Source organism: Acanthaster planci, linkage group LG16 (genome assembly GCF_054643075.1).
Source record: "Acanthaster planci isolate LZ-2023a linkage group LG16, COTS_SCS, whole genome shotgun sequence".
NCBI classification, from domain to species: domain Eukaryota; kingdom Metazoa; phylum Echinodermata; class Asteroidea; order Valvatida; family Acanthasteridae; genus Acanthaster; species Acanthaster planci.
In genome coordinates this window covers 3,249,134-3,382,134 of record NC_141792.1, presented here as the reverse complement: position 1 = coordinate 3,382,134, position 133,001 = coordinate 3,249,134, and the positions used below count along the sequence as shown (strand labels likewise).

The window sequence follows — 133,001 nt, the reverse complement described above, 5'->3', positions numbered from 1 at the left end:
CTCCAAAACATCGTAAATGCCAAAGTTTCTTCAAATCAGGTGTCTGTGTATTTTAGTCAAGATTTAACCTTGGGTTTCAAAAAATTTCATTTTGACCTCGCACGTCTCAGAGTTGGTTAAATTACTTCTTTTATTTGCGTAGAGTACGCATGAAGAGTTGTTTTTGTTTTATATCATTTTGTTTTAGCTCTGCAGTAAGAATATGTGAATAAATAAAATAAAAAAGGTCCATGCAAAAATAAAGAACAAGTAAGACTGAATTTGCAATAGGTGATAGTGAAAATAGAGCCAGATACCAAAGCCAAGAATAAACCAGTTGTTTTCAGTTTTTTTAGGTGGTGTATTCTGTAATTTAATAAAGCATAAGGATCCCAAGCCACCAAAACCTGCTTTAAAGGCGCTTTTATGTAGGTTTAAATTAAGCCATCCATCAATTATAGTGTAGTTCAAGTGGAAAACCTGTTTTTTTGCCAAGTCCTACGACGTGGTAAACTACGTTATCTTGTCCTTGATTGACAACCAGAGCTCACTGGCGTCTTGCTGTGTCCTCACACGGGGTTAGTGCGTACCAGTGTATCAAAAACTAAACCACGTGTGACTAGCTAGAGCATGCATGCTTCTAAACAGACTGTTTCTCTAAACAACTCCAAACCTAGGTGTTCCGCTTTTCATCTGTCACAACTGTGTTTATATTTTCAATATTGGTGAAGGGAAATAAAAACTCAGCATTGGTGTTGCATTTTTCGTGTTTGTTCATTGTTGTTGCGTGAAAATATAGGGACCTCCATGAGCCAACACAAAGGTGTTAAGTGGAAAAATACTTGTAGTCCTACTCCCTTCTCACATTTGGGGAGAAGAATAAACTGACAGTATCGACCGTAGCTAACTAATTAAAACGAATTTAATGGTCTTGAATCGAGGATTCCTATTATTACCACTAAAAATAATACTGACCGGGAACAGCCAATAAGATGACGATCACCAATGCTGTCTCTTGACCATTTACCACCAAGAACATGTATTTCGTTTAAAGAATCAAAGGCTGCTGTGCCGCTTGGAAAGTCACGCTCTTTAATTTTGGCATCATAAAATGGGACTGCCGAATAATCCTTGAATATCCTGGAAGACAGTGAATGCCAGCCTCGATCAATGCCCGAAAGCGTGTCTCCGCTGTGATGAGAGAGCGTACATCAGCGCCCTCTCCTGATTCAGTCTCAATTGCCCAGAAATTCTTTCTTAATGACTCCTTATCGCCCTGTACCTTAATTATCAGATAACCAGGTTAATTACAAATACCCCCTGTGCGTGGATGATGGTTGGCTGGATGGTTGCGATGGTTGATCTTAATAATATTTTAGGGATATCTGAATATTGTAATCGTTAGATTTGGGCTGTAATGCACATCTTCATTATGGATATGATTACCCCTGCGACGCGTTCTCAAGGTCAAATCTACACCGTGGTGGGGACGGCCTCTTCCATTGAGTCCATTGCATTTTTCCGGTTTGCAGAGCCCCGAGTCCGCCCTGAAGGTTTATTAATGCTTTAGAGGTTGTCCCATAGCCCCTACAATTCTTACAAACCACCAAAACCCACCAAACGTACATCACAGTACCGCGGAGGCCGTTTTCCCAAGCTAACCGGATTTGAAGTGGGGGGCCCTCTCACCACGCGCCAGCCAAGCCGAACCACCACACACACCCCCCCCAACAAAAATAACACTTCAGAGATAGCCGACAGAGGCCTCTGACAAGTTCCAGACAGCTGTCACTGATAAAGAACATTCCACTGCCTGCCCCAGGCACCATTTTGTAAACAGCCCATTAGGTTGTGCACAAGGGACCAATTTGTACACAGTCCCAAGGGAATTGCCTGGAGGCTGGCTCAAGGCCGTGTGGGTTTTTTGCATTTATTCTCGCTAGGGGAGGCCCTGGCTGTAAAATGACTGAACCAGGCTTTTCAGCATGTTCAGGGGTAGGATATGATAAGTAGTCGTGGAATTTGGACTTAACAAAAAATAATAATATGTTCATTAGCTCCAATCGACTCGCCAGCCGAGGCCACCCTCTCTACCCAGAGGTACACATAATTTATGTCAATGTTTGTAACATATCAAGGTTTGTGCATATATTTATATGTTCTGTCAGAGTTAACTCTTTTTATTGACCACAGTGTAGACCATAGAGTAGGGGTCATGACCAGATAAACATATTATTCCAACCCATCATCCGTTTGGCCTCCAACACACACACCGTTGAAAAGCAATTGATGCCCATACTTGTATCCGTACGAATTGCCTCCTAAATCACAACCAAATCGCCGAATTATTATATTTTTCTCTAGACTACATCTTCAAAGAATGTTCTTTTCTTTTCCTCCTTTTCGGGGGGAAGAGTTCCAAGGTTGACCTTCTCTGTGATTAGACATGCCACGCTTATGTGATTAGACATGCCACGCTTTCAATCAACTCAGTACCTGCTCACGTTGTTTTACACAAACATTTCAACACCATTATTCGTTGCAATTCACTGAAACCCTTTCTGCAGAGACTGATATACATTTCATCTTAAAAGTCCAGTTAAACCCATTCTATTACATTTCCTTTGGGGGAATGGCCTAAACTCGTGAATTTAGCCTTACTTAAATAGTTGTGTTTGCGAACACGCTTGTATGCATTTTTTGAGCATATTGTAAAAATCAAAGTGACACAAATAAGAGGTCGGGCGGTGGCTCAATCTGTCCCCATGGCAACAAGAAATTAGATTCGGAGAATAATTTCTGTTTTATTATTAATCGTTTTGTTCCTTTCCCTTTCAGAAATACATCAAAATATCCAATAACTTAAACTGATATCGGGCCCATATTTCTATTTCATTTGAAGAATTGTTGAACTGGTGACTCTGGAAGGTTTAGCACAACAATGTCCAAAATCAAGTTCTCCCAACTATTTGAAATTGTTCAGCGAATTTTCATCCTAACAGTGACAGACGTTTTGGTTTATTAAACTTCATTTTCTATTCTATAAAGAACGACTTGGGAATTCTTCTTAAAGCGCACCGTAAAGCATTTTTAAAATTTCTTTTCATTTTTCCTTTTCTCAATTCTAATCGTTCATGACAATTAAAATACACACAATATCGTACCAACATGCAGTCAACATTTATATTTAACAATGAAACTATTACCCAGATATCAACAAAACATAGCTATCACGGTAAGGCCAGATTTATTTTACTTTTTAATTTTTTTGTGTAGTCTGGCACAAGAAAATGGGTTACATTTTTCAGTTTCCTTTGAGGAATAACTACAACTAAACAATCCCTGACACCAGAGGGAGTCAATAAGTTTCTTCATTCAAATCTTCAGAGATGGAGGTTTCAACTCGTTTCAGATCTTCATTGCTATCTGGCTCTAATAAGCAGCTTTCAACTGAAATTCTTTATACAGGTAATATTTAAAGCACACGTGAATGAATATGGGCGATTCACAATAGCCCGCCACCGAGATTTTGCAACACATTGACCAATCATAACGCGCGTAATTTGTTGACCATTTCCAAACGCGCATTGGGTCGACAAAATTCGCGCACTGTGATTGGCCAACGCGTGCTATTGGCTGACTATTTTGAAACGGTCGTTTTGGACTTAGAGCCTCACACACTTGACCCCAGTGCTGACAAAAAATTTCAGTATGCGAAGCCAATCACGTGAGGTATCCATTCCCCTAAGTAGACCAAGTTGGTACTCACTCGTTAAATAGTTCCATAACATGCCGAAGGAACTATTGAAAGACGTGAAATGGAATCCGCTAAGCATCATCATGCATAACCTGTGGAGGTTTCAAGCAGACTTGCGAACTGCAATTACTCTGGAAACTCCAGGCTTTGTTCCTCCGATGCAAGGTCTGTGATATGGAAAGCGGGAATGGGTGGTGCTGACACAATGTGCTGACGAAAAGTGGTCACGGTCGAGCCCACTACCGATTTGTGGTGAGCAGAAACGGAGGTGCACTAGAGCTGTTGGAATGCAGTACTCTCTGATCAAGTTTTAAAGATGTGAAATCACCGTGAGGGATCGCTTGTCAAATCTCTGGGGAGGATAGGGATACTGTCCCTTGGTGTTGATTCGTGGAGTCAGAGAGTCACATCACATCGTTTATGTCCCATGAGCGAACTGGCTTTGTGTGAGTATTGTGATACCATTCTGGAGCTGCATACTCCGCTGAAGGGAAAGATACGGTTGGTGGGCAAAAGCAGATGGACTAACTCCCTAACCTGTGTCAGCCATCTTATAAAGAAGATTAACACGAGGCTGCATCTATACATAGTTGCAACTCGCTTTATTTGATGAGTGAAAGCGCGACTGTTATCAAGTCATGGACTGCAGTCAAAAGTGAAATTTGGGATGATGTTGATTCCCTTTTAGCGCATGCGGAGCACAGTAATGTTTTTTTTTTCAAGTTTCAAATGTCATCTGCTGAAGTAGCCGCAGCTAAGACAGTGGAGATCTTCTAAAAAGTTCTTTCAGTGAACTCCAGGGACAGAGCCGTCTTGGAAACTTTTCTTTAGCCTGCACTTTTTTCTACCGTAACGACATTTGTTTTAAAGGTAAAAGTGCAATCTTGCCAGAGGAATTTCGACATATGCTTCACATCTGAAGCGATTTTTTCAGGAGTTTGACACTTCGATGCCAGACCGTTTCATCAGCACGAGTGAGGTCGGTGGAGCTACTCCACCTTTGAGTTATTCTTGAAAGAGAATTCATACAACCCCATGCGCAAGGCAAGTGATTTGGGTACTTGCGTATGAGGCAACGTTCATCAGCAACGTATTCCAGAAGGGCCTAGCCAATTAGGGCTTCGAGTTTAACTTGTTTTGTTTTGATTTAGCGTTTGAAGAGCAATCAAACAGATGAATAACCACCACCACATACTACAACAACTTCAAATAATGGAGATCAGATCACGTCCGATCACATCTTATTCAGATTTTAAGGCCACGTGTGCATTTGAATATTTCTACAGATCGATTTCGTAGCAGTTTTTAATTTTCTTAACATATCCCACGGATGCCTCTTGCTGCGTGGCGTTATTCAGCTGGCACAACGCCTTCCCTCGCCCTTGGTCTAGCAGATTGATGGAGCGACATTGCGGCTCTGCTTGGCATGCCTTGCTGCATCTCATGATGCCTTTAGCCGGCAGCTCCTTCATGACATGACCAACAAGACACGGGGCGATAATATGGCCTTCGCCGCTTATCTGAAGGCAGCGTTTCGGGTTGCTGTTGACGACAGGCAGCTCGCACATCGCGTATCTGGGATTGGTACAGCGCTGATTTCCCCACTCGCCATTTTCAAGCATCAAGCCACAATCGGACCCTATGTGGTTGCTAGGTCGCCCTCCTACCCAGTTCTGGTAGGTGTCGGTCTCATCATCCCTCAGCGGGCAGTTCTGCCACTGGCCATCGTGGTCAAGATCATGGCAATCGATCCAGATGCCCTCGTGTCCAGGAGGAAACACTAGCTGAGATAACTTCAACACAAATGCTTGCTCCCTGAGGGAGTTTGGCACTGCAAGATCTGCTTGAGATGCCGTGCAGATGCTGGATGCTTTGTGCCAGTCCATTAGCTTGGCCACTGCCCGGTAGCAGGACTCTCCATATCGCTGCCAGCCAAGAGGGCAAATAGCAGCCATGGTAATACAGATGACAACTACAAACCCTAGAACACAAAACGTTTTCATCTTTTGTTGGCTACCTTATCAAGCAGCCGTCACTGTAAGGTGTATTTAATCGATGACGGCAAAGGTTTAAGTCTAGGATTACTAATTATGCGTTGAATCCTACTGCAAATCAGTGAAAGGAAGGGTTCAAGGCTTGAGTGGCATACTCATCACGAAGCTAACTTATAGGCGACTCTTTGTTGTCAAATTGTCTACGTCATATACGTGCTAAACGAAGAGCGCGAATAATTGGAGTAACCTTGTACACGCCACCTTTGCACGGTAAGCTATTGCAATGCTGGCTGCTCAGTCTTGTCATAATTAATCGTTTGCATCTGCATCTGATCGTTAACACTATGTACTAGGACATGTCTGCATATATCCTCCAATCAATTTCCGTTTCTAAAACTTTTAAAGAAAATAAAAAACCGAAACCATTAATATACAGTTCATGAATCTGTAAAGCAAAATTAAATAGGGTAGTCAAGCTCTTGGTTAATTAGCAGGCCTACTCTAGGATGTGGGAAAAAGTAATTCTTTACCGATTACACTTTTTTTCAATCTGTATGGAAACAATAAATTTTAACACCTCATGATCAAATTTATAAGCAGCAAAATTGGCAGTAGATTGTGCCCTGTGTTCATTTTAGGTGCTTAGCAGGAGGGATAGCGTTGGTTTGGATAGCAGCTTCCTGTTACATGTATGTGTATACAGGTACATATATTTTGATCGGGAGGCAGTTTATACTCAGAAACCCATCGAAAATTTTGTGACAAAATTGGGACCCTCTCACCCAGGAGCCGCAAAATGTTGACCAATAGCGAGGACGATTTGGAGGGGCAACTATTCAATTCTGATTCATTAATGTCGATTTCGCATACCCGCTGCAAAGTTAAGATGACATTGTATTTTGGTCCGATTTTCCGATTTTTACCCGCGGTGCAAAATGAAATGCATCCCCAATTTCTTTTTACAATTTTTAGTTAGATGATTTTAATGATTTACTACAACTTATCACTTTTTTAAACGTCTGAATGTGTGGGATTTTCTGAGAATTTATAAATAATAATGTTCACATCATTCGCTCGTCACCCAGCGCCCGATTCAAGGTGCTGTGTGAAGAGCAAATTCATATAACGTACCATGCCAATTTACGATAAGCTGTGAACTTAAAAACTGAAGTAGGGGGCCTATACAATTCTTACATGAATCCTTCGGTTCGCGACAAACATGGAACTTGTTTATGTTGCGTTTCAAAGCACATGAAGATTGGCCTTTGTAAAAAAATATGTGTTCACACTGCCGAAAGTTCCACTTTTGATGACCCCCCCCAGTCTCTGGTCACGCATTAACTTTTCGGGTTCAAATGTCCAGGTTTGATTACAATTAAATGATTCAAATCCTTCATTTCTTTATTTTCCATACATGTAATTCCATATTCACCGAATTCCAGGCCGGTGTGCGGCTCTGGACTTGGCCATCCAATTATGAAGTGTTTGGAGTAAAAATCAAAACCCCTCTGTAAAGCATACAAGTCGGCACACAAACAGCTGAAATACATGTGCAGCGTACAACATCACACGTACGCTTCACGGGAAACTTTCAGGTAGGGTGGTTAAACCACTCTTGTGACGTCACCCTATTCAGTAAAGTGTCAACAATTCTTACGAATGTACAGTTCTTAAAAAAATGTACAGTTTTTATGAATGTAGAGTGTGGACACTCTTCACAAGCACAAAGAAAAAGCACTTGTGACTTTAAATTACAACGTCAAACACCGTCAAAAATGCAATATAGCAGATTGTTTTTGACGTTCAATACGTTTAAAACTCAATTTTTTAGATTTGACGCGGTCACGTTTTCTGTTGAGATTAGCGACTTTCAACTAAAACGAACCGCTCCTTGCGTTGCACTACATGATGTTTTTAATGCGTCTCCTTCATTTTTACATACCTTTTGAATTTTAGTTTTATTTTTACACATCCCTTCCATTTTAGTTTTATTTCATTTTATTTAGATATTCATTCTAATGGTAACGTATGTTTTTTATTATTCTATCCTTTTTCTTTGTTTATTTATTTAAAAGTTCACATGTAGCAACTTTACTCCCAGTTGAACCTCAGTTTTACCTCTTTCTCTGTTATTAAACAACTTTTAAAAACAACTTCAACAATCAGTCCAATTCATGTACAATTTAGCCAAATAGATTAATCGTTTAGAAACTTACGTATGATACTTCCAAGGTGAATGAGATGATATTCCAAATGCATGTATTTTCCAACCGGAAGAATTTCCTTTGGTGACTGAGGGAGGGACTTCAAATAGTCAGCATGTACTTCTATGTTGCAAACGTAGTCTTCATCTGAAGAGATGGCAAAATGTAGTTTTCAAATCAGTCACTCGGGAAACTTACTTGGTGGTGGTGTAAAAGGTCCCCAGCTCCGTACAGTCATATCGATAGCTTTTGCTAACTTAAATTTAGCGTATTTCTGCAACTAAGGTATAAATCCATATGGACCGTGCCATACACTGATGGTGTCGACTGCATTTCTGTAACTTCGTGTAAAGCATGTATGTGCCTGTGAATAAGAAATAGTAGTGCACCCAGCCGAGGAGTTACTCAATGGCTTAATTGGGACAGGAATGAAGCTTTTGTGTACACGCAACATACAAAGCCAGAAAACGCTTTGTATTGGTCATTGTTTGATCGGAATCTCAGGAATTCTTCACAGACTTCTACGGGGGATGTGTTAGGTAACAATGGTCTACAATGTGTAGAGTGATTGGACAGGTAACGGAGGGGGGGGGGTACCCCTCCGTCCCACATCTTGCCTGGTATATCGTTTCTCCTTAACTTAATAAAAACTTCAACGTAACTCATTCTGCGATTTGCTATGACCCCAATATTCATCAATTCGGGTCAGACTCTATGAAATCCTAGATTTAAAAGGTGCAGAGACTACAAATCAGCTATTGCAAAGTCAAAAGTCAGTTTTTGTAGCGACGTTTTGATTACAAGACGCTTATTAGATGGTGCCCGCACTGGAAAGAAAGCGTACACTCGCCCACCGCACTATCTTTGCGGGTATTTGTTATACATTTCTAAGGGCTGGGCGGAGTTGCCAAATAAACTACGGTGACCCCTAAAAACTTTTCCCTACAAAAATAATAATGCAAACAATTGAACTTCATGACATGTACAACAATGGTACAACATATCCCCAGAACTCTGGACACACATGTGCAGAGACTCATTGCAAGTACATGAACCTGTATGTTATTTCATGTAGTGCGCTGGACCGGGAGTTTTAATACTGGATGACAAAAATCACTTTTTTGTTAATCAAAAATGGGAGTGTCTGGACGGGTCAAAAGAAAATGGGGAAAAAATCAAAACTTTAAATCATTTAAAATGTTGAATGGCCCCTCAAAGAGAAATCATGGCAGCATTGAACATACTTGGTAATAATTAATGAAATAATTTGTATATTCATTTGTCAAGCAGGTTTGTATGCCACATCGGCGATTACGTTACTTCATGTCTGGCAACGATACAGCGAGTCCTGTTACCAGAAGCGTTTAGGATTTCCGGGCTTGAGTTTAAAAAAAAACTTTTTTTTTATTCTAGTTCTCAGATTTCAAAAATCAAATTCGTTTAAGATGCAACTCACGTGACACCACAGGAGCCGATTTCGGTTCAAACTTTATTTTAAGTCCAGTCACTCCATTTACACACCGTGTTCATATTGTCATAATAGATCGAATGATTTTGTCAAAGCTGTTGGCTTGGTTTCAAGACCCATCACTGTTGTTTTTAGCCGAAACTGTGATCATTACAGATTTCACATGGCTCTTTATTTTCTTGGGTTAGTCTTGACTGTGATGGTGGTTCGTCTGGAGAAGGCGCCCTGCAGCAATGATTCGTGGTCGCGGAATAATCTACAGGAAAGTCTTAAAAGCGAGGCTAAAGCCGTTACCAAAGAAAAAGAACTTAAAAACCATTTCGATTGTTTTGTCTTAGAATTTCCGCACGTTCTCAAGGATAATTTGGCACAGTCACGAGCATAATGTAAACGTTGACAATACCAAAGCAAACTTTTCAGAGTGAAACAATGCAGAGAAATGTTTGAAAGAAATTTTGATGACCTTTAGTTTCTCTGGTTAATTGTTGTGTACATCTTGAATAAGTCTAGCACACTTATTCAAAAGAAAGACACAAGACATTTCTGGATTACAGGGAAAGAAAAGAGATAAAGTGCAAAGTTATCTGTGACTTTCATACTTTCCTCTCCTGGTCACAATGAATTTGGACGAAATTCATTTTACGGCCTTTTATGGCCTTTTTGAGGGTTGAGACTAGGCTGGAATCAATTATACCAATTATATTGTATGTGTCTCAAACAACTGTGTGTCGTCTGTAAACATTGTGTTGAGGGTAAGGATTTACCTGTATGAAATCACATGACAAGTGAGAAAGTTACATCAGACAGATTTTTCTTTTCAGCTCTAGAGTGTCAAAGAAATATATTTGTATCTTTGTGTCCCAATTGACCTTACCTCCATTATTTGTTTTGCGTTTTATGGTGGAAATATTAACTCCCAATTTTCATGGGGAAAACTGTGATGTCATTTCAAGGAAGGAAACCTAAATGCTGCATTGATTTGTGCACCAAAAACTGCTAGAATTTTCCATATTTGCAAAGCTGTCCTAAATATCGTTTTGTAAATGACGACAGGCCAGCAAGCAACACTTTCTCAAATCTGTTTCAATAAACTAAATTTGGTGTCACTTAAAAACCTGCAACCTATAAACTGGACATGTCTTTTGTTTGTTGTTTGTCAAGCAGTCTTGTCAATGATGTTGTTCAACTGATTAATGGTCCGAGGTACATGTGTGTAGAAAGGGGATAGGTGGTGCCGATGCGGTGTGCTTCTGACGGAAAGTGGTTAAGGTCGAGCCTACTGCCGATTTCTGGCAAGCAAAGTAAAATCAAGTAAAATCACTGTGAAGGATTGGTGGAACAATGCCAGGGTGGGTTGGGATGTTGTCTGTCGCTAGGGTGTTGTGGAGCAGGATATTACGCATGGTATGGTTTTAGGTCGGATGAGTAATGACTTTGTGTGAGTGCTGTAACTCCATTCTAGAAGTCATTACTCTGATAATGAGAAAGCTGGACTGACTCCCCAGCCTGTGCCAGCAAGCTTGTGAAGGAGGTTAACAGTAACTTGCTTTATGAAATGACTGAGGGGAAGACAGCGATCAATAAAGTGGGCGTGTGGAATGGAGTCGAAAGTGAGTTCTGGGATATTAATGATGAGTTTCCTTCTGGCAAACTGGTTACTAGACGAAATACAAAGCACACTGTCTTTGATTTCCTAAGCTGTAGATGTCATCAACTGAATTAGCCGCAGCCATCCTTCTATAGGAGATCTGCTCGAAGGATTCCCCAACGGACCTGAGGGATGTACATACCGGTAACCAATGGCATTGTCCCACAGGTTTAAGCACTTATAAAGTGTGTTGAAGACGGTTAAATATCAGACGTGTAGGTGTTACAAAATTAATGATTGGTGCAAACACAGAGTCTTGATTGAAACTGTTTTAGCATGCGCTTTTTACAGCTGTCATTTAAAAAGAATCACAAAGGTAAAAGTGCATTAGTAATCGGAAATTCTTTCGGAGTGGTTTTCAGGAGCTTGAAATAAACACCACGAGGCCATGCCCTATCAAAGCAAAGACGAGGTCGGTGCATACTGCTGCAATTTGTATTTATTCCAGAAAGAACATTTATAACAATGTCATTGCGAGTGATTTGGTGAGGTACTCACGTGTTAGTCAACTGTTGGCAACGCTTTCCATAAGGTAAATTTCAATTATCAAGACTTCGAATTCGACCCTTTTTGTACTAGCTCTTTCAGACGCAATCAAGCAGATGCATGTCTACCATTTATGGCACTAAACAGATTCACGCAAGGAGAAAGCATCACGTCTGATTACATCAAATTCAGAATATAAGACTATAAGTACATGTAAATGTTTTACAAATCTATTCCATAGCAGTTCTCCATTTTCCTTGCAGTTTCGCTGGCTACCGGTACCTCTTGCTTCGTGGCGTTGTTGAGCTGGCACACCACCTTCCCTCGCCTTTGCTCCAGGAGATTGAAGGAGCGGCATCGCGGCTCTGCTAGACACGCTTTGCTGCATCTCACCATGCCTTTAGCCGGCAGCTCCTTCATGACATGACCAAAGAGGCACGGGGCGATAATACGGCCGTTGCCGCTTATCTGAAGGCAGCGTGTCGGGTTGCAGTTGACGACAGGGAGCTCGCACATCGCGTATCTGGAATTGGTACAGCGCTGATTTCCCCACTCGCCATTTTCAAGCATCAAGCCACAATCGGACCCTTTGTGGTTGCTGGGTCGCCCTCCTACCCAGTTCTGGTAGGTGCCGGTCTCATCATCCCTCAGCGGGCAGTTCTGCCACTGGCCATCGTGGTCAAGATCATGGCAATCGATCCAGATGCCTTCGTGTCCAGGAGGAAACACTAGTTGAGATAACTTCAACACAAATGCTTGCTCCCTGCGGGAGTTTGGCACTGCAAGATCTGCTTGAGATGCCGCGCAGATGCTGGATGCTTTGTGCCAGTCCATCAGCTTAGCCACTGCCCGGTAGCAGGACTCTCCATATCGCTGCCAGCCAAGAGGGCAAATAGCAGCCATGGTAGTACAGATGACAACTACGAACGCATAGATAGCAGCTTGAAACACGAGAAAACAAACCAGTTTCATGATTTGTTTTCGAGTAGCTTTACGGTTGCCGCAATTTTTTTCTGATTTAACGAGTAGTGGTGTGTGAATGGTATTCGCTCCCTCGCGGTAAAACGCTATTTCGACCATTAATTCTGCGTTGACGAGCACCAAGGACTGGTGCGGAGAATCATTCGCTTGACTGCAACAGAGAAGATTCGTTTGATTGCAACTAGGAAGAAGCTAACGGAGAGATTCTTTGTTGTTTGGTTACCGGTGTTGTCGTCCAGGAAACGAGACAAAACTGGCATATTAAAATACCTCGCAAAAACTTTGAGGTGCGTCAGATGCATCTGCGTACTAGTTCTCATCATTACGACTACTGCGTGTGGCAAGGTCTCATAGGCCTACCATTGAGAATAATAAATGCAGTTGTGACGTTGTATTTGGTCTCTCATAGTAACGTTACACTGCGCTGCAGAATCATGCATAAATAAACTACAAAGATTTCAAATGTCAAATTCACACACCTCAGTTTTTCCCCACATCTTGTGTTATTTTTTCCACGCTTCGGCAGAACATCAAATACTAACACTTTCGAACGAATTCATCCTTAATGAGGCTGTGCTTTACCCAAATAACGTACATAACGTACATAATACTTGATGTAGCTCCTCACAGGAGCTGTGGAAACACAGCTAATTTGATAATATAATAAAATATTTTCTTAATTGTGATGCCAAATAAAATTCATTAAAAATTTCATTACCAAGTTTAACTCAGTTTCCTTTAGAAAGTCTTCTTTTAGACAGTCCGCATGACCGCCTCCCCAAAATGAAAAACAGTACAGGCATGTATACGCTTTGGCATACACTCCCCTCGTGAGGGAACGCTATCGCTTAAAATAATTAGCATAAAATGATACCAAAGGGAAGGCACCAGAGGCTTAAAAAAGGAACCAAATGTGTACTGTACATCTGTTGACACGATGTTATCATGAGCGTAGAAATGTATCCTGCATAATTATACGAAGTCTGCGACATCGCATGTGGTTCTTTATATGGCCCGGAGCTCAACTACCATCGTCGATACCAATACGTATGGCTCGATGGCAGCACATATTAGGCGTACATTCAAGATATTGAACTAAAAGGGCCAACACAGGGTCAAAGGCAAAATCATGGGCCATCCATTCGACCAACATAGCCAAAGCTAAAAACTTACGAAGTGCGTACAGCGTTGCATAGCAACACCAATATTCACATGCAAGCTGATAATCTGATCACAGATTACTTTCATTGGGAATAGGCGGATTTACAAAATATTCATTTTCTTTTATGTATGCTGTATGTATGACTTCAGAGTTTGTCTTTTCGAAAATGTATGCATGGGCTACGTGTATGGCTCTCGTGTCTTTATCGGTGTTATCAAATACAGAGTTGTTTCAAACTTCCTGGCTGGTAAAATCTCATACGCCTGATTAGTTGCAGTCTTTCAGCTGGGGTGGAGCTTCCAAAGACACCCGCTGAAGTCATTTCATTGAGATTTGAGTCGATGAAGAGATGAGGAATTCTTTTTAGGTTCCGTCGACTGCCTTAAAGCAAGTTGTAGGCCACAGTGTATTTGTACCAGTGTGTGCCGGAACTGAAACTCAAACAGGCATTCTATGATAAGGCCCACAAAGCACACAGACAGCGCGAAGTATTGTTTCATAGCAGGGCCAGACAGTAGGCCTACGTGATATTGAAAACAAATGACGCAGACCATGTAATATAACCTCATGGCTGAGGAGGAATCGCTGATGTGTGATCTAGCGTGCTAAAAAGAAGTTGATTAGGCCCTACACAAAGGTGGAGTTGGATAATCTCTAGTAAGTAGGGACACTGGCTGAGGGTGAAACCGGAGTCCTGACCTACCACCCCATCAAACATCGACAAGGAACACGATTATCTAATGATGGATACCACGATCAACCAGATCAAGTGGCACAAGTAGAGCACGAGATAATTAAACCAACTTCGTCATCGTCTACGCTGCTACGCTCATATTTTGATCATTTTCTCTGCTAATCGTATCTCAAGCCAGAAAGGGACATATCACTCATCGAAGCATTGATCGACATTTATCTGAACGTAGAATACCAGGGAGCTTCTACAGGGTACATCTGAAATAATCACCAATGGACCTAAGGGAAGAATGCAGACTGTCAGCTTGAGCAATTGAGTCGGTCAAGTTCTTCGCTAACCGGCTCGCCGTGGCCGGGGACGTGCGCAGCAACAAAGCCGTTCTCATATGCATATACCCGCAGACGATCGAGAAAAGGACAAAATGACCAAAAATTTCATTCATAACTGCTTGCCCAACATTAAGATGTCGCCGGTGCGACAGATGTTGATTCCCCTGAGCACCAAGCTATTTTCGAGGTTTAAACAGTTGCATCGGCCTGGGGAGGCGCGAGGTCCAAAAGTGCCAGCTGTGCGGACTGCTATTGGAGCCTTTTGTAGCACGTACACTGGGTGATTGTTAGGGATGGAATCTAGGAGCAGAACTGTTAGCTCGTATTCAGTCTGAAAGTATCGGGCCAAACGGGTCCTTCCAATCGCTCTGTTTTGCAATGGGGTGTAGGATGATCAATTTTCCAAATGGAGATGGGCCTCATAACTCTTTTGAGGGGTGATTTTCTCTGGAGAGAAATATTTTCAAAAGTCCTTTGGCATGTACGGTACTTGCCTATAGCTATTTGCTAATGAAGCAACCTGCGGCCATTTTCGTGGCGGCAAAATATTGCAGTGCGGGATGGAAATGCATTACACACACGTTGTAGCTTACTGTGATTACACCGAAAAAGTGCCAAAAGTGCTGTAAAAAAGAATTTTATTATTTTTGAATGGGAATGGATAATTTAAAAAAAATAAAATGTCTATAACAACCAACGAAATTGATATTAGTGTACTTTTTTAGTGCTCGGTGCCGATTCTTTGCCAACGAAATAGGAATGTATGAAATTTAAGTGGACTATTAGATTGCCAGTGGTCTTATATGTTGATTTTGACATTAATCTTTTAATATCCTTAAGTTTAAGAAACTGTCCTTAGTTTAAAATTGACTTATTCAGCTTTCCTCTCCAAGTTTTGCTCGATTAAATGAAAAGAAACTATGTCTGATATGGGTTAAAAATCTGCCTGCCCAGAATACATCTTTCTTATGTTTTTATTGCTTTTATTACTAATTGATTTCTTTTATACCATGAACCTTTATTAATTTTAACCATTCGTTCTTATTGCAGTCAGACTTTCTATTTTTGATTTATTTGTCAATAATTGTTTATACAAGTAAACGATTGAATTTTACCTTTATTCATGTTTTCATCGGGCATGTTTATTTTTCATAATTTTTTACTTTTTTCAATAATTTAGTTATTTTTTCAGTAATTTTTGTTTTATTATATTTTGGCATGCTGTTTTTGATAGATTTAAATGTGAATTATCACTCCTTGTGCCAGACCTGTTTGACTACCATTTTTTCCATATTCATTGAAATTTCCTCTAATAATATTTCTTACATGAATATAATATAGAACTTTAATGAACATATGTAATTTAAATGTCGTAAATTTTCATGATATTTTTAGCATACGTTGAAAGTCCAGCTATAGTACTCCCCATACGGGAATGGTACACCACGTACGGCCTTTTGCCACACGCAGTCGGCGGGCGGGTTCCTAATTCACTTTCGCAACCGCTGCCTGCCATCCAGATTTGTAGGTCATTGGTTAAGCCCCTGAAAATTGAAAGGAAAATGAAAGATGATTTTTCCTGATTGTTTAATTAAGTTTGTATTTTTATCCCTTTTTTCTATAGCAGCTTACTTACTCTTCAGGTCTGCAACCTTTAAAAAAAAAACTTGCACTATGCAGCGCCCTCAAGAGTTGAGATCTTCATCAGCGTCAATAATACCTGTAATATTTTGCGAGGGGTACGGCGTAGGCATCGCCTTCATCGGAAAATGCAAGTGGGTAAACCTCTTAAAATCAGGGGAGTTTCGGATGCAACAAAGATTGGAATTGTTGCTGACACTTTGGAAAAGGCGTTGAAGAAAGGATGTGAAAAATTAAAGGTGAGATAGTGAAATAATTTGGGATATTCGAGACTCAAGAAACTTAGCCCCGCTAGTGTGGCCCATGGCACGGACTCTCACTCCCGCTCCATCCGTAGCCACAGTACACATCCGTATACGCAATTTCGTGTCGGCGTTCTGAAAATTTTCAGCGCACCCACCTATCATCGTGGGTGCAATTTCTTTTGCACACACAGATGATTTTACTCATGTTGTTCTGGTATTTTCCAGTCTTTTTGCCTTCACCCATTCAATCTCATGGGCTCACTTTCACAGTCGCCATCTTTAAAAAAAAGTTGTAGAACATAAGGGTCCAGTCCACTAATTCAAGCCCCATTGAAAACAGTGCAAAATCAGCACCGTTCAGGGCCCAATAGCATGCACGCCAACATCCCTGAGATTTCTGAAACACAAATGAAATTCTTGTCTGGTCACTTATCTTTCAATTTCTTTTCAATTTTTTGTGGGTTAACCAATTACATGTACATTTTTAATTATTCCCACAAAACAAAATCACCCCCCAAAAAGTGATTTTTCCGAAGTCTGATTGCAGCCATTTTTCAAGTGGCAACCCTCAACTTTCTCGGGCACTTAGGACCATTTTTCAACCGTAGTTTTCAGCCCTTCTGCCCTCATATGAAAGCTCAAAGACCCAGGGAGTTGATCCTGGCAACGATTTACACAATCTCACCATTTTGGGGGCCAAACAATCTCCTTTTTCAAAAGATACTGTGGGGGCACTTTTAATGCTAATGAGCTGGTCAGAAATTCTCACTTAAATGAGTGGTCTGCACCCATAATGTCACTTGACCCCTCATTGTCTCGACGGCTGTTCCATGTCAAGACATATCTAATACACGGACTGAGCGATAAGATACATGTACCAATCATTGCCAATGGGCTCTTCCAAAACTTTGGCAGCAGTTTACATGTAAATGTCATGACATGGAACAGCCACCGAGACGATGAGGGGTCAAGTGACTTAATGTTCAACAACAACAATTGCGCCCACGATGATAAGTGGGTGCGCTGAAAATTTTCAGTACGCCGACACGAAATTGCCTCTATGGATGTGTACTGTGGCTAAGGATGGAGTGGGAGTGAGAGTCCGTGCCACACTTGTGGGGCTACAAGAAACTGTACATACATGTACGTAGGCCCTAGCCATGTAAGCCCGACTAGTGCGGCACGGACCATCGCTACCACTCCATCCTTGCCTTGGCCACACATCGGTATAGCCTAAGCAATTTTAGTGTCAGCGTAGTGAAATTTTCGGCGCACCCTCTTATAATCGTACGCACAATTTTTTTTTTTCACACACAAATGATCCTTGGTCTCTCCGCTTTCTAATGACCATTTATTGAATGATTTCCCTGACGTTGTTCTGGAATTTTCCAGTCTTTTTGCCTTTAGGCCTACCCATTCAATCTCACTGTCGCACTCTCACACGCAATCTTTAAATTAAAATGAGTCTGTTGAACTTTATAAGTCACTTGGCCCCGGCTGGCAGACGGTTGTTCCATGTCAAAACATATCTTATATACAACTGAAGTTTCACGGACAGAGCGATTGTGCAGGTAAGTTTATTTGGTAGAGTTCTTGACATGGAACAGCCGTCTGCGAGGGTCCGTGCCACAATAGTGGGGCTTACATGTAGGCCTACAGTGATGTACCCCGGGCCCCAAACGGTTACCCCCAGAACTGTGGGGGTCGACATGGTCCGATGTTTGCCATGCTCCCAGCTCCATGAGTGTGGCGGGCATCAAACAGCCGTGGTAGGCCTAGGCTACATGGATAGGGCCCATAGCCTGAGGCCCACCGTCCTGCTTAGTATGAGCACTGTGATAGACTAAGGCCGTGTCCGAAACGGGCTTCCAGAGCTACGGCTAGGTCTATTGTCTATGCGTCTCCACGCATTTCCAATTGAGCGAAGACCTAGACCTAGCTCTAGACGAGAGATGCAGATGCAGCCTAACATGTAGACATGTCATACTTAAGGAAGAAATCGCATCAACCATCATGTATTGTGTAGGCCTAGGCCTTTTTCCCCCTTGGAAACAGAGCAATTCAAGCCACGTGTAAATAAACCAATTTCCCGTTCCGTCGCCATAGCGCCCCAGCACGATGAAGTGAATAAAGCTGGAGGGGAACAAATTGTCTACAGCAATAACAATCGCGAGCAGCAATTTGCAACGTTCTTGTCATGAATTAGTTCCCTACTATTACATGTAAATCTTTTGAGCATGCACGTACATGAAATGTAAAAATGGCTTATAATCTAGGCCCTGTGATCACATGGTGATGGAGAAATCCTAAGCCAGTTCACATGGCTGAGCTCGAGCGTAAGAAGTCTGACAAACGTAGACCCTACAAATGCCTTTTGAAACATTTGGACGATACCAATCGCCTTTTTTTTTAACATTTGAACAATTATCCAAAATGGTGAATCATAGGGTCCAATTGGACTGAGCATTAGCTACAATGTACAGGAGGCCCATTGTACACTGTTACTGGTACATGACTAATTTTTTTCATGTAATATTTTTTCTTTCACGTTTTTCTGCTCTCAGGTCTCAGTCCACATGGTCCAATCACATACACATACATGTACATACATGTACATGTATCCCCATCCAGGTCTTGCATCAAGTCCGAGGGACATTGGGGGACAGATTGTATTGGTTTCTGAAAATAATTGTCCAGGTGTGAAAGAATCATAGACAGTTCCCTCTTCTGCAATTTATATACCGGTATCCCCATTGTGAAGATTGTTGTAGTATCAAAGCAGAGGCGAAAGAAGACACTAAACCTAGTCATGCTATATCCTTCCATGATCTCTAAAATGCTGGCGCTTTCAATATCTGTGAAAAGAGTAACGAAGCAAGAAAAAGTCAGAGTAAATAAGAGCATGCACCGACATGTTCGTATTTTCCATTGTTCTATTGATTCAGGTTCATGTACATGTAGGAAGCTTCAGTCTGCAGAAAAAAGCTTGTTACATGTCTACATATACATGTACATGTTTAGGCATTTTTCCCCAACAAGGCTTCCAGACATACATGCACCTTTGTACTTACCATACAAACCAGATATTTAGATTGGAAACTCAGTCTACGTTTGTGTTGGCTTTGTGTTTTACATGTAGTTACCACAGAAGGGTGCAAAGATTTGCCTCGAAGCGGATGGAACGCTTGTAATGGATGAGGATTACTTCCAAACTTTAGCCAGCAACACATGTCTGGTGATTGTGGGGAGCGGTCAGTCCTGGGCGGGAGGTAAAAATATCAATAAAGCCAAGAGTTAAAAAAGTCTGCTCCATCTACGTACATATGTAAATGTAAATTTAGGTTTTATTTGATGAAGGAGATAGCCTTTTACCAAGTTGGCAGAAAGAGTTCCAGGACTCTTTGTTGAAGTAGAATCAGTTGGGGCACAAGTTACTTTTTTGGCCTCATCATAAGGCCTTTCAATCAAGATTCTTGAGAATGCACTTTTTATTTCCTAGCCCCCTCCCCCCAAAATGATTTTTTTCCAATTTGTTTCAGTTATTCTTCCATTCCGAATATTCCAAAAAGTTTGCAGCAGTTTTTGTATTGTTCTGTTTTTGTAATTCTTTTCAAAAGTGACAATGTGTCATTGTATAATGGCTTAGCCATATTGTTATTCATCACTTATACACAAAATGTTTTCAAAACATGAAACCAACAACAATTCATACGTGTACTTGTACTTAAGTAGCATCTTTTATTTCCACTGTCTTTTTTTTGAATAACAGTTTTTTAGTTACATCTGATGAAAATCAGGGTTTTTTTTTATGAAATGACACATCTCCTTCTTGGAATGGGCCACATCTGAATTTAACAGTATTTCCTTTTCATTTCCCAAGGCCTTGATGCAGTCAAGCGTAATATCCAGGCAGTGCTTGACACGCTGGCTCAGAGCAATAGTGTAAGGAATGAAGTCACTGACCTCCTCCAGGGGGAGCCGTCAGATATTCATCAGCTGCTAGTGACGTTTGTCAGTATGCTGCAGGGAAACATCGAGGCCGAGAGACGAGACGAGGATCCTGAATGGTTCGATGGTAGGCTTGTAGATAAGAGCCGAAATGTTTGTGCTTTGAAAAAACATTGGATAAAAAAAGGGATTTAATTTTGATTCAGTTAATTTAACTCAACAGTGCTGTTATGAAATCTGTTGGATTCACTCAAGTGTGGAGAACAATTAAAGATATCCTGTACATGTACTGTGCATGTGGTTTATGGCTGGTACAAAGATGTATATGTGTGTGTGGCTTTGCACGGTAGCCATCTTGAAGAGTCATTGTTTTGTTCAACAAGGAAACTTCCTTTGTACATACCCGTGGAACAAAAGTTCAGGCCTACAAGATGGCAGCCATGTAAACCCTCTATTAAGTTATTTTAGACTCACACATGAACATTTATATATCCTTGGTAGGTTTGGAGGAGCGTTTCAAAACGAAGTCAGATGTGATGTTCGTCAAGGCACAGGAGAGAGTCCGAGGCTATTTTTCAAAGGTGCAGTATGCTTATCTCTCTGTTATCGTTACATGTACATGTAATCAATGATTACATTGGCAGCCTCTTGTAATAAATTGTTTCAAATTTGAAATGGACACATGCATTTACCGTATACAGCATGGCGCGATTGAAACTTAACCTTGGAATGTGAAATTCTTTTCACATTTTTTGTCCTTCTGAGGAATTTATTTTCATTTCACAAAATGTAAAAACACAGTGGGGAAATATTTTCATGCTTACATTTGTACATGTGCAATGCGAATGTGGATGTGAAGGCCATTTTCTTTATTTTGCAAAATGTCCCGTAATTTCCTACTCCATTTCCCTCTGTTAACTTTCGTTTGCAATGTATTGTGCATTTAAGACCCCATTCGATTTCACTGTTTTTACAGACAAAAGAAATGTTAACAAAAAAAGGGAAAACGTACTCCATGGCAGCGAAAAAACAACGAGACAAGGTTATCCAAGACTTGAAGGGCGACCTTAAAAACAACGAATTCCACGGGGTGTACTTCAAGAGGAATTCGTACCACAGGGACCGTCTGTGTAATCGCATGGGGTGGTTCCAGTGTGAGGGGCGATATGACGAGACGTCAGGCTGTTACCGTCATAGGATCAACCCATACAGGAACAAGGAAAGCATGGTTCTCTTCAGCACCTGGAACTTGGATCATGTGTAAGTCGGTGACACGGTCGATGCTGTGTCTGCTGACATTTTGCATCCTAAACCAATCATGAATGCATCCATCCACATCTTATGTAGCATGGAACAGCGCTACGATTTGTGAAAAACCCCTTGAGATTGGACCCTGCTTTATTGTTGATCACAGTTTGCCTGAAAATTTATGGACAAAGAAAAGTCAGCTGTTTGAATAAGCAATCCTACAGTCTGAAAGAAAATATATGAAACAGTGATGCAGTCATTGAAACGTGTGAGCCTAGCTCGTACTTTGTCTTAGAAACTCAGCTTTAAGGTGCATTTTATGTTGTAAAAGTAGAACTTGTGCCTACATGTATATCTGTTAGTGTTATACTGCTTTCGCAAAATCTCATGAAATGGAATGGACCACAAATCTCTTTGGTTACCAGGTAGCAAACTTGTTTCTTTTTGGCAACTTTGATTTACGGCATTCTCTTGGCACTCCCGTCCCTCAGAATTGAGAAGAGCCGGTCAGTGATACCAGGGCTGGAGGAAGCCATCCGCAATTGCCCTCAAAACAAGAAGGTCAACGTCCAGTACTTCTACGATCTGCTCTTCACCAGAAAGAACCTGAAACTGGTGGACATCCGCTGCCACAAGAAGGGTGTCCACACAGGCAAGGTACAGAAGAGACGCTTCTACCTGAATTGAATGGGCCCAGTGAGATGACTCTAGAAATTCAAGGACTGTGGAGGTATTTGACTTGCACACTAACCGTAGAGGGCGCTCTCTCCCGGATACCACGGTTTGAGAGTGCACTAAGCTTTGATGGGTCTGTTGAAATTCCCCATTGCTTTGATGAGGTTTGCAAAACTTCATAATGATTCCTTTTCACAGCGATGCCAGTGGGTTCTCAGTCCGGGACCAGAACATTCTCAGTGGTAAAAAAATACAGTAAACTCTGACTAAGTCAGCATCTCGCGACCCATCACTTCGTCCAAGTCGGCCGCTTGACAGAAGTCCCTATCGTCTGTAATGCATTTCCATTGAAAATTTCATTTCTAATTCGACATTTATAGGTCGTCATTTCGTTTAAGTCAGCATGTTTTTCTTGGTCCCTTTCCCCCAAACCACAAAAATTCCTTTTTGTGAGTCGGCATTAAGAAAATTGTGCTTCGGTATCAGTTTCCTTTGCTGCGGTTGCCAAGAAGTGTGCACGCGCGGCCAGCATGAGTACATCAATACCAGTAACCCCGTTAGTGCTACACGCATGCGTTCTGTCCATTTTGGGGGTCGCCTTATTGAACATAGTCTGGTTCCCTGCCCAAAGATTCCTTGGTAATGATTCGTCAGGTAGTCAGAATCATCAGGTCTGGTATCCAGACTGTATTGAACAAATTTAACCAATGCGCGTGCGTGGATGAGTGTACGTTTTCTGTACCGTAACTATATCATGCACATGTATGTACTGCACTGTTGAGTCCTGATGCGACATGCAAGTGGCGTGCCATCCTTGTGCCATCCATCCTCAAGGGCAATTATCGAATTTGCAGCCTGTGAGGAAAATAATCAAAAACGAATTTGCGGGGATCAACCATGGAGGTAGAAATAAACCAGGGCAAATCAGAGCCACTGAATTAGTGCAAGGAATCATAATGTACATAGACAATACATGTGTACATGCAAGACGGCAAAATGACGACTTACGGCGCAAGTCAGCATTTGTGTATTAAAGCCGACATAATTTTTTGAGTACCGAGAGTGTAGACTTAGTGGGAGTTTACTGTAGGTTTAAAATACAGGTAAAATGCGCACGCTCGCAAACTCCGGCGAGAACGTGAATTTGCATTATGTATATACATGTACTGGAGTCATTCTTGAGATGATTGCTTAGACCCTTTAATTCTTCAGGCTAGTTTTGGAAGGGTGAACAACAAATGCTTTTGGAGGTGATAGGGTTAAAGAAATCTTTCCCTAGATTTGTGTGAAATTTTACATTTTATATGAGAGCGACAAGTCTGGCTCTGCATTTGAAGGTAAATCATGGCATTGTAATCAGTGGCTTTACATGAATTTTTGTAGGATTTATAATCTTTTAATAGAAATCAGTGTGAAAAATTTTCTTAACCTAGGACCAAGTCTCATGAATTATATGAGTATCTGTACACAGTCTTTGCAAAAATGAGATATTTTACTGGTTTTGAACTAATAATTTGATGAATTTCAAAGTCTATCGTGGTTTTTATCAGGTAACATTGTAAATAATATCAGATTTTTATCAGGTAACTTTGTAGACAATATCTAAAGATATTTGGTCGTATTTTTATAGTATTTTTGATAAAAGCATCATCTTGATGCCTGTACTGGTGCAGGTAAAAATTCAACCAGATGGGATTAGGCCCCCCCAAAGTCTCTGCTTCCCTGTCATTATGCACGTCACCATAGACCTGCGCATCGGCAAAATAGTTTTTTAAATTTTTTTATTTGGTATAAAACAATGTCCAGAAGCTGCCAAACGTGGTTGATTGACTGGAATCCTGCTACTGCGTAAATTTGACCTGTTTTAGATGGGGTAGTTTTAGATAGGGTATGGTTGAGTATATGTGAAGGAGTCCCTATAGGCATCATTACATTTAGTCGGGCACTCTTTTTCAGATGAAATTTATGTATTATACACAAAATTTACGTCTTGGAACCAGACAAACGAGGTGGTCTGACGTCCTGTGCACATCTACAAGCTGAAATAGCTTTTAAACAGCAGTGAGGGGGCCAGTGCTTTTCAGCGTTGGTAGCGGTGGCGTATGCAGCAAGGTATGAGACAGAGAGAACCCCCCCCTGCTTTGTGTTGGTCATTGTCTCGCAGGAATCTGGGGAATTCCTTTCAGACATCTTGGGGGGATGTGTTAAGTAACAATAGTCTGGAATGTGTGTAGGGATCGGACATGTTGGGGGGTACCCCTCAGTCTCATTTCTTGCTGGGTATAAGCGGTGGTATGTACATGTACACATGGTACAGGCACATATGCGTACACATTTCTATGGGGAAAAAAGCTGGAGCCAGCCCTTGGTCAGAAAGAGGAGACTTTTTGGGGGGAACCTTACAACACATGTAGGGCGAGACACCAGCAAAATTGGTACATGTATATACATGTAGATGCACTGTAATCTTTTTTTGAGCTAAGGTCTTTTTGAAAGGCCTGATGATTACCCCAGTGATAACTGTTTCTTAATAATGAGCTTACCCAAGCGTTATTAAATTGAAAATGGCAATAGCTTTTTACAGGAGTTTTATCTGTGAATGTACGTGGAAAATAAAGCAAGTTGAACAGATTTGTTTCGTATTGAAAAAGCACTAATTTGAATTCTGCATTTCCCATAAATCAAGGAATGATTTTTTTTTTTGTAACAGTGCCAGATATTGTTTTGTCATTTTGCCTAAGGGCAGTGATACTGTTGGGATTCATAAGAGTGAGTGAGATTTTTTCTGACATTGAAGATCCTAGTATTATGTAAACTACTTTTAATTTTACACATGTAACTTTCCCATTTGAAGTTTTTCAGTGGAAAAACGTATAAAATGTCTTACATCATGGTGTTCTTTCTCGGGTCATCAAGCCAAAAATATATTTTAAAATACATGAATAGGTACCTGTATGTCTTAAAAGGATGGACCAAAATGATTGATACAAGAGTCAGGCAAATTCAGTCTTTCAATGTTTACAGCCAAAGGTTGTTCTAAAATGGCAAAATGTAAACCTTGTAGTATAGTAAAGTCAGATAAGGTTATGTTCCTTTGTCTTCTTTCCAGATTGCATGAAAAGGAACATTTTTGATTTCACTGTTCTCAAACATTCAGTTGAATGAAACTCTGTTTTCTTTTGATTTCAAACAAAATATTGCTGCAATGTATCACTTTCATCTTTCATTTTACTGTAAAGTTGTAAATGGTCTGCTTGGAGTTAAACATCACATGTATTTTCAAGTTGAGTACTAAGAGGATTTTGTTTTAAATGTTACCTGTGGATATCTACATAATAGAGACCTATGTGCAGTGTACATGTATATTACACAGTATAGAACTGTTGATAGACAGTGTCACATTTGAATAAGGATTTAGCAATGCAATTAGACCTCTGTTGTAATGACACCACACTTTGTTTACCTGTGGACTTTCCTATGGAGTTAAAGGAACTGTGGGCCCTAACTGGCCGCATAAAGTGCATGTGTATGAACGTATGTAAGTTCCTTTTTTGGCTAGTCTGATTCAAGGTGGCATTGGTCCATGCACAATACTAGGTATTTCCACGTACAAGGCTGCAATGTTTACGGAATATACATGTAGTATGTTTATTATACAAACATGTATGGAGACTGGTGATTAAGGACTGGATTATCTGCAAAATGTAAACTGTAATTTGAAAGCTGTTCTGGCTGCGGTTAACTACTGGCCAACTTTGGTGTATCAGTTCTGTTAAACATGTTTAATGATGAATTATATACATGTTGTACGTGTTTTGTGAAGGCTTTAGCCAACCATACACAGAACACTGAAATAAATCAAAGCGGAAAGCTGCAGTTCATGTACACATGTAAGCTCATGCTTTTTATTGAGTTTGTGTTCATGTACATGGCCCCATAGCATTTTATTTTTGGCATAAAATTCTACTTATTCTTAGAGCACACATAACATAGACTTTATACATGTAAGTGATTAGTACTCAGGAAGGTGGGCCTGATGTCTTTCTCTGCGAAATTTGTCGGGGGCTCTACGTTTCAACATGTTGTGGTCAGATCTGGAGATTGGGTAAAAGAATCAACTGGCTGCGGCTAGGACTAATACATGTGTGTGTCTATGGAAAGCTTGTGGCTTTCATAGATGGAGCAGGTGTTTCTAGCCATAGTCATTACATTTTGAAATAGCCTAAAAAGACATGTACCTACATTATACATGTACATGGTCAGAAGAGTCCTACGCCAACTTGAGTGTGGATTTTGTGGCAACCTTATACGTACCTAGGTATGCATCTGTGAACAAATGAAGTCCACGCAAGGCAGGTCGTGAGGACCTTGCCCAGGACCTGGCTTACGGACCTTTTGTGGACTGAGCCAGGTCCACACAGGGTCACCCCCTTGCTGGAAAATAGGTTTGCAACGTATTTTCGGGGTTAGGATTTTACCTAGAGGAGGGGGTGTCAATGAAACCATCAAATAAAAGCCAGCTTCAAAGAGTGTTCACAGTGCCAGAAAACTAAGAATTTTCACCGAGTGTATTTTTAAAATCAAAGAAAGTCCACACTAGGAAGGTAACATCAGCGTTTTGGACGTTTGTGCATGTGTGCATTTTCACAACTGTGTATAGAAACTGTATGCAATCGAGGTAGGGAACCAGGCTCTCAGCGTCTTTGTTGTGTACAAATGCATGTGCCTCGATCAGGTTTTGCCTTTGGTCGCTGACAGACTGGTACACGTTGCAAATCATACTTCAACAGACTGTGAAACCTTTTGCCCTGCCGTGCACTGACCATAACAGTTTGTATTTGCTTGTGCCAAGAAATTACCATAAATGAAATACACGTACAGTTAACCTCAGGAAGTTTGGAATTTGATTTGGCAGATTTTTTTGGGGGGGGGGCTCAAAATGTCCCCCATCATGGTTGGGAGCTACACAGAATCTTGACGTTTTGTACTTGGATATGAGTATTCATTAGTCAAGTGTGGAGAAAAATCAATTCAAAATAATTAACTTTATGTTACAATTTTGCAAATAATGCTTCTACCGTATTTGCACCCTAATTTCAATTGTAAATAAACAAAATAATTGATTCACCAATATCAATACTTCCAACACCCAGAAGTGGCAGTGAACAACAAAATAATACACCTTACTTTGGTTTTTGCTTAATTGAAATACAAAATGGTAAATAATACCTCAAGCTGTAACTTAAACAAGGTTTTAATTCAAGAATATCAAAGACTGTCCAGACCAAGGCTGTCAGAGATAAGGAACATCACCTCGCTGAGGAGAAACAAGTCCTTTTTTTAAAGCAAAAACGTTAACAAGAAACAAAAACCCTACTTGGTCTTGCAGCTGGAAATGTTCCGAAACCCTGTTTGTGAAATCAAGAACTCTGAAGAAAAACTGAAGAGCTTGTTTTCCCCGTCACTTGAAGTGTTACCTTTAATAATCAACACCCTAAGAACACCCTTGTTTGTGTGGGGTACATGTACATGTAGTACACCCTTTAAGTGAGCATTTTTAATACATTTTGGAGGATAGAGGGGGAAAAAAGCATTATCAATCCACAGATCTTTTTGCTTTTGTACAATTGCTTCAACAATCTCTTCAATACCTTAAAAAATATAATTCGTTGTTTGTAGGTCAAAAGTTATTTATTTTTAAAAGTTTACTTGGGTTCCATGACTGATTCCTCAAGTTATTCAGACCTATAGTTAACTCTTACTACATTTTCAAATTCCTCTGGACTACACTGTGATTATTATCAAAAGCTGGCTACATTGCGACATTTGTCACCAAGAAGTTTAATAATGCACACATGATCTATTCATCAACCACAAAACCGTGTTCTCTAAATGCAGTGATTCCATTTCCAACTCTAAAGTACAATCAATTCGTGTTGGTTATCTAATGTGATCCTGGGGATATGTTTATCGTTATGCTAGAGACGACACAGAAATCTACATCTACTAGAAATGTTAGTGTTTTTGATATTGCAGGGTTTCCTATCCATTATACCTGCATTCGTTTCCAAAACCAATGAATTAAAAAACAAGGTTTCTCAGCTTTCGTATTTGCACCAAACATGGCAAGACATTTTGTTTCACCAAACAACTAATTGTGGCCACAAACGATCACATGAGCCCCAAACACATCTACATTTCAATCCACTATATAGTTATAATACTGTAATTTATTTCGTTGATCGTCACATTTCTCCTCTCTATGTAGCCCCAAATTAAAACATCACCATTTAGAATCTACTTCTATCCTCGACAGCCATTAATTTTTTTTTTCTAGGAAACCTTGCCTGTGAAACCTTTCTTATGCTTCGGGTAAAATCAGGATTAGTCAACACTTTGCAACATTGTACTCTTTGGACAGAAGTTACCTTTAAAATCCTTTGTCCGTGTCCGTAGAAGTAGCATATTTCATTACAGCCTGAAATTCTGACTATCTTCTAAGCAGCACATAAATACAAACATGTACAGGTTGACATACATTGGCCTATACATTCGCTAATGCTACAGTAAGAAAATAAAATTTGGACTTGTTAAAACTCGGGACACACTATCGTTACATTCCAATAAGTAACAAGTAATCCTTACTGCATGCCCAAGAATTGAGTTTTACATGTACTTTAAAGACATGAACATTGCACCTATGCATATTTGCCACTTTCATTGCTTTTGCGTACGAATTGCAATGGCACACAACAATAATCATTACCGATGTTGCTATTTCAAAATTAAAAATCAAGTCAACGTCAGCAGCGGTAATTAAATGAGGCAACAGTACCTGCAATAACTTATTTCAAATAACTACTTTGTGCCGTGATATTATACAGCTCTTAAAATTAAATGTGGAGGCTTCCATAAAACAAGATCGGTGTGCGATAAAAAATCATTAACAAATTCTTTGTACAATTTTGTCTTCTCTTGGTCATTAAATAAAAAGAAGTATTAATGCAAAACATTCACAGAACTAAAAAATCAGTGAATTGTGCAGAAAGACCAGCGTCGTCATTACAGTGGTTAAATACACCCACAGTTCTAAGTAATACATGCTAAACTAATAGAAAAATTGTAGAGGCATCACAGGAACCGGGGCATTGTAATAGGAAAAATCATGGAAATGTACGCTGAAGGAACGTTTTGTGCCATGTTTTCTCCAGAAATAATACAGACTTGAGCTCTTGGCTGCCAAATCCTCTTGTAAAACAACTGTTCCCCTCCTAAAATCTGCCAACCATTGTTTGCACCTTGTCACCCCTAGGTCAAGTTGAAGGCGTGTAAAGGTGTCTCAGGCAGCCATCAACGGACCCATAGTTACACGAGGAACAAAACCAGAAGATTGCAAGAGTTGATCTGTGTGGGAGGGAAGAAACTGGAAACCTGGGGAAAACCCCTCACGGCAAAGGAAAGATTCAGCAAACACCTACATATACTGGTAACTTGGGCCGGGAATAAAACCAGAGCTACACATGAATATGCTGACCCCTTCAGAAATCGTTAGGTTACCATGAACCATTTTCAAGGTAATTTCAGCACATGGAGAAAGATTAGTTAGCCAGCAAAATTACCCTTAGAAACATCCTTTGTGTGGTTATCAATGAAAATCTGATTACCTCACCAACTGTTGGCAGCAGGTGCTGTTAGATGTTGATCGACACCCACAAAGAGGCCTGTGACCAATACTCCCCTAGTGCTGGTGGTGTACATTTACATGAAGCTTTTAATAAAAATCTCTGACAAATCCCTTCCAGAGTAAGTTCAACAAGCCCTGGGTAAACATCCTTGGAGCATCCTCCAGGGATCGGTATCACCACAATAATGGCCTGACTTTGATCGGAATTAAAGGGATCAGATGTTCATAGTGGTGAGAGGCGAGCGCTTTTCAGACAAACCACCTGTGCGCTGGCTATCATCCAATTAAGTAGTAATGTAGGTGGTTGCAATTAATCATCCAAGGTCATGATGCTTGAACACTTTCTGTGACCTTCCTCCCCGTGTTTGCTTCTTTCAATTTTAACATTTTGGTAAAAGACTGCTCACAGCACAGGCTATTGCTTAACCTGATTTCCCCCCCCCCCAGATCCACAGAATAATTCAGTGCTGTCTAGATCTACGATATGCTAGCATCAGAGAATCCGCGGAAACAAGTGCTCAGTTAAACTTGTACATGGCAAGCCAATTTGCATAAAAATACTCATATATATATAGATCACAACAGAAACCGCCATTTTGTATTCTCCTTAGTATTTTCACATTTCCTAGTTTATATGTACACGTACGACTAAATGCCCCCGCAATGAAATTTCACTGATTGTACAACAACACACATTATTTACACTGCATTTCTGTGATCGTCAACTGTGTGCATATTCAGGTACACGATCGTCCATGAGTAAATTTTGACGATACCAGAACAGTAACCACAACATCCAATACACAAACATTCACGACATTTAACAGGTCAAATTATTCTGGCTTTCTTCTTTTCCTTTCTTTTTACAATTGCCGAAATCTGTGTGATGGAGGGAAGATTCCTCTGCACAACTCTGCAGAAGGCGCAAAGCCGAGGCTTATTGAAAACGCTAGAACTGGAGCCGACCAACCACAGATGAGAAGCACTGGCAACAAACAAGACAACCCTTACTCTGAGACAATGGAGGTGACTCTACTAGTTTGAAATGGAATGGATGGGTATTTCATAATGGAAATCATTTTGTACCACCACGTCATGGACTCCATCTTTGCCTCCAAACGTTCTGATCTCATACTGACTTTGACCAGTGCTGTCCTTCTCAATCAATGCTACAATCATGACAATAAAGAAAACAATAAACAATAAACAAACAAATGAAAAATGAAAAGACTGATGAGAGCTCTGACAGGTGGCCAACTCTCAGTCGATAGGACAGGACCACATCCGACACAATCTCCCTCCATCCGCACAGAATTTCATCAGTGAAAGACTTGATTTTTTCCCCCTTCCATAACTGTACATTCATAATTACCAACAGGCCTAAGTCTACAGTTAACAATCAAGGTACGGTACATGTGCACGCGTATACACTCACAGGGCAAGCTACAACTTTGTGCAAAGGATTCATCCCTTGCCAAATAAGTCTACGGTGAAAGTACTACTCTTGTGTGGAGCTAAGACAGAACTAAAACTAATTACAGAAACCTCTCTGGATTTACACGTATTCATCATTGGTGTGCTAAACTGCATGTAACCTAAACCCACACAGCTCCTATTGATGCACTCTGATTTATCCTAGAACATGTAGAAAAACCCAACTGCAGTCATGTGCAAAGCTTGCTGAATGCAACCGAATTTGATGACATGTGATGCTTACCGAATCCAAGAGAATCTTACAATGGTAATATGTACGGCCTGTTACCGGGGGAACATGTAAATCCAGCAGAATCTGAGTAACAGCGAAAGCCTGCTGAACCCAACACCCAAGCCTGCTGAATCTGTCACACTCACTGGATCAAACAAAATCCAAGCAGAACAAAATGTGCTGAATCCAACAGAATCTAATGGAATTCTCAGCTTGTTGACACTGTAAGAATCCAACATGTGAAGCCTAACAAGTTAGACTGAATCTTAAAAAGTATAGACTGCTGAATCCAACAAAATCCTACAAAATTTAGCCAGCTGAATCTTGAAGAATAAGACAAGTGACACCTGCTGAAAAACTGAATCCACAACTTCCAAAGAGTAGGAATCAAATGAAATCCCTTAACGGAATCTCACAACAGTGTACAACTTGCTTAATCCAACGAATCCCACAACAGAGTGCAGCTTGCGGAATCCAGCAGACTCCCACAATAGTGTATAGCTTGCTGATTCCAACAGAATCCCAGAAATATGCAGCTTGCTGAATACAACAGAATCCTGCAAATATGCACTACATGCTGACCCCAAGAAATCCTATAACACCATGCAGCTTGCTGAAACCAAGTTTCTCACAATAGTGTACAGCTGGCTTCATCCGATAGTATCCCTAAAAATTGTGATCTTGCTGAATCCAGAAAAACCCAGCAACACAAAGAAGTGTGAAGCCCACTAAATGAAGGCAATCCCATAAAAGTGAACTTTGACCCAAACCAAATCCAACAGATTCCACCCAGTTCACATGCAACAAATGTTGACCCACCAGGATCGGTAAACTTTGTTGTCAATCCAATCCAAGCAATCCATGTGATTAACTCGCCGTTTTGCTGATCAGTTTCATTTGTGAGGCTTAGGCATAGTTCTCTCTTTTCGAGGTCCATGTACTGTACCACACTTTGAGCATGTTCAGCATGTTTGACGACCGACTACAGGAAAAAACGTACCAGTTATCACCTGTGCAGTTGAAAGATGGCCTTTCTGGTGCAAAAGATTGATTTATTAAGTAGTCGAATTCTGTTATATCAACAACAGGTACGAGTGATACTGTTTGACATCCCGGAAAACAAACACAAAAACCAGTCAATACCCTGCATGATACCCCCTTACACTGACCCTGCAAACATTTCTCAAAATGTCTCCTCCATTGAAACATGCCTTCAGAAATCAGTTTCTCAACAGGACATACAGGTATGTACATGTATTAGTGGTGAACCCAGTCATTCAAAGCACTTGTTCTCAGACTACTGACCAAGAGAGAGACTGAGAGAAAACTATCGTACCCACACCCTTATAAATTTCTTTTTTTTAACGTCAGATATTGAGCCCTTGAGAAGTTCAAGACCGATGTTAAGAACACGTGAATAAATCTTTATGTGAATGAATCTTTACGTGAATGAATCTTTATGAGATGTTGAGACACAATGTAAAGAATTTCTGGAACAGAGATATTTTTATGACCAATGGCTGGCTCACGGTATGGCCTTACTTGCACATCGTCCTAGGTTACCAGAACCCCTAACATGACTAAATTCTGGTTGATTTACACTAGAAAACTAGGTCACCACATAGAGAATATTTTGGTCAACGTTTTCTTTTTCACAGAATGACTCAGTTTTCACTGGTTACCTAAACTGACATCAAATTATTATATACAATTCACTGGACTCTTATTTTTACATAGAGACAAGTTGCAGGTTATCAATGTACAGCACTTTTACTTGTGTTTAAAGGAAATTGTTGTAGGGGTTATGGTACCTCTATGCTCTACGGGTTAAACTACGATTCTGAATTTGGCAACATTTTCAGTTGGGCAGACTTTGGACAAGGCTGCCAGTTGATAACAGACCTTTTGATTGGATTGGACAAGCCGGAAGTAGACCAAGTGCAAACATCCAATCAACTGCATCCTCACACTTTGAGCTGGGTGGCCAAGCGGCGAGAGAGCTTGGATCTGATTGAGCCGGCCAGGAGTGGGTTGAAGGCATACAGCCAATCGAAGACGTCCTTGTCGCCGATGGTTTGCAAGAGGAAGCCACGATACTTTGTGATGACTGAGAACGTGTTTGGAGTCTGCGTACAAGTGAAAACAAAACGCGGCCTTGAATATTTACACATTGGAAAAACTCACATGAAAAGCTGGAAAATGTTCCAACACAAACAAATGAAACTTATAAATTTTTCACACCTTGCCAAAGCAGAATGAACCCAGTTCAGCATTTGAAAACAGAGATTTGGTCTAAATATTGGATTTTTGCCCTTCCCGGCGTGTATTTTTAACACTGTATACTCAGTGTATGCCCCCGAAGGCTTATGAAAATAACCACAAGCATACTTGGGTGGGACTCAAACCCACGACCTCCTAGTTACTAGTGCAGATGTCTTAACCACTCGACCACCGAACTTGCCGGTGTCGGCTGGCTGGTTCGAATCAGATGTAGCAGAGGGTACCGCTCTCTTTGAAATAGAAATTAGGTCATTCAAAAACAAAGTACCCGTGTGAATTGGGACCTCGTACCGGTAAGTGAATGCCGCTGCTCCTGAATGACCTTGTATGCCCTTCATTTTGGGCATGCGCTGTTGGAACATCAAACTGGCTCTTTTTGCATGGTTCAACGCAACCCTTCCCCCTTGGGATTTTGGGTTTATTTCCTCCGACCTACCCTCAGCATAGCCTGCTGGTCTTCGCTGTACTCTATCTGTGCCGTGGCAAGGTTGATCAAGCTTCTCTCAATGGGGTCTTTGTCGCTGTCGTAGATGAAGACGTACGGGCGGCGGACGACCACGTAGCGCATCACCCAGCCTGCTGTCTTCTCCTCGAGGAAGTTCAGGTAGCCTCTCCTTGACACAACAGGACTGAAAATAAAGCACAGCAAATATGCATTGTCAAGACATCCTTCAGTGTGAAAACCCTCTCCAAGCAACAACTTACACACGCACAGGGGACATTTGTTTTCCAACTCTGAAACCTTCCAATCTCCCTGAACACAAGAGAATGGCAGGACTTTCTGAAACTTGGCAAGTAACCAGAGCGTAATGCATGTATGTGCATGTACTCACGGAAAACGGGAACCTGGAATTTATTTATTCAGTAAAGAACATAACTACAAACTTTCAAAGACTGTTCAATCAATGAGTACCTTGTTACCTTTTTTCAGTTTTATCCTGCAACACAGTATTTTTTAAAAGGAGTAATAACATACATTTCCAACTAATCAGTTGCAAATAAAACGTAACTTGTTTTGCAACCAGATAACTGGGTAACTGGCTATTCAGTCAGTGGGGCTGACCTTAATAAAGAAGATTTTCGCTTTCAAAAAAGCAAGCTCCAGTGGCAAAGTCTGACAAGCAACTTTATGGGTCCTAACATGAGGTTGGGGCACAGTTTGTAACGTTGTCAATTGTTACATAAGTTCTGTAAAAATGAACAGTTATTTCCCTGCCTGTGGATTCCAAATTAACATTGTTATACATCTTGCAAGGCTGAATGCAGAGGTGTGTGTTATTTTTACAGAGTACAGTAAATGACCTACTCTACAGGTCATGACAGGTGGTAAAAGTTACCCATGTAACAAGGACACCTTCAGTAACTGTGCCCCAACCTCATGGAATGACTCACATACCACATACACTGACTCATCATTTGAACAGTGTTTTTATAACAAACTTCTCAACAACCATGTAGTTTATATTTATTTATCTATATTTTGATGTACAGCACCTGGGAGCAGCTTGATGGATAGGGCACTTTATAAATGTCAATTATTCTTATCAAAACGTCACATTTTACAACACTCAAGGGTGTGCCCATGAAGAACATTTGCTGAACACAGAGACAAGGTTCAAGTACAACACACGATTCACTCACAAAAACCTGTTGGATTTTGTGCGTACCAGAAAAATGGAGGATTGATGTCAGCCGAAGGTGATTAAGTACTCCAGTGCAAACTGGTGAACTGAGAAATACATTTGGACTAACAAGTATTTTCCTTGATCCAACCACTCAACCTTATTTTGAAACAAAAATCGAAATTTTAAAGCAAAGTTGATAATTCCTAACTGCCCTTAAACAAACAGTGTTGTTATTGTTTGTTGACAATACCTGACACGGATTTCTTCCACCTCTGGCACAAACATCCCCTTGCTTCCTTTCTTCAACTTGCCGGCATCTCCCGCGGTGGCCGCCGCCGCCTCCTGTCCCTGTATCCCCGGCAGATCGGTGGGCACCTGTAGCTTGCGGGTCCCGGGGCCCAGTAGTTGCAGGTCCTGCATGGAGCTGGAGGAGGGCATGGGCTCGTCCGGGGTTGTAACCTCTTGACCCTGGCTGCTGGTCACCCCAGCAGTGCCGGTGGCGGCTGCAGTGGATGCGTTGGCCTCGTTGCGGTCATCGGGTGTCTGCAAGGTGACAGTGGGTGGCTCAGAAGTCTGGATTTGGGGTCAAAGGGTGGGGCAGGGTGGGGTGGTGCAGGTTAGGGTTGGATGGTGTTACAAAAGCACACAGCAACGAGTATGTTAGTGTGTTAGTCATGTTAGTGAAATGTGCAGTAATACAACAAGTTTCAATGTTTTTGATCATCATCTTTAAATTCAAAACTTTGAAAACTTAAAGATATGACTATTAACCATCCTTTTCATGAGTAATTGCACATTCCATCAATTGAGGCTTTTGGAGGTAATGTGGTGTACAGTCACAAAAAAAGCCTTTTTTCAGTCCTGCAACATTTATTGTCCATATCCCATTCCCAACATACTTTACATTTAAGTGCTTACAGTATACAAGTTTGACCACTTGCCGCCGGGGATTCTGGTTTCGGCCACGTGTTCTTTATATGCATAGCCAAGGTCTCCGAAATCGGACAAAGGGAACTGGGCCTTGTAACAAACGATCGTACTCAAAACAAAAGACCAGGTTGCTGTGAATAACCAAAATCTTTTCACTGTCAATAGTGGAGACAATCCAGCCTTGTTTTGAAACAGTATACATGTACCATGGTTTGGGGCATTCAGTGCGGGCAGATTACCACCTGTGACAAAGGCGCTCCACCACTGCAGCGATGTGCCATACAGCACCACTGCACGCAAATTTGGCCCCTATTGAAAAGAGGTCAGCAGCGCACTGTGCCAGGTTCGTGAGCAAAAGAAAATTACATGACACTGCACAATCTGGGCTCTTTTTACAAGGCGGCAAGCCTGGCTGATATACTCAAGCATCAATAAATGTTATCTGTCAGATGAGAGTAGAACCAGACAGTCCTTCGTGTGGGTGTAAGTGTCCAGTAAATGAAGATAGGAATTTTTAAACAATTTTGAAAACAGAAAAAAAAAATGAAAATTACCCCATCCCAGCATCATCAACATTCATAAATGTCCCCGGCGTGATGTGGTTAACAGGATTTCGATCTGGTCCATGGAACCCAGTGACTTGTACTTTGTTAATATTAGTTATCACATGAGCGTGACTAGAACACAGAATAATGCAGTACTTCTGTGTCCCGTATACCAGGATGCCAAAGGCTGAGTGGTATACGGGACACAGATGCACTACAACTGTGTTTCATAAGCGTGAGTGTGATAACAAAATTATCTTCAGCAAACTTCATGCACAGTAAAGAGGTTGTAAGGGCCTAAATGTATGTGCGCACAAGCACCACCTTTGAATTTATAGTAAATTTTAAAGTTGTCTGTTTGCTTTTAGCGTAAAAATAGCGTAATGCATGGAGTTAGAACAGCGCATTAGGAGGGGTTTGACAGGGAACGTGCAATAAGGTTGTATGTCACACTGTTTGTTGCCAAGGATCGACCAATCAGAACTGAGAAGTCAAGTTTGCCTAGAGGTAACAAAGGAAACTAATATATTATGAAGCTCAACACAGTGGAATGAATGTTTAATAGAATGAGGTTTATGAAGCAATGGACACCATCATCAATCTGTTCTACATGTAGATATGTGTTTTATGTATAAGGAAATGGGACTATTGGTATACGGAGAATGCTGCTTTCTTCTCAGTTTGACTAAACTATACTATTAACAAAATGACAAGGCACTCTCTGGACCAGTCCTTTCACAACTGACTTTTTTCTTCCTACATGTACATGTAGAAAAGACTAGCAATGGTTGCTGAATTTTGAAGGATGCAGAAGGCTTCGCGTTAAAAACGCTTGCAGTGTTGTGTCCAATGGCTAAAATGGGGTAGCACTTTACAGACTAACTGGACAAACGTAACGACTGCCTGAGCTTTCGTAACAAGAACTACTTCATCGGATGCAGTGTCGAGGGTAATCTGGAACACGGACACGAACTGTGTTTAACCACAAGTATTCTACCTGCTTATAAATATTACTATGGAGAGGCACGCCTGTGGAGAGTTTTTCATCTGGTCTCGTGCAGGCAACCGTTGCACATGTGAAGATTGTAAAAGAAAAAAGAAATTGGTCGCATTTGCTTAGCGTGTAGCGCACCAAACGCACATCAATCTGTATACATGTACATGCGCATACAGTGAACTCACATCAAAGGACTGATGTAACGTTAACACCATGCCGTCTGTTATCCCCGTAAAGAGCCAATATAGTTTGAACAAAAAAAAGGACTGCTTTCTTAGTTCCTTCCAAGCAGAGTAGCATGCCCTTCTGGACAAACAGAACAGCAAAATACACCGACGACTGTCGGAAGGGCTCACCTTAAATGGGGGCGGAGACAGCACCGGGGGCTGGTTGCGCATCATCAGTTTGACACAGCGGTCCAGCAGCTCATAGTCCCGGTCCGTGCTGTCGTTGGAAAGGGTGCTGTCTAGCGAGGTGTCCGTCTCCGACTTGGGCAGGCCGTCGCCCCGTGTGTTGACCAACTCCTGCTGGATCTTATCCCTCAGCAGGAGGTTATGACGCGCCTTCTCAACCTAGACAATTTGATGAACAAAAACACATCAACAAATCAGAACAGATTGGTCTCATACTTTTTTACAATTGTCAGTTGTCCAAGAGATATGAGGCAACGTTCCTGCACTTGTAGGAAACCAAAATAATCAAAATCCATGACCTAGTAAACCAAACTGCAGATCTAAGCTGTACACCTGTAAACTGTTTACATTTTGACAAGTAAAAAAATAAGCTTGCCGTTGTCAAACAATAAATTGGACAAAGTTTGAAATTTAAGTTCAGTTGGTTCTCATAAAATTACACAACTTTTTGTGGACTTTAGTCATTTTAAACATTTGTTTAAACCTTTCCAGGCCTGAAAATTGACAACAAATTCCATGACTTTTCCAGTTCTTTTCATCCCCCAGGCTCAAGGAGCCTTATGAATTACACTGCAGTTTCACGATGAGCTCACTGATACTGCAGATCCCTCTACTTGTGATACCCGTATCTTTCTAGGCATGTACTGCCTCAAGCTGTTAGAGAGTGTGGATTGGTGGATGGGGTTCCAAATTCTTCATCAAAGGCTTAGGGGTTCAAATCCACCTGCTGGCCATATGCTGTAGCCTTGGGCAAGCCATTTCACCCCCTACTCAGCCTATTGCCTCCCTCATCCCAGGAGTACAAAGGAATAAAACACACACGGCATGCATGGCAGCATCATGACAAAGATTTACACAGAAATTTTATTTGGCTACGGCTTGACATTCCGCACGACTCTATGGGTAACAGCTACAGCCACTATACCCATAGCTTGTGTGTAATTTCAAGCCGCAGCTAAGTAAGTCAGATGCAGCCTCAGAATGCTCTACCTCTTCCAGTCGGCTGAGTTTCTCCAGTTCCCACTGATGGTCCAGCAGCAGCGAGTCGGCCCGCGGGCGCCAGCCTTGTAGGTTCTCCTCCCCTCGGACATAGGTGCCCGAGGTGTCAATCACCCTGCGCAGGCGACGTTGTGTGCCTGGTTTGGGGAGGGGGGAGGGAGAAGGTAACAAAGTTAACAAAAGCGATATCATCAATTTCCGGAAGTATGCAGGGCAGTTTTGTGAATTCTAACTATCAAAGAGGTACATGTCCTGGCAAATTTCACCAGAAAATTCCTCAAACCACCGACACTAGACGAGAGCCATAAACCTTCGAGGGACGCAGAATCCAGTGAGCTTAAACAAGGGGTTGAGCGGCCAAAACTCAGAGTAGATTGTGAAGGATTTAAGGTATCCGATGGAAAAAGAATTACTGTCCCTATAATAAATTAAGGTTTCTCGATGAAAGCGAAGGGCCTGCTGTGTGCAATGTTTCCTATTCTTGACTGTAAGCTGATGCACAGTGATGCAATTCAACTGCATCCAGTCAAAGAATTCTAAATGTCACAAAGTCCTTTGGTAATGCTTTTTATCAAAAACAAAGATAGTTATAGTGCAGTTCTAGGAAAGAGTCCAGTCATTAATGACAGGTAAAGAATACAGATTCAAATGGATTTTCACATCAAATTTTGCTTTCACAGAAACATTTGCAATGTACATGTAAGTACCTTCAAAGTAATAATTTAGCTATACATATGCACATGTAGGAGTCATTTTGAAGAAAACTTGCATTAGGTAATTTGTTTAAAGTTCTAGAATTTTAGTCTGGTTTCACAAGTGAAGTCTCAAGTTTGTCAAGACACAAGTATTGTAAGACACAACTACATGTACATGTATGAGGCAAGACAGAGTGTTAAGGTGAACTACATTCAAGCAAGATTGAGGCTTCTCCTTAAAAGTGTGAATGAATGCAAGCAGGGAAAATAGACAATACAGAGAGAGGCCATGCCCCATTTTGACATCTGAGATGATGGCAGTTGAAACAGGATTTTGTTAGACATGTATTTCTTGATTTGGGAATCTTAAGGAATCCATCCTGTTATTTTGTTTGTTCTGTGAAATTATCGGAGGGGGCGGGGCTCATTTAATTGAAATGTTACTTGAGAACAACCTCAACAAGAACTTTTGTAATTCAGATGCAGTTCAGTAGAAATTCTGCTATTTTACAAAAACTGCATGAAACAATCCATAGACATTCCACAATAACCACACAAATTCTTCACTATGGCAAATTGTTTTGCTAGTTTGTTATCATGCAGACGTGGACATTTAATTCCTGTCCCTCCAAGATGCCACAAGACAAGATCTGTTTATTCTACGAGTAAAAACTAGACAAGACATTCACCAACAAAGAAACACTACTCGACACAGGGAAATAAAAAGACTATTCTAGCTGCCTACCTCCTACAAACTGACTGTCACAGGTCAACAATGTTCTGAACACTGTAATGAATATCAACACATAACAATCACATCAAGAACTCTCTGCTGTATCTGAACCAGTAACCCGTCACTGGTTCCCCCATGCATGTTATCTGAACCATACGGGTATGCCTGTGCACGGGACTTGCTTCAACCCACTTAATATCCGGCTGTGTTGGATCGTCCTGCAGTTGCATATGCAGGCCTGCAACTTGGACTTGGACAAAAAAACAAGGAATTCCAATCTTAAACAAGACTTTGTGTTCTTCAGTTTTCAAAATGGCATGAGTGTGAGGTGAAAAATGAGGAAATTGACTGATCAGAGGAAAAATTGTAAACCTCTGAGTTTTGAGTGAGAGGGAGGGGGAGAACAGGATTTTTTTTATCAGTGAAAGAATCCTGAAACCCACCCCACCCCCAAAAGGCACCAACACCATTTGGTGTCCAATTCTTCACAAATAAAAGAAGAAAACAGGGGCAGCATGTCTCAGACGGAGTGGGGGACAACTTGCTGCCCCCCTACCCATATCCCCATCGGATATGCCACTGCTATCTTGGTTGGGACTGGCAGACACAAACGGCGAAGAAAAAAAGGCTGGCAGCCGCTGGTGGCTTCTGCCACAACTGACTCGTTGAGATGAAGGGTTTTTCAAAGAAAACTTCAAAGCAGAGTGTTTGCAAAGGGTGACGTCAATCAGAGGGGGACAGGGTATTTGTACCCTCCACTTTTTTCTGACCCTGCATAAAAATGTAGGGGAGTAGGCCTACATTTAATTCACATACATAGTTCAGATTAGCTGTTTATATACACTGTATGCCACATCTTTCCTCTTATGGGAGAAACAGTGAGAAATGACAAACAAAATGGTTCCAGACTTAAATAAAACCGCCTCATATTGCACCACAGAGCATCTAGAAACCAACATTTTCCAAGGAGCTTCGGTGGGCCGCAGACCCTACTGTGTAGAGCCTTGTGCTCAAATAAGCTCATGTCCCCCCTCCCCTTTTGAAAAGAGAATGGCATCAATTAGTGTTTGGCTTTTGGAATGAAGACCATTTATGATGAAAGCGAGTGCACTTTCTCTGTGCATGTTAACATTGCATCCATGGACAGATCAAAGGAGCAATGTCTTCAAAAAGGACCAGTCAACTGTCACATCCATGTAAATGTTGCGAAGGAAAGAATCGCTGGATAGACCATTATGACTTGAATTCCCTTATATGTACCGGTAAAGGCTATATTCTGATAGAACCTGTGTCCATGGAAATCAATACAAAATTTGAATGTTTTCAATCAACCTCAATGTTACAGTGGAACCCTGCTATAACGAACACGATGGGGTCCATGCTAAACATTTGGTAAAGCGGTTGTTTGGTTTCGCGAATTTAACTGCCGAATGTTTTGTTGCCATGTTGAATAACGCCCTGTCTTGTCTATTTGAAGTGCACCCTCTTGTGATACTATGGCTCGCTGTTTTCGTGATATTTTGCTGTTGCTTTCAAGTTCAAGGTTTCTAGAAATGTATCTGTTAATTATTTTTGTTTTTTATTGAATCTTGAGTCACAAAATTGGTATCAAGTTTATCCTAAAAGTCGTGAAGCTACCGCTCAGGATCGATCTCTGATGCATGCTGTAGTGAGTCTGGATTGATTTGCGTATCAGCGGCGCCCTCTTTAGGCTACATTGTATTGTTAGTGCAATGCCACAGTGCACGTATGTGCGGTTTTCTTCCGCACCCGATCATGCGGAGTCGCAAAACCAGTATCCATTCAATACTCTTGACAACTAGTGGCTTTCCCTTCTAATCCTTAGAGAAATAATGGCTACTAGTCACTTTCCAACATAATTGCAATATAACGGCAACTGAATAGTGTTTGGTAGGTTCAGAGCACAAATTATTGGGAGCCAAGGACGATGTTCGGTACAAGTGTGTAAAGGCTGGTTCATACTTCAGGCGATAAATTTCACGACAGATTTGCAGCGAAATTTTGCTGCAGTTGAAATGTGTTCAACTTTTACAAATTTTCAATGCGAATATTTGATCTGATGTCACAAATTTGTGTTTGCTTTCGCGCGAAGTACATGTACATGTATGAACCGGCCGTAAGTGTTAGTGAACACAAAAGGCAAAATAGATATTGGTAGAAGTGAGATTTGGAACCTCTCATGCAACTGGTTTACAAGAACAGATGCTGGTATCTGATCACTCAAGGAATGGGCATCTGAGCTTGAGCAATTTGTTTCCTTTAAAAGATAGCATACAAAACCTTACAAAATCAATTCTGAGCTGAACTCTATGGCTTGGGGACCAAGGACCTGTTACTGAGACCAATGCAAAGGTACAGTAGGTGTACTAAAGTGCATAAATGACAGAAAAAATTGTGTGCATCAATGCTGTAGACTTAATCTGGTCCATGCAACCATACAAATATCTAGTGCGAGTTCAGTTGAAGGACATTGTTTGACTGTGATTGATTCCAGATGTGACCTGAACATTTTTCACAACAGGTTATGGTGAAATGATCCTTATACAGTAAGTGCCACAGTTTTGGAGTTCCAGTAAATCTCTCCTTACCAATACCAACATGACCAATGTGCAATACGGGTGATTCAAAATAGTCAGATAGTGCGCCACCAAGAGTTTGCAGAGCGTTGACCAATCACAATGTGCGAAATCTGTCGACCCTTTCCAAACACGCATTGGGTAGACAGATTTCGCGCATTGTGATTGGTCAATGCGTTGCAAACTCTTGGTGGTGCCCTACTGTGAATCACCCGTATTGCAATTTGTCCCAAGTTGAAGTGCATCTTCACCGCCACAGAAGAGCCAGGCTAGTGGGAAGCTCTTCAACCTGGCTTTAATTTGCACGCACCCGGCGCACTCGCACAGACAGTACATTCATACCATTGATCTCCATGTATACTTCTTTTTGAAAAAGGCATCCTATTGAAAGTACAATTAAAGAGCTCATGTGCACTTTCATTGTAAACAATCTTGACAGACCATCATTACTGTATGTAAAACCGTGCCTTCCATTTCTACTGCTCCGAGAGAATATGGTTCGATTCATATGTCCAAGAGCCCAACCATCCAGTATTTCTGAGAAGTTGCTGACTATAATAGTCAACACTTTGGCCTTGAACTTCTTCCTAACTGACGCCACTGTACAGTCAAATATCTGTGTGAAACCTCACAACAGATTGGCAAATACATGTAGTAACCACAGATGCTATCGGTACCAAACTTTACAGGCTAACCTTAAATTTTGCACAGTTCCTTCTGATAATAAAAATCCAACAACACTCCCTTTCTTCTACATACATACATCACACAAGATATAACCGGACCTCAACAACAAACAACTGAACTAGTGGCTGTACATGCAACAACACTACAATGGTACTACATACTGTCTCAACATACACAAAAAAGTACCATCGCTATAGACTACCACAACTCCTTCATAATGGACGTAGATTACACATGTGCCTATGTGTATAAGGATGTGTACTGGGGTATCTGTTTGGGGATCTGGTACACAGCATGCTACACATATGATATACCAACTATTGGGTAAATTGATAGGGAGTCAAAAGTTGGAAGAAAGTATCAGCAAGACAAGTTTGTGAGTGTGAACACACTTATATTTACTGCAGCGTTTGGACAAGTTTTTGTGAAACAAATGTGTTCAGTCAAGGACACCGTACCCATACAGTTGGCCATTATTTTTTCTGTTGTGACAAAAATCATTTATGACAGAAACATTATACATTATCAATGCTGAACCCATGTGCGTGAACCATGTGAACTCTACAACATTGACAATTATCATCAAGTCACTGAAATCATTTTGGACATGCCATATACGTATCAACTTAAAGGAAGCAATCAATGACATTTTACAGATTGATCAAAGCCATGCAGAGAAACAATCTCGGTTCATGGGAAACAGACAAAAAAAAAAAAAGAAATTAGCCAAATGAATCAGTGAAAGAAAAATGTGTGTGACACTGCTGTCGTGCACATGACAAATCCATCTGCAAACGTTTTGGACATGATCATACCTAATGCTGCTTCAATAATCACAGATTTAAAGCAGAGAGATACAAGAGAGAAATAAAGGCAAAATCCCTTTTTATCAAAGCGGCGTGGCAAAAATTAGCACTGCTCTCAACTAGGTTTCCTCAAAAAAGTTATAATACAGACTGAAAGAGGAAAAGAACATTAGAAGCAACAATGTGACTGATAAAACACGAACACAGACAGAGAGAATCAATCGGGTTTCATTTCGTTACGTAAGCCTTGTTTATCTTTTTCTCCAACTTTTGACTCCCTAAGATGACCCTGTGTCTGCCGGCAAGCTGTGTCCGCTCGCGACCGCCCATCTCCACAGAGGGTGTCTGATACAGGCTGCTCGACTGTCGGGCAAACTTACACTGGGCAAATGTTCACGGGTGAGCCTCTACAAACATGTGTGTGTGTACATGTCCAGTTCATGGGGATGTACGTGTGTTATATCATTGAATTGATGCCAAACCTCATTAAAAAGTGGGGGTACCCATATTTGGTTGTGCCTGTCATAAACCCAAATCGATTCTGACGTCACAACCTTGAAGTTGAACAGAACCAAAGGTCACAGCTGCGCATGGCTAAAAATTCCTTGAACTGCTTACGTGCCAATTACATGTATGCCGTAAAAACCAAACAATAATTTATATGAGCTGCTGAACTGGGGATCTTAAACATCGATCTGAGATTACGCCAGCATCTTGACATTTGCTTAAACAAAAGCCATGACATTCAGCATGTTCAGGCACACTTCTGAGTCCCTCCACGTGCAGACTGCCCAATGGACATGCCCTCCCCGACCAGCCTGTACCCACACCCCCTGGTGTGGGGTCACGAGCAGACGAACTACCGGACGATGATGTCTTACCACTAGTCTGGGGGGTGTTGGCCCCAGGTGAAGTCGATTCCAGGAGGTCTCTCAGGTCATATTGACTGAAAGATAGCCCTGCTGGATCGAGCCACAGGAATGCAAATGAGTTAGACATACCAAACAAAAATGAGGGGAGGAAAAAGAGCAAACAGAGCAAAAAATGAGAGACGTAGAGCAACTCGGGAATGAGCAGAAAAGAGCGGCAAAGCTAATGAAACACCACTCATGAGGAGAATCATTAAGTAAGGCTGGTGAAAAAAGGTGAATGAATGAAATTAAGATATGAATGCAAAGGAGCAAGTGTGACATACATGTACATGTTGGTGGAGACAACAGAGGTGACGGTAATTCCATGAGTAACAGACGGACATATCGGACGAGATTTTCACAATACACATGTATCCTATTGTCATGATTGTGTTGATACAAGTATTAACTTTAAGAGGACCTAAACTCTAGTGCTATTTCTTTCTCAGAGGTATCTCTCTGTCACAGAGATTTCTTTCAAAATTGTTACACTGCAAGGATCAGGTGAAGCAACAGATACCGGTATGTGTTGCCATGGTGACAGACCGACTCATTTCCAACCTTCCTTTTTGGGGTATGATGTGGAATCAAAACTCACTGAAGGTGGATGTTTACCAGCATCACTGCCTACACAACAGTGCCGGACATGATAAATTTCTTTGGAAATACACAAGCAAAATTCGAAACCCAGGATGACATTTTCACGGAATCGCCCAACATCAAAGCTTCACTCGGGTACTTCACAAGTACATGTACACGCATGCTCTTCCAAATGCTTGATAAGTCCTTACAAGCTGTCACAAATACTGTACATGTAGCATGGCCAAAAGTATTGAAAAGTGATTTGTGACAACTCTGATAACCACTGCGCTTGTAAAGTACATGTGAAGTATCAGACTGCAACACCCAGGCACAGGTCTTCAATGGGATGCGATCAGTTCTCTTCACAGAATACTGACCGACAGCCATTCTCATCAAAAATGGGCGAAGCGATGCTCATTACTTTGCCTTACACATAATGACCCTCGCATCTCTTAGACTGGCCACTGTTGCACTCTCTGGAAGGTACATGTACATATACTGTGAGCCTACTCCCTTGCAAACTCCCACAATGGAAAGCCTGCTGGAAAGTACCATACATGTACGTACACTGACGTACCGGTATATACCAGTACATGTATGTGAACTTGCAAACAGTTCAATTTTCTGCAGCTTTGCTGTTGGGGCATATTATTAGATAAACTCTAGAGCCGTATTTGAAAGATGTACCAGTGCATGGTTGTCCATAAACATCATGTGAAATGATTGGTCACTGGAAGTTAATGTGCATGTGCATGTAGCCTGCATCAGGATTTTATGAATAACTGCTCCGTAAGTCCTTAGAATTTTGATGTCTTTTGGGAGGAATTCACATACATGTAAATGTAAAAGTTGAATGGGAACGACAAATGAGAACGGTTGAACCCTGAACTAGCCAGGCCTTTTCGGACCATCTCGCGTTGCTAATAGCATCCATCAGAAGCGCTGGAGACAGGAAGCACTATTAAATCATGCCAGTCAAACTTTGACATCATGCCTAATGAGACAACCGATTGGCTACAAAGCACTTTCTGAAAACCGCAGTTGAGGGCCCATGGCACTCTTTGGTTCTTTACTGAATGCTGCGTGAATGGACCTTTAGGGTTGTTGCAAACCCATTTCACAACAGACGGACAAATGATACACGTGCACACACACAGGAAGGAGGAGGGACAGACAGACTGACTGACAGAAGGGGTCAGACATGAAGACAAACGTCAGTGGAAATTCCCAGTGACAGGATTACATACAAGAAATCACAGTTTTGCATAGATAGAATAGCTTGAAGGTAGACAGTTTCAAGAGAAAGAAGATATAACAGGCGCTGTACATGTACGACAAAAGTTGGCACCAGGAACAAAGGAAAAAGCTTCAGCAGGGAAATGAGACAGGGAACACTTTGAAAGTACAGCCAACAATTAAATAACTATACATTGTCAAGTGGCAAATGAACCAGTGCTCCAAAACAACAAAATTGAACACTTGTGCATAAATATATTTTAAAAGTTTTGAAATTAAAAAAAAAACATTGCATTGTGCATCAACTAAAATTGTTTCTGATTAATGTTAACAAATGAAGCCTGACACACTGTGCAAAGATTACAAACTGTTCTCAACTCCTGCGGATAAAAATGCACTGAGTTCGGAAGTTATTTACAAGGAGAGGCTTCCAAATTCACTTAAACTTCTCCTTGGTACATGAATGTACAAATGAAAGTTGGAAAAAGACGAGGTGTTTGCATGCAATCAAGATTTTCTGGAGTACTCTAATGCACGTATCTCTCTTTTTCTTTCTTGGACAAAAGTGAAAGGATCTGTACAATAAATTCGTGCCAAAAAGAGAATGCACAGCCAGAAAAAAAACAATCCACTTGTAGCCATGTAAGAACACAAAGTGAAATGAATGAAATTATAACTTCACATCCATGTCAATACATAGGCACATGTCTAATCTACTTGGCTGATTTCAAACTAGCAACCGAAGCATGGGCTGAATTTGGGAAATGTGTCGATAATTACCGGAAACAAAAGAACTAAAAATGCCGGGGCATGAAACTCTAGTATCTGAGTGTCCAGCCTTCATTTTTGATTTGCTTGCTCAAATCTCTGGAACTTTTTCACTTCACAGGCATCTTAGGGAATCTTGTGACATACAGTGTAACGTAGAACATGATGCACTTTAACCAGCTGTGCAATACCGGCATGGGACCGGTAACAACAGTGAGAAGATTTCTGGTGTTTGGTACGATCTACAACAAAAATGTTTATTTCTGCTTTGATTTTTTTACAGATGCTTTCAGTAACAATTTCGACATGGAAGTTTTGCCATTTTCTCTCTCGACTTGCGAGGAAACGTACGCACCACTGTCATCAAATTTTCGCGAAGGCCTGCATCACAAGAACACTAATATAACGAGTCCAATTATATTTCTTGGTTGCCGTTAACGCCAGACTAAAATAGCCAGGATAACTCTTGGTCAACTTCAAACACCCTATCCTCCCAGACATTTAGTACTTAAATAATGACGACCTTACCTGGGCTGAGTGCTTCTGCAGACCGACGTAGCGACAGTTCGTACACACCAGTCACCCGGCTGTGAAGATCAAAACAGCAATACGTTAAGGGAAAACTGCAATCAGAAATATGTGTCTTTGCTTTCTAACAAAATGAACATATCGCTTGTGCACAAATCCATGCACGTCCCTAGCATGGGTGGAAATATATTGTATCAGCTGAAGACCTTATTGAATAATTGGTTACCATTTGTATGGACAGCCAAAGTTTTGGAGAAAGTTCACTCTCAGTAACAGATTTGTCTCAAAATGCACATTTGCCACGTTAGTGTTGACGGGAAATGTGCATATGCATTTTCATTCGGTATTTAGAGGTACTATTTATTATATGCTACTTTGATAATGAGGTAAGATCTTTGTTCTTTGAAAACACTTTGATGAGAATAAATCCTTTTGGTTTAGTACTGACAGCCGGCTGTAGTTTACAGTGTACCAACTACGGGTAAGCAAAAACTATGACTACAACACAGCAGGAGAAAGGTCGGCTGTTCATTTCCAAGAGAAGATGTGCTAACATCTGGGCAAACATGGAGATATCTATCGCCGTGTCGCACTGGTTACAGTCTGTGTCAAATTATGCAAGGAGCCGAAGATCATGTACTTAACAAGGGGACCATCTGATCTACAGGGCTGCTGTTTTAAGCACAGAAACTTTGCTAAAAGGAAGTAACTGCTTCCTCAGACCTTGATCCTGGCCAAAATGTCACGCATTCTACATTGCTCATAACTGGTCCACAGCTTTTTTTTGCTCAAGCATACACTGGCCTAGTAGCAGTTTTGGCTACACAACTCCATGATATTGTATCAAGTCTTGCTCTCTCGGGGTCAGGAACAAAGAGCATTCAGTATTGTCCTTACCTGTCTGAGGCTTTGTAGTAGCTGCTACCGAACAGGGTGCGTAGGGAGCGGGCGGGGCTGATGCGAGCGTCGCGCTCGTACATCTGAAGGCAGATGTCTTTGGTGATGCAGGCCGACTGGGTGCAATTGTCAAGCTTGGGGAATGGAGCCAAAGATAACGCTTGTTTAAAACTTCACCCTTTAGGTCTTTAACACAGAATGTTTAGCATCAATCATTCATCTGCAGATTATAGAACAGTACATGTAAGTCAAATACATTCATGACCGAGAGCCAAGTTCTCACTGATCCATTCACCGTAATGTCAGCCAATATTTTTGCTGTTTGCCAGAGGTGCACCCAAACATTAAATGCGCATGCAGAAGTTCATTTATATACACTGCTTTGCCTCATTATTTAGTTGGTCAACTTCCAACACAGGGAGCTCATATACATGTACATGTAAAGTGACCACATCTCATGTATATTCATGATCAAGGGCCAAATTTTTACACAGCCCATTCACGATCACATGTCAGTCGCTATATTTGCTGTTTACTAAGCGTGCACGTGAGGAAAAGGAATTTGGATGTCACTTGTGCACAATGTACTATGGCCGCCATAGTACTGTGTGCACAAGTGACTTCCAAATTCCTTTTCTATGGCATAGAATGCTCAAATGAAAACTGGAGTTTGTGCTACGGGCAAAATATTGTGACACTGCTAACCATATGGTTCATTTGAGTTACAATTCTTCTCACGTTGACTGTGAGCCAAAGGTAAGGAAAACGCCGACAAAGTAGAACTTTAAAATAGCAAGTTGCAGTCTATATTTGAAGATGGCAATTAAGGTAGACATTGATAGACTTGAGGAGAGCTGAAGACTACGTAAAAGAGGAAACAAAGAGAGAACTCAAAGAAAATAACAAAAAGTCTTGCCGATACCATGTGTCTACTTACCTCCAGGTAAGCAGAGAGCGTAAGGTAGACCCTCTCACCGTAGGGAGTCACTCTGTTTAGCAACACCGAGTTGTGGAGGGAGGAGTCCCATGCGGCCTCAAAACGGAAACAAGTCCTATACAAAACATATCAAGACAATGGGTGTGTTAAAGCAAAATGATCCTCCTTTTATTCATCGTTTGTAACACCCATACAAGTGACAATCACTATGCACATACAGCATGAGTATTCATCTCATTTTGCTTGCAAAGACATGTAGTTTATTTAACTTAACCACTTCCTGCCGGGGGCTCCGGAATCGGAAACGTATGCTTTATATGCGTGGCCAGGGTCTCCGAACTCGGACAAAAGAAACAAGGCCCTGTAACAAGAGACCGTATTCCGAACAAAAGACCAGGCTGCTGGGCATTATCGACATTTTTCACTCTCAAAAGTGATGATAATCCAGCCTTGTTTTGAAACCATATACCTGGGTTTGGGGCATTTATAGCAAGCGGATTACCACCGGGGACAAAAGCGCTCCACCATCGCGGCGATGAGCCACACAGCACCGCTGCACGCTAATCTGGCCCCTATTGAAAAGGGGTTAGCAGTGCACTGAGCCAGGTTCGTGAACAAAAGAAAGTTACATGACACTGCACAATCTGGGCTCTTTTACAAGGCTACAGCCTGGCTGAAATACTCAGGCGTCAATGAAGGTCACAAGTCAACTTAGAGCAGTGCCTAAAGATTACTTCGTGCGGCTAGACACGTCCGTTAAATGAAATGATGAATTTTTGAAGAATTTTGAAATTGAAAAAATGATAATTATGCCGGCCCAGCATCATCAACATTGAAAAATGCCATGGCATGAAGTAGTTAAGCATTCCTCCTATGGAAATCCAAATCAGAGCCAAGACCTTTAACTACTTCGTGGGATTTCCTGTACCCGTAACAGGGGGGACATTTCGACAAGACATGGTGAATTCTGCAAGCAATACCAGGCGACACCTGTGCTCATCCCCACGCACGAGTGTTTCCTATTGAGTTTGTTCATACACTGAGACTTGAACTAGCCTGTGCAGGTTGAGTGCATATGTCGAGCATGCAGGTGGTTGTGGACAACAGCTGGGCATTGTTAAATATACTGCTCAGCAGTGCAGTAGTCCAGACCATCACGAGACCTGATACAAGACCATGCACAAGACCATCACAAGACCAGTCACACTTGCGCTAACGGGGTGAACAATGACAAAGGAATGCTTTTGCTGCAGTTCGTTTAAACAGCTAGTGACTTGAATTCAGAAAGGTCTTTGGTTGGTCTTGTGCTGGTCTTGTGAAGGTCTTACAGTGGTCTCGACTACAATATGGCTGCTCAGGGATAATGTCTTGGAGTTTCCAAACAAGCGATAAAGCGGATGATATGCTGCAAATCCTTGAACAAATGATTAGCGAGTGTCAGCACTTGATTGAGAAAAACCCTGTAATGTGCTGTAGTTGTGGCATTTGGTGCTTTAAGTAGTTAAGGGTTTTCCAACTGAAAGTACATGTAATACAGCGTTCAGGGCACGTTCATTGTGGAACAATACTCTCCCCAAGTGGTCACGTCGAGAAGACCAATCTTCCAGCAACTGGCTGGAGTTGCCAGCAATGCCTACCTGTCATCTCCTGGCTGTTGTATGTACATCGCGGGCAGCAGGTTGAGCGACAGAACCGACAGCTCATGGTCTGGCTCTGTCACCTCTAGGGTTGTCCGGATCCGGCCTAGACAATATCAACAAGCATGATCAATTACAATCAAGCCAATTAATGAATCTGAACTCTCTGCTTCATTATCATAAACATGATACATAGGATACAACCTTGCAGACATGATTTTCAGTCACATGATTTTTTGACGCTCAGCATTCACGTGTATCCGTGCATATTCTTGTAAATTGAACTTTAAAAGTCTCTCAACATTCTGGCATGCATGAAACTGCCAATACAAATAATACACTGATTCGAAAATGCATGTGCCTCCAGGGACATGGTACGCTTCCTAAAATGTCTGCCTGTCATGCTACATTACGTGAATAACCTCTGACGAAGGTTCAAACGAGATCTTTATGGTACACATTGATTTGGATACACAGGACTTTCAAGGGGTACATGCTATGAATAACATTTCTAATCCCTTTTGGGTTAGAAACAGATTTAGAATGTTCAAAATAAGTCAGAATGCCCACGCCCTTCTGGACAACTGAGGGCGCTGCACCATAGCTGGGACGTCATTCAGGGAAGACACTATTCGGTTTATATGTTTTTCTGTTAAAACTGGAAATATAACATTTACTCACAGATATCAATTTGAGAAATGGATGCATGATGGCTCACTGCCGTGTACACTTACACATATAGTGAGTAACTTCAAAGTTACAACAGCAACATGTCCAGCAGTTTTTGTGCATGAATCAATGTAACATTTAGGTTTTCTGCCCAGAATGACGTCACATATTTTTGCATGAATATGCAAAATTTGCACCAGCATAAAAATACAAAAGCACCAAATTACCCTTTATAACAACAAAAACCTGTAAATGCAGTTAATTGAAATACAAAGGTGCCAGAAATTTTTCAGGTGGGGGGGTGTCAGGCCGGAGATGTTTTGAATGTCTCATTTTTGTGGACCACACCTTTTGCCAATAAACATGTACTTCACCCCATACAAGGTCATTGTGACAGAAATGCACTGGTCAGTCATGTACTCCACTATCGAGACACAGACAGTGACCGTGACAGCAAACGATCCCCGAGCGTTCCTTACCGACTACCAACTCCCTGACGTCTCTCCAGAGGAGTTCGTTGGTGGACTCGTGGATGACGGTGATGGCCATGCGCCGCTGGATCCCCTGGTGTAGGAGGTACACCCCGCTGCACGGCAACTCGTCGCTGTGGTCGACAACCGCTGGCAAGTACCTAAGAATTTACAATGTACAGGAATTTTGAATACGGGTGATTCACAAAACAGTGCGCCACCAAGAGGTTGCCATGGAGAGACCATTTTCCAACTTTACGATCGACAAATATGATGGTATTTATCTGTGGATGTTTAGGAGGGTTTTTGAGGGTCATCGGACCAGCATTATGCCAGCTCACAAGAAACCACCATCTTAACTAAGTAAAATTGATATTCAAAATGAATAAAAGGTCTTTTAACCCCCCCCCCCAACAAATCGGGAACAATTCAAATTTTTCTGTGCACTCACTCTCCAGATGGTGCCAATTCACAGATCTCGAAGAACACAAGCAGGTCGTGGCGTGAGTGGAGATGACTGGTACTCGGCGTGCTGACAAGGCCAAGCTTAGGGGATGGAACTAGTCGGTAAACAGCAACCACAGTTTACAAGTTAAACTCTACATTTTTCTTGCATCAAACTACATGTAACTGTTGTATGATCAACATGGACAAAAGAGCAGTACTTTCCTGGAACTCAATTTATACTCACTTAGATCATGGAAAATTGAGTTAATGAGTAAAATCAGTAAAGACTCAATATCCGCTTCATCACAAGATTGCTATTTGAAAAAAATGATGGTGCCAAACACCAAGAGAACATTGCACAGTGGAAAATCAGCTTTTTTTTTAACAGGCTTACCTGGTCTGGCAAGAGGAAGGCTGGCAGGGAAGTTCCGCTTCAATGGTCGCAATCTGCCACAAAAGAAACAAAATATTTTACATTTTAACAAATTGGAATATTTAACAATGCTAGTTAAAAACTGAAACACGGTCTACTAAACTGAACAGATCTGAGAATTTGACGGTGTACTTGCATGGAAGAAACACTGGTCTGTGTATGCACCAAACCTGTCCTAAACGTGTAATTTTTTTTCCTAGGAAGGTTAGGGGTAATTATCATACATGGGCATGGTTAACTGCAAGCTCGATCAATTTAGTGGACACTGATAAACTTAAGTGCTTAGGTAAATGTCGGGCTTTACTTTCCTAAAATATCCTGTAACCAACTATTGACTTGTTACTGTTTCACAGGGAAACTTCCTTTGTGGATACCCTAAGAAACATAAGTACTGGCCTGCAACATGGCAGCCATGCAAATCCTCTATAAGCCTCAAAGGGAACTTGTCACATCCGGTTGCACAATAAATACGTGCAGTTGGAAATAAATTTTCAAAGACTTTTCAGAATCAGATTAAGGACGGTGTATACCTGGTTGTTTCCTGGCTCTGGTGGTGCAGCGGGTGGGCCTGGTAATGGCCAAAGACCTCAAAGACGATGGGCGAGGTGCGGACATAGTCAAGAAAGGCCTTGGTCACCGTCACTGAAATCTGAGAGACGGGAATAGGTGGGCACAGAGAGATCAATTTGATGCACACCAAACACTAAGATTTCATATTTAAATTTATCTTAAAGCACTTTATGACGTTTATTAGGATCTGCTTTTGTAACTGGCTTACAACATGAAGAACGAAAGGTTTGAACTGAAGACAATTTTTTTCCATTTTACTTTTTTGGGGGGCAGGAAACAAAAGGTGGATTTCTCAGAGCTTCAAAAACTTTGTATCAAACATGTAACTGTTGTAAATGTCACATAAATACACAGGAAATGTTGGGTATTTTCGAATAAATTAAAAGAGGTGCTAAAATACAAAAAGAAAATTCAGTAAGCATCTACAACCATTGCTTTATGCACACAAGCAGCGCAGTACAAAATGACTACACAATCAGTGTTGTAGTCGAGCCCATCAAGAGTCCTTTCATGAGACCGGTCACAGGTAAACAGGGTGAATGGGCAAAGGAATGCTTTTATTAGAGTTCAAGTGACTACCTGTAGCTAAGCTTGTGACTTTGCTTTATTGAAACAGTATGCTTGTGACCGACTTGCAGGGACCTTTGATAGCATCGACTACAACATTAGATCTAATCATTCTACGTTTGTCAACTCAAAACAGGAAATCGAGGCCTGTGTCCAAATAAAATATACAAAAAGGCCGACTTTTGGGATTTCATTCGAAGACTACAGTCATTTGCAAAAGTTTAGGACCACCCATAGAAAATGCATTAACCTGAAGGAAAACCGAACTCAAACCAATCAATCATGGTAACTTATGTTTATTTTCAATGTGTAACCTTGGTACCTTGGTTGAACATTTTTGACTACATTTCCATGATTTGACATGTTAACAGTCTAATATTCAGTGTGCCCTCCTTTATTTCTGATTGTTTAGACTGGCTTTTTTCACCCATGCTGCCTTGTAGACAAAATGTCATACAAGACCTGCCTTTGCAAAAAATTTCATTCAAATGGGTATACAGCACTACACTAATGTTATGCACCACTGTAAAATCATGTTAAGTAATCAGTCAATGAGACAATGTAATGCAGGCCCAGTGACAGAAAAACATAGAAAATTCAAGGTGGTCTTAAACTTTTGCAAATGACTGTACAATTCCCTTGCCAGGGTAAAATGAAGAAAATTGGTGCACTACAACATTTCGCGACAAACTGATTCAAAATCAGAACTGACTCTATTCACAAATGGGCACAGACTTGTCGCAACCCACAGCGGAAAGAGTTGGTGAAGAGTCTATCTACTTTTAGTGATGCAAATTTTTAAAAATGGAAGAACTCAAATAATGGTAATGTATAATGAATCAAATTATGCATTTAACGTTAATACAAAAACAACAAAAGCAATGTAAATGTTAGAAAAACTTTCCAATTGCAACTATAAATGCAAATGGAACTATATCATGAATTCAGTGCGAGAAAGGATATAGAGACCATGGCTGAATCCTTGAAATGGTAAACAGAAAACCCTCATAGCAAACACAAACTGTATACAATTTTTCTTCTTTGTTTCCTTGTTTCTAAAAACTAACTCCTTGGCATTTTGGTTAGGAATTTTCTGACTCCTCCAAAAAATCCTCTATTCTACATTCTTCAAGCTTCTTGAACATATGGACATTGAAAACCTGAGTCATGTCACAGGGGCTTGGCTCAACGATTCTGCATCATCAAAAGCCGTGCCAAATGTGGATGAACTGAGGGCAGATGTAAGGTGAATAAACCTCTCTGAATATTAATTCCGGGCTTCTCTGAAAACTGGGTTTATACAAGATTGACAGCACAGCATCACGAGCGAAAAGGTGCTGTCCTGTGCTTTTATGTTTTAGCCTGTAGTTGTAACACAAATCAGTGGAAATTTCTGGACGGTGTGGCATCATATACCCAATCATGCCAATAGACAGTTCCAATGGGGGGGGGTTCAGGTTGGCATAGTGGTTCTTTCCTCACCTTCCACCTCTGCAGTCCGTGTTTGAGTCCCGGCTCAGTCCACACGTGGATTGGGTTTTCAGTCCCTACCTGATTCCGTGGGTTTTACCCAGATTCTATTCCTCTGGGGTTTTCCTCCCACCTTAAACACTGTAACTGCTTCTCAATGCCTCCTCGCTGCAGGTTTCTTCAAGCTTATGAGCTACATGTACAGTGCCCAAGGCACTTTTGGTGTCATTACCTAAGGTGCCCAAGGTGTCATTACCAGAACTAATTAAGAAAAACAATCTATTTCTTCCCTGCATTCCCTTTCAAAATGAGGGTGACCGTGTCTATTTTTCACTTGAGTTCTTAGCCTAAATTCCCCAAGGTGTGGGTAAAATTGTACTGAAATCTAGAGGATTCAGCCTCGTAAGGATTATGGAGGAACATTCCACGTGTTCCATTGGTGGTTGCTATGACGGAATTCTGTTACAGACTAAATCATAGCATTGATACCATCACAGAAAGAAAACATTAATGGGATAAAAATGAAACATAATGAAAACCATAAATCTTTTCAACACAAAATCTTCGTCTCTGCCACAGCTTCAGCGATCTTTTTTTGGTTTCAACCCCCCCCCCGTCAATAACAAATATGTACCAACTTACATTCTGCACAAAGTAAAAACCCAGGGGGGCTCCGCCCCCCTGAACCTTGTTCTGCACGGGTTGAGTGACAAAGGCCTCGCGCCCATGAAGCAGGCTGCGGAGTTGAAAAGGAAACGAAAAGAAAACAAGAACCAAAAAATAGCGAAAAAAGCCGTGCAGGAACACAACGCAGTCATAAACTTGCTTCTTCTTTGATCTCTTTAAAAATAATAGTTCCTTGGTTTTGCTTAACAAGCCACTGTGAAGCAAGCACGATGACAGGGTGTCCAAATGTCCAAAGGAAAAAAAATCAAAGGAAAAGAGGTGTATGGTGAAAATAGTATATTTGAATCTGCGTGTGGTCGGGGCAGGTAAAACTTTGAATTCCTTGTGGGTGGGTGAAAGAGTGCTTTATTGCATAAAACATCTTATTCGTAATTTCCAATTATCAAGTACAACTTTGTCAATAATCCCTTTTTTTGGTTTGTACCAGTAAATAAAACAATGAAACCATTTTGATGGATGCAGAAAACCAGGTGCCTTAGATCCCATCCCCACCCACAATGCCATGTCCCCTGCCACACACAGACACAATCAGGCACACACAAGAGAAATGGCACACAAAGTGGTTTCTTGCAGGCGACAACTTATTCTTTTCTGTGGCCGGACACGTATTGCACGTACAACCAGCGGGGGAAAAACCCACTTACGTTCTGGACATGGTAAAAGCCCAGTGGTGGGCCTTTGCCCGTGTTCTTCAATGGTTCCGTAGAGAATGCCTCATCGTGTCGATGGAGGAAGCTAAGCGGTGTGGGGGAAGGGAGTCAGATGCAACAATGGTGCCAAGTGTTCCAGTATTTAGTACCACTGACTTTTTAAAATTTTATATAGTTGGAAATCTCCTTCCACAAAGAGCTACATTTACATGTAATTTAGAATGACACATGAAATTGATTTCATGCAAGGGCAGAGCTTGAAATCCCCCCTCCCAAAAGAGGAGCCTTTATATTTTTTTTCTTTTTAATAATGTGACAGGAAAATTCATCTCCCTTCTTTAAAAAACATAAAGAACTCCAAAAGTCCCTAAACCCTTGATTTCATAAAAATGACTGCAAAATAAAATCTCTTGCTGGACTTCCACTGGGACGGTACACCACAATATACACTTTGGCCAAATTGCATAGGGTCCACTTTGGAGAATTTTGCGCCCACCTGTCACCAGATTTCTAATCTGACAATGATTTCAATCTAGCGCTACGCTTAATTCGAAAGGTGCGGTAAGTCACTTCTGTTAACACATTCTCTCTGGATTTGAGGCCCAATTGTTGAATTTTAAGCTTTCAAACTAGTTTGGAGAAAACACTTTTTAATGACAAGCCAGAGAATCCACGAGCTGCAATTAAAATAGATCAAGTTTCTTAAAAGTACTTAAAGTGGGTATCATAACGCATTACCAATCAAAAGTCAGAAGGCGAGTTTCAAGAAGTCAATCAAACTGTATTTTTGCACGTGCTCCACATGAAAAGAAATTTTGGTCTTTCGCTCATTGGAAACAAAATCTCGGATCTCTACGAGAAGAAGAGCTTTGATAGGGTGTGGAGCATTTTCAGAAATGAGAAAGCAATATGGACAAATCAATGGAAAACAATTTCCCAAAATTGCAACTCCCTTCAAGTTTTGCAGAGCAAGCTTTGAAAAAAAATTTACAGTTGCCACAGCTATGCACCACAGAAAAGTTGTTCTCCTTCATCCTGAGCTTCTCTCTACTTCTATGGAAAATTGCAAAGCTGTATCTGAAAGCGACCATGTGATTTTGAGAATCCTTAGTTCACATACAAATATAATCCTCGCAGAACTAGCTTAAAAGCTCATGAAATGAACCCCTTGTCCGTCCCAGATAACCTTCCGAGCCAGTAAGTACAGCACAACTTACTTAAATTGACAGAATATGTCAGAGTATTCGGAGGATATCCCCGAAGCTTGTAGCACGGTGACGCGGAACGTGAACGTCAACCCCAGCTTGAGGGAATCGTTCTCGGGAACGTCTAGTGAAGTTGATATGGACGTCATGCTCTCCGTGGTGCTCATGGCCTCAATGTCCTGCTTCTCAATGATATCTGAAGAATTGTCAGCAAAACATGACTCAAGAGATCCTACTCATTTCCATATCACAAACCTTTCACAGACTGCATATGTTGGGGGGGGTAATGAGCCATTAGTAAGATTAATTTGAATAAAATCTGGTACACTGAGTTATCTGAGTGCACATAAACATAACAATTTGATTTCCCCACACTGAAGACACTGTTGCTATACCTCGTGATTCGGGGCAAGCTTTTGCATAATGACCACCATCTCTGGAATGGACTGGTTCCTTTGTGCCTTTCTCATCCAATGAAACCAGTGTATTGGTGCAAGGCATCTCTCATGTACATGAAACTAAGCAAAAGCTTGCCCCAAGTCACAATAGGAACAGTGTCTTTTGTATGGAAATTCAATTTATGTCTACTTGAATTCTAAAAACTCAATGTACCAGATTTTATTCAACTTAACTGGCAACAGACTTATTATAAAGGGGTATGTACATATATGTCACAGACTTGCCGCAAAAGCTCTCTTTTTCCAAGACAGGCACTGTCAGCAAAAAACGAAATTAGCACTCCCACCGACATGAGCTCAATGCACGGGCCAACAACATAGATGACTGTGTGAGCACTAATACTCACAACAAAACCCTTTGTCAGGCTGAATTGAAACTTCACGGAAAAACTCAATGTCTCACTTGTATAGTTTTGGGTATCAAAAAGATCGTTAACGGTCCAGCCAAAATTGTGTGGGATCTATCCTTTGGCCCCCCAAAAGTCTTTCATCTCTGGTCAGCACGATTTCAAGCATGCACGTAAGTCTTTTTTTCTCTGCGAGAGCTGCAACAGTGCCCTCTATTGCTGCACTGTCGCAAGATTTTTGCAGGTAGATCAATCTTTTACTCGGGGTGATAGATCCTGACGAGATCGATGTTGAACAATGATAGCACACTATAGACAAGAAGTTTTTTGTAGTCAGATTATAATCATAATAAAGCTGGTCTAGTTCCAAGACTCGACAACGTGTGTCTGAAATTTTCTGTACAATCTAACTCTGGAGAAAAAAAAAGTCACGTCATCGCATCGATTCCGGAACATCAGTCTGACCTGAGACAAATTGTTTTTAGGGGGGGCCTTGCCAACCAAATCCCCCCAATCTGTATGATGTGTCCCCAAACCTTGCCCTTTTCAATTCTTAAATCTGCTTCCACAAAACCAACCATTTGATAAATTCATCTCACCGAGGTCGGAGTTCTCTCGCTGTCCCTCTACAATCCTGACCTCATCCTCTGAGATCACTGACTGGCTCAGATTAGTTGGGCTACGTTTGAACTGCAAGTACAAATATTTTTCGGATGTCAAATTCACTGAAATCGCTTGAGGAAATATTAAAACACTGTAAAATTAAGAACCCAAACATGGCCGCTTGTGATACCTTTTGGCCGAAAGGAAAAAAGGCAAGTCATCTTAAATCTAAAAGAATGAGTGGGAGATCATGCATCAATTTCTTTTCCTCTGGTATTCCTGCAATGCACTTTGTAAAAGCCTTCAGGCATTTTTCTATGATGTCTTGACTTCTATGTCAATATTGATATCAATTCTATTGAAACTGCCACTCTCACACAAATGTCCATTTTTTCCAGACAGATGGGTCAAAATAACAACTTTTCCCAATAATACATGCTCTATGCACATTGGACAACACGTGTGATGGACTGAACAAAAAATGACCATAGCAACAACCCTTGCCGGAGTGAACTGAAACCTCTAGATGTACATGTACAACTCAATAATGTTTTATCAATAATGCTACGGTATCAAATATGAACAAGACTGGTCATAACTAATGACCACTGGTCACTGTTAATGACCACTGGTCATTACCCATCCCCCCAGGTAAGAGATGGCTGAAAACTTTTAAGGTTAACCGGGTACGGAGACTCACCTTTCGCTGGAAATACTCGTCATCATCAAAGGCTATCTTGGCCGTCCCAGACTGGCGCACGCCTGATCCATAGTCTGGCGCCTCTTCGTCGGGTGCAACGTGCTGCACAGCGATGCGCAGGTAGCCCTGCACATCTCCCTTCTCATTGACGATAGCCACACGGTGGACCAAGGGAACTGGGTACAAGAGGTTGCTCAGGTACACAAAAGCTCTGTCAACAGAAACAACCATGTTAATCATTAGCAGGAACCTAAGCCTCAAAATAGTACTAGCCTGGCATACAAATGACAGTAAAAAGTGCTCTGGGCTACCTAAACTTGGTTCCTTGGTTGCCTGGTTGGCTAGTGAAAAATTCAGATTTAAACCTACCTGTTAAAATTTAGATCAAAATATATAATACCTTTGGTGATAATGACTACACTATCACAAAGGCTTAGTAGCTGTGGATGTATTTTTGTGTTTTCAAAAAAGTGATACTCGCGCGATAGGGCGATAACCAACTGCAAATGCCACGAGCAGAGTAGACTGGTGAGTTGTGGTACATGTATATAGCATAGCACATGGTACGGTGAGGCACCGCACGTGCACCTTCCGTATTCTCGTTCACATCATTTATCAATTTTTCTAATCTTAACTGGCCACAGCTACCATAGTTGTACTGGCCATCGTAGGAGTCCTTGAAAGCATTTGATACAAAGTCTACACAAAGCAGCGTGCAAACAGCGCCCTCTTTTGAGTGAAAAAAAAAGGTTTTCCCCATTCACCGCACATGTTCGAAGGTCCAAAAGCAAGCAAAATGTGGTGATTTTTGCCAAACGTAAGTCACCCAAATGAGGGTCAACATGATGGATCAATGAGGATCAACACAACATGACCCCCAAGCCCTGTGGGTCCAAGATAGTAACAGCTCTTCCAATGAAGAGCAGGCTGAATCTCACGGCAGTGACTCTGGCAGCTCCGCTGAAGAAACTCTCTAGATGATTTTGATCCTGACTCGGTAACCAGCGACTCAAGCGACTTTTAACTAACATACATGTCTCTCTATTTATTTATACCGTCAGCCTTTAATTTTCTGAAGTGTAGAATTCTTCATAAATAAGCTGATTACAAATTTTGGGGTTTTCTTATTTTTTATATATGGGCTAGAAAAATTCTGAACGGGCTAGTAAAATATCCAGTTAACGAGCCCAGTTGGCTAGCCAGGAAAATAAAGTTAGCGCAAGGCCTGACAATGATCACCCACGAACAGCCTTAACTATAACAGTCATAAACCCCTTCACGGCGGGATTATTTTGACCGCGACTGCTGGGCTGTGGTATGCCCTGAATGGAGGGCTTTGTCCAGCAGCAGGCCCCATTGAACCAGCAGCTGCATGGTGAATAGACTGTATGTGTGGTATGCACTAATCCTCACACAACGGTACAGTAGTAGCAGTTCCCAGAGCGAAGGGGTTAATATCCTAAGGCCTAAAAGTTGTGCATTTATCTTACAGAGTTTAATCAACAATGTAAAAGAAGTGAGCTGTCTGTCTTGTGATGTCTCTCAGCTTGAAGACCAAAACTCAAGACACAAAAAGGGCAAGGTTTACGGAAAAAGCAACTGGATTTCTACCATGAAACAAAGCATGGACAGGTTAGCAGCGCCCTCAAGCAGCTATGCAACGAGAGGATAAACTGCATGATCTCTGCACATCTGAAACAGTCGTTCCGAGGTTAAGCTCCAAACATACACTGCTGAATGATTAAGACTTCTCTCACCTTCCAACCAGTCGGAACCACGGGAACCTATCGTAGAAGGGGTCCCGGCAGGTCACAGCACTGTTCTCAAAGCCCAGTGATTCGGGTGTTGTGGGCGTGGCATCGGCGGCATTGTCGTACATCTCGCGCATCAATTCAAGGCGTTTCCTGATGAAGAGATCATAAGAAGCACATACAGCACACCATCAAGAAAACACTCTGAACGCCACTTTGTCCACACAGTTTTATCCACAATGTTCACTCTGGTAGTGAGCTTGGTGTTTACTGGATTGACAAGTCCCACACTCTATCACCTATTATAAGTGAAATCCTCCATACTGCTCCAAGATAACACATGCACTGCCTCAACATCATGACAGGAATTGCCAGAGGATAATGAAGGATTAAGGCAGTGAGAACCCCTCAAAGGAGCATATTCAAGAAATACTGGAGGATTTTGGAGGATTGAGGATGAATGCAGTTTTTATACATGGATAATCAAAAGGATTTTGAAGGATTGAAGATGGTGCCCAGCAAAACGGCCCTGGGGGGGATAGGGTTAACAAACCTGAGCTTTTCCAGGGACCAGTAGTGGACGGCACCATTCTTCTTGTCCGTAACCTCCACAGCCACCACGGTGCGAGGGAAGGGACGCTCCAAGATGTCGGCATTGTCCGCGCTGGACAGGAGGTCGGGCGACAGCGGGGAGTAGATGGTGTCCGTCAGCAAGACAAACTGGAATTCCACCTGGGGAACACCAGAAACATAAGACAGCAGATTATGGCTCAGTCTGGTGGGTTTTTTTGTGTCTGAATCCTGACTTTGTCTTTGACACTGAAATTGATTGTAGGGCTTTATTTCAAACTATATGAAAATACATGTAAGCATGCTCTCGCCTTTGGGGCTATCCACCTCCAGCAGAAACACCCCATCATCAGTTGAAAAGAGCCATATTGGTCGGGAGTGTTCATTTTGTTAGTAGCGATGCGACCATAACACAGGCATTTCATAGTCGTTCTTGAACCAGCAAAGCTCAGTTTCGACCAAAGGAGCCTCTGTTCCTAAAAACTGCACCCTCTTTTGGTCCAGCCAGAGAGGCACAGCATACACCTCTAAGCTCTTCCGGCAGATGATGACTTCTCATTCCAAAGTCAGGACATTAACATGTGTCTAAACTTATATACATGTATTTTTAAAAATCTGTTATATTTGTGTGTTCTGCCGTCTCAGGATTAATATCTCAAGGAAGAAGACTTAGCAGCACTCTCTTATAGAATCAACATGGCCATGTACAGTACATACATGTAGTTATTTACAAAATATCCTGTTGAGAAATTACATGTTCTGTCATGTGAAGGGACCTCAAGTACCATATACATGTACATACCTTTTTCTTGAGTTCCACGCTTATAGCATTGGCCTCCTTTAGGAAGATAGCATTGCCCCATAGATCATCCTGAATACAGAGAATTACAGGAAAGTATTGGGGATTTCAATTAACCACTGAATACAGGAATTATGTTTAGCAGGAACTGGTCCCAAGTGTGGGTTATTTTCAACAAAACAACACCTCAGCAGATCCCCGGCTAGCTCTATTCAGCTGTCAGGAGGTTCAATAGTCGAGCATTCATTAGTCAAAAGGTTCAATAGTCCAAAGGCACAAAGTTCCAACAGCCAGGGATTCATTATTGGGTAAGTCCAGAAATTAGGGGTCCAAAAGTGTGATTTCAATTAACCACTGAATACAGGAATTATGTTTAGCAGGAACTGGTCCCAAGTGTGGGTTATTTTCAACAAAACAACACCTCAGCAGATCCCCGGCTAGCTCTATTCAGCTGTCAGGAGGTTCAATAGTCGAGCATTCATTAGTCAAAAGGTTCAATAGTCCAAAGGCACAAAGTTCCAACAGCCAGGGATTCATTATTGGGTAAGTCCAGAAATTAGGGGTCCAAAAGTGTGACATTTTTGGTCCCTGTTACATCTGACCTTTGTTGATTGACGTGGAAATATCACCAGAATTGATTTCAAACTATTACTATTTGTTTGGCAGGTAACTTGCATTAATTCATCACTCTTGGAAATTAGAAAATGTGTTCTGAACTTACAAAATCATATGTCAGATGTAACATGAAAACATGAAAAAAATGGACCCTACAATTTCTGGAATTACCCTTGTGTGAAGATGAAAAAATATTCGTTCATAGTCTAAAGGTTCGATAATTGCAAATTTAAACAGTTTAATTTAGAAAATGGTTTTTTATTCTGTCAATGGTTCAAAAGTCTGAAATCAACACAAAGTTCAACAGTCCAAAGGTTCACCAATCCAAAAGCACATACTGCACATGTACAGTTCATTAGTCTAAACTTAGCTTTCACCTTCCCTGAATAACTTAGCACTATTTTACAAACTGAACTATGCTGTCAATTTGGATTAATGAAGTTAACTGTCAATTTAGACCAATGAACCTTTGGATGAATTAGCCTTAATCTACATGTATTTTCTGGTGAATGAACTTCATGGCTATTAATCCTATGGCTACATGAAGCTTTGGACTATTGAACCTTCTATTACATACAATACCGCCCAGAGCAGCCAGTATTTCACTATGGTCCATTACTTCAAAAACCTCAGATTGAAATGGGCAAGTCGACCTACCCTGATTGAAGTGAAACGGTAGTAACGCCACTTTCTGACCACCCAGCTCGCCAAAGCGTATTCCCTTGGTGTCCATTGATGACCTGGTCAAAGACAACAATAAAGACAACATGAATTACACTTACTTGATCACCTCAACCTTTACTTTCATCTAAGCCATATGGAAACTGCAGTACAACCAATGACAGTCATTCCTGCTTAAAGATCTTGACATGGTATCCTTTCTGTCTAGAATAAAAATAATCCTTGCTCCAACTGTACACAAAATGCATTCCTATTCATTTTTTCACTCCCTGAGAACAATCAAACTCAATGCACATTAAATTCAAATTATTTCATCCGACTACAACTGAATTTTACACAATGGCAAGATTTTCAATTTTTATAATACTTGTTTTGTCATCCATTTCACTTTCAACCAAAAAATCGTTCATCTGCAAGTTTGCAGGTTGTCTACATACAAGTACATTACACACAGTTTCAACTAATATCGGGTAAGATTAAAAACGTCTTTTTTTGCATCTTCTTTTTTCAGATTTAATGATCTATTATTAACAAAATAAGGAAAAACAACTCCATTACTGGAGCAAACAAAGAAGGAGCAAACAGCTTACCTTCTCCCCCATAATGTACTAAGATATCAAATTGCAGCCCAAAGTTTGTTACCATGGAAACTGAGCTGGCAAGGTGAATGCTCCCTCTTAAATTTGCTCCTGGACACAAGCAACAGTTGAAATGAACACAAACACGGGCAGCTACCAACAATGGACAGGGCTAATTGACGTCTGCACTGCAGCCATATTGGTCTGGTAACCCAACAAATAAATGACAAAGTAGTATTTTGCAACTAGAGTCTGTCCCTCGCACCAAGCTAACTTTTCTTGTTCCCTGCCCCCTGTATAACTGGCTGCTGCATTTGAGGTCAACCTGTTTCCATTCCGCAATCATCATTTTCCTTTCAGCATGTTCAGGGAAGGGAAAGACCTCAAAACAATCTCAGCAATATTTCCTTTGTTTGGTTGCAAATTTTTTCTGCTATATTATGAGCACAGGCAAAATTTTAAAAACATAAGAAGTGACCTTGGTTATTGGGAAAAAATAAAGGAAATGGAAATGAAATGAAGTAAAGAAAAACAAAATACCCCTTGTTAATGGGAGACAAAGCAATGTTACTTTTCTCAGCAATGTTTAAATGGAATCCTTCTTCCCTCAATGTTCATGTTAGAATGACATGAAAAAAAAAGATACATGTACATGGAAAGACCAGACATTCACAAATATTCATTGCAAACAACTACCAAGACTGCTGCAGAAAAACAGATGAGTCAAAACAGGACTGGCCTCATAGTAATGGTATCACACATTTTTGAATACATTTTTTCTGACAAATTTTAACATTCTGGCAACAAATAAACCGGAAATTTGTAAGACTTTTAGGAAACAGCAGGGATTATTTCTAAAGACACCACCGGTAAACGAGCCACTCATCCGCCTACATCTACGCAGTCCACTATTAGGTCAAACTTCTTGAAATTTCTGAACTGTAAATTGTAAATAGTAAACTGTTAAAACGAGAGTATCTGCATTAATGTTAAAGCCCTTTGACAATAATTTTGGCACAATAAAAACAAAAAACAATTCTGTCTTGTAAATCTACAAATCTGAGAAGGGTTAAAGAAATTGTATGGATACTATTAACATAGCGTCCCCCACAATTACCGTGGCACCATGATAAAAAAAGATTGTTTTAAATAAAAAAAAGTGTGGTGGTATAAAAAAAAGCATTATTGACAATACATGGCTCAAGACAAAATGATTAGCCTGAGAGCGGTTAAGTGGTAAAGAAAGCGTTCAGTATTAGTACATGAACATATCAACAGGAAATGAGAAGTGGTCATAGCTAAGGAAAGGTTATTTAAACTGCTTCATATCCAGGAGCAAATGTTAGAAAGAGTCATCCCCTGCCGACTGCGGTTTTCACAGGGACAAACAAAATGGCCAACTCTGGTGGGGTCCAGTCCTCCAGCAGTCCAATCCGATGGCTCACTTTCACTGTTGACATCAACCAATCAGCTTCCAGTTTTTCACCAATACCATTTGGTAGACGATTTGTAAGAAGGGCACAAGGACAATGTGCGTCCAAGCAGCAAAACAATTTCAACTTCGAATTCATTCATGCATTAATTTTATCAAACCTGAACAGTGAGGCTTTAGACTCTGTCGCAGCAAGACCCTATTACATTTGCGGCAACATTTGCATTTAAACCATAAATGGGCATTTCTATTGAACTAAAAGTGTCAGAAATGAGTTACACTTAAATTTCCAATATGCCCGATTAGTTTCCCTGAAAACAGTGCTAGAGTATACACAACAGTATCTCTGCTTCTTTGATGTACCTTAATTTATTTATGGTCAAAAAAATGTCGCCTACGGATTCCCTAGGTAGAAGGAATTTCTGAAGCCTCTGTGAATCTAAATATAAACAAGGTTAGAGACCAGCGGTCTGTAATTAACCGGTATGCTGACCACTAACCAATGGGCCACCATCTCTTGGTACCGTGGAATTCTGGGAAATTCCTGCCCAGTCGTTGTTGGAAAGGCCTCCTGGGAGAGGCGGGAGATTAAAGGGGCAGGACATGCATGTGGACATGCTTGGAACTCTATTGGTTGTGTCTAAATCAATGAATATTCATCAGCAGGTAATTTTTCAAGAATTTTGACTCACAAAGGGAGGGGCAGTTTATTGATGATGAATAAGCAGTACCTGTTTCGACACCACTGAAAATAAATGAAGTGCTTTTCCCTAAAAAGTATCTGCTTCCTGCGTCTGAATAATTCATGTTAATGTGATTTGTTCAGTCATGTATACACACACATCACTACGTGTCAACTATGAGGCATCACTAAAACACACCAGGGACTTGGGCATATTACAAGCACTATCCTGCCTAATCTTATTACGAGCACTAGACCAACACAGCCGGGAGCAATACAAGAATGAATGAATCTTTCAATATTTGGGGATTAAAAAATACCAGTTCATTGTACATCAAATTTTTTGGTGTATTGGTTTGGTACAAGTAGAATATTTTGTTTGGCTCGCAGCAAACAGGACATTTTATATTGCCACTGTGAGGCAGCAGTCTGGGTTCTTTTACACAGGAAAAAAGAGCACGGCCCTTTGTGCCCATTCAATCAAAAACTGGCTGCGTAAACTCCAAGACATGCAACATGAAAAGGCACACTAGTGTATGCAAGTGACATGCAATCCAATGGCCGGACTGCATCAGCCCCACAGTGACTACTACAAAGGTCAAGAGGGTAACATTTCTGACAAAACAAAAATATTTCAACCTCAACAGATGTGAATTCTGTTCGGTCTCACCATGTGACAATATTTATTGCTTAACATAACATGTATACATCAACACAAATATTAAAAAGGAGATCCACAAGTCATGATTCAAAATATAATATTGAAGATGTCATTTTCAACTAAATTTAAGGCCTTTCAGCAGCAAAGCTCCCAATTGCTTATGACATTTAAGTCAAATAGTCATTTATCAATGAATGTAGCGATTTGTACATTCAACAGTGGGCAAAAATATGGCGAGTGGCAGGTCCAAAAGTGTACATGCATTTACACGTTTACTGTAAGGTGCACCTACATGTACATGTATAGGGTCTGCTTTTTTGATGTCACAGTCGTGTTTTTCCTACAGGTGGCTGCTAAAACTATGGCTGGCCATCGGTAAAAAAATAAGAAAAATAAGAAGTGTTAAAAACCCTACGCAGCTACATGTACATGTATCAGAACTCTAGAACACACGTACTACCAAATACTAAAGGAAAATACAACCCAATTTAAAATCCGCAAAACAAGAGTCCATTTGGGAATAATTGGTGGTAAAATCAAAAACCAACCAGAAGGTGAAATTTCTGCAAACCTTGGCCGCCCTTACAAGTTATAGGGAAATTGAGAGTGGTCTCAAAAACATGTACCGTTTACATGTACCGCTGTAGTGTACCGGTATATGGCAAAGTTTGGTAGATTTGGGAATTCGGACTAAATATCAACTTCAATGCAAACCAGTTGTGATAGTGCAAGTACAAAGACTACATGTATATGCCACAGTCACACTGACAAATGCTCCTCATGGGAATTCCGCATTAATTAGGCCAACTGAAGAACTGTTTAAAATTCCAAAATTCTGTCACTTGACATGGAACCTTTTAAACTTGTTCCATTTCAGTTTTCAGTGAACAAATAATTTTTGGGGGTAAAAAATGTATTTGTACTGTAGCTACATGTATTGTGCATGGGTGTATGGTTTGATTTTTAAAAAAAGACAGTACCGCTTCTTTTCTTTTGTCCACTTTGATTACTAAAAGGAACTGATTTTGATTAATTCTGTTCTGAGAAGTTTCATTGGTGAACTATGTGCAAACTACTATCTAGAAAGCTCTTCACTCACTATGTTGCATCACTGTACAACATGTCTTTGAGGAAGGTGAAACCGGAAACATGGCATCTTGAATCATGACCGGTGCATCATCCTGTGAGTACAAGTACTGAAACTGTGCCAAGCCCAAAGGTGGGTATACAGTACATGAAGCAGCCAAATAAATTACATAAATTACTACAGATCTGTAAACAACAATGCATATACATGTACATTGTATGTACCGTTGGGAAAGGTTAGCACTGTAGTGTAATAAGCAACAGAGATTTTGACGTGGGGCGAGTCATTTGTGAAGGATGAGGTAATCTGATGAATGGCATGACTTGAAACACGAGCTTTATTTGTTTTTCCTCCACATAAAATTGACATTTTAAACCTCATTTTGTATGTGTGTCTTTTGAGAAACATGCATTATTTACCACTTGCTGCCGGGTGGTTTGAAAAATGCAGTGCACATAATCGGCACAAGTTCAAGATTTTCAGTTTCCAAATTCTTCAAAAATTTCACCCACACGAATGACTGTCTGGCAGCTACTCTAATCTGACAGACAACATCTATTGACGCCAGTATTTCAGCCAGGCCTGTAGCCTTGTAAAAAGAGCCCAGATGGTGTGGTGTAATGTAACTTTCTTTTGTTTATGAACCTGGCACAGTGCACTGCTGACCTCTTTTCAATAGGGGCCAGATTAGCGTTTTTGTCCCTGGTGGTAATCCGCTCGCTCTCAATGCCCAAAACCGTGGTATACTGTTTCAAAACAAGGCTGGATTATCTCCACTATTGAAAAAATGTTGGTTAAAGCCCAGCAGCCTGGTCTTTTGTTACAAGGCCCAGTTCCCTTTGTTCGATTTTGGAGACCCGGCCATGCGTATAAAGCATATGTGTCCGGAAATCCCGGCAGCAAGAGGTTAAAGGCTCCGGACTATACCATATTCAACTCCAGTACTGCAGTATTGCCTTGCTTGAGAACCAACTTACAATGTAGATGCTAAATACTGAGCTTGCGACCAACGTGTCGAAAAATCTCTTTTTGGTGGATGAAAAAGTTACTTCAAACAAAACATTTCACATTTACATAGAAGTATGAGTACCTGAAATTAACAACGTAATCAAGAATTTATCAAGTATAGTGTGAGGTCATACATGTATATAATATATTTATGCTTATTTACAATTCGTATTTGGTCTGATTAATATTTCAATTGTGTACAAAATTTGATACAAGAACACACAGGGACACTTTTGAAGGTAACAACAAAAAGGTGACCTTTGCTAAAAATCTCAGAAACACAAAAGAGATCCAAATCAACACCTGAAAACTAGAAACAAACATGAGATTTTTCAATTTTGAAAAGCTCTTGAAGATTGTCCATAGAGGTTTCAATTCTTAGAAGTGACTGCCTTTGGCAACCTGGCGCATCGGCTTGTAATGGCGCCCTCTATAGACTATGCTCCACATGTACACGGGCACTTTAATTTTTCAACTGGCAATTGGGCATAGAGTTAATGGAGAATACCCAACGCATGTACATGTACACAATGAGATCTGTTCAATCAACCTGATATGTCAAAGGCAAGTTAGATGTGTTCAAATGTTCGCTGTAACAGTTTGACTGTACATGTAAATTGTACATCTGTACATGTGAGCCAATGGAATGATTTTAGATTACATTTACATGTATCTTAAGACATGTAAAATAACGCACCAGTTCAAGTGAAATGAAATTACATGTACTGGATTTTAGTGTTCTCCTAATGTTTAATTTAAGGAAACACTTTAAGAGCAGGAATTAACCCTGACATACCGTGATGCTTAATTCAAACAGCTTAAAATGCATTTTAATGGAGGCCTAGGAAGCACGCGGGCAAGATTTTAAAAGAGACTGATTTATCAGTACAGAGAAAAGCAAACCAAATGGGTTTGAATACTGCAACACTGGGCTGACTGGTGGTGAGATTTTCAGCACTGATTTAAAACTCGTTGAAATTATGGCCTCAAATGGATACCTGTAGCTTTTTCAAAGCTGCAAGTTTCTCCAACCTAGTCAGAGTTGTATATGAAAATTTTAATTCTGCATAATTGATTGGGTATTGGCGATTTATACATGTACTGAACGTAAGGATTGGTAGAAGCTTCAGTGTTTACACATAAAAAGCCAATGACTGGTTGATAGATTGCATATCTTTGCATAAATGAATGTTTAAATATTAGAGGAAGATATCAAAGCTTGCTTTACTTGCTTTTCTTGAGAAACTGCTGCAATTTAAGGCTAGGAATGTAGATTGCCTGGATGTTAGCAATGCACCGTAAATATTTTCCCCAAAGGGTCACATGTACAATTTGACGTGAAGATTCTGTATCCTACTTTGGAAATCTGGCACAGTTTATGTTCAATTCCAAAAGAGACAAAAATGCTTGTTATCAGCTTTACTGATTGTAGCATTTCCATTTCACTGGGCGATTTGTTACATATTGAGTTACATGTACATGTACATGTAGCAAAACTTGAGTAAAACTGTGACAAGGCACTGTTTCAATTTTAAATAAAGGTGATTTGCTTCTTTTTTTCAAATGTACAAAATGTCAGTATCATCCACCCCCCTTTGAATTTATGATATTGGGAAAAAACATTCAGGAATATCAAAGAAGTATCAAAAATTACAGCAAAGGAAGAAAATTCTCTAATAATGGAATAAATACTTCACAGTTTGCATACTCACCTTTCACAATATCACCTATCACGCATTTCAGCAACACACTTGGAATGCAAATTATTTTAGGAAAATAGAAAAATTACCTCATATCAACCCCGTTGTTTGAGTACTTTACAAACTAGGAAAGCCAGCATGGTTCACTCACATTTCAAGTGCTGCACAATATCCAATGATCAAGCTATTGATCGCCGATAGCCAATTACTTAATAATTCATCCTCAATCTTTGATTCATCAATGTAAAACAAAACAATGCTGGTACACGTTCACAATCAATATTGCACTTTTGTCTGGCACACATTAACCCAAAACAAATACTGAGGACACACAAAGACTGTTTGATTTGGATATATTGATTTTTACAGAAGTTCTTTACAATTGGAAAATCAATGCTGCGAGAGCAAGATATCCTCGTACACGTAATTTACAACTTGATACAAAAAGCAACTTTTGCACACTTTGTAAAACCATTTCTGAGATCCGATTGGTTGAACAGGTGCTCATCAGACCATCACTCAAGGTGACAGGTACTAATGCCTTAAAGAAGAAGAGATCTAATTGGCTGCTAACCGGCCATTTAGCCAAACAGTTTCGTACCCATAGTCAGCAAAACTCTGACTTGTATGGTTCATGTAAGGCCCTTTGGTGCAAGACAAGACACAAAGGTACAGTACACATGTAAATGACATAACACTCTTCTATGATTCTAGTCTTACCACTTGAGACAGATCATAGATTTGGAGCACTCTGAGCACACTCAAAATCTCACAAACAAAAGAAAGTAAACATCATGAACTTGGAAAAACTTGATTCCATTGCCTGATCTTTCCAGTACAGAGCAATTCAAATGCGGATGACCTTCAGATCCAAGCTGGTTTTATGGAACACCCAGCCCCAAATACCCTGGATCCCGGAAGTACTGGTATTCTCAAATGCAAAGATCTTTCGGGAACAAAGTGCGTGTGAATCTGCGTATGGCTACGCTGATAGGACAATCGCACCCGCGCACGCGTAGCTGTTCCCGTATAGCCTCATACTGGGCACGCGCTGTTGGAATACCGAACTTACTCATTGAGGGTGTACATGGCACAACGTACATGTATTGTGAGAAAAGAACCTGCATGAAAGGCATGACAGACACAAACTGGGATAGCCTGGGCGCAAGCTCTGAAAATGTGTATTATGAACTGAGATATCCTGGGTGCCAGAGCTAAAGATATGTGTAAAAAAACTGTAACATGCCAGGTGCAAAATCTGAAGTAGTGTAACGCAACCAAGGATATCCAAAGGTGTGTAAAACAACGTGAGATAATCTGGGCGCAGGGTCTGAGGGTGTGTGTTATGATCCTGGATATCTATCCAATAGAGGTTATGCGTTAACGCATCCTCAGAGGGCAAGAACTTTTGTATCACTGGGATTGGCTCGAGTAAGCCTTTTTGTGCATTCACTGAAACTAAATTAAAAATAACAAAAACAGCCTTGGAGACACCATGGAGATGCCAGAACGCATGTATAACCTCTATACAAGCCGAAAAAACTTAGTTCACTTAATTGAGGTTTCTTCCATCTCCTTCTAGACAAGCTTCTTTGAATGTCCTTACAGATGCATTACGTCCTTGAAAACACTGTTCTGTTATAACGATAACTGGAATGACAAGATATAATCAGACACCACCAACAAAATAAAACCCGACAAGAGAACAAAGGCATCCCCTTCGACGACTTCCACCCAAGCCGTCCCCGCCCACCAAACATTAAGCCCCGCCCTCCCCCGCCACGCCCGCTGTCACCTGAGCTCCACCACAGCCACAAAGTAACAGCTGACGAGGAAGAGGAAGGAGACGATAAAGACCGAGAAGCTGTAGATGTTCCAGAACAGCATGGCCAGGAAGACAATGGTCAGGAACTTACTTTCCAGGTTGTCGTCGTCCTCGCCGCTCAGGTCACCTGGCGTGGTGTTGCCCGACAGGAGGGACTGCTCCTCCACTTGGCGCTGAAGCGCCTGCAGCTTGCTCTCGTAATCCTGCAGGGCGGATTGAAGGAAGGAAACAAGGAGGTGAAACACCGAAGACTTTCGCTGGGCGAGGAAATTTAGAGGGAGAATTAGCAACAGCACATGGGAAACTTTCACGGAGCAGCAGAGCATTCGAAAGCCAAATGTTTTTGCAATCAAATAAACAATTAGTTCCAAAGAGTCAAATGAAAACAAAGTTTAGTGCTTCTTTTTAATCTAGGGATTTTCACATACCATAAAACTAGGAATTTGGAAAAAGGTGAAAAATTCAACATGCAAAAGGACGTTTTGGACTATTTTCCCACTTGCAAATAGCATACAAGTGTGTGAGAAGTACATGTGTATAAAAATAAGGATAACAGCAAATGAGCAGAAAAGCCACCCACCTTTTTATATGGGCACCAAATGTCAACGCCCCAGTTTGTACGAAATACTGATTATGTTCACCTCATTTTGCAAAATAATCCAAAAGTCTTGGAACGGGAAACACTGTTCATTTTTTTCGCAATGGCATGTCTGGTACCCTTCCAGCAGGTAACCAACATTCTGTTCTTACCAAAACAGCAAATCTTACCAGTCTCTGTTGCTCTAAAAGCTGGTCAGCCTCTTCCTTCTCTTTCTTGTACTGCAGTTCCATGGCGAGCAACCTGAGACACAAAGCACAGCACTTCACAGTGTCACTTTGAAGCCCAACATCAGTAAGCCTTCTGACTGCCAGACAACCTTTTTTTTTTGCCCCCCAAGATTGTCACCATTTGTGCCCTAAAGTGACTTTTCCAAACTCAAAATTTTCAAATGATAATGCATAACAAGACAAAAATGATGCAGCAGGGCAAATGTGTCGTCTGAGGGTCAGCGTACCTTCTCTCCATCTCATCCTTGATGTCGATCCCCTGCTTCTGCAATAGCTCATTCTGGGCGAAGGCCCAATCCACCGGTTCCTTCTCGCCAGCTGATGTGGCCTCCACCTGGGGCGTCTTCTCCCTCTCCTGCCTGGCCAGCTCCGGGTGGTTGTAGCGGAACACGTGGTACTTGCCCAGTATCACCCGACAGCCTACAGCAATCAGGATAACGTAGCAACTCACTTGACCCTTTTACAAATAGACTGTTTTGGCATGTTTGGGCTGTAAAGTGATCAATTTTTCTTCCAACTTGACTGTAATTGAGACGATTGTTGCTCCATTTCTACACAAAGTTTCAAACTAATCAGAAAAGTTTTAGTGGCATTTCACATCAATGAGTCTGCAACTCTTACCGGTACCATTATATGAAAAATTCAGACTTTGTGACACCCTGCTTGGAAAAAATTGACATTACATGACGACCAAATCTGCAAACTACCGTACAACCCTACCTAATCCTCTTTTCCTACCGCTATCAACAATGTATAACATTCCATAAAATTATTACATGTACATATACATGTAACGTCTACACAGTACTTTATTAACAGTCTCAAAATGCTTCAGAATGATTACCTCTACTCACTAAGCCATGAAATATGTTTCTGCAACAGCTTTAAAATATCATAATGACATCTTTACCCAAAAAAGGAATGCACATAAACATGTTTAGTGTCATGCCCATGGGGCACCATGTACAGTATCATGGCACTTGTGGTGTTCAAAAACCACCACCTGCACTTTCACAAGCGAGTCCTGCACTGGCACCACCGGACCAAGGATCCTGGTGGCATCAATTTCATTGTGACCAACGGTTACTGCCATAAATCTTCAACCAGACATGAGCAAGCTTCGGCTCTTTTGTGTCCTACCTGAGCGGAGTAGTAACGGATTCGAGACTTTCTTCCCATTGACATAGCACATGCTGCCCTCAAACGGAACGATCTTGACTTGGGAGTCCTCGTTGGTGAACAGGCAGTGCTCTTCCTGTATGTGTGAGCCTTTGAGTTGGATGTCCTGGGTGATATTGGCATCTGAACGTCCCACTCTGTTAAAATGAGGAATGTCAAGATAAAGAATACTTTTGTAAGAACTACAAAGTATGGTACATGTATGGGCCCCAAGAAATTGAACTTGGGATGGCGATTTTTTTCACTACCAAACAATACCAACTGATGATCCATAAATACTTAAATCCCGGCAAACTCAGTATAGAATTTCAGTACCACAGTAATCTTGGCAAAGTGGTCGGGATATTTGCGGAACCCTTTTAAAATGAAGGAAAACCACCGCACCTTTGTCACATTTCATTCCATTTTTTGTAGTTTGACTCATCCGATGTCACAGAGAGATTAGACATAATGTACATACATAGAACTCCCAAATTTATTCATGTCCCATTCCAAATTTGGTGAAACAGAATTTACAACCTAAAGACCGCAGAATTAACCCTAGATGTTGAAATATTTGAAGCTTTTTAACACCACTTTAATAAGAAGTTTATACACAAACTGCAGAATTTGAGTAATTCTGTTCACAGCAAACTTGTATTACACGTACATGTAGCATTTTGTATCCTGATTTATTACTCCATTTACCCCCAAAAAGCATACTCAAAAACAACATTGTTGCCAAATTTGTACCAATTACTCTATTCCTAGTTTAGAAACATCTGCTTGAGGCATCAAGATTACTCAAATACACTGAAGTCATGGAAATTAGCTTTAAGGGATATTTAACCCCTTGGCTACGGAGGACTGCTCCTACCGCACCGTTGTGTGAGCATTAGTGCATACCACACATACAGTCTATTCACCATGCAGCTGCTGGTTCAATGGGGCCTGCTGCTGGATAAAGCCCTCCACTCATGGCATGCCACAGGCCAGCAGTCGCGTGAAGGGGTTGACAAAATTGTTAACAAAATCGTTTTTTTCCAATTGAAGAGTGTACCCATGATTGTGGCTATGCAGAGACATCATGCTATTGGGCAGAGAGTGGAGAATATGCTGCATGTGCACCAGTTCATAACATGGCATGAAGTACCCACTTTTAACTTTCGTCTGAATGACCACAACCCCACGGTGCCTTTCCATGATGAGAAATCTGTCACAGTGTGGCTACGAGGAGACGCTGGGGCCCACACACCCGCCAATGATAATTGCACTGCATTTCTTCCTTTTCCAGTGAGAAAGCCATTGCAAATGCACAACATCAGGACCAAAAAGGTCTAAGAAAAAAGCTACCTTACCTTGTGATGCCTTCCTTGATGTAGTATATAAGACACTCCGACATGAAAGGATCCTCGTTCAGGTTGACCAGGTGAGGGGTCTTCTTGGGAGAGAATACGCCCACCGTGTTACCATCCTCCCTGATGGCCACGCCCATCTCCGCCAGCATCTCCTCCCTATTATTTGGAAAAGTTTGTCTTTTAAAATAAAAACACTACCACCGGTTTTAATGAGAGATAAATGTATGTAACTTCAACCTTTGACTGAAGAACAGAGTGAATATCTCCTCAACGGACATCAGCAGGCATTCAGAGCATTTCAACTTGTTAAGAAGCTCTGGGGCACAAGAAAAAACTGTAACTGGAACCATGCCGCAAAATTGACTTGTTTTTCGACTAACAAGTCTACAAAAATGTGGATATTAAATTCTCTAGTATTTTGTGCAAGTCACTTCAACCAGTGAGCAGTTTGTAGCAGCTGTTATGAAGTTTCATTTTCATTTTGCTAAGGCAGAGGTCATTTGACTAGAAAATTACTGAATATGATTAAGAAGAGAACTAGCTTTATGTGACAGAGAAGCAACTATAAACTATTACTTGGGAATAGCTGAGCCACAGCGATTGAATTTGAAGGGATCTGTCAGAACGTTTTGACAAGTGCTGTCCTCTTTAGTGTAAGCAAGACTACATCGGCAGTGGTGACAAGGTGGAGTCAGAGATATCTTACCTTTGTAGTCTAATGGCTTCTGTCTTCTTCAGCTTTTCTTCCCACGTTTCATTCAGTTCTGCAATCAGCTTTTCTGACTCCTAGACAACATACCAAAGGATAAGAGCATTTCAGTGACAACATATCCACACACTGTGAATCATAGGATCTAGCGATGGTTCCTAAATTCTTCAGTCTTTCTTTTGATTAAATGGCATCCACCAAAATTCAAGACAACGCAGTTCAGTGGCGCATGCCCTGCACTTTAGCACACTGAGGTGCCAAGTCCTCCGTCAGTGGATTCCACAAAAAGAGCTTGGAATCTCTTCACCTTGAGTAATTTTGTTTTAGTTTGCATTTAAAAAAGTGCAAAGTGAGGTGTCTATTTTGATGAATCGCTCAGTTTTCCATCTTAAAGCAAATGGACATGAAGCGAGTGAAACAATGAGGGCTCCTGAAAGATTCTTTTAAAGGTCATCCTCTCAAAAAAATGGTTACGCCAACATTCCAACTTGTTTTGATGTTACAGCTGGGTTACATAGTGGTGTTGGGCCCAGCAAGACTCTGCTGCACCATTGTGATATTTAACTCAGGAGCAGGTGGCAAGTGAACATTAAATGCTTCTTTCACAAGTAGCGAGTCTAAAAGAAATGCAAACATGTGCTTGAGAATGCTTGCGATGAGAATCTGTCTCAAATTTTATCCCAAATGGGGCCAAGTTTCTCGGACCTTTAGCCGGTCCAGGGCATCCTCCTTCATGGGCTGCACGGGGATGATCCGTTGCTGCTGTCCGCTGCCCTCTGTGCTGCCCGTGTGCAGCGAGTCAATGTGGATGCCCTCGGCAATCAGCAGCTCCCGCAGCCGCTGCACCTCCTCCTTCAGCTCACGGATCAACTTGGCGTTGGGGTCTTCGTTGACGACTGCCTTGCAGACGATGTTCTTGGCCCGGTCTGCGTACCTGTGGGAGAGAAGCAAAGCACAAGTCTTCTAGAGTTCTTAGGCAACGGTACTCAAGTCAAGGAAATTAGACCTCTGTCCTTAACCTGATTACAAGACGACTGTCTGTAACCTACTACTGCAACTGCTATGCTCAACAATCACACAGGTTGTTGTGACCTCTAACCTCCCTGTTCAATTGCAAAAGACCATCATCCCTTAGGTGACAGCTGTACAGCATCCATAACCTACTTTGGAAGCCAGCTTACAGCAGTTCCTAATCCTACAAACTTGGTCCACAACAGCTTTCCATGGCTTGCCTGCTTGACCAAGAAATGGCAGTTTTTTAACTTAGTAAAACACCTCTAGCGGCAATGGGCTGCTGGGGCTTGCTTTTTCATGGTATGGGCAAGAGTAATTCTGCAAATAACATCTACAGTACATTTCATGGATGAGGAGCGCAAAGCGACAATGTCATTCAAGTACTACCAAAACCTCTCTCTCCTCACTGAGGGAGGGGGTGCTTGTGCAAGGAACGCTGCCCACAGCTGGAGACGAGGTACATGTACAAGTATGCTGTACTACATGTAAATGCAACTTGAGTACTGAGGCCCCTGGTCCTCACATATCACCCTTGCTTAGGGTTTATCACACTTGGTCACTAATTCTTTCATGAGCAATAGTCTTCCAACGTGTCCAACATCTGAAAATGGCACAACAATCATGACAACATGTCATGAATGTGCCAAAATATGCAAGTTGATCAGATAAGAACACCTGTGCCACACATACGGTACATGCACCCCTCCTTTGCACTCGCCAATTTTTTTGAAAGAACTACCACCCAGTAGGTAAGTGAGAGTTCCAGAGGGCTTGGGTGTGAAGTGATTGCAATTGCATGCTGCACAACGTTGTTCAATAGAACAATGGCAGAGGGGCACTTGAACACAAAGTGGGCAAACAATGAAGTTTAATACACATGTACGTATATGATCTATGTTTGATGTACAAGTAACTGAGTTTGGCCCATACCTGAGTGTACTGAGTGTCTCGTCGTAGTTGATATCGGCTGGGCTGAGTGCGGCTATCATGGCCGTCTTGGAGTTGCCACCCAGGTTTTCTCTGAGTAACCAGGTGAGTACTGAGTCTCTGTATGGAATGAAATCAGCTTTCTTCTTCTTCTTGCTGGCCTGGAGGGGTAAAAAAAATGGAAAATATTGAGCAAATTTTGGAGAGTTACAATTCATCCAAGGCGGAACTGTTGAGGAAAATGTTTTTAAAATGCTGAAAATGGTTTTTAAAATATGCTATTTTAGGACAAATATCTCTTGCCTCCGTGAACATATCTAAATGTAAAAAATTACTTCATATTTTGAGAAACATTTTCCATTCACTCCCTAAAAATTTCAGAGGGAGGAATGAAAACTATGTCACATAATATACTTTTTTCCCTACTGCTTTTAGTAGTGTACATGTAAAACACACAGGCATACGGTGGGTGACTTTGTACGAAGTGTCAACTTCAACAAAACTATACTAAAAACTGCACACTTACGTATTTACTGCACAAAACACTGAACTATAAAGGGCAATTTTCTAGATGGCAACAATGGTTTCCACCACACTCAGACAAATTAGTGAGATCGAGTTGTATCTCACGTCTTCAACGCATCACTAATGACAAGAACTGTCTTCACATGAATGAACAACAGAAAATTATACTTTCTTTGATGCAATCCATGAAGGTTTCCTTCAATTTCTTCTGTGAAAGTGAGCAGAGTTTCGATACATGTTTGCAACCACAGAGGTCCTTGCCCTTTCTAAATATGTTGCCTCTAAATTTGCAGACTGGAACAAATCAAGCATCCCTACAGACTACATGTCACTCAACACCAAGTCTTGTGCCCTAAACCCACATGTACTGGTGCATGTACGGTACATGTACTGTATGCATGCATGCAGCACTGTGTCTATGGCACTGGGTCCATTAGGGACAGAAGCACACTATGCATGCACATTCTTAGCTACATGCAAATAACTGGGATTAACAAGTGAAACTGTTTTTCCTTCAAATGGAAATTCTGTGCTGGGGACATGTAAACACTGACAAAGAGATCTGCCTTTTGATGAAGGTACATGTACATGTACGTGCATATACACCGTACCTATCCCAGTGCATGTACGGGGTATGCATTTACATGTACATGCACACTATACATGTGCACTGTACATGTACGCCTGTGTACACTGGATTCGTTGCAGCAGTTTCACAGTAAGACATCATCAATTTTTAGCGGAGGATTGTCAGTTCCTGTCCAACCTGAGTGCAAGCTTGTCAATATCATTTCTCCCAAGTTCTTTGAAAGCGCTGAACATTTCTGCATAAAATCTGGGCAGTACAGGGCAAAGGCCTGCATTAACTAATAAGTGTCTGTCAGCGGGGGTCTCCATAACATGCATGAGTGAGTTACTGCACTCATGAAATCAAAAGGCATGCCATACCACAACACTGATTAACCCTAACAGTCGCAAATCCTCCAATTTTACATACACCCTAGGGGGTTAGGGTTAAACACCAAAGTTCACAAGTCCACCACAATACAAAGAAGATGACTTCTACATTCTCACCTGGGATGCTTGCATTTGAGACTGTGAGAGTATTGGGGGAACAGTAAAGAAATCACAGAGAGCATTAGTGGATGCAGGAGCCAAGACTTAGTGAGATGAGATAGCCGTTAATAGAGCGTACCTTTTGTCTTTTGTGCATTTTTGCCTTCAAAGCAGCAAGATGGTTCATTATTACAGTACTTGACCAGTTCAACTTGTTTTAGCTGTCATTAGGCAAGTATTTCATCACAATGCAGTTTTTGTTTAGTCCAGCAACTCAATTATTGCATTGCACCCCCTCAAAAAAAACCCCATCAGAACGATTCTCATTCAACTACATGTAGTTATGGTTGTGTGACGTCCAGCCCCACATGGCTCCTGGCACTAGGGTGTATGAATCTTGTGGGAAAGCTTGTTGAATGCATTCATGGATTCACCAAATTACAAATCGGAATTCGGGGGGGGGGGCAATATCGGTGGAAATTTCTAAAAATGTATTATTTCCCACATCTTTGAAAAAGACCTTTTTTTAAATCACTACCTTCAAAGTGACAGCACACAAAAAGGAACAACTTCACAGGGAGCTTTGTGCCTATTGAAATATTTATCAAAACCAAGTTTCATATTTTTTTCGTTATCGTTTGGGGTTTTTTTTAGGCGTAACTGCTAATGGTCCAATCTACCGTACTTTCGAGGTAAGGAAAAAGGAGAGAAAAGGTTAGAACTCATTAGAAAAGCAAAACACCGAAAATTGATTAGGTTAATGCTTTCCATAGCAGTTGACACAATACACGTGCATCTTCTTACATCCTCTGCACCATAGCAGCAGCTCATGGAGGCTATGGTATTCGGTGCACAAAAAAGTAGTGATCTACATTTGTTTTTGCTGCAACAAGCATGACAAGCACTACCCTGTGGTGGTGTGACTGACTGCTTGGTTCAGGTAGGGTGAATCGATTTTGAGGTTATGTGGAAAAGGCTTGGGCAACTATGCCAACAAATGGGATAGAATCAGAAAGTCTTGAAATTTGAAACTCGGGACTCCACTTTTTTAAAGAATCTGCTCCCTGTTGTAGCTGATTACAGATTCCTGATTCTCATCTAGGGCAGCAAACATCAGTGAGCCAGTTTCGTATTCCAACAGCGTGTGCTCAAAATGAGACACACTGTAAGTCATTTGAGAATGTCAATGACCATGTGCAAGGTTGGCCCATCGGCATGATCATATGAGTGCAGTGAAGACTTTCAAACGGTTGGGGCCATGCCTCATTCTCAAATTACACTGCACTTTGCCTGTTTGAAATGCCACACTGGTTCATTATGATAAGCGGTTAATTCCAACATGAGTTCAGAGATGAGCCAATTTTCGGCAAGAAATAGATTCATGGATTCTAATAGAGCATATAGCATGCAATGCACCACAGAGCAAGCTTGGGAGTTTTTTAAATTCTCTGTGTAAGCTGCAAGCATGGAAGATTAGGTAGAGAAGCGGGATTAAACATCTGAATGCAATTCATCATCAGCGATGTAATGCAATGCTCAATGCAGGCAGATGTTACTGACTGACATTTTTGCCTGGTTTGGACTGGGTCTAGTTGGATGTGACAGAACTGTGATTTCTGAATGGAATCAGTAAATGATGCCAACGTGTTGAATCACTGGTCAAACTACACAGGAGCTACAAGGAAGCACACCAAAAGGCGTAGCATTCTTACCACTTCTGCTAATGCTGATATGACCTTGCCCAGTGTAGTCAGCGATTTGTTGATATTAGCTCCCTCCTGGAGGTGTAGAAAGAAGAACAAAAGATGTCATCACATGTACATGAAGTTAATACTGAAAAGAAACAACAGAACCTTAGAACACTCTACGAAAGCATCCTTGCACGGGGGGGGTGTTGTTGTCCTTGCAGTATTTTAAATCTTTAGTAAAAACGCACCTTTTCAAGTCTTGAAAGTTTGAATCAGAATTCATGTATGTTTGGATTTCAATAGTTTTTGAAGTTGCTGGTGTTTTATTGCTAGTTCTAAGGTAAATGCCAAGGTATTGGGAATTGCTTCAACTGTTTTAGCTGGCCTGCTTAATTTGTGTTATTCTATAATTAAGGATTTTAAATGTACATGTGTAGATTATAATCATATGATTTTAAGTGTTGTAATATGATTAAGGATCAAGTTTTAGTTTGTAAAGCACATTGAGGAATCTTTAATTCATAATGCGCTATGAATTCGTGACCAGCCTATCAAGGTTGGTCGCATCAGCTGCTTGAAATAAATCGTTTTTAATAGCACAGTGCAGAGAGGACCAGTTATAAGAAAAATGCTGGAAACACGGCATGTCACCAGTAAACAACCTTTTTCACATCTCTTTTTGCAATTTTGTCATTCCTGCGGCCACCTTTTCTCTTCTTCAGCCTAAGGACTTGAAAACGATTGACTAGGGTCGTTTGCACTTCAACTTCACTGCACCTGCGCTACCTACGTCACAAACCAACCACTACTTTCCTTGATAAACTTGCCCTACGTAGCAATAACTGCGGCCTCAGTTGTCAACAAAACTGTTGATGATTACAAATGTTTTAGAAAGTGTGGTTTTCAAAACACGGAACCTTAAAAAGACGTCAAATACGGGCGATTCACAATAGTGCGCCTCCAAGAGCTGACAACGCATTGGCCAATCACAGCGCACAAAATCTGTGGACCCTTTCCAAACGCACATTGAGTCGACAGATTTCACGCATTGTGATTGGCCAATGCGTTGAAAACTCTTGGTGGTGTACTATTGTGAAACGAAAGTATTGTTTCCATACAATACAGAGGAATAGAATGTTCAACACAAGTGGCCCTGACAAAAGTTCATCCAACTGACCTTTTAATGTGTGACTGTGAAAAAGGAGCAACCCACTGACCTTTAACCTGACCCCTTTGGCTCCCGTCGAATCGGCCCTTTCACTTCCTGCCAGGTCAACCAGGCTGAGCTTGCTGACCTTCTCCGTGAAGAGGTCCGTCTCCAGGTCGTGCCGCTTCTGAGTGAAGACGATGGTGAAGACGGCGTGGGAGCGACTACTGGTCTCGTTCATGTTGGTGGAGGCCACCGTCCTATCAACGAAGAGAAAAACTAAATAAAATTACAGATTTTCCTTGTCCCTTTTCTTCCGGCTAAAATGCAAAACTGACCCCATCCATGTTTGACCCTAAAAGAGCTTTGTAAGAACATGATCTTCTATACTTGAAATGCAAAAAAAACCTCATTATCAAAACAAATGAAATGATTTATCTCAGTCCAACATGATTTTGTTGTTTGAATTATCACCTGATGTTAAGGCCACACATGATAATGTGCACTGAGCAGTCAGTGAAAAAAACATTTTTTGGCTGACCTGTCTTGGGAAACTTGGTGCTGAAAGTGATTGGTGCATGCACATGTCTGAATTCCACACAAGTGGTATCAAAGTGACTGCAAGATATTACTGAAAAATGCCCTGTGACAATATCAGAAAAAACTGTCGGGGGAAAATATTCTTTCTTCTAGCCCTAGGCGCTTTTGGGGTTAATGCCAAAATTTTGATATCGTAAAACAGCCAAGAAGGCTCTACTGCTTCATGCTGAGTAATGCTGGAAGAGAACCAGCCATAACTGACAGAATTCATGTACACTTTTGGTTGGTGACCTATTTTGTCAGTGTTTGCATGGGCACTTTTCACTCTTTCAGGTTCAATAAGAAGAAATGTTAACATTCTTCACCTACATGTCTCCGAAAAATGCCGAGTTAAATTTTCATAAAATTTGTAATTAACTGCAGATATCCACTGGGGGTCATGTACCCCTAGGCCCTCCCCATACATGTAGTTGTGACACTGCTAAGGTTAACTATTAACTCGAACTGAACTTAACCCAATCAAACTTGGCCAAGGGTTCGCAGTTCACTCACCTGGCCTTGTTCCCCTCGTCCATCAGGTCAGAGATGTCATTGAACGACATGACGGCCAGCTTGGACAAGTCCTCCACGTAGGGCCCCAGCAGTGGGTGCTCCCGCACCCGTAGGTTCTTGTTGTTCTTGGGGTTGAGCAGGTCCCGGACCCTCTCGCAGTAGATCTCCATGTAGCTGACCTCCACCGAGTACTGCGTGTTGGCCTCGGGGTGGCTGCTGACCCGGTCAAACAGCTCCTTGCACAGCTGAAATTCAACAAAGAATAAAGGAGAGTTCTGAGCATTTCATGAAAATTGTCACAGTCCTACAAAGCAGCAATCTCAACATGCGCACCAGTGCATATTAAGTATGTACACAAAAATTATACACTGATTTTTGTGCTTGGTGATTGTGGTACATGTACATGTATAATCTGCCCCGAGTTGAAGTGCACCCCCAAGCAGCAAAAGAGAGACCGATGGTTGTAAGTTTTCCAAGCGGGTTCTGGCAAGAGTTCTGCGTGTACGCAAAGACCGTACATTAAAGAATAAATTTGTTATGTGTACTCAGCATGCTCCGCATCAAATGCGAAATGCGCCATTGATCTCCATTATAAATGCACGCTTGCGCGGCGAGTACCAAAAAAATTCGCCCCCTTTTGTTGCGCTAGGAGCGGATACACCGTAAAGCTTCAACAGAAACCAATAGCAAAACCTACTTGTACATGTGCAAACCCAACTGAATGTTACACAATCTAATATAAAAATGTAGAGCCTGCTCATCCGAAATCAAATGACGGTACAGAGCCTGCTGAATGCACCAGACTCCTACAACGGAGTGAACATCTAGTGGAATCCACAAAGCAGCCTAAATCTTGCAGAATTCAAGAACTGAATACAGCCTATAGAATTACCATCGGTGCAGATTAGCTTATCGACAGCAGGTTGAAGATGCCAAGGCACAGATGGTCACAGAATAGACAGTGTATTGACAACAATCTGAAAAACGGTGACATTCAAAACTCTATAACTATTGGTGTAAAATGCTTCTTGAGGCTGACTGTGCATGTACCACTTCTGGTAAATGTACTTCAATTTGGTGTATTTCGTGTATGGTCAGCTATTTTGTACAAACACACTGCCAAAAGTGAAACATGTCGATGACCAGCCCAACCTCAGTCACCCCTGCAGATTCAATCTGGAACCCTGGAACACATGATAAGCCACATGATACAAATACCCCTGTGCTAAACTTGTGCATTTGTTAAAGTGCCTGCATTGTGCTATATTTAACCTGGAGAGCCAGCGTAAGCACAAATAGCATTGTAATGTGCTTCTTAAAAGCTTTGTGAATTATTTCAGCTCATTGGCTCTGACATACGAGACTGTCACAGTCTTACTAGGGCCTCTCGGTTGACAATGCAAGGCAGCTCCTAACCCACAAACCCAAATCTCCAGTCAAAAAGTGTCAGGTATCGGTGTCAAGAGATGAGATTACATGTGAACTGGGGAGCAGTGGGGACAGACCGAGTCACTTCACACCGTGCAGATATCCCCCTGCCGCAGTGTCTCATGACGAGGAGATTAAAGATAAACCAGATCCAAATTGGCGCATCTCGCATCGCCCACTTATTTTGCTTGTTTCCTGTAAATTATTCGCCTGGGGTGCATTCAGTAATGCCAGGTGCAACAAAGGGAGCATCAGCATTGCAGGGGCAATACTAATTAATGAAAGACGACGTACCGAAAGTTTGAATTATTAAACATAAACAAACATGGTGACCACTACAAACGGGGTAAGAGGAGTGCTCATTTAATTATCCACCGTCTGCCACCTTGCATACGGTGCACAACACCTCCAAAGAAGGAGTGCCAAGTACAGTATGCCATCTGTATTGCCCAGTGCTAGTGATCAACAGTGAAGGTTGACAGAGCTCCCCCTTACTGGAATATGGTACATTCTTGTGCCACTTATGAATGCACCCCTAGTTTCTTAGGATTAAAATCCATCATGGACATTGCAAAGCATGTGCATGTGCGCGTACATGTACACTGTACATACTGTACATGTCCCAATACTTGAAACGAGATTCATGATTTCACTTAATAAATGTACGTGAGTGCATGAGTTGTGTCTTCATACATGAACATGGTAATTCCAGAAATTAGAGGTCCAAAAGTATAACATTTTCCTGTCCCTGTTACATCTGACCTTTGTTATTTGACATGAAAATACCATCGGAATTGTTTTCAAACTATTACTATTTGTTTGGCAGGTAATTTTTCCATTAATTCTTCACTCTTGGAAATTAGAAAAATGTGTTCTTAACTTGAAAAATCATTAGGTCAGATGTGACAGGGCAACGAAAAAATGGACCCCTAATTTCTGGAATCACCCATATGTACTTGTATGATGGATTCTTTACTCTCCCATGAATACCAGTAGGTATATGTATAACAAATGTTTGTACTGATTCCTCCATATACCTCAATCGTGGGAAATTTTCTTCAAGTCTAAACCAACGATTCAGTGGCCATTGTGATGTCAGGATTTTGATGCCAGTTGATGTCCTTAATTACTGGTACCAAAATGATGTCTTCTGAGGTCAGTTTAATGCCTCATATACATGTACTTCGAAAATTCCTACCAAAGTCCAGAGGACAACTCGGTGATCATTGCGATGTCTGATTTTAATGCCAGTTGATTTCCCATGATTGTGAAATAATGCCTCGTGAGGTTAGTTTGATGTTAATAATGACTTTGGAAGTCCAAATGAAGCCTACTGGGGCTCATTCATGGCTTTTTAAATGCTTTTTTAAGGTAGCAGTGATGCTACATGTAGATAATGTCTAATGATGACAAAATGATTACTAATTTTATGGAAGGAATTCCCTGCCACACAGACAAAAAACAGGGTTGATATTCCTGTACTTAATTTTTGTAAAATCAAACTTATGGAAAACTGTGCATGTGCATGGAGAAGCATGCTCCAATGGATACTCCCAACTGGTGTTAATTTGTACACGTATACATGTACACTGTACATGTATGTACTGGTATGCACATGTATTCTCAAAACATGGAAATAACATCCTATTCAGAAAGAGAATTCTGATATCATCTCCAATTGTTTCACGTTTAGTTTCACAAAGAAATGTAAACAAGCTTGGGACAATGGTTTCATTTCCTTATTGTACTTGAAAGCATGAGAGTGCCTCTCAGTCTGAATATATCACACAGTACACACATGTACATGTACACTGGCACAAGTTTGTGTGGTTTTTGTTTTTCCACTTCAGACACATTCAATTTTTTTTAATGAAAAGGAGCATCAAAGATACAATGAAAGATGAAATTTCAAAGACAGGAATTGTTAGATTGTTCAGTGTGCCAGGGTCATACACATGCCAACATTTTTGATGCATACATGTGCGAGTGCCGTACTTACATGTACCAGAACATGAACAAGGTACAGTATTTTTTTTATATCAAATAGGGACACATTTCTAACTGAATACTTGCACATACCTGTACATGTTCACGTACATTATAGCATACACTGTACATTACGATGTGTGTAATGTACCAGTTCGTGTACAAGTACCCGTACTGTGCACGTCTTAAGCCCAGATCATGTACTGGAACACATGGTGTGTGCAGAAACAAATAAAGGAATACTTGTAGAGTCACTGCAAAGAGTCTTATGCCGGAAATCCACCGAATCTGAGCCAAACAAGTTTTGATTCTGACCAACTTTGCTACGGATGCTTTTGCATTTTTCTTTACACTTGAATTAATTTTCTCCCTTCCTTGAGTCTACGCAGTCTGGTGCACCTCATCACCAACAACAGCCTCCAATACCCGACGAGTCCAGAGACACGACCGCTAGATAGAAACCACTAATGGTCTTGCGAAAGGTTATATACCCACTGCAGTTCTCCCATTCTTACCAAGGGGATGATGCCCTCCTGTGAGGCTTCCTGTTTGCCCATCATGGTGTACGACTTGCCGGACCCTGTCTGCCCGTAGGCAAATATGCATACATTGTACCTGCAGGGAAAAAAAGGGGAGGGAAAACACATTTTACTTCTGGTGCTTGAATATCCTTAAAATGCTTCTGCTAGAGGAACAATTTATGAAGGTATGAACATAAACAGAAATCTTCCTGGAATGGTATCAATGCGTGTAATGATTTTTCACGGAGTCAATAGATCGATTGCGTCAGCTACATGTACATCATGTGACCAGTAGTGGGTATCAACCCCACTGCAATGTGTGTTTTGAGCGTTGTTTACGAACAATACAGCCAAGTTACGGTACAGTACCCAGCACACCTGTAGTCAGAGTACGGTACCTTACCTCGGCTTAATTTTGGGGAAATGATACTAATGAAACACTGTACTTTTGGTGCATCGACACCATGTTTGTTGATATTTAATACCCACGCACATGTACACGTGACTTGGCTGGCCCAATTAGTCTATTGCTACAGAATTTTATTTTATATCATTCATGTATTTTAATTTTCACAAAATGGGAAGGCCATGTATGTTTTTTTTCTAAAATAATGAAAACAAACAATACCCAGCACAATATTTTTTTTTTGATTTATGTACGTTCTACAGGAGGTTGCAGAAAAAGAGTGCTCTTCAAACACTTGTGAAAATAACAAAAAATGGACAGTTCCTCATATAAAATTCAGTGTTTTTACAGGGAAGGGGAACGACCATACACGTAGGTACCATACAGCAGCAAATACTGTACATGTAGTGTTCACATGCTTTATGGTTTTTTGGAAATAGACAACTGACAAGGGCATCGATTCTGCTAGAAAGTTTAAAAGCTTTTCAAAGTGCATTCAGGAAGAGCAGACCCTAGTGATTACACTGGCCTGTAGGACAAGAATGACAATTTTCCATTTTGCATAAGTCACATACACATGGCCTGATGTGCACAGACTGTTGGTATAAAGGCCAATCTGTGCACATGACATGGACAGCGTTCCTGCACCTAAAGGGCAATTAAATTCCATGACTTTTCCATGACCAAATAATGCAATTTGTTGGGACTGTTTGGACGTCTAAAGTTGCACATAAAATCACACATTTTATGCACTTATTTCTGATAATAGAGGTCACACAGTGTTTGAAAAGTTCCATGACTTTTCCACGAGTTGAGTCATTCTTGATGAACTTCCATGACTTTTCCGGGCCTGGAAAATGAAAACAAGTTTCCATCTTCGTGACTTTTCTAGGCCGCGGGAACTTTGCATGGAGTATTCTGCACAAGTCAATGATGTATTGGTGCTTTCATACACCACAGTTAAAGGTTCCATTTCTCAGGGCAGTTACCCGTAATCCCCCTACAACCCTGACAACTACAACTTAGGTCTCAATATACATCGTGTAAAATCTAGCTGTGGTTTAAAATCTAGCTGTGGTTTATTTTGGAGAGTTTCCCATGGTGAGGATGGATGTGTCTCGAAACAAGCACACCATGAAATAACTCGCATACCCCTCAAATGCATGGGTAAGCATCTCCTGGCCCAGGTCATCGTACACCTGTCTCTGAGAGGCATAGTTCGGGTCATCAGGCTGCAGAGAAAAAAAAAACACAAACAACAAACAAAGTCAATTAAAAAGAACTCAATCGGAAGTGTCCCAATTTTAAAGGCAAGAGGAGATCCTGGATCAGTGCCTTAAGGAAATATGATCTTTTGCTGGTACATGTGCATGTGCGTACATGTGTGTACATGTACATTTGTGGATGCATGTGCCTGATGGCTTAGATAAATACCAGTCTCAAGGACAAAGCTTAATTCCGTGGGGCACATATCATCCATACATGTACATGAAGGTCTGAACACCTTTCAGTTACCATACCGGTACCTCAAGGCTCCAGACTGCACATTGTACATGTAAAACAGAGAGAGCGTGCATACACGGTACGCGTGTTCAATCATGGCTGCCACAGAGCGCTTCCCATTTTTTGCAAATCTGCAGCGTATTTGAACAGGAACCGGATGAATAGAATCAATGGTATCAACTTTATTGCACATTTCTCATTTTATTTCCAGTGGAGCCCCTTGACCAAAGCAAATTTCTTATGCCTTTCTAAACAGTTAAGAGCTCATTTACCATTCAATTTCCGTCACTTTCTGTAAAAATTAAACAACGTTACTCAAATTTCAACTGCATCTTCTTTTATTACAAAGGCTGCTTCCTTGTGAGACTAAATAAGATTTGCAACAATGCAGCAAGATGTCAAAGCTCCCTCACTATTTGTGTACTGATGTCTACGTACATGCGCGTACTGTACCGGCATATTATGTTTGAGGTGTGTTCGGCAATTTTTGTGTTTGTGTGTTCCTACTCAAGTGGGGGATCAATTCCGCAATATTATCCTTGACCGTTAGTGCAATGACAAGAATGAAACAACGGCTGGGAAGTCTTCTTTCGCTGAGACACGGAGCACAATTAAAGAAAATAATCACACGAGACGGCTGGCGCCAGGCTGATTTGATAAAATTTCACCTATCAGGCAGAGCGGCCAAACAAAATGAAAAACAAAAAAAAAGAAAAGAAAAAAGGTAGTTATCTGGCAGGTGACGCAGTGACGCAGACACTTTTGACAAAAACTCTGACGATACCTATCACGACCATCTGACCTTGGGCAAGGTAAACGGGAAGGAATTAAGACTGCAGGCGCCGCAGCAATTCGAGAATGGGCATGACTTTGTGTGCGCGCAAGCCTTTAGTTAAAGAACTTGAATAATTGATTTCATTCATCGACTCATTGCTTTCTCGCTGTCAGAGGGGAAAATGCAGCCAGGCGTTTCTTTTGTAAAACCAGCCATTTACAATGGCTGATAGCAAACTGGCCTTTTCTTTTTCAAATGCATCAATATCCTTTTTCACAATTTCAGGGACATTTTATGCTGGAACCTTTTGAAATGTTTTAAAATGACATTGTTAGTCTAAGGATATTTCATGATATAGTTCGCATTCACAATGATTCTTTGAAAGTCTTCACTTGGGGCTTTTTCAATACATGTGCTCGTATATCTTTGCAGGAAATCTGATTATCTTTTTAAGCAAAGTCAGAATTTTGTTTAGGAAGATGAACAGAGAAATTGATTGGAATGAGATTTGAATGTGTGCCCTCCACAAAACCGTGCCCGGGGCTCAACAGATTGCAGAAAATATTTTCAGTAGTGGTAGCCATGCTTGAGTAAAAGAACCCCAGCCCCCCTCTCCCACACACACATGAAACCAAGAGAAAGGCGAGGAAGATTGTTTAAACGACACGTGCACCTATCATGGCCAATGTTTCGTATGTGTGAGAGTAATCACTTCTGCCTCAATCTGCATCAGTGCATGGTCTTCCAAAGAGAAATACATGTTCATATACAAACAATAGGCCTTTTCACACAACAGTCATTTTCAACCTTACGAGTATAGACAATTAAATCTCGGGGTTGATACAGGGTTGAAAACTGGTTAAGATTCACACCTGAAAATTTCAGTCCAGCACCAACCCTGCATCAACCCCGAGACTGATTGATTCCAACCCAAGTTTAACTCAACCCTGCTGCGGAGCAGGGTAGAGATTTTTCAACGCGGGTTGAACATTTTTCATGTGCCCCGATAAGCTCGGTTCGCATGAAACATGTACATGTGCCGGTACCTTTACAACTGATAACATGTTCATTGCCCTGTGTACCGGTACATGTATTGTAGGTGGCAATATTTCAACACTTTGTGTGCTTTTGTTTTTACAAATTGTGGTTTTTTCTCTTTTGTTGATGGCCAGCCGGTTAAACAAACACTATATGGCTAAAAAAATTAGCCCTAACCCCTAGGGTATATGTACAAAATCATATTGAAATTGGAAGATTTTGGACTGTTAGAGCTACATGTACATGTATGGCTACGATGGACATGTACAGTGTACATGTGAACGTGTACGTGTATATACATGTACCGTACCAGTAACAAAAGAAAGATTGCAGCGTACATGTATACATGTACATGTGGGTGATTGCCGGAATTAGGGGTCCATTTTGTTCGTGTCCCAGTCACATCTGACATCGTAATAGTTTGAATAACACAGGTCAGATGCACAGTGAAACAGGGACACAAAAATGTCACACTTTTGGACCCCTAATTTCTGGAATTACCCGTGTCCATAATACATGCTCCACTGAAAATTTGTTGCGTGAAAAATGTAATACTGCATCACATGTACAGGTCTACTTGTAGTGTACTCTTTCAGCGATTTTTTTGTTTTTCCAATCCATGTGAGCATTCCACATTCTAGTAGTACCCACATGTACTTAGAAACCCTCATCCCGGAGTGAGGTAAAAACATGTACAGATTGTGTAAAATATTGTTGCAGTACGGTTTTCAGGTCAGAGCAGATGAGAGCCCTACTGATAGACATTATTACTGCCTACCCAAGCACAGTTTCCTTCAGTGATGGACTTGAGAAAAAAACTGCAAATACGCCTGAGTACTAGAGAACGTGTACACGTACTGCACAGCTCTGGCAAGCACATAGGTTTGGCTGGCAACATCTTCAGTGTTGGTGAAAATTAGTACTTGTCTCACAATGTACTTCACTTAATTGCTCATTATGCATTTTACCTGGGGTGGAGAGCGGCATTATTGCAGGTACAATGCTTCCTTTCTGCCTAATTGTATCACCGTTAAGGACGCATAATGTGTGGCTCTACAGGAGCGAGGTCATTTGATATGACTGTTGGTGACGCACCGATTTCAGCGCCATTCCGATGATTCTACAATGCTACAGGCAGACAGGGAACATCTTAGTCCAATTCGGCATTTAATTGCCCGGTTGTGACTGCAATTCTGGATGTACATGTACATTTTTGAGCATACATGTAGTTAATAACCTACCTTTGACAATGTACATGTACGTATTTGCAGTTTTTTGCATGTCTACATAATTTCACAAAAATTCCTAGCAATTCCACCCATGCTACATGTTCTACACGTACTTGTACCGGTACATGACTATACATGTACATCGACACACACATGTACATGTACATACATGTACAATGTACATGTATGTACTACGGTACATGTACATGTATGCGTAATGATAGGAATAAAGGCAAGAGAGTGGAAACCTTCACAGGATTTTTATCAGTGCCAGCTAGGCCCATGAGGGAAGTACATGTCATGCATGTAGGCAGGTTGAGGGGGGTACGGCATGAACAGGTAGCAACTACGTGTAGGGCATATGTTACATGTACACCTGGTAGATGATGCACATATGTGACCCACTCTGTGATAATGAGTCTTAAGTCGCCAGAGCCACTTTTTGAGTTTTCATTTGTATTGGAAAGAGCAAATTGAGTTTTTTGTTTTGATATATATTACTCAGTTTGGCATCCTTATGAAAGTGGATGTTCCATGGTGAACAAAGCTGTGGGTCCCTATTGGTTTACACTGTGCAAAATTATTCTCATGAACTTTTCACTCCAAAGTGGCTCTGGCAACTTAAGACTCATTTTCACAGAGTGGGTCACATATACATGTACCGTACATGTGTACATGTACACCCACTCCTGCACCGTGGTTGTGGGGACATACACTGGACACTTCACCTATTTTGTTGGGACTGAAAATGTTGTGGGGACTCAGAAAAGTCCATCCCCACAACTTACATGTTGTTCAAATTTCCCTAACAAAAGAACTTATCCCCTGAATGCGGTGAATGCCTGTGCCCATAATTACTAGTATATGTGCGCAGTACTGTGCATGCATTTAATGAGGAGCACATATGTACATTTCAATAGAAAACACTTTCCATGTAACACTATGAATGGGAAATTTTTGAGGAGAATTTACATGTACTTGTACACTGTAATTCAACATTCACAAGGCGTGAAAATAATTTCCCATTTGTGGGAAACATGTGAAAAGGTTCTCCCACTTGTGTGACAAAGCAGGAAAGTCTTTTCCAAGATGAGTGAAAGGCATAAAGTCTTTAAAAATCTCTTTCCACTTGAAGATGTTTCCCCCACTTGTGTCATAAAAATATTTTCCCACTATGCGAGAGGTTTTTTGTATTTTGTGAAATGAAAATGAATTCCCAAGGAAGAGAAAAAGTGTGAATAGAACTTCCCATTCCCTAGGTTTATTCAAATGCAATATTCAAGGACCGGTACATGTTTGTACCACTGCCATGTACATGTACATGTACACTTACATGTACATTTGTACATGTACAAGTACATACATGAACCGGGGTACATATACGTATGTACATGTATTAACATACATAAATCACGCATGTACATGTATATGTACATCTTACATGTGAGTGTACATGTACATGTACAGTTGAACCGCGTTAATAAGAGATCCTTTGGACTTTGCAAATTAACCTTGTTGGGAACAGGAACCTTGTATTGGCAATGCTTTTATTAACGAGGTTCAGTGATGTACATGTGCATGTACATGCATGTACCATGGACCCTTTACTCAGAGGATCAGTGCATGTACACACACAGAAATCCCCTCTCCATCAGACAAACAAATCCTTTGTGCCCATCGATCTTGGGACGTGATTTTTCTCCCCGATTTCAAAACCTGATGCAGTGCGAGTACGTTAAGAATGAGTCATCGCCCACTTGTGCATCATCATACGCGCATCTTGAAACCGTCTGCCAGTGTCTCACTGGTAACCAGTCTCTGTTGTTAATATTCAGAGTGTGATGAATCCGACGTGATGACTAATTCCCCAAGCCTCGTCGGGCTTGCGTTATTGGTTGGCCCGGCTGATTTCGTGGGCGACCACAGGCGGGCCTTTCTGTTCCGACAGCAGCACCTCTTGGTTCCACTTTCCTGTTTATCATTTATTCATGGATGGTATCCGGCATTTGGCATGATCATAATAAGCCGATAGGAAATGTGTCAAGTGTGCTGATCGAGGTGCCTAAGAAACTGCAATAATTGCTCCTACACATTGGAAGTTATGGGCTCCCGTACATCTACACTATGTAAATTACACACATATGTATGTATTCACCTTGAGGACAAGGATTAGGAGAAAAAACAGATAGAATTTAGGAACATGAACGTGTGGTTATAAAACTATTCCAAGATGGCAGACAAGATGTACCACATACATGTAGTGTACATGCACAGGAAAAATCGTACGAGAAACATGACGACTTACATGTACAAACACTGACACTGCAGCTATGGTATTTTTCTTAAGCACTCTGACAACACTGAGAAGTTTAGAGTACAAATTTTGAAATATACACGTACACTGGTTAAGGGCAAAATTCCCAACATTGTAAAATCCTCAATTTGTTCTTGTTTTAAACTGAGCATGGAAAATGGTGACTTTAGTGTCTTTCAGATGTATTTGTAATGTTTGTAAAAGTACCAATTTTTCATGTTAGTACTACACCATTCTCGTCATTCAACTAATAATTGCGACACAAAAGTTCATTCACCAAGCAGCAGATTATCTAATGACTGAGAAAGACACCAATGCGCTTGCACTTTTTTATCTTTCAGCATGACCTGTAGACAATACCCTGTCAAGCAGAAAAAGTATCAAGCTGTGAAACCATCATCCTGCTGCATTCTTGCGTGCATCATTTGTTCCCCGCCTAGCGCTCCAGACACATTGCTGGATCAAGCTGTGACTGGATAACATTTACATCTGCTGCAGTTAAGGGCAGGTTTTTACACATAATGTTCAACTCATCACTGGTGTGGCATTTGTGTTCCAAAACAAGCGATTCAATTTTCCAAGGGGGGGGTTGTGGCCGTACTTTCATACTATCCATTTCTTAAACTTAATGTTTGATCCCACCACGGAGCTATCAAACACAAGGAGTCAGCACATACAGAGATCAAAAGGGTCAATGATGGCCACCACCAGCACTGTACGTGCTGTATGGACAAAACAAATTCTGCGCCGCTTTTGGGCTACAAGGAACGTTCGGAGTTGCATTTGCAAAGGATCGAGGGTACCGCGCATGCGTGTCCATGACACTTCTGCATGTTCAACATGGCCACCTTGAGACAGAAACCATCGTCATCAGAAACTTAAATTTCGATAATTTTAGTGATTGTTCTGATATTCCACTGACAATGAAAGTCTGGTTATGTCTTGACATCCCCAAAACGTCTCTCTTAACAATAAACAGAATTACTAACTGATACAAATTCTCCAAAAATACGCACAAGAAAACTGAGAGAATGTAGCTAGTCCAGAGGAAAATAAAAAACAAAAAAACAAATGGGAAGATTTCTTGTCCTTTCTGTCATTGTCCACAACTGTCTGGGCATGAAACCTCACCACGTTGTTAAATGCATCCCTGCGGCATGTTTCCACCTTCTTTTAACCATAGTAACCACTAGGATTGCGACTTATGATATAAATGTTGCAGTTCATATTTTGGGTATTTGTCCTCTACCATGTCTATCGCCAGAAATGCAAAATGCCATAACTAGACTTTAAAACGTCCGACTTTTGCCAAATAGCCACCGCTGCTTTGGAATTTTCGAGCGCATCTGCGAAGATCACACGCAGACTCCTGAGGACTACTGACGAGAACCGCGCATCTTCTTCGCGCATCTTTTCCACCATTTATTTACTCCAGTGTGCCGCAGCGAAAAATGGGGAGTCTATGGGTTACCAGCTACATGTACATGTACCTGGCGGTGGCGATCACCGTGTACAAAGAATGTCTAGGGTCTTCAACACTGGAGCTGGTAACCGCGCTTTGTCTATGGAGCTGACAGGAGCAGTTAATGGGATTACGGTCTGTAGGGACTTCATTCTGTAACTCCATGTGTTTGATAGCTCCATGATCACACACACACTACATGTGGAGCCTAAAGTGACAACCTGATTGATGTGCACATCAAGTAAAGTCTAATGAACCCACTAAATCATGCAGTTTGATGAACCTCCTTTATTTTTTTCAAATGCCTCAATTCAGGAACATCCACCAAATGTTCACTAGCATGTCTAGTAAACTTGTCAAAAATCCTAATTTAAGCTACCAGAAAAGAACGTTCAGCAAAGTTCATGACTTCATGAACAATACCCAGTAACATACATGTGTAGTCATAACAACATGAAGAAGTTCACCAACGTACATGTACATGTAGTTCACGTACTCTTGGAGAAAGTTCATGAACATATTGAACCACTGCAGGACAACTGAAAAACTTTCATGATCAGCAGACGAACATTTATTGAAGTCCGTGAGATCGTGATCCCTTCACTTCTCCTGCAGCAAGCGGCATACATATACATACATGTAGATGTATCCCATTACGGTAATTTTTATCTTGTTAAACGTTTTATGAGGACACGCGGTATATACATGTATGTCTCATGCACGCAACTCCTCTTAACAAGCAATGTGCCACTGCACTTAGGGTTTATAGATCTGGTTGCTGATCCGGTTACTGGTCGATGTGTAGGTGTACATGTTAAGTGCATGTAAAGTACATGTACATGTATGTCACAGTCTTATGAGATGGAAGATGTTGAGATAACTCACCTTACCGGTACTCCGTCAATATACAGTTTCCCTTAACACTATCTCTAATTACGATGTTCATTGCTGTACATGTTTAAGATAACATTTCTGATAAATTTCCTTGAATTTCTTAATCTTTCTGAACATTACCGGTGAGCAAAAACTGTAAATAACATGCACACTGTACATGTACATGTACACCAAATTCTACTAAAGATAAGTTACTACCAGTTACATTATTGTACACATGTTGCACGTTATGTTCGGGTGCAGTCAGACACTTAAGGAATAAAAGAGACACAGTTGGGAACAGTGCACATCCCGCCGTGGGATGGGCCCGATATAGTAAACGCAATCACCAATTAGCATTTCAAAGATGCGGTCTTTCTTTCTTCTCTCTTTCTCTGTTTTTAAAGTCACCACCTCAAGAGCTGGTGAGGCACTCTGGCGCAAGGACACACAGCCGCGGCCTTTGAGAGTGTTTACATGCATAATGCCGACCGAACAGTGGCGGGCTGTAATTGTCTCGACAAATACCACCTCCCCCAAGAAATCTGATTACGTGGCCGTCCGACTGGCCCTGCAAAATTAACACGGAAAAGATCTCGGGCAAATAAAGTGGCAGCCCCCGCGCATTCATTGTTTAATCAAGTTTTGGGTATTTGGTGGGAAACCTGATCTACCGGTTCATTGGTATGAGTACCGTTTATCAAAATCATTAATATTTTTTTGAGGGGGTGTAATTTTTTATGAGGCTTTGACAATGATTGATTTCAAAGTGGACTGATTTTTGCCGGAGGAGAAGCCGAAGCAAAACTGAGCGAGGGCATTGCAACTGCGGTTATTGTTAACGAAAGGAACTGTTGAGTTTATTAAACAAACGCAGGCAAAGAACTTGAAAGGCTACATGTATATGTACTCATTCATTCAAGGCACGGAGTGCAGTCTACTCTGTTAATATGTAAAAAATGGACAGAAAAAGCCACTGTCTGAACTGAAATTTTATTTTTAATCAAATTGAAGCTTTGCATTGAAGTCTGAAAGTATTTAGATATGTGTCGAAAACAAGATTCGAAATGGCTATCCATTTAGAGAGAAAAGTAGAAATGACAGGGTAAACTGGAAGTCGAACAAAATGAAGACTTGTGGGAAAGGACTACAGGGGCACAGACTGAACAGGTCTCAGCAGAACATTGGATAACAAACTTATGCTTCCATACATGTACATGTACTTAATCCGACATGTACATGTACAGTGGTCCCTTAAGGATGAACTGTGGACACACTACATGTGGTTAAAGTTGACCAAAAAAACGTTTGCCCACTCATACAAAGTACATACATGTACATGAACATGTACAAGTACACATGTACTGGGGGTATGTACAAATATATTTAAAAATCAGTTTCTTTCACAAACTTCTGATTTTTAAAATCATCCTCTTTAACCAGACCAATGAAAATCGCTGTCTTCTTAATGAAAGTCAATAGAAGATGTACACATACATACATGTACATGTTCAGTGTACAATGTACTGTACATGTACAACTAAAGTGCCTTCCTTGAAACCAAGGGAAACATTTCTGGTTTTTTCCCTTTCATTTTGGCTGACAGCAGACCATATGTCACCTTTTGTGTGTCTACATAAAGACCACTGACACTAGACCTGTGGAATATTCACTCTGAAGTGGTTAGTTATTAATGACACGCTTCCAATTACAGTGCCTGTCTCCTTTTCATTAATGGCTGACCGTCGCCCTTGCCTAGCAGGTTTCTGGGGCCATCTTTAACGGTCATTATTCACTTGACCTGCCTACACGCCAGGCCACAGGAATTATAAGTAAGAAAAAATAAAAGAGAACTGATTTCATTGCCTCACCAACGCTGCATACAGGTACTTTTGCACGAGGCTTTTTTTCTTTTGAGCATACATGTATACCAGCGAAATACATGTACCAGTACATAAGAGTATATAGGCCCCCTTCAACAAAATTTATATTTTTCTTTATAGTTTATTTCCCCATAATTTTCATTTTCCTGTTTTGTCAGAGACAACGCCCTGTACATTTATTTTAAAAATGTTCCCTCATTTTTTTTTTCCGACAACCTAAGGTGTCTCCCAAACCAATTTTAGGAGTGCTCAAAGTTTGTGAACTTTCCTTTTTCCCAGCAATATACGTGGTTTTAGGGATACATGTACCACTGTTTTCTCCTTTTTGCTGACAACTCATGACATCTCCCAAATTTGCCATGAGGGGCGCTCATGACAATTTCTTTTAATTAAATTCAACTGCATCATGAAAAACACTATAAACTAACCACATGTCTGTAAGACCAAAGATTGCTGAGGAATGCATACAATGTCAAGATTAAATTCTTTTCACTCCCTCCCCCCCCAAAAAAAGAAATTAAGAAGAAAAAAAAAGACATGACCCAGGGCAGAAATGAAAGTCTTCTGTAAAAGTTCCACTCCACTTATCAATGCTGTCTCCGTCTGCTCATGGGTCTGACGCACATCCAAGACGACGTCATCCCATTCGGACTGGACCAGCTTGGTCTTTATTACAGACTCATCAGTGAAAATTTATTCTGTGCAATGCACGGTGCCGAACCGATGCATGCGCAACTTTGCCTTGGTGTACACTTCGTACTTGCCAGAGTCTAACCCACCATAATTATGCACAGAGACGAGCCCAAGGCAGACAAAATTCAAAGCAAAGGGGAGGATTTTAAAGATGTTAATCATAAATTTTACCTGTAAATTGATTTCAACAACTCTGAGAGTGACTATTCAATTACCACATGGAGTATTTTTCGGAGATCAACATGAAAAACTTTCCAACTAAAAGGTTAATGCTACATATTATGTAGGATGCTATAAAAATAGGAGAGAAGCTCCTTTCTGGAAATGCATCCTGTCACCTGGAACATTCCAAGGGGCAAATGGGCCCATCGCCTGCCCCAAGGGTAATCCATGGACAATTTAATAATTAGTCACCACGGCAACCTGAGCCCAGCAACCACAAATTTCAGAGGGAGTCTCAGTAATGGGAATGGACAAGCACACATCTTTCTACAAGGTTTTTTCCCCTTTCTTTTTCGTAATTAGTCCGTGGGTTCTGGGCGGGATTTGCAGGGCAGATATTCTATGAATTCCAACACAGCCATGCTGAATCAGCCTCCCACTGACCGTGGGTGGCTGGTGATAATCTTGAGTGTTGAACGTCACTGGCCCTACATGTACCAGGGAACAAATGTGTGCTCAGTGCAGGCAGGCCAGCCTATTTTTTTACTGCCTAGTTAAATTTGAAATGCTACTCCATGGGGTTTAAATGTATATATGGCAATTCATTAAGGTGTACCTAGCCAAATGTGATGTGCCACATATTTCAAACATTACATGTAAAGAAAGCAGGATGCACTGTCACACACAATACGCATTTCTGTGTAAATAAATACACATTTCATAAAGTACAAGTGTACTGTACATGTCACTGGCATGAACATGTGTATGTGCATGAATAAACATGTACATGTATACATATGTACCGGTATTTGAAAATCCTGCAAGGAATGGATGTGAAAGTTGTATGCAAACTGGACACATGCTGTACATTGTACATATACATGTACATAGTCACAGTACTCTGCACATACATGTACATGTATTGTACATGTACATACCGGTAATTATGCATATACTGTATGCAGCCTTAGTAATCACCTAGGGCATGTACAGTACTGTACTAGTACATGTATGTCCATGGAAGGCACACACATGAACATGTACATCAGTTTTGTGCAGGCACATGATGACTGTGGACATCATTTGAATGCTCTTGAGTGGATACTGTGTTCCATGTGCTATGGTACTGGTTGATGAACAAAGGTTTTAAATTTCAAGATTTTGTGCTGATACGGTACATGTGCGGTGAAATCTCGTTGACTCGAACCTCATGGGGAACACTTGATCAAAAATTTGAGTTATCCAGATTTTGATAACAAAACATCCAGGATCTTGCCCACACATACATAAATACACTCACAGTGCGCAAGCAATCTTATTTGCCCCCACGGTGGGTATTGAAAACATTACAGTAATTACATGTACCACTATGTCCTTATATCCCAAGAACATAAGAACAGATTTATTCTAAAAATCATCAATTTGATGAGATTTCATGTTTTTCTTGGTTAAAATTTTCTATTCTACTATGCACAAGTCACCAAAACTGTGCGTCTTTTTGTGACAATTCTTTCATGCTGTTTCGTTTTACGCACAGCGTGACTCACGAAGCCTACATATTAAGCCCTTGCTCTCTCGCTTGGCCAGGATCTGGGTTTTCTTGTTTGGTCACTGACACATGTACATGTAGTTTCCTTTTTAATTGCTTAAGGGGGCACCATTTTCAATTTCATAACATTCGAGTGTAACAAATAGTTTTTCTAACATGTTTTTTGTCTGTCTCAGTTCCTTTGCATTTCCTTTTTCACCTCTTTTTTAAAGATTCGAGTGAGATTTGGCTATGCATAAAATGAATTTCCCGCACTGAGACGACGCCACAACTCACATGGTGGCAATCTGCATGTGAGCAGCACACGAGTGCTGCAGTCAGGCAGGCGGCGGCCACGCTTTAGCTGTGGCACACTCAACGATCTTCATGGCCACCACAATGAATTAGCGATTGGACTGCATGCAGGACATATTTCAGCCACGATAGCAATTACCATGCACATGCAGGCTTGCTTGAAAGCTAGGATTTGTTTAGGCTTTGGCCGGTGGTACACGGTCGCGACTCGTTGATTACAATGGCAGCAAGCACGCACGTGTCCTCATGTAAAAGACAATGTGCACCTTGGGCTAGCAGAAATTATAATTGACGTCTGGCATTCCTTTTTCAACTAATTGTCAGTGATTTGGTGGCGGTCTTTTTGGATCGGCCCATCAATAACTTTCAGTTAAGCGGATGTACATGAAATCAGGTAGTGGTGTTAGCATTTAGAGTTACGGAGGTATTTTTGTACATAAAAGCCTATTCTTCTGAAGAATGTCTTCGAAATAAACAGAGTTTCGAGTCAACCGAATTTGAGTTTATCAAGTGGTTACTGTTCATAGGAAATCTTGGAAACGCGTACAATGTACATGTACATGTACACTAGGGGCAAGTTACAACAGTACCCGTACATGTCACTCATCGGGAAGAAATCCCGAGTGGGTGATAATTTCCTGTGTGGGTGTTGGTGGTCTGCACTTTTCTTCATTACCTTATGTATGGGCATTTCCCTCATGCCTAATGCTTATTAGCTACTTACTGTTGTGTGTGACCAATAGGAATGGTCAAAGGTGAAGCTCTTTGGTTGTTCCTTGTTCTGTGCTTTGGGATTTGAGATAGCTGCAGAGAATAACGAGTGAGGAAAAAAACAGACAGAGAATCCATTAAAAATTGATTTAAAATACACAGAATTTTTTCCCACTTCTTCTGCAATTTTGATCAACCCAGCTGTACACTTACAGTACATGTATGAGGTACTTCAATTTTGAAGATTAATATAAAAGCTTGTTAGTACTTTGGGCCTGGGTTTTGTCTTCCACTGAACTAGACTTCATATGACAACCACAATCCATTGGCAAGATCTGAGCTGTTCTGCCATACACATGTAAGTGACAACATGATGGCTGTGATATCACATTAGAGGTCACTGGCTCTTACATGTATTTGCCACATGTGGTGACTGGCCCAAAAGTCTTGGGTGTTTCCATGAAAGGCACATTGCTCAACATACATGTATATACGGGTACCGTACATGTACGAGTATATACACATGTACATGTAGGCCTACATGCATGTATGTACAATAGCTCTGTTGACTTTTAGAGGGAAAACCAAGTGCTTTTGGTCTTAATTCTGAGAAAGAAGAGTTAAATTCACCAAAGAAAACTTACACCTGTACATTTGCACGTACATGTATTTCATGCAATGCGTCAATTGCATCAGTATAACACATGATGTATGTATGTACCAAACATGTACATGTACTTTGTACAGTAGAGATGTTGCTGCATTTGCATGCAAGAAACATGAAAACGGAACTGTTAAGGATGATCTAATGACCTCAGCAGGAATTGATGCACCAGGTTTAAATTCACAATCTCTGCAGCCGTGCATTTTTGCTTTTTGTGTGAAAACAGCACAATGCATGGAGTCAGAATTACGCATCCAGCAGAGTTTGAAATTATACAGTTGTGTATGTCACAATGTTTGTTGCCATGAATCGGCCAATCAGAATTGAGAATTCACGTTGCCTTGAAGATTAATCATGTACATGTGCATGCATTTATACCATATGTCAGAACACCCCTACATGTACATGCCCAACATACACCCATGTTGGTCCATTATGGATACTGGATTGATACCTGGTTGCTGTAAAACTGGGCAGGCCTCATCAGAACAGGGGTGAGATTTCTCAGCTTTTTAGCTAATTTCAGGGGGTTTTGTTTTGGATCTCACTGGCTGTGTATAAAAGTATGGGAGATTTTTACAGTTAAGCTTCTGTATGCCTTTTTTTAGCTGTTTTCAGCTTTTTTTATCATCGGTCAATCTCACCCCTGTCAGAAGCACACACACATCACAAATGGTAAAATGCACTCAACTTCGAGCACAGCTGATGAACAGAATGTAATAAAAAGTCACCCGTAACTACCGGTACACCGTACCATACATGCACTGCACACTGCCGTACATGTATGTACATATAGTACGGTACATGTACATGTAAGCCCACAGGAAATCCATATCATTTAAATATCTCAAGCACTGAAGGAAAATCTTTCCTCCTGTCTGCTGAAGTACATGGACTACATGTATGTACAGAGACGTCAAGTCCCATGATCAATCAACGCAGTTGATCTCTCCTGCATTAGGCACAGCATTATACCCAGTAATCAGAAACACAGATTGACAATTTGCCAAACTGCAAAAACATACATGTACATGTATGTACCCAGACATGTACCGGTACACAGAGGCAAAGCCTTATTAAGTTGACAGGCTTTTGCAGGGCAAGGTGATACATGTAATTGAAGTTAATTTTTGATATGTACAACGTATGTACCGGTACACTGTGCATACTATGTACACATACATGTGCATACTATGTACACATACATGTACATGGACCGATACATGTACATGTACATGGCCTGTACATTTATATTGTACAATGTACATTTGTACGCACATGTACATGTGCCGGTACATGTACTCATATGTACAGATCGGTACCTGAGACTTTTGAAGGGGAAGGTAATTCACCCACCTGCTGACCTTAATTTCCACACATTGATCTCCAACAGATCAATGGAACAGATGATCCTGGCCATGCAATGATAAAGTTTTAATCGCGTACCAGTGTGGTACACTTGTATCATGTGTTGAAAGTGATACACTTTTAAACTACAACATTTCTGCCCATTCAGACATGTGTGTGGTGCACATGTACATGTACCCGGTAACTGTGGTACATATGCAAGTACATGTGCATACACACATGTACAGTATATACCGGTATGTTTGTTTATTGACACATGTACACTTGTACATATTAGTACATGTACACATGTACGGTACCTACATGTACATGTCAGGTGCATGTACATGTACCCGACATGTACATGTACCTACACGTACATGTACACCATACTACATGTACACACCATGTACGGTTAAGTGTACATGTACAAGTGATTTCAGGAAATGCCAGTACATATACATGTACATTTGGAGCACAGTGTACAATGCACATGTACGGTTATTATAATGTATGTGGCAGGCAGGGAGGGGCGTCCGTGCATCAAAACTGTAGAGTACTGGGGGGGGGAGGGTTACATGGCACAGACCCTCAGAAGATATCAAAATTAATACTGGTTCTGGCAGTAGCCTAAGACAACTGCTTTATCCAACTCTACATGTAAGTTCAAATACCGGTAAATGTACATGTACATCAGCTATTTTGGCCTCATTTTACAACATGTGCCAGTTTCGCAATGTCAACGCACCAACCCTTTCCATAGTCAAATTAAGTTAGATGTACATGTACATGTACGCCCACGAGCGTGAACATTTTCCAATAAATGATCAAGCTTGGATTTTCCCCCTGTCAAAACCTGACATTTTATGAGAAAATGCCACAAGTTCATCAAAAAGCCATGACTACCCCCCCCAGTCCCAATTGGGTGCACAAGATATCACTCCTCACCATCTCAAGTTGGCAGGTGTATGACAAAAGCACACACAGAAATGTGGCAGATATTGGAAAATTCTGCCAAGGGGTACAATGGTCACTGAAAAATGTTTGCAATTCTCAGAATATCTCTCAGTGGCCAGGTCAAACCCAATAGGTACGTGTACATGTATACATGTACATGTACAGTGTATGTACAAACACAAGGTGGCCATTTTAGATGAAAGCTTTCCCTGCAATTACAGTGCTCGCTGCAACTACATGTAAATTAATGAGTCTACATGGTTCTTCCCTTATTATTTCTTAGAAGTGAAATTGGCAGTAGAAATAAAAACACAGTTTTAGGAAACGTTAGTTTCCTTGAAATTCCTTCTATTCTAGAACTATACAGCATTCTAGGGACAAAGCAAACCCAAAGACTGTCTTCATATCCAGAGAATATAGCCCCAACAGTCCCAAATCCTCCAATTTCAATATGATTTTACATATACCCTGGGATGATGTCAATGTCAAGTCTGGTCTCAAGCCACCGGTAAAGTACTCGTACATGTACGGTGCAGGTACCGGCATACATGTATGTACATGTACATGCACTGTACCTACATGTAGATGTACATGTACATATGTACTACTCTGCAGCCATTTGTATGCACGGACGAATGCCAGTCAAGATGAAAATCGGCATGGCGGAGCATAATGACCAAGTGTAGATGGTGAAATCCCACTACAGTGTACATGTACATTGTATGTGCAGAATAGCAAGGGTATGATAATGTGATTGTTGCGGTTATAATGTGCTTCGACAGAGGCTTCATCGCCAAGGAGCAGTGCCAATGCCGATACAATTCATGCATTAGTGCCAGTACATCCATGTACATGTACTGTACTGGTACATGTACATGTATACACTGTACATACATGTAGCATTTTAAATGTGAATACATGTACATGTAGCTACATACAATCCTGGACATTTCAAAGACACATCAGGTCACACCAAGAGAGATGTTGGAAGGCTTCCCTTTTTAATGAAGCCTGTAAGGTTTTATGATGAATTTTGTTTTATTACACATACGTGTACATGTACAGTGTACTTTCAAATTGCAGATGAAGGCAGTAGGGTTCATCATTCATGCGCAGGTACGTGTACAATCAGGGCAGAAGGCACAAAGCAATGACTAATAAGTGTTGAATCTTTGAAACCAAGTGCGATGATAAATGTGTTCCAAGATGAAATTATCAAATGCTTGTCTTTTCCTGGCACAACATGTACGTGTACCATGTATCAGTATGTACAGTGGAAAAGGTCGAGTTTTAAAAGCAAGTCATTTGAGGCCCCATTGACACATGTAGCTCAAAGATAGAGTAATATGGATTAATTGACACTAACTCCCTAGGGGGTAGGAAAAATCACATTAAAACTACCGGTAGAAGACTTATAGCCATGTCAAGGTACATGTACATGTATAAAGTGAGTACATTTATAAACACCACTGTGCCTGTAGCATGTAATTACTGTACGTAATGTGCACGTACATGTACAGTGTATGTATAAAATGTGCAACTACCGTAAGTGTGCAGACACATGCATGGCCTGTATAATATGCATTATGGTCAACAGCAGAAAGGGGCACACAACCCCTTGTCGACATGGGAACTCTTCCCATTGGATTTTGTTGCACCCCTACTAACTTACTGGCTGCACGTAAATCTTCCACGACCCTTTTTAACCTGTTAGTTTTACATCACGATTGCAGTAAGTTGACAGGGATGTTAGTTTGCAGTGTGTTCCCATTGGATTTAAGTTTATAATTCTAAAGGAAAGTTGTGGTAGGCTAACCAAAAAAGTCCAATGGGAACACGGCTTATACATGTACATGTGTAAATGCATGTATAGTACTGTATGTGTGACAAGTTTACAGCAGCAGAGCCCTAATCATTCACATGTACATGTACACACAATATGTACATGTACTGTACATGTACGCCAGCAAGCTATACGCACACATGTACATGTATACATCTACCACCGGTATGCTTGAATGTGTGCCAGACTAAAGTTAAACTAACGCTACCGGGTACATGTACCGGTAAATGTACATACACGTACATGTACATGTATGTGTATGTATGTATGTATGTATGTATGTAATGTACAGATGGAAAAATTTTGATCACTCCCTGTGTCTGATGATTGATGAGAACATCACATAGTGACCACAGACCGTCCAGAAATATCTCATTACACATCAGGCTGTGACCTTAACCTACATGCACATTACAATTGCCAACAATTTGCAATCGCTGACCTTAACCTACATGTTCACCTATTGGTACATTACAACTGCCAACAATTCATTGGTTTGCAATCCGTGTAGTTACAATGTACAGGTCAGACCACAGATGTGTCACAGTCTAAAATACTGTACATGTACATGTGCATGTACAATGTATAGGTAGTGATGCGTGTTTAATTCCGTCCATGTAAAAACATGTACACGTATACTGCAAATCTGCATCTAAATATTTATGTACATGTACTGATAAAACAGGGGTCACATTCATGCTTTTCCTACCGTCATTAACAGTCAAGGACAAAACATTGTTGAGGGATTGAACACAGGAACTCTGGAAGACAGTGCCATCACTCTACCAACTGAGCTGAGCAGTACTACATGTATTTGGCTTTTCTTTGTGAATCTTTTTTGACATTTTCCACAAAGAAAGTCCTATGTACCGGTACTAGTCCTAGATAGGCCTACTGTACATGTACATACATGTAAAGTACATGTACACAGTGTAATTTTCCTCTGCCTGTAAAATTAGTACATCTATCTGCATCGCGTACATGTACATGTACATCCATGTAGTTTAAAAGTCAAAACTTATGCTTGTTTGGCATTCAAGGGACATTTACGCACAGTTCACAGTTCATTATGCTTGAAATGTGGAAACTCAAATACCGGTATTTGCAAATAAAATGACTGATTTTAGATCATGGGCATTCAAAGTTACATTTTGGATGGAAACTTTTGGCAGGGTCAAAAGTTCAACGACCTGTAAAACACTACACATATACCGAATTTCAGACTGATGTCCAAGAGTGTTTGATTTGACGTGGAATAGCCCATAGATACATGTACAGTATTGTTTGTTTCTTACAAAGTACAGTACATGTAGCTTTATGAGTGAACGTGGCAAGCTCAGTGGCCAAGTTTTCAAGGCACATGCTCATGTACTCTTCACTAGGCAGAATGTGCCCTTCCAGTCCCACCCAGAAGATCATTGCTGGGCAACAAGCTACATACAATGTACATGTACAATGTACATGTACATTGTACATGTACCGGTACAATATCACTGTCACTGGTCAATAAGCATTGATATGTACAGTGTACATACAGCATTTGCTATTTATTAGGACAAAACTTTCATCTCGTCCACACCAATGTACCCACATTGTACATGTACAATGTGCTTGTACTGTAGTTTGAACCATGGTCAGTCCACAGATTTCCTCCCTGCCAACTGATTGAGTTTTTCCCTGTATACACTGTACACATGTACACTGTGTGTAGGCCCAATTGTCCCAAGATGACCTCATTTGGGGTTACTAGGTCAGAGGATGCCAGAGGTTAGTCTGTCTAGCCTATGGAATGTGCTAGTCACAATAAACTGGCATGATCAATTGCAGCCTGTCTGTCAAATCATGATGGGCATTTCAAGGCAATACAAGGTGTACACATGTAATGCACTGAGGATGATGCTCTGCAACACATATCATGTACAAGTACACATGTATACATACATGTAGGGAGCTACATGTACAGTACATGTACTGGTAGTCTGGTACCGTACTATTCTGAAGAGTAGCACTGGGCCGTTTTCCAATACTCAACTTCGTCTCTGTCTCAGGCTTCGTCCCCAAAACCAATCCTCGATTGTGGGCTTGAAGCATTTAAATCAAATTGGATTACTGTAGGTTTTTGCTCTCTTGCATCTTATTTGATGTTTTGTGGCACTATTAGACTAATTACATGTAGTACGCTTACAGCTTCCAAGTCAGGTAGTAAAAAATCAGTTGAAGCCTGAGACGGAGCCAAAGTTGAGTATTGGAAAACAGCCCTGAATTCAGTAACTAAATACTAGAACTACATGCAAGTGTATGTACATGTACACATGTACATGTATTACACGGTACGTGTATTTTAACATGTCAAGTGTACAGTGTACATGTATTTTACAGAAATGTAGTAAAATACTAGCACATTGCAGTTTTAAAAATGCCGCAAACGTTATGTGTATTCCGAACATGTACATGTACTATACAGTACAATACGGTACTCGCAAGTTAACAGTGCTGTACATACATGTATGTACATGTACACGTTGAATGCGTACCGGTACGTGTCTTGACCTCAGCAAGCATTAACTTTCCTTTGGCTGTAACAGTCAAAATTTCCTTCCATGTCTCCCTGTACAGATGTTTCACTGTCACTTGACTGATTTCAACTTTCTGGTATGGGACAACTATGTTGAGAATGTATCTTTGCATAGGAGGGTTTTAATGGGAAACAGTTGATCCTAAATGTACATGTACCAGTGTATATGTTACCGATGCATGTACATGTATTACTTGTACATACATGTACATGTATTACTTGTATACATGTACATTGTACATGTACCGTACGTCTGGTACATCATGCTATTGTCTGCGTCTACATGTACACTGTAGTACGTACTGTATGTACAGCAACATGTACATGTACATGTACATGTACCTGTAGTCAGAATGCATGAAGGCAGAGTTGTAACACCTTCACTTTTCTACAAGTCCCAAGCTACAAGGGTATTTTTGTACAGGTGAAGTACCAAATCAATCCACAAGTCAAGTCCCAAGTCATTCTTCCAGCATCTGATGTACTTTTTTTGTAATCTACTGGTACTCTTGGACTGCACTGAGAATACAGTATATGGCATGTTCTTCATAAAATGGACCAAAAAGCAACCTCTGCTGTCATCTTTCAAAACTTCTAAAAGAGTGACTTTGATCATGTAAAATAAAAATTAGCACCTTCAGATTTATAAAAATGATTATATGGGGATAATTAGGCATAATATGTACTTATGGTGGACATTTGGTTGGCTACCAGTGCAAATCAATTGGAGTTGAATTCATTTAAAGTTTTACATCAAAGTGTTTACACCAGAGGACTTGATTTCAAAACTTCTCTCAACAAGGAGAATTCAGTATATTATTTACATTATTTTATTATTTTTTATTGACAGAAAATGAGAAAAGTTTGGCTCTCTTCATTCTCTTACCGTTCATAATCACTCTCACTATACCAACATATTTGCCAGGTCTTGTATACTTCGACCACCAAAAATTATCTTTAAGTTTGGCTGCATCAAAAATTTATAATGAGTACAATAACGTTCGTTGCGAACGCTTTATTTGACAGAATTTTGATCACGCTCGATAATTTTGACAGAAACTACATGATGTTTGAGAATGCTGAAAATGCTGTCACATGTAGTGCTCGAAAATTCCATGCGCGATTTTCATTTTGCCGGTTATTTTGGAGATAACCCTCTTTTGAGAAAAATTGTTCCGAAGAGAAAAATCACCGAGCGTCGCCATTCCATGGAGGGGTTCATGAAAATCAAATAAAAAAGAGGGCGTACTATCTGGGTTGATGTCAAAGGTCAAACAGGCCACGACGCAGCGAAATGGCTCTCTAACGTCACCGCGAGAGATTGATGGAAGCAGCAAAATCGCCACGATCAGTATTTTGGACTGCGGTTTTCCGGGACATACTTGAAGAAAATGTGATCGGTCCAGTCTTAAAAGGATGATGGTTTGGCGGTGCTTTTTTGCACTCTTTTTTAAAGCTTGTGCTGTACATCGATATATGGATTTTACTCGCTTTTTTTGCCGTAGATTTTTTTTACACTAATGACAGAATTGAATGACATTCGCGACTGCCGACTGATCGGGACCCGATTAATTGTGAGAGGTACTTTTTAATTTTGTGATTACGGTTTCAATATGTGTAAATATTATCCACTTTCACCACATATACATGTAAATCTGTGCAAAATAACCTCAGGGATTATCACTCCTCCGTAAATTCTGTTTGCTCAGATTTTAACAGGGAGTTCATGTCCCTCAAAATTGCTAATGTTCGAGACTTTAATTAGTTAACTCCAATTACAATGTAAGTTGAAAGGTTGACACCGTCATCATTGTTCCAGATACATTTGTATCAGCCATGACTTCCCTCATTACATCAAACATTGGAAATTAATTCACTGCTGTTCACTTCAGGAAAAATGAACCCCTAAAGTTGAACATAATCAGATGGTCCATATTTTGAGGAACCTGCCATATAAACATACATGTGTACATGTATGTATCAAAGTGTAAAAGTTGCATCCCGACAGAAGGCCACATCAGTTGGGCTGACCTCGTGCACACATACAGGTACATGTACAGTGTACATGTAGTGTACTGTACCATAAACAAGGGCAGTGTTGTATGACTTGAGTCGACTCAAGTCACATTTTTATGACTCAGACGCAACTTGAGTCACATTGGATGACTCAGACTCAGACTCCACCAAGATGACTCAGATTTGAGCTAGGTGACTCATGACTCGAGTCATGTATTTTCATTAAACATGTATGTATTTACCGTACAGTGCACATGTATATACCATCAAAAAATAATTTGTATGCACCAGTGCTACCACTGGTTTGCATACATGTATGTGAAGCGTCGCCACGTTGCACATTTTCCACTTCGCCCATTACCGGTATGGCTAAATATCCACTGACGACCAGATGCATCATATTCCGTATCCACAAACTGTGCAGCAGCAATCGGACTATGCGCTGCATTATTTACAAGTGAGTACGGACATGTACATTCAGCTTCATAGTCTCCAAAACCAGTCCCGAATATGAATATGAATACTTTTAGTGAAATGGCCAGGCTCGCATGTAAAAATGGGCATGAGTGTAAAACGTTTTTAAATACCCTCAGCTTTGGCTCACACATTCTCCTGAGCCCGTCTTACATGTACATGTAAAAGTACTTTAAAACCAACCCAGAACTTCATTCCCTAAATAAAGAAATAAACAAAGATACTGGAATTTAACGTTTATATGTTCATGTAAATGGTGGATGATTTTCATAAGCAAAGAAGTACCCATAGCTTTTGCAATGTACATGTATGTAATTAATCAGGGTAAACAAAACATATAGCACACAATGAACTTGCAACTGTGATCACGGATGTTCCTCCATGGTTTGGTACACATGTACATGTACACTTAGAATAATTGGCTGAACAATTTGACTCATGACTTGTGACTCATGACTCAGACTTGAGGCTTGAGACTCGGACTCGACATTGGTGACTTGACTACCGGTACAATACTGCATCAGGGTGTAAAATTTACATCCCGACAGAAAGCCACATCAATTGGGCTGACCTCATGCACACATGTACATGTACATGTAGTGTACATCAGGGTGTTAAATTTACTTCTCGACAGAAAGCCACGTCTACACCCATACCGGTACATGAACCATTAGAGTACATGTGCACTTAGTTTTCTGACAAACATGTGTACACATATATGTCATGTATGTAAGGTACATGTACCATGGGCCTGCATGAACATGTACATGTACATGTATACATACAGTACATACATGTACAAACTGGTACCGGTACATGTACACGTGTAGTTACCACATTTTATTGATCTTCATTATAGGCCTACATACATGTACATACACGTACATGTAATAACAGCAAAATAAATCATGACCACATGACAGATTCATTTTTTTCCTTGTTTGCAAGCCTTCATGTACATGTACCAGTACATGACACTCTCCTTTATTGTTCCAGTAACTCTCAATTTAAGGAACCTTATTCCGTACATTTCTGACTTTTTTCTTTGGGATAGCCTGTTTATGGTTCATGGGTTACAAGGCATTGCCTCTCCCGATCCCTGCTCAAAAAAAAAATCTACTGGATGATTATCTAACAACAACAACAACAATAACCCCCCAACTAATAAATAAAGTTTTGGTGAACATTCCACAAATATTTTACATACTGGTACATGTATCAGTGTATGTGCCCTTTGTGCACAGGAATGACCAAAGATTTCATACTGGCACCATCCACAATAATTCACAAATTCTTAAGAGCAGAAACAAACTGATGTCAAGATCTCACTGCATAGCATACCCGTAGTGTGCTACATTTGTTTTGGGTTTTTTTTTTCTCTGCAGGTCCCTGGATACCAGAGAGTGTCTGAGCCTGTCCTTGCCAGATTATCCTGGCAGTTACATATAAATTTTATCTTGTGGCATGGCATGGTGCCACCGGTACATGAACATGTGCACTAAATTTCCCAAGGCACCTACTGGTACCGGAGTGACTATTGTACATGTAGGCCTATAGATGCTCCAACTGACATCTTTATCAAGAAGACAGATAATACCAGACAGTTCTTCCATCGTCACTGCACAGGTTCACATTAAGCACTGCACATGTACATGTGTACGGTACCACAAACTAACACAAAATATAAGTACAGTGTGCATGATTGTTCATAAAGTACATGTACCCTATGAGGCCCCAAATTATTTTTTGACAGATTAATTGTTCCCTTTCAAATTATTGTTTTGACAAACTGGCCATTTTTTTGGTGGGGGGGGCTTGCTGATTGTCACTTAAGGTTTAAAAAACAAACAGCAACCAAACAAGCGATGGCCTCTAGATCCTCAAACATGTCTTAAAAAGGGAATGAATGTGGATTTTCTAAATTACAAATTGATGCAAGTCATCCACTTTTATACATGTGCATGTATTATTCTGAAAAAAAATTCATGCAGGAAGGGCTTGAGACGTTCTCATGTCAGCTGAAGGGAACCTAGAATCATTTCTTTTGAGTTACCATGCAACTGAATATGTAAGTAATTAAGTAATCAAGTGCTTCATATACACTGTAGATATTAATGGTGCTACTGCATGTACTGTACGGTATCAGTAAGTACCGTAGATCTGTACAAAAGTACATGTACCGTACATGTATACCAGTTCATGTAAATGCCTGTGCAGTTCCATAGTTATAAATGTTTAAGGCCAAATTATTCATCTTTCACTCAAATGAAGCAGAATTTTTGAGAGAGATGTTATAAAACAAAGTACTGCTTTGCCTCGGGAGGCTAGTTTTACTTTTACTACATGTACATGTACACTACTCAAAGTGGTCAATATGGTACGAGTACGCACATATATACATGTACATGTACCGGTACATACATGTACTCATGTACAGTACACGTACATACTGTACATTTACTCTTCTCTACCATATAGAGTGTGTTTGAAAATTCCATCTTTTGCCAACATTTCTTCTTTCTGTCTGATCAGAGCCGCGGTTAGAAGGCAGTGGCACACATGGCTTGAGCAGTGGCCACATTCCCTGACAGGGAGTGTAATTCCATCCACTGCTCCTTCAAAAGTGACATTTACATGTAGGAAAAAAAAACCTGCCAAGAGGGTAGACTACATGTATGTCATGAATGACCTTTTGTTCTTGAGCTGGGACATAAATAACCCAGATCATTATTCAGATCACTTGAAATGCTTTGCACAACTGTATCAGGCCTTGATTAGTTGTCAACCACTTGCTGAAGGTGTTATTTCACACTGCACATGCCTGAGGCTCAGTATTCTTTTCCAGGAAAATTAGCCAGCACTGTGCATAGTAGATGCAGGTACCGGTAGGTGACTGTTACTGATAAACACAAACAAAGCAACAGTCATTTTTACTGATTAAGAGATATTTCTGAACTCATAAATGCCAATGCTTGTGATATAAAGAAAAAAAGTACATGCAGATTTATGTAATGTCAAACAATAAGAGCAATATTTGCAAGACACCCACGAACACGTATTGTACGGGTACATTGACATGTATTGTAGATCTGTTGAAGCCTGACCTTATTCAGATAGTGATGATTTCCGTCATAATTTTATGTTGGACTGGATAAGGGAAACGGGGACTTGTGAACGGAATAATGGACGATTTGTTCCACATTCATGCAGCGGAAAGAATCATTTTATTCATTCCACTAGGCTTGACCTCATGGAATAGAACATTCAATCTGTCAACTCATCAATTATTCTTGCATACGGTATAACATACATGTACATGTACACTGTACCTTTGCACTACATGTAATAAAAATTCATTTTCAAATATATATACATGTACATGTACACTTGTATGTAAATTTACCGGTACATGTACATGTACAGCGAGCCTACATGTATGTACATGTACTGTACATATGTACATGTACAAGTATACATGTACATGTACCGTATGTGTGTACAGTACATGTACAGATACATGTACATGTTTGTGGTGAAGTCCACATGTACAGTAAATGTACATGTACATGTATGAACAGGTACATTGTACACATACATGTACATGGGGCCAGGGTTACAGCACAACCTAACTGTAGTCACCTTGCCCCATCCTGATTAGTAATGACAGGTCAATAAATTAATACCATTCAAGTGAAATGACAAGAGACTGGGAGAGGGGGGGGCATGCAGCAGGGACCCAGCCCCTGCCGTCATCCTCACACATTTTTCCACCTCGCATGCCATTTCTCAGTCACCTGTGGAGAAGGAATGGAACCACCCCAAAAATGGAACATTCCTGGCCTCCTCACTAAACGTTTACAAGCCATGTACAATGTACATGTAGCCACACAGGAGGGAAAAAAATACACTTGTGGGTGGATTGTGGAGTACTATAAATTAAGCATTTCGTCACATTGACGTTGTTTGGAAGAGGCCTCCAGTTCTTAAAATATTTCTGCGCAGCCAAGTGGGATCCTTGAGTTCAGGGGTGTTTTTTCCACCCAGTCTGTGAGAATAAAATATGACACTGGGCCAGCAGAAGGAATTCTGGATGGAAATGCCAGTGATGAATCAGATCTACACCACTAATAAATGGAATGATGTTCTTTTAATGCAGTTTGGATTAAGGAAAAATAAATTGTGAAAATTTAAACTTTACAATGGAAGTGGGTGCTGTGCTGGCTATGTACAGGTACATGTACATGCATGTACACATGTATGTAATGCAAATTTTTCTTTTGCAATTTAAAAACATTCAAGAAATGAATTTTAATCACCGTATATACCGGTCCATGTATATGAATTGTACATGTACATGTACCATGGTGTATATGTACGGAAACCTCACACGGAGCAAAAGGGTAAAGCTTGTTTGATTTTGATTTTCAGTATGAATACGGACCGTGAAAATGTACATTGTGCAGTGTACCGTACAGGTACTGGTCCCCATACATGTACAGTGTAGTGTACCGGTATGTTTAAATTCATTTTTTTCACTGGTACCATGTACATACCACATTTATCGGTATGCCAGCTTTATGACAGCTGCATTTCTCCCCCCCCCATAGTTTATATACATGTAATGTACATTGCAACAAGTTGGATCAATCCCACTAAGGGACATGGAAGGGGTTGGCAGATGTTCACATCTATGATGTACCACGATACAGTAAGAAAAAGGAGATATTACAGTATATCTGTGATAATAAGATTTTCGACAACTTTCCACACACAGGCATGTTCTCAATGGTTGGTAAAAGCAAAATCAGAGGACTTTTCCAGTATGCAACCCCAGAAGGAACTTAAGTTCCCTGTACAGACTATGTGCCATATTGTGTTCAGCTTTTACATGTAGGATGTTCATGGATTAGTAAGAGAAAATAACATATTACTGTATTTTTGTACATGTATAATTGGCCTCTCCTGACAAAACAGAAAGGTTCCCGGTATATACCGGTATGTTAACGTACATGTAAAACAAATGTCTGCAATTTCAGACATGTACATTGAATATTAAAATATTCAAATGAAGGAGATGGGACTTACTTGTTGTTTTTCCTGACATGCTGATGACACATTCAGCACTTCGGGAAATCTCTCGCGAGTTGAATGGACGGACACGAACTGCTACTTTAACCGATGACATCTTGGCAGCTGTTTACCTTGTAATTGGTATCCGACAAATGCTTAAAAAAAAAACCTTTAAATTTTCTAATTTTTTTCACGGACAGCTGGTTGGCTGCGATGCAGTTCGTCAAAGTTCTTGCTGAGGCTTTCCCTCGACGGCTGCCATCACAGGAATCACAGCTGCTGTTGTTTTGTTCTCACTGAAAGCAAGTCCTAAAAACATCCTCGGAGGGGAGGAGATTCCTGGCCACAAACGCAGATCTCATGGTCGGAGGCCACACCATGATGCCACAATATGCTTCTGAAATGTACGTGTAATATGTACTCCCCGCATCTCCGGCCGCATTCATAAGCAGATGGTTGAGGGCCCGTCTGTATTTTCCTGGCGCAGCCCCCCTTCTGCCCGGTGAGTGAATGTGTGCCTGTACGTGTGTGCCTCCTGTCCGTACATATGCTCAGCTGTTGCTGGCTGGGATGTGAATATTCTGAGCCAGCGTGGAGAGGGCAAGTGCGTCATCAGTGGGGCCCCATCCCTCCCGTCGGTCGGTGGAAATGCCAAACTCAGGCTGGGGCTCAGCACAGTCACAGCAAGCCACCTCTGATGGCAGATAGCCCTCAAACCCCCGAGCTTTATTTCCTGTCTTCTCGCCTTCCCTTCCTTTCCACGACACTTGTCAGGATAAAAAAAAATGGCTTGATTTGATTCTTTGTTGAGCTTCCTCTTAATGCTCCTTTTTTTTTTTACATCACATATGGTTGGCTGCCCACGGCTAGTTCACATCGACAAAGAGAAATTATCATTATCACGGTCACAGTTCTGTGCCAGGGATCGTGTTATAACCATGTCATTTTTGCTACATTTTGCCCTTCACTGTTTTTTTTTTACCTGAGGAGGGAAAAAGACACATAAAAAAAGGAAATTCAGTCAGTGTTGAAACAAACAACTTGGCACACAGTTTGGCGGCTTTAGACATTTTGACAGCTTTGTATCGGTACAATTTCATTTCAGGACAATAAATTGCCCACCAGAGGCACAAACTCAGTCATCAAAAGTGAGATTGTAAAGGTGCGGCATCTGTTGATTAATGTTAAGTATCAGGAAGCACAATGATAGAGTGGCCTGCATAGACAATGACATGAGCTGTTAGTTGTTGGGATTTGCACTGTTCATGCACTCGTACAATCCACATCAACTTTCTTTCATTGAAAGTTGCAAAACATTAAGACGGCAAACGTACATGTATTTCACAGGGGTGACAAAAAAAAAAAAAGCCAAAAATGGAAGCTTGACTCACCGTTGCCAATATTTTTTCTTTTTTCAAACAACTTTTGAGATCGACATTAATTCACGATCACACTCATACATGTACATGTATGTTGCACATGTGTATAACATGTAGCAAACCATTACAAACTACATGTACGTGTGACTGTCGTTCACTAGGGTCTTTATTAAAGCACCCCTGCAACAAACATTACTGGACTGGTTTGCCTAAAAGTTCAAAGTCATAAACACCTACATGAACACGATGTACATGTACATAAAAGCAAACACGCACCGCTTCTTACAATGTACAATGGGCAAATTGGACAGATGTACAGTACAAAAGGAAATTTTAGCAATTAATGAATATTTTACCATGCTAAAAACCCATTAGTCCCCATGCCCTATACTACATACAGTACTCGTACATACTGGTAGGGTATCCGTCCATCTTCAAATAAATATCCAGTGTATACACTATGTACTGCAATGTACATGTACATGTGCTTATGATCTTCTGTTCCCTGACTTATCAAGGTGCATTCATTTATGCACAAATGATTTATGAATGATGACTACAATTTTCTAAGAAATGACCGGAAACCACTCTTCAAGATAAGGATGATTCACTTGTCTCTTCTGACTGTGCATACAGCAGATCATCTGCATCAATGTGTGATTACACAATACTGCATGGAACAGATGCGTGAATATTACTGGCCTATACACGTACTAGGGACATTACACGTAACATGCAATATGCATACCGGTACATATACAATACTTGTGCATGTTCATGTACCATGTGTACAGTGCTGGTCCATGGATACATTGTACATGTACATTTAGTGACACCCAAGTTTTTTTGAGGGGGGCACAGCACAGCGTTTTTGGGGGTTTCTTTTTTTGTTAGTTGGTTTTTGGTTTTTTTTTTACATTTTGTTGAAATTGATTTTTTCAGGCTGCAAGTGTGCACGACAAATTTGTGTAGATACATGTAGACACGCTGTACATGTACACATTAATTACATGTATTTGCATAAACCATATCTTTGTGACAATTTTTGCACATTACAGTCACAGGTCCTTTACAGAGATATATACAATATATGGGAGGTAGGGGCAAGTGCCAACCTCCCCCTCACACACTCACACAGCCCCACCCACACACACATTGCCAATGGTTTTGTTTGGGGCATTTGGAGAAAGAATTGATCCTATGGGTAGAAATGATACCACCAGATCTCTCAGGGGGGCAAACTTTTTTAAAGATGAAAACAACAAGAGGGTCCCTTTTTTTGGGGGGGGGGAAATTTAACTTTGTCCCCTCCCCCACTATATAATGCCACTACATGTAGTTCCCTGTACCTCTCATTTGACAGTGTTTATCTAGTTGTTGTTGGGGCCAGGCTGCACCATATGTGGAACCAGAGCTCCTCGATTCAAGACCCTTACGGACGTCAGATTGACTTCTGACATTTCCAAGTGTCTGGCCCACTCAGTTTACACTGAGGTACAATGTAGATGCAATATATGAGAGTATTTCCACATTTGGAACACAGGGGCAATTTTATAAACAACTGAAAAAAATAAGACTAAATCCACTTTCAAGAGGAAATTTTGAATGTAGCGGTTTGTCACTGATTAATCATTCAAAGCAAATAAACAAATACTTGCTGGCCTAACATGTATATTGTACATGTAAGAAATCTATCAAAATAAAACAAGCATCTTTGGTGTGATTTTCTTTTTCTTTTACATTTTGCCCTTAATGTGCCAGGATGGTTGGCTTATTGTAGTGTACACAAACCGTATCTGCATCATCTACATGTATGCATGTAAAGGTCACAAACACAAAGCCCCATGGGTCTTGTTTCATAAGCCATTTGCGAGTTCAATTTGAATAAAATCTGGTACACTGAGTTCTTTAAATACACGCGGACATAACCTTAATTCTCCATACTAAAACCACTGTTGCTGTACCTCTTGATTCGGGGCAAGCTTTTGCTTAATTACAGAAGAGGCACCTTGCAACAATACTGGTACACTGTCCTCAATGGATAAGAACGGCACAAAGGAGCCAGTCCATTCCAGAGATGGTGGTCACTAAGCAAAAGCATGCCCCAAATCATGAGGTATAGTAACAGTGTCTTCAGTCTGGGAAATTCAAATTGTTACGTTTCTGTGCAATCAGATAACACACTTTACCAGATTTTATTCAAATTCAACTCGCAAGTGGCTTATTAATCTGCTGATCGATCATTGTTTACTCTGTGAGTCATTGCTTCACACAGAGGGTGTTTTTGTGTTGACTACATGTAGATATCAGCACCAGCAAACAAGGTAGATACCAGTACATGTATCAAAAGAGCACATACCGGTACTACACATGTGTACACCCTTCTCTTTCTGAGCTGCGGTATACATCTATTCACATTTTCTGTCAACCAGGGCCGTGGTAATTTATGGCTGACCATCAGAGGTTTCCGATCTTTCGACCATTGGAGAATTGAGGACAGTTTTGGGGCCCTCAACATCCTCGAACCTCCAAAATCTTATGGGCAGTTTTGGAAGATTTTTGGAGGATTGAGGCTGATATACATTTAGCCAAAAAGCTAGCTGATGGCAAAGGATGCACTCTGTTATTGTTAAGATCTTGGGTCAGACCTTTTGTTGTTATGCTCAGCCATGCATAAATGTGTGGGGGTATATAATTCCAGAAATTAGGGGTCCATTTTTTTTCACGTCCCAGTTACATCTGACATATGATTTAGTAAGTTCAGATTACATTTTCTACTTTCCAAGAGTGATGAATTAATGCAAAATACCTGCCAAAAATATACGAAAAGTTTGATATCAATTCCGGCGATATTTCCATGTCAAATAACAAAGGTCAGATGTTACAGGGACACAAAAAGTCACACTTCTGCACCCTTAATTTCTGGAATTACCTATGTGACATTATCCCCACTGCTCCAAGGTACCATTTGCACTGCCTCAACCTATGCACATGTACATACTGCAGGAAGTGCCGGGAACTGCAGCAGAATTTGGAAGAATTGAGACACCATGTACAATGTCTAGTGGTTGCGCCTCCAACAAACCAATTTGAAATATGACAGATTTGGAAGGACTGATGAGGCAACATCCAATTTTTTGACAGGCAGTTTAAGAATTATGAAGGGCTGAGGATTCCCACCATCTGGCAAAAAAATGGTTTAGGGGTTTTTGCAATGCCATGCGGTTATCAAAACCCCCAATGCAATAAAAAGTGCTGCGGTAAGTCCAGAATTTCAGTCTTCAGTAAAAGTTGAATTCACATTTTCAGGCAAATCAAACATGAACCGCAGGGGATATTTTCTGCACACTCTGGTGCCCAAAGGGTGTAAGAGTAGGTTACATTGTATGCAAAAAATATCTCCTCTCTCATTCACCATGAATGCAACCTTAACCGTTAACCCTAACCCTCCCCAATCCTTCACCTGTTGGAGGACTGAGGAGTGTTAGGGTTAACGGCACCAAAAGCCGTTAACCCTAACGGCTTTTGGTAAGTAAAATCTGCACTATGCAAATTAAACCACTGAAACAGAGTGTTGCAAATTAACAAGTAAATTTCCTGTGTTTAAAGGACTCATGCAATGCATTGTTTTTTGGTGGTGTTTGTTTTTATTCTTTGATTATATCCATATTATGATGTACATATGTAAGAGTAATTATGTCATTCAAAGCAGATGTACATGTACCTCAACATTAAAAGTACTGGTATTTCAGCACTCAAAATTGCTGGAATTTTGCTCAGCTTTTGTATGAAAATGTTGTTTACTTTCTCCTATCTAAATCAACATTTAGTGCACCTCTCGTATGGAATATCTGACTGGGCTGGGTCAATACAAGGTTAACCCCTCTCCGAAAAGCAGCTTTAAGGGTAATTTGGTGCAATCCTGTGGTCCAGTCCATCACAAGTGAAGTCCCTCGGAGTCCACCACAAGTCCATCAAGAGTCATTCAGTCTTCAGCCGAGTCATTAAGCTATTCAAATGAACTGTGACCAGGGCATTCCTTTGTCATACATCATTACATGTAGTTCACCCTGTTACTCATGATGGTCTGTGAAAGGACTGGTGGCTTGACTTACATGTATGTAGGAACAAATGCAAATTTGTGAAAATGTCTGTGGTGGACTCGACTAGGGCACTGATTTGGGGGAGGTTTCCTGGAACAAAATGAGGATGACCAGTCAAGGAATCCAATAAAACTAAAGCTTAAAAAGACACTCATAAGAATGAATATTTCCTCAAGGTTTCTTCAAGTGCATGAAAACTGAGCGCGCGTGCTGAGTGCATGAAAACTGAAAGTACGTGCTGCGTATACAGTAGGACATGCACAAAATGATCTTACTGCGTGATTTCAAAAGCCAATAAACTACTCAAGCAGGCCTCTATAGGTACTCCTCCGATAGTCTTGTGCTCTCCGTCAAGCCAGTAATGCCCTGAAGACTTCTGTAACATTGCCTATTGTACATGTACATGTACAGTACATGTACAAAGGAAGCCAATGTTTGCAGAAACATCAGTCCTGGTCAGCTTGAGGTTCTGTCTCAAGGTATAAATTGTGTATACCTTTGCCCCATTAGTTTTAAACAGCGTTGCATTTTATTTCTATTGACAGTATTACTGTACATGCACTCATGTACATGTTGCTGTAGTTAAACGTACCGGTACTGTTTGGCATTTTGATAGCCATGTCAAAGTTTGAACACTTTGTAAATTATACTTTTGCTCTCGGTAATGACATCATGTCATGTACATCTACTGGTATGTAAGGGGGAAAAATGACTGGGAAGCAGAAGTCAGATATCTCTTCGTTTCCACACTAATTTCAAATCAAATGCTCAATGATTCTTACACAAGTTTCAACATTCATTTTAATTACACCTTTTTCTTTTTTGTTGGTTTTGTTTTCGTTTTTGTACTTTCCTATTCCTAACTGAGAGAGTATATTCTTTGCAATGCCTGGCATGACCCGCAAGCACACTCCAACAAGATTTTATTGCAAGTTTTGATGATGCGGTCAGCTAAACAACACATCGTTTCATCTACCCATCTGTTTTCTTCCTTAAAGACCAGCAGGCAGAACACGCTGTAGACAAGCAGTTTGAAATTGCACAAAACTTACATTAACCCCAATCCTTTTTAAATACGTGTACATGTATTACATGTAACATAACACATTTACAGCTACAAATGAATCTTTACATACCGTACATGTATTTACAACTACGTGTTTCTATGACAACATTTCAACACAATTCTGGGTATAATGGATTGGATGGCTCAGTCTGAGATTGCAACGGTCATTAGATAGACTGGTTTCATTTCATTACACAAGCTATAACTCATTAGTATCTCATACGCGATTACTGCGGGATTTCTTTGACTCATATTTCTTTAACAATAATAATACGGTGTATTAATTCCTTCCTCAATGCTACCGATGTACAGTACACGAAATGAAGCACATTCGTTTTAATAGTCAAAATACAACTTTGGACTTTCCACATTTCCAAGTGTTCTAGATAGTAAAAAAAAATCATCTTTGAGAAATTTAACACAACTATGACAATAAGTTTAAAGATCCGTGTTCCCCAAACTGTGGGAAATTTATTTCTTATGCTTACAGCACTGCCAATCCATTCTTACTACAATTATTTACACGACTTATATTTCGATTGTAGATCTTTAATTGTCCAAATCAAGACATCTAAACTGCTGCCAAAGTTTTGGAAGAGCCCTTTGGTACATGTAGTATCTTATTGCTCAGTCCATGTATTACATATGTCTTGCCATGCAACAGCCGTCGAGACAATGAGGAGTCAAGTGACGTAATGCTCAAGAACCTTATTTTGAAGATGGCGACTGAGAGAGCGAGCCCGTTAGATTGAATGGATAAAGGCAAAAAGACTGGAAAATACCTGAATTACGCGAGTGAAATCATTCAATAAATGGTTTTTAGAAAGCGGAACGGTCAAGAATCATATTCGTGTGCAAAACAAATTGTGCCCACGATGATAACTGGGTGTGCTGAAATGTTCAATACGCCGACACGAAATCGCGTATACTGATGTGTGGCTGAGGATGGATCAGGAGTGAGAGTCCATGCCACACTAGTGGGGCCAAGTATCACTCAGCTTGCCAGCTGCAGCAACATGACGAAACCCAAACATCAGAGGCGGCAGCAAGTCATTTTTTGCAAGTCCAAGTCAAGTCACAAGTCAGTGTTTGTCCGTACATGTAGGAAGCGACTTAATACTAGCCCGTGAAACCTGGTGCGCTACTTTTTTTCAGTAGCTGGGGTGACAAATGATTCATGAAGAGGGGACAATGCAATACACCATTTAAGACATTTAAAAAACGTGAATCCATTACGTCGCTTCGATAGCTTAGTTGGTAGTGATTTGAACTACAGATCTATAGACCCTGGTTCGAATCCGACCCCTTTATGCTATTCATTTTCCAATTTTATCATTGTGTTTGGGATTTCCTTTTTCAATTGATGCAGAAACAGAGTCCAAGCATGAACCCTCTAAGAGTCTTGAGAAAAATAGCAGACCAGGTTTCACGGGTTAGTATCTAGTCATTTCTGTACATGTATGTGTATCATTGCCAAAAACATGTTCATGTCTTGTATTGTCCTATGTTATAATATGTATGTCTCTGTCAATAAGTTAGGGTACAAAAGCAAATGTATGCTTCACCCTTTACCTAAATGTTGTTCTCTTAACGTGTTAATATGTTTTAATAAAGGTTGCGATGGTAATAGATTATATGCAAGTCAAAGTCAAGTAAGTCAAAAGTCATTGAGTCCATTCATAAACATAGCGACTCAACTCCAAGACAAATGACTCGAGGCAGCAACTCTGCTAAACGTGAGTGAGAAAAAAGGCGTTATCCTTCATGTCCTTGGTCATGTTATTCACAAAATGCACAAATCCCCATTTATACAAAATGAACAAGATCAAGCCATCGATCTTGTTGCACAATGTGCTGAGTGGTCGTGGTGGTTGGCCAAGGCTACGCCTGTGCCATGCCACTGGTCAGGTACCGTAGTCAGGGTCTGCAGCTAGATCGACCTGTCAAGTGCATGTCATGATCACGTGCAATGTCCACATTACGTCTACATCGGCACGGAATATATCACAGAAATCTCGTCCTAGGTAATTTTTCACATTTCCACGTACATGTACACTACAAACAACACAGTTACATGCTACATTTTAAAAAATTAAAAATTCAGTAAGCTGAGGTCTGACTCCAAATTTCGTACCCACCTGCAAGACCTGTCACGCGATTCCAGCAATGTGGAGCTAGTACATATGAAATGTACATGTACACTAGTGTGCCGTAGCTGCGCCCAGCCAGCTCAGCGCGCGTCCGTCCTTGCTCTCTGTCGATATACTAGACAGTCGATCGTCCGGTAATCGGCAGGATACCAGCGTGGGGCGGGTAATTTGGTCGAGCATACCACGCATCCAGGGAGTGTGTGGGGCCGGGGCCGGGGAGGACTCCTGTCACAACCATTTTGCCAAATGTCGAAAAGGTAAGCCATACATGCCCCAAATGTCATTTTGTGATGAATGTGGACTTTGGAAAAGTTTCAGCTGAAAAAGCGGTTTTCACCTAAGATTAACGATCCTTGATTTTTAGTGATTTTAATTGGTGGTTAACGAATGAGGGCGGTGTTTGCCTAAATAGTTAGGATCTTTATGGGCGCTTCATGAGCTAGCTGCTGGCAACCCCTCCGCGGGCGCGGGCTCCGCGTCCAGTGTTTAGTAATGCTGAAAACCGAAGGTACACCAGCAGCTGACAGTGCCCTAAACTGCTCTGAAACATATCCTAGTCCCCTAAGGCGAAACGGGGGGTGTGGCTTGAGCATAGTGAACTATTTCACTTGACCGAGGGAAGAGAGTAGGGTAAAATCGTTAAGTATTTAATTTTAAGCAAGTTGTTAATGCCTGAACGGCCCCTCCGACGACTCGGACGGACGAAACCCAGTGCGCCACTTTTTATTATTTTGGGATCAACCAATTATGGCGTAAATCTTTCACAAGAACTGCGGGGAAAGGGGTATGACGGTCTCAAACTGGGAATTCCTAATCAAAATACCGAAAACATTTCTCAGACGAACATGCTGCAATAACTTTTTCAATACAGACCATGAAAAATCCACCTTTTTGTTTCAATTCAACCGATTTTCATTTTTTTTTGTTTTTATCTCAAGTGGGACCTTTTTGGTTTTAATGTTAATATAAAGTTCCATGTTGAGCAAAACTGTGATGCAAGGCACCGAGCCTCAGTGTGTCATTAATATGGGCACAAATTGCTCGATTTATTTTTTACTTCGCAATCAAAGATTTCCTTTCACAATTTATTGTTCAATGGGTATATATGGCAATGAGTTAGTGAGCACATTAATGTTATCAAAGAGAAAATTTGGGGTTCACAGTTTGAAAAACATAACAATATGCACACAGTGCAAAAGTTTCTTCTTGGATGGGGATTTACATCATACTAACAGCGCCTTCACTTGTCTGAAGAAGGAACGTGCACTTCATAATTCACGTAACCCCGAAAGGATTCCAAACAGTCTTCATACACTGAAGAAGTGGCTGAACGAGCACAAAAAGTGATTCTGAGGAAAAAAATCACTCTAAATTCTGCGTTTGATCCAAACGGTAATTGTAAAGCTCTTGCACTTTTTAACTGCCTGTTCAGTTCCAATACATGTTGGCTCGGGCGTGTTTTTGGTGACCAGAACCACGAACTTGTTTCAGCACAGCCTGGATACGAAGTTGACCTCTGGTGGCGCGTTTTGTACCGGAACCCTTTGTTAGGAAAACATAACGTGCAACAATTTTAGGATTATATAGTAATTGTTTTCCGTTCGTTTAAAGTTCTTAATAAGATCAATTCAGAAAAAGGTCTTTGTAAAATATTTGCTAGCGTTATGAAGTTATAGAAACTTTAAAATTACCTGACCTGAAAGAGAAATATCCTGACAAAATTTGACCTCTCACTTCCAAAAATCTAAAATACATAAAATCCACTGCAACTCGGTGGTCTGGTACGCAGATGCAGTGAATAGTTACGACATTATAATGTATTGTAGCGTGTCCCGCTGCACAGGGTTCGACGCTGTAAGAACGACACAGTGGTGCAACTCACTGTTCTGGTCACAAAAATCTCTGCTTTATTCTGTCGCAATACTGACAGCACTACAATGTCCTCTTCCGACAAGCTCTTCTGGCGGCAGGGACTGCGCAGGCGCGAGGCGGGAAAACCGCGGGCCTCTCGCAACCAGCGCGGGCAGCCAGCCAACTCCATGCGGGTCCGAGCTGGCGCCCCCGCCGGCCGGACCCGCCGGCGCTACAGTATGGAAGTCTTTCGGTCGAAGCTAAAATGAAAGAGTTCAAAGTTTTTAAGCATCTTAGAATTTAAAAGGAAACAAACTTTAAGGGATTGACAACAGATTCAAAAGTATAATCTAACTGCTGCTGACAAGAACGGCGCCGTCAGATCAACTAGACTGAAGTCAGTGAACCAATTGACTCCACGTGGGTAAGTCTTTGTACAACCTCGTTTTCACGTAAACTTCTAAGGCGAAAAGACAAGGAGACCTAGGAACGACATTGCCGTTTTTTTAAAGCTATTCCCTGGTGATATTTCCATATTATTCCAGGAGGGACGTTTTACTTAATTTATTAATTTGTAGAACTTTAGTTTATGTCGTTTTTAAAATCAAAGCCTGGGCCTTATGGAAGACCATGGAGAATAAGAGAGATTCTTCCTTTTAGAATGTAAGTGAAAAGAGAGAGCAGCACTGGTGAGAAACGTGCCGAATATTTAGTGAAAATGATGTTTATCAACAGTGATGTCTGCTTCGTTACGCTTGCCTCTGTCAGATGACGTACCGTTTCTGCTTCTTCGTTTTTGTGGGCAACCTTTAACATGTCTGGCAATTGCTTTCACAAAGAAGGTTCTAGTTAATCGCCATAACATGCCCGTGTATGGGCCTCGAGCTGGACCAAGAGAGGGCGCTATTTTCGTAGCAACGGCGTCTCCTGTGGTTGGAAATGATCTTCACTTGGTTCGCGAACGACCAGGAAGCAGGAAATGCGAAACACGAAGGGAACTCATGAAAATATTTAGGTTTGATATATCAAAGGTAGCAATTGTGAGTGAGAAAACGTATAAATACGGGTGTTTAAATATGGAAAGGGTTGTTTAGAGGTGTTTTGTGCAGAGAAAAGACAAAGAGGAATCATTCTATATTTTTTAAAGCTAATTCACCATGTCCACAAATTGAGTAGGCTTTCTTGGCATGGCACTTTTATTCTGTATGACTTTGTTCAATAGACCTTTTCACAAATAAATTCATGATTATGCACGCATGCACACAAATGGCCTTGGCGACAAGAAGTGTGAGAGGGCCATTGAACATGTACAGGGGTGCGACTTTGAAGCTCATTTTCTCTCATTTTTTTTCTGGCTTTGCTCATCTTTTCTTTAGAAAATCCCTTCAAATCGTTTTTGCGATTAGTTTCTAATCTTAGCCGGATTTGCAATGCTCCGTAAAAACACTTTAATGTAATCGTGATTTTTCCTGTGGGCGTGAGAAGGCCGTTTCCTAGCTATAGTATGACCCCCGTCCATCATGAGGAGTATAAATTACCCCGTTAGTGTTGAGGGGTCCGTTGCATCGCCAGCCTTTCAAAGTGTGTAGCATTTAGCGATGGGGACACAGGGTGCGTAGGCCCATTGCTCCCGCTAAATAACGTGACCTCTACTGGGTATCAACCCCATAGTACCCAGCAGGCCGTACTCAGACTACTGATGAGAGGTAACGCGTTTATGAAGCGCATAACAGTGGCTTTGTATTTATGACCTCCATTTTAAAATGCACAATGATCCAGCAGTATGCTGGGTAATAATGGGGCTGATTTCCACTAGTAGGTCACGTTATTTAGTGGGCGCAATCGGTCTATTGAACGCTGG

General features: G+C 40.9%; 3 protein-coding genes across 13 annotated transcripts; 1 reads left to right on the top strand and 2 right to left on the bottom strand.

Annotated features, from left to right (window-relative positions):
* Positions 1-11,471: 11,471 nt before the first annotated feature.
* On the bottom strand, positions 11,472-12,930 carry LOC147796405 (lectin BRA-3-like). Its single transcript, XM_087147505.1, has one exon. The coding sequence runs from the start codon at positions 12,614-12,616 to the stop codon at positions 11,759-11,761; it is 858 nt and encodes a 285-aa protein (XP_087003631.1). The 5' UTR covers positions 12,617-12,930; the 3' UTR covers positions 11,472-11,758.
* Positions 12,931-16,408: 3,478 nt separating this feature from the next.
* On the top strand, positions 16,409-26,340 carry LOC110985283 (DNA fragmentation factor subunit beta-like). Its single transcript, XM_022246211.2, has 6 exons — positions 16,409-16,582; positions 19,728-19,857; positions 20,469-20,663; positions 21,038-21,117; positions 21,513-21,796; positions 22,276-26,340. The coding sequence occupies exons 1-6, from the start codon at positions 16,472-16,474 to the stop codon at positions 22,469-22,471; spliced, it is 996 nt and encodes a 331-aa protein (XP_022101903.2). The 5' UTR covers positions 16,409-16,471; the 3' UTR covers positions 22,472-26,340.
* Positions 26,337-129,395, bottom strand: LOC110985244 (kinesin-like protein KIF1A). 11 transcript variants are annotated; one of them, XM_022246128.2, is made up of 39 exons: positions 129,278-129,395; positions 120,607-121,573; positions 105,659-105,738; positions 92,312-92,391; positions 90,748-90,847; positions 86,819-87,063; positions 85,797-85,986; positions 84,604-84,669; positions 82,910-82,930; positions 81,314-81,471; positions 80,075-80,303; positions 79,367-79,446; positions 78,661-78,816; positions 77,285-77,460; positions 76,372-76,564; positions 76,085-76,157; positions 75,408-75,519; positions 66,320-66,402; positions 65,051-65,119; positions 64,232-64,410; positions 63,685-63,831; positions 61,928-62,138; positions 61,224-61,314; positions 59,832-60,015; positions 58,609-58,699; positions 55,201-55,319; positions 54,632-54,684; positions 54,242-54,350; positions 53,800-53,951; positions 52,652-52,757; positions 51,000-51,129; positions 50,078-50,211; positions 49,181-49,239; positions 46,037-46,117; positions 39,629-39,774; positions 38,582-38,797; positions 36,004-36,326; positions 34,565-34,757; positions 26,337-33,974 (listed from the first exon to the last, which is right to left on the bottom strand). In XM_022246128.2, exons 2-39 carry the CDS (start codon positions 120,704-120,706, stop codon positions 33,813-33,815), a joined length of 5,097 nt encoding a protein of 1,698 aa, XP_022101820.2. In that variant the 5' UTR covers positions 120,707-121,573; positions 129,278-129,395; the 3' UTR covers positions 26,337-33,812. The 11 variants fall into 11 exon arrangements, with proteins under 11 accessions (XP_022101820.2, XP_022101830.2, XP_022101819.2 ...); XM_022246138.2 differs by having other exon boundaries at positions 46,037-46,114; positions 51,015-51,129; XM_022246127.2 differs by lacking the exon at positions 58,609-58,699 and adding an exon at positions 57,920-58,013.
* Positions 129,396-133,001: the final 3,606 nt, after the last annotated feature.

Bases quoted from the DNA above. Each gene is read 5' to 3' on its own strand.
- LOC110985283 (XM_022246211.2), top strand. From the start codon at position 16,472: ATGCAAGTGGGTAAACCTCTTAAAATCAGGGGAGTTTCGGATGCAACA. The intron at 19,858-20,468 runs GTAAAAATATCA...TCATTTCCCAAG, and splicing joins CGGTCAGTCCTGGGCGGGAG to GCCTTGATGCAGTCAAGCGT. The intron at 20,664-21,037 runs GTAGGCTTGTAG...TATCCTTGGTAG, and splicing joins GGATCCTGAATGGTTCGATG to GTTTGGAGGAGCGTTTCAAA.
- LOC110985244 (XM_022246127.2), bottom strand. From the start codon at position 120,706: ATGTCATCGGTTAAAGTAGCAGTTCGTGTCCGTCCATTCAACTCGCGA. The intron at 84,670-85,796 runs GTCAGTGGGTTG...CTACACCTCCAG, and splicing joins CCAAAGGGGTCAGGTTAAAG to GAGGGAGCTAATATCAACAA. The intron at 63,832-64,231 runs GTTTGTTAACCC...TCTCTTCATCAG, and splicing joins TGGTCCCTGGAAAAGCTCAG to GAAACGCCTTGAATTGATGC.
- LOC147796405 (XM_087147505.1), bottom strand. From the start codon at position 12,616: ATGGTCGAAATAGCGTTTTACCGCGAGGGAGCGAATACCATTCACACA.